General features: G+C 35.2%; 1 protein-coding gene across 1 annotated transcript; it reads left to right on the top strand.

The window, feature by feature from the left end:
• Positions 1–33,596: 33,596 nt before the first annotated feature.
• Positions 33,597–141,456, top strand: LOC138698895 (rap guanine nucleotide exchange factor 6-like). The gene is made up of 3 exons (XM_069825088.1): positions 33,597–34,166; positions 113,448–113,575; positions 141,294–141,456. The coding sequence occupies exons 1-3, from the start codon at positions 34,095–34,097 to the stop codon at positions 141,379–141,381; spliced, it is 288 nt and encodes a 95-aa protein (XP_069681189.1). The 5' UTR covers positions 33,597–34,094; the 3' UTR covers positions 141,382–141,456.
• The last annotated feature ends 2,723 nt before the right edge of the window (positions 141,457–144,179 follow it).

Raw genomic sequence — 144,179 nt, 5'->3', positions numbered from 1 at the left:
TTTTTATTCACAATAAAGCGAGAACGTAGACGACTATGCATATCGATATGCACGTCAATAACGATATGTAAAGTCGATATTACGCATTCTGATGTTATTTGTGTATAATTGACCAATGGCGTTCTCTCATGAGTACAAGGCAGCCAACATAAACACAGGTTAACCAACTTCAAAATTTCAACGGTACTATAAATATGCCCATGCATCTTTATGATCACAACCCATTTTAAGTCTACCATAACATACATAGAATGTATTTAAAAATAATCTTAAGGACTTTACTAATAGACGATAATTATACACAGTATTTAAAGGGTGTAATTGATATTTTGTTATTGAAGTGTTGTATCAGTGAAGAATTATGTTGTGCCAGTGAAGTGTGTTGTGTCAGTGAGGTGTGTTGTGTAAGTGAAACGAGTTCCTGTCAGTGAAGCTTTATAGTTTATTGTGCTGCAGGCCCCTTTGATTCTTCTAGTATACACAGCAATGAAATAAAAGTTAATTTTGTAATTCATTCCTTTGCATTTTTGCAGAAAAATAGCTAATGCAGACTGTTGTGAAAACGCAACACTAGGCAGATAAGGGTTAATGTCACTGGAACATAAAACAAATGTGAATACGTGGAAACATGCAATACAACACTTGTCATAATAGTAAGTTAGTTTGGCAACTCGTCATAAGATAATTTTCTAACTTCGATTTGAAAGGTTTCAATGTTCGGCAGCCCTTGACTTCAGGCGACAGAGAGTTCCAGTGACGAGAGGTAGCAACAGTGAAAGATGAGGAATACAGAGATGATGTGTGAAGTGGAATTTCTAGCGTGTTTTCGCGTTGTGATCGAGTATTAATATTATGATAGCGAGAGAGAGTATGAAAACGAGCGAATAAATAATAGGGGGATGAAGTGTGCATAATTCGATTATAAGAGAGAAAGTGAGTGCAGATTTCTCCTCTCATGTAACCTAAGCCATGATAACTTCTCGAAAGAAAGTGAGATATGATCATAGTATCGAACATTACAAATGAAGCGGACGCACGCGTTATGAACACGCTGTAGTTTCTGAGCGGAATCAATCCTGAGATCACTGAATAAAACGTCGCATTAATCGAAGTGAGGTAGAATGAGTGTCTGTACCAGCGTCTGTTTTAATTTAGATGGATAATGATACAATCTTTTTAGTGAATGGAGAATAGAGAATGCCATCTTACAGGTATATTTAACATGCGTATCCCAATTGAGATTAGATTCGAAATAGTACTAACTAGACTTCGTTGAATTGCCACACGCAGCATGCAATCAGGTTGCCGATGTACGGTAGTATAGAGGAGGTGAGCGACCGCCCGGTCTCGTAGTATAAGCAGTTCATGTTAAGAGATGTGACCGGTCCAAATAGATAGAGCAGCTACAGCTAATGTATACCTATGTAAGCACTTGTTTATGCATTACTGTGGTTGGAATAGTCAAAGCTTAACATTTGTTCAGTGTAGACAAGAATTCAATCAAACATACTACAATGAGAGTGTTGCTGTTCCAAACAATTGCCCCTGGAATACCCTTACCCCCGCAGCCAGTCTTGACCCGTTTGGGAACGTGGTTGAATGCTGTTAATTATTATGCAGAACATTATAGCAAAATAATGGAGGTAATTGATGCATTGGATAGCACAGACAGTTCCGCTGTTGCAGCTGTAAAATAATTGCCTTCTGAACAGCTATTGGAAGATATTCTGCTCATTGATTCTAATTTTAAAATGTCCACACCTGTGGAGTAACGGCTAGCACGTCTGGCCGCGAAACCAGGTGGCCCGGGTTCGATTCCCGGTCGGGGCAAGTTACCTGTTTGAGGTTTTTTCCGGGGTTTTCCCTCAACCCAATATGAGCAAATGCTGGGTAACTTTCGGTGCTGGACCCCGGACTCATTTCACCGTCATTATCACCCTCATATCATTCAGACGCTAAATAACCTGAGATGTTGACACAGCGTCGTAAAATAACCTACTAAAAAATTTTTAAATCGTGTCCAAAAGCATCATTCTGTTAGAATCGTCTAAACTACAACTCTCAGAAGCCCTTAATATAGTGGATAAAGTATCACAAACCCTTAACCAAATTAACAATTCACTAATTTCATAAAAAGTGAAATGTGAGTTGAGAAACATTATTGCTAAAAATTCTGCCTATTCACAACTTCATATTATAAATGATGTACTATCAAGTCACGACAAGACGTCTGAAGTTGGTGTACTAAAAAGTAGTGACTTTCCGTTCTTCAAATATGCACGTATTACATCGTGTGATGTTGTACTTACATTTCCCAATGTAAAAACTGTTTAAGTGACTATCGGAGGAGATTACTTTGCAATCGCTCAAAATGTACGTAACTCTTCACTGCAATGCACATATTCAAGAATGATGTGAGTATCTTACATTAAATTTTAAGAGTTAATATATCTCACTATAAAATAATTGTGTATTTACATGTTTAGACATTTCCTACTTCAATAATCATTCATTATATTTCTTCAATGCAGGATACAGGTTTTATTGTAACCGCAGTATACTGCTCAGTGTTTACATCAGAGGCATACTCCATCCTTTGCACGTCCTCTTCTCATACAGTCTATACCGCGTGCGCAGTAAACCTTGCGATTCTCGTGGCAATTCCACGAAGTCTAGTACTAACAAATACAGGGACATCATTTTATTTTTACTAACATTTTTAATATTAATCTGGCTATACCTTTCTATTAACGACTGAAACAGGAAACGCCGTTTGCTACCCCTTCCACGACTGGAATAGGTATAGGAGGGAAGAAAAGTAGTTCATCCATTTACGTAAACTAGAAAATATCGCAATTTTGAGTTTGATAATTTTCATTACCGGTACGTTTTTATTTAATCAAAATACAGTGCTGTATTAACACTTAGTGTTTTTACTCACGAACTGAGCTATCCATTCGGACGTACTCATTATGCAGTGTATATTGTACTGTTACAGCACATTAGCGTACAATATAGAGAATGAAGTTAAATTGAAAATTATCATAATATGAATATTTAAACACATTTTTGAAAATGGTGGCCGTTCATTTCGATACAGGCTTCAGTTCTTTTGTGCATATTATCACACTATAGACTATTGTACCTAATTCCAATTATCAGTTTCGTCCTTCGTACTCATGTTGAAATAATTCTGTACCTACTCTATAAAAGAGACCTTACGTACTGTGAAGTTAATCTTCACTTCTGCCCGATCCGAAAAGATGAAATTACCCAGAAATGCTATCTACTGTCCGTTCAAGTGGTTATGTCGCAGGGTCGTAGAAAGGGGGGGATCACGTGACAGTTAATTACTTAACGAGGCCCTTTTATTTAAGTTATTTTAAACAGTTGTATAATATTACGTAGACATCCAATTCCTAACAGAAATTAATGTTTCCAGAAAAGAGCTAAGACACCCCAGCTACTAGACTTTACAGAGGGGCGAAGAGAAACAGGTGGGGGAAACCGGGATGCGACGTAGGCAAACGGACGACAGTACCTGTGCGAAAATATGATTCAATATTGAAAGCTCTTTCGTCACTGGAAAACGCGAACATATTTCTGGAACGTACTGTACTCACTAACTCAGTACTGCTTACGCGCCCTCGGCTCTGTGTCGTGAACGGTTGGAAGTTTACTAGTAGAAGGGGTGGGAGTGAAGTACATTCAAAAACTCAGGTACAATAAAAATTGAAGTAAAAATAAAATGATTTCCCTGTACAACTCCAAGATTATTGACTAAAATCAAAACCTCTCATGTCATTAGCTATGATAAAATTCCTTACTCGTTCTCCAAATTGAACACTGTAACCTTGCAGTACTTGGTCGGCGTAGCGATGTGGTATGACGGCAGTCGTTCGGAAGAGGTGCGCGTGTCTGTATGAGCTGTCCGCATTGCTATGAGACAGGTAAGCGTAAATCCTCCGGCCGGCGCGGAAGTCCCTCGTGAGTAACATGCGGTCACATCTGAATTCCAATTAAGACCACAGAGCGTTATGAAACTGTTTCGGGGACAGCAATGACGATGCAAATGAGATGTAAATAGCGTCCCCAGCTTTTCTTCACGTCTACGGTCTCAGAATGTTTCACAGAGTTTCTGTTCAACAGATTATTTCACCTTCAACCCTCTCATTACATATCACAGGATCATTTGGTGGGATATTAATACAGGGTGACTTCAATTAAAGATTTAATTAAATTACAGGTAGGGGAGTGGTGGGTACAGTGAGACACGAAATATTAAGTCATATGTATGCAAGTGATAATTGAAGTATTTTTAAAATAAAGTGCAATTGAAATAGACATTAAAACATGGAGTATAATAATACATAAACAAAAATGTTAATAGATGAAGGACATAATATACAATACGTGTTTGTTAAAAAAATGAGAATGTCTCACTGTTCCCATTCAGGAGGGTACAGTGAGACACCACAGTGTCTATTAACGGACAGTGAAATGATTTACATTTATTTCAAAAGAAAACAAAAACTTGCTGTCACTTTATCTTGACATGTTCTGTAGGCTTATTTAGAATAATTTTGATGTCTGACTTCGAAACCATTGAAACATTTGGAACATTTGGAAAAGTGAATTTTCCATGACTTTTCAAACTTTTGTGAAAAAATGAAATGAATTTTTGGTGACAACAAAGCTTTTGATTATAAGAATTTAATGTAATTCTTTATTATTTTTAACATTTTTAAAATTTTGTGAATAATTTTTTATTTATGAAACCATTAAAATGTAATGTCTCCATTATTTTAAGCTATAGTTCATAAATTGGTTACTAGTATGTTCATTTTTAATGTTAGTTACTGGTAAATGTAATATAATTACAGTTTGTTTTTGCAAATCATTGGTACATGGGAACAGTGAGACGTCTCAGTGTACCCTTCAATGGCATGTCTCACTGTTCCCTTTACGCATAGTTCATTTAAAAATTACGCTATCACTTCAAAATTAAAACAAGAAAGACGAAACGTTGCCAAACATAATCTCAAATACCATAGTATTAGGTAACAAAACATTCATATTTATATCTCATTTGTATATCCAATATAACCTTCATTAAACACAAGCCAAAATTTTACTTCTAGAGTGAAAAATTACGAATTATTTTTTCATCACTCACCTTTATAACTAGAATCAAATCGCGTATGAAAATACTGTTACTTTACTCATGCAACATACAACTCCACTGTTACCAACATCTCAACATCTCAACATCAAAATTTACCATCTAATAAAAAATGTCTCAATGTTCCCCCTGTCTTACTGTACCCACTTCTCCCCTACCGCCTACATAAATATTCAGTTCCTCGCAAGGATTCAATGATGTTAGGTTGGTTATTTCCGGAATGGATTGCAACTCCCTTTTCTTTTACTTGGTTACTTAACGACGCTGTATCAACTACTAGGTTATTTAGCGTCGATAGGATTGGTGATAGCGAGATGATATTTGGTGAGATGAGGCCGAGGATTCGCCATAGATTACCTGGCATTCCTTAGCCGATTGAGCTTCGCCGGTTGCCTGCAACTCGTTAATTGATGGACATTGTTACAGTGATTTGTTCCTTGCTTCACGGTTGGTTGAATACTTGGTCGATTACTCCATTGATTCGTTGATTTTTTTTTTCGTTAGTTGTTTGTTGGTCAGTAACAAATATAAATGACACTCGGGAGGAAATTAAACGCAGAATAAATATGGGAAATGCCTGTTATTATTCGGTTGAGAAGCTTTTATCATCTAGTCTGCTGTCAAAAAATCTGAAAGTTAGAATTTATAAAACAGTTATATTACCGGTTGTTCTTTATGGTTGTGAAACTTGGACTCTCACTCTGAGAGAGGAACATATGTTAAGGGTGTTTGAGAATAAGGTGCTTAGGAAAATATTTGGGGCTAAGCGGGATGAAGTTACAGGAGAATGGAGAAAGTTACACAACGCAGAACTGCACGCATTGTATTCTTCACCTGACATAATTAGGAACATTAAATCCAGACGTTTGAGATGGGCAGGGCATGTAGCACGTATGGGCGAATCCAGAAATGCATATAGAGTGTTAGTTGGGAGACCGGAGGGAAAAAGACCTTTGGGAAGGCCGAGACATAGATGGGAGGATAATATTAAAATGGATTTGAGGGAGGTGGGATATAATGATAGAGACTGGATTAATCTTGCACAGGATGGGGACCGATGGCGGGCTTATGTGAAGGCGGCAGTGAACCTTCGGGTTCCTTAAAAGACATTTGTAAGTAAGTAAGTAAGTAAGTAAATAAGTAAGTGAGTTGTTTGTTGGTTGCATGCTTGATACTTGTTTTGTTGTTCACATAGTTATTTAGTTGATTATCTATAGTCCCGTCGCTCTAATTTCCGGCAGCCAATCACGTTGCAGGTTGGCTACATTTAAACGTGTGCGTCTTCTGATTCGCTGATGAAGACGTCATGAATTTCCTAAGGCTGGATAAATACTTAATATAATCGCCCTCCATTTTGGCTCTTTCGTTGGCGTTCGCAGAAAGCACATGAGGACGTTATTTGCCGCTGAATTATTTGCTGAATTACAGTGCGTTTGATTTATTATAATAGGACCTACGACATGATAATGTTAACGGTGTGGCAAATAGATCCCTCATCTGGTAGCTCGGCAACGAAGGAACAAAAATGGCGAACGATTCTACTTACCTAGACTTTAGAGAGCGTCGACTTCTTAAGACGTAAGCAAAGAGGAGGAGTCACGCCGGGAATAACACCGTTGAGACTATAGTTGATTTGTTGATTCATTGATTGTTTGTGGTTCCTTGTTTAGATGGTTCATTCGGTAAGTCCATTAATAATAATATTTATTGATGTAATATGTTACTAGTCAGCGATGTATGCAATAGAGAGAGAGAGAGAGAGAGAGAGAGAGAGAGAGAGAAACTGGCCACCCTAACCTATTGTCTCCTGGCTTAATTGCCTCATGAGTGATGCCTTATTATTGTCACTTATGAATTCAAAACCTGTTTTCGGATGGTTAACTAAACAAACAATTAAAGAGTGATTTTCTGCCTCTGACTCAACTGTTTTTTTTTTCGAAGGCACGAAGCCTAGCACCTCAGCTTGTGACTTATTGTGCAACTTCCCTGTGTCTTTGGATGATTTCTGGAGTCTTTAGGACCGCATTCCTGTAAGTTCGTGATTTACTGCTTGGTGCCATTTTATCGATTCGCTACAGCATTTAGTTTTTATGGAGGCTGTGTACGCAGGAAAGCCCTTCCGTATTCATGTTCACGTTCTCTGCCGCATCCTCAGATCAATGACATCTGTTCGCAAGTCACGTACTACATCCTACTGCGTCTTATATTGACGTGAATATCGCGGCACCATAAATATCGTGACTCACTAAGGCGCCATCTATCCGAGGGAGCTTCACTTCCTAGTGTGCCATAGGCCGCTGTGAAAGTCGCTACGCTTCTCTGGGATCTATGCTGTTCCCACTCATTCATTCATGCGGTAAATTATATCCAGAACCCTGTTATTCACGGGTATGTTTCACTCGCTCGCCAGAATCTACCACTTTTTCTTTCCTCCTTTAGGAGACTGTGATAAGAATTTTTATTATAGAGTGGATCGGGGGAAGATGCCTGACTTTTTCTTTGATTGAAAATTTAAGATACTGTTCATTTAGTTTTGAATTTCATATTGAAATATCAAAGTCTGGAAGGTATTTTGAAACTATAGTTTTGGTGCAAAACAAAAAACATTACTTACCTTACGATGAAAGAGTAATGGAACGGAGAAAAATTCCCTCCGGCGCCGGGATTTGAACCCGGGTTTTCAGCTCTACGTGCTGATGCTTTATCCACTAAGCCACACCGGATACAACCCCGGCGTCGGACAGAATTGTCTCTGATTGAGTTCCAATTCTTGGGTTCCCTCTAGTGGCCGCCCTCTGCACTACGTCATAGATGTCTACGAACATAGGACCGAAGTCCACACATGTGATATGCGTAAATCACGAAGTGATTTAAGACGACGCTTATTCCGTCGGATCCCGGCCAACTAGTCACTCATAACGAGTGCACCTTAGCACATGTGGATAAAGCATCAACACGTAGATCTGAAAACCCGGGTTCAAATCCCGGCGCCGGAGGGAATTTTTCTCCGTTCCATTACTCTTTCATCGTATGATGACGCAGAATATCTGCATAAAAAAATATCATATGTACTTCGGTACATTGAAATAATAAATAATTACTTACCTTGTTTATAGATACAGGTTTTCTTCTTGCCTGCACTGTAGGCATGTTTCCCCGATAGTCGGGTAAGATGGCAAATGCAAGTAACACATTTACTGATATATATTATGTATTTTACCTGAACTTGGTTTGATGCATGTATATAACAAAATTGAGTTACTCTAGAGCTCATGGACACTTTCTCACTCGTTTATCACTATTTAGCAACACAGTCATTGCACATATTGTATTACCGTGTGCAAGACTCGTGAAATCACTTCTTGCACACAATGAATTCAATCCAGTACATTTTTTGTCATTCTTTTTTAGAAGGTGTTTAAGGGTACCGTAAGGAATCCTTTATGCTTGCGATGTTCTAAAACAGTTCATACCCTCTGTTATGACATGTTACATCGCAAGTTGAAGACTGTCCTCAATCCACTGACCTCTATCAGAGGATCTTACGTAATATTTACACATTCCCTGCAATAAAACAAAAATAAAACTCTTACAACAAGTTGCCATCTTACCCCGAAAAATGTGATCATCTTCCCCAAGTATCGGGGTAAGATGCCTATGCTGTGACGCAACCTAAGATGGCGAAACAAGGTCGTTGGTTGTTAACAATACAAACTTTAGAACCTTTACTACAATTACCATTACAAAGGTTTGACAGTTATTACGAATTCAAGGCTGTATTAAAATTTTAACATACCTTTACAATTATTTTACAGCAGAAAAATGAGCCGTTTTCTTGCTTTTCTTCTTCTCACAACAAGAACACGTGGCAAAATGAGTTAGCTTCCACTCTACAGACATTCAACTGTTTCAGTGATCATGAAGACATACACGTAGCGTTCTCTCTTGGAAGAATGTGAAACTACAAAGAAATAAGCATCTTCCCCCGATAGTCATCTCTCTCCGTTTCACTCTATGTAAAAAGCTGTGCTCTTTGTCGGGTTAAAACTCAGGGATTTGAGACCCAAAATAAGACAGGAAAGACTCGCATATTATGCAAGTTGAAAGAAGAATTGCGATGCAATAGCTTGATACTAGATAAATCTGTCTCCTTATCATACATTGTTGAAATCCAAGTGTACACGCCCCTTGTTTGTATTTCTTCCCTGGAGCAATAATTTAAATCAATGGAGAAAACGGGTTGTTATTCAAGCGTGGCCAGAGTCTGAGATATCAGCGGTAAATTATTAGATTGTTCGTCTGCTAAAGACGGGGATTAAATGAATTCCACGGATGAATATTAAGGACTTCCAAGGCCAATCATCTCTGAAAGCAGTTGCAAGAAAACTGCTGACAAAAAGCATCTTTAATGCGATCACTGAATTTCTGCAGTGTTCTAATTTGAATGCCATTGTAGGATGAGAGAATTGTGATTTATTGGAGGACTTAAGTCAACTGTCCCTATCCATTTCATGGAGAATTTTATTATAGTTCAGCGGAAAATGTATTTATTTCTAACACTTCATGATGTTTTTGTATTCTGATGTCATTCTAGCATCACCTGCAGATGAAGCTATGAAAGTAACACTACAAATAAATGATAATTGTAAATGTTTATCAACGAACTGTAAATTTCCATCGGTGTTTGATTGGTGTATCTCGGTAATATAATATGCATATTAGAGATGGAGGAAATAATTTAAATATCGATATATTGATAATGCAATATAATGCAAACCTACCGTAAACTGGGGTTAATTTGAACACAGAGGAAACTTTGAACTTTTTTTCAGAAAATCATATTTAGGTTTCTACGTGTACATCCTGCTCTTGTTAAAGATGGAGGTAAATTTGGTAAGAGAATGATTTTATAATAATTTGCCTTCATCTATAACAAGTGCAGCATGTAGAAACCTAAATATTATTTTCTGAAAAAATGTTCAAAGTTTCCTCTGTGTTCAGAGTAAACCCAGTTTACGGTAATTTCGATAAACTCTACATGGGTCAGTATTTGATATTGAAACATTCATTCACTCATAGTGTTCTGCCCAAGAACAGATCTTTCACTGCAAATCCAGCATTCTCCAGTCTTTCCTACTTTCTGCCTTCCTCTTTGTCTCCGCATATAATCCATATATCTTAATGTCTATCATCTGGTATCTTATTGTGCCTCAAACTCTCCTCCCGTTCACCATTCCTTCTAGTACATCCTTCAGTAGGCAATTCCTTCTCAGCCAGTGACCCAACCAATTCCTTTTCCACTTTCTGATCAGTTTCAGCATCATTCTTTCTTCACCCACTCGTTCCAACACGGCTTCGTTTCTTACTCTGTCGGTCCATTTCATACGCTCCATCCTTCTCCATATCCACATTCCAAATGCTTCTATTCGCTTCTCTTCACTTCGTAGTAATGTCCATGATTCTGCCCCATAAAATGCTACACTCCACACAAAGCACTTCACTAGTCTCTTCCTTAGTTCTTTCTCCAGAGATCTGCAGAAGATGCTCCTTTTTCTATTAAAAGCTTCCTTTGTTATTGCTATCCTCCTTTTCACTTCCTGGCAGCAGCTCATGTTACTGCTTATACTGGGTGTTCAGTTCAAAGTATGTCATGGCTCGCTGTATGACGTCATGTGGCTAGCCGATGAGCCTAGAGAATTCAATCTTCCTACACTTCCGCAAAGGCGTAGTACCTATGTGCCAGAGAAGTTGCCTAACAAGTACGGCGTTAATTCTGAAAAGTACTTACCAATACGTACGGTAACGCCGGTGGTGGCAGGAATGTGAACTGTTTGGAAACACGTACTGAGGTGAGTTTTTTTCTTACTATCGGGGTATGGGGAGAGGGTGAAGACCATTACTTACGTAGGCTATTTGTTGACATTAACTTCGACGGTCAACATGGACACGGAGCATTTGATTTGTGTTGTGGAATGTTGCCGTACGCAACCGATGATAACAGATAACCTGCGTACGACTTGCCCGCGCAAAACACAGTTCGAAAGAGATTATGGTAGCACACAGACCGTACAGACCGCCATCTATTGCTCCGACGTTCAAATTATACCGTACCGTTCTCAAGTTCAGATTGAACGCCTTGATTAATAGGCAACTTCTCTGACATAAAAGCTGAAACTCGCTTCAAATCGCTGACTCACAACAGTGACGTCATGACACACTTTGAAATGAACACCCAGTAGTACACCCCAAGTATCTGAAGCTGTCCACTTGCTCTACTGCCTCATTTAGAATTCGCAAGTTTACCTTCTTTACTTTTCTTCCTATGACCATGGTCTTCGTCTTGCTGGCATTTATGTTCATTGTATACTGCTCACAGCTGTCATTTAGCTCCAGTAGCTTATCCTTTAGTATCATCTAACAACGCCATATCAGTAAATCTTAAACACTTTATTCTTCTTCCTCCTACTATCACTCTTCCCATGTTCTGAAAATAGTTCTTCACTAAATCCTCCAAGTAGATGTTGAACAGGGTAGGTGATAAAGGGCAACCCTGTCGTACTCTTCTCCCTATTTTACTTGCTTCTGACATTTCTTCTCCTTTGACTCTTGTTTCATTTGTAGGTTACTGAAAAGCCTTCTATCTTTCCAATCCACTCCAATTTTCTTTAGGATCCCCATCAGTTTATTCCAATCCACGATTCAATTATTCTAATTTTATATAGGATTCAATCGAGGATATAAATATAATGCTTTTGTCTAGCTAACAACGTAATCATTTTTAAATGTAAGTAAACAATTCTTGTATTCATTTTTAAATGTAAGTAAACAGTACTTAGAATGTTACAAGTTTTTTTAACAAACTTCACAATAGATTTGATACGAACCTTCTATAGTTAGTTCCCATTGCAAGTTATTGTTACACTCCAACATTCCAAATCTCGATGATGATGATGATGATGATGATGACGCTTATGGGGATAAAATTTTTATGTACTAGAATGTATAATAAGAAAACAATGTCAGTACTGGGTTGTGTATAGAAATCCTAGCCATAAACAAATCTCAAATCTGTATTATATCCTTGTTTCTCTTTCCATTTAAAAACATACAAATAAAAGTTTTGAAATCAAACGGTTCCTTTTCGAAGTGACAATTGCTCCTGCCTTGGAAAACATTAATACTAAAACAGTATTAGATAAACCTCTCGTCTCAGTCTCACGTTCGCACACGTTGGATTTTGAATTTGGTACTGCATATTAAACAGTTTGAATTAGAATTATAGACCAGCCAATCAGAGAAAGGCATTGATTGGATTGGATATTTCAATATTGCACAATTATGTAACTGCCCACTTTCATTAACGCCATCTCTCAGGGAATTATCGGAGTTAACTGGTGTGGATTTTGTTGTGCATAATAATTCCTCAAAAACAAAAACAAATATATCGATATTTGGAAACGAAAATATCTATTTAGTAAAAACCGATATATCGTTCCCATCTCTAATGCATATCAATGCACAATGTGTGAACATTCCCTATTGTTGTTATTATTATTATTATTATTATTATTATTATTATTATTATTAATAGCATAACATGGAGTGGGAAAGGAACTGGCCACCATACCCCATTATCTCCTGGCCTAGTTGCCTCATGAGTAGTGTCTTCTTGGTACCACCACAGTCTAGTATATACAGTCACGAAGCTTGAGTTGTTGAGGGTACTAGGAACAATAAACTGTGCCAGTACTATTTCGCATTGTCTGTGATGAGGCGATAGTAGCGATCCTAGTGGTTAGCAACTATCTATGGATGCATATTCCCTACTTATTGAGTTTCGTGACTGTATATACTAGACTGTGGTATCACTTATGAGGTTCAGACCTTTCTTCGGACAGCTGACTAAACAACGATGAAATAATGTCCCTCAACGTTCCATTTCAAACCAATCAAGTTGTTTACTAGATTTCCGAGTCAGATGTTGGGTTCTGGTTGGACTGTCATTCACATTCTCGATTACATATTTCAAAATAGCCTATTACCCATATTATTTATCATTTTCAATTTATAATGCTTATACCAAGACCCTTTTTGTGTTAAAGTTTTAATTGGAATATAACTTTCAGTTTTTTTGAAAGCAGACTGGATAACAAAAGCTTCTCAACCGAATAGGCCTAATATCAGGCATTTCCCATACTTATTCTTCGTTTAATTTCCTTCCCGAGTGCCATTTATATTTGTTACTGTTGCTCCAACCTAGGCCTATTTGAACTTTTCCACTTCTTTAAAGGACAAATTTCCAATTTTTATATTTTCATTTCGTACTATATTCTGGCCACGAGAGACAATCATATGCTTTGTTTTTTCATTCACGTCATCCGCATGACAAGCAGATGATGTAACCCGTTCAATCCCAAACGCTCCTCCTTAATTACTTACTGGCTTTTAACGAACCCGGAGGTTCATTGCCGCTCTCACAAAATCCCGCCATCGGTCCCTATCCTGAGCAAGATTAATCCAGTCTCTATCATCATATCCCACCTCCCTCAAATCCATTTTAATATTGTCTTCCCTTCTACGTCTCGGCCTCCCCAAAGGTCTTTTTCTCTCCGGTCTCCCAACTAACACTCTATATGCATTTCCGGATTCGCCCATACGTGCTACTTGCTCCCCGCCCATCTCAAACGTCTGGATTTAATGTTCCTAATTATGTCAGGTGAAGAATACAATGCGTGCAGTTCTGTGTTGTGTAATTTTCTCCATTCTCCTGTAACTTCATCCCTCTTAGCCCCAAATATTTTCCTAAGCACCTTATTCTCAAACACCCTTAACCTATGTTCCTCTCTTAAAGTGAGAGTCCAAGTTTCACAACCATAAAGAACAACCTGTAATATAACTGTTTTATAAATTCCAACTTTCAGATTTTTTGACAGCAGACTGGATGATAAAAACTTCTCAACCGAATAATAACAGGCATTTCCCATGTTTATTCTGTGCTTAATTTCCTCCCGAGTATCATTTATATTTGTTACTGTTGCTCCAAGAAATTTGAACTTCTCCACCTCTTCAGAAGATAAATCTCCAAGTCGACCTGGTTGGCGAGTTGGTATAGCGCTGGCCTTCTATGCCCAAGGTTGCGGGTTCGATCCCGGGCTAGGTCGATGGCATTTAAGTGTGCTTAAATGCGACAAGCTCATATCAGTACTGGTATGTAAAAGAACTCCTGCGGGACAAAATTCCGGCACATCCGGCGACGCTGATATAACCTCTGCAGTTGCGAGCGTCGTTAAATAAAACATAACACTTAACATTTAAATCTCCAATTTTAATATTTCCATTCGTACAATATTCTGGTTATGAGACATAATCATGTACTTTGTCTTTTGGGGATTTACTTCCAAACCTATCTCTTCAAACGGTCCTGCTTATCAAGCAAACCTAGTTATGCCATAGACCTAACTTGTGTTCAAAGTGACCAAACGCAGGATTCTTATTATAATATCTTTTTAAGGGATAAATACACTGTTTTCCTTCGCGAACCTCTTCGATAGATTGAATACCATTCAAGCGTGAACATTTCACAAATGAACTTGTGTTAATTGAGAGTTTCTCGACTCTGCGATGACGACCGGGGGAGGCCTTGGACAGATTCGCTCCTTGGCCCGGTCCTGTCCCGATTCGGCCCTGAACACGCAACAAAGACACCGAGATTATTAATATTGCTCGTTGCGGTGAACTCACTTCTCCCACGCAGCGTTTGTGCTGTACCTCAAGGCCGTCCAAAGCGTCGGAACGGTTCCCACAGACTATTCAACAAATCTGGATCAAACGCTTTCGATTTCTTCATGACGTTTAGCTGGTAACTAGATTATGTGTATATCGATTCTTGGGCCCGACTGTAGGCGAGCACCTTTCTGTTTTTAACAAAGGTACCAGAGTTTGGTGCACTATCACCTTTACTTTTTAACTTTGCTCTAGAATATGCCATTAGGAAAGTTCAGGAAAACAGAGAGGGTTTAGAATTGAACGGGTTACATCAGCTGCTTGTCTATGCGGATGACGTGAATATGTTAGGAGAAAATCCACAAACTGTTAGGGAAAACACGGGAAGTTTACTTTAAACAAGTAAAGAAATAGGTTTGGAAATAAAACCCGAAAAGACAAATCATATGATTATGTCTTGTGACCAAAATATTGTACGAAATGGAAATATAAATATTGGAAATTTATCGTTTGAAAACATGGAAAATGCAAATATCTCGGAGCAACAGTAGACCCTAACAAATTTAAATGATTTGGGGGAGGAAATTAAATGTAGAATAAATATGGGAAATGCCTGTTATTATTTATTTGAGAAGCTTTTATCATCCAGTCTGCTTTCAAAGGAGCTGAAAGTCAGAATTTATAAAACAGTTATACAGGGTGTTTAAAAATACGGGGCATAATTTCAGGTATGTATTTCCCACATGTAGACAATCAAAATAGTTCATTACAACATGTGTCCGGAAATGCTTCATTTCCGAGTTAATGCCTTCACAACATTGAAATTCACCGGAACGTTTTTCTTTCCGCAGGTCGTTGTCATTACAGAAGATATTCAAAATGTCCACCTCCTGCTTGAATACAGACCTCACATCGATGTCTCATTGACTTGCGAACACGATCCCAAACTCCAGGAGTATTGCGTATGTCCTCAGAACATGCCACAATTCGATTCCGAAGGGATTCCAAATCAGGCACCGGAGACGAATAGTCTCCAGACAGTCGTATGAGGAACATTGACTAGCAACGCTACCCTTCGTTTGCTGATAGAAGGAGTCATGTTCACAGCCTCCAGAATCTCCTCCTGTACTTCTGGAGTTGTAGATCTTGGTCGTCCCCTTCCCAAACCAGGAGAGTTAAATTTTCCATACTCGCACAGACGGTAATGGAGACATACAAATGTCTTCCGATCTGGACATTGTCGCTGTGGGTACCTCTCCTGGTACAAACGACGAGCCAGCGCAGCATTGCCGTCCGCCTTACCGTACATGAAGTGTATCTCTGCCAGCTCTTGATTTGAATACATGTCGCACAGTCTAACGCCTGCACAACACTGAATGTAACCTTCGCCTCGGAATGAACTGCCAGAGTGCCCTCTTAATGTCTCCTTTGACGGCAACGACTGCGGAAAGAAAAACGTTCCCGTGAATTTCAATGTTGTGAAGGCCATAACTCGGAAATAAAGCATCTCCGGTCACATGTTGTAATGAACTATTTTGATTGTCTACATGTGGGAAATACATATCTGAAATTATGCCGCGTATTTTTTAAACACCCTGTATTACCGGTTGTTCTGTATGGTTGTGAAACTTGGACTCACACTTTGAGAGAGGAACAAAGTCTATGAATATTTGAGAATTAGGTTCTTAGGAAAATATTTGGGGCTAAGAGGGATGAAGTTACAGGAGAATGGAGAAAGTTACACAACTCACAACTGCACGCATTGCATTCTTCACCTGACATAATTAGAAACATTATATCCAGACGTTTGAGATGGGCAGGGCATGTAGCACGATGGGCGAATTCAAAAATGCATATAGTGTGTTAGTTGGGAATCCGGAGGGAAAAATACCTTTTGGGAGACCGAGGCGTAGATGGGAGGATAATACTTAAATTACTTTGAGAGAGTTGGGATATGCTAGGGACTGGATTAATCTTCCTTAGGATAGGGACTGATGGCGGGATTATGTGAGGACGGCAATGAAACTCTTTTTCCCTTAGGTCTCCCAACTAACACTCAATATGCATTTCTGGATTCACCCATACCTGCTATATCCCCTGCCAATGTCAAACATCTGGTTGTGATGTTCCTAATTATGTCAGGTGAAGAATACAATGCATGCAGTTCTGCATTGTGTAACTTACTCCATTCTCCTATAACTTCATTCATTTTAGTCCCAACTATTTTTCTAAGCATCTTATTCTCGAACACCTTTAACTTCTGTTCCTCTCTCAAACTAAGTCCAAGTTTCACAACCATAAAGAACAACCGGTAGTATAACTGTTTAATAAATTCTAACTTTCAATTTTTTTTTAAAGCATACTGGATTGGGAACGTTTCTCAACGTGGGCCCTAATATTATTTATGCTCGACCATGTCGAAAGGTAGTAATTATACACCTGGTAGCAGACCTTTAATGCATGTCATTAAAGTACACCTACTCATTAAAGTTCAGGTCTTTCAGCCAATGACGACTCAGGTTACAACTGTTCAGCCAATGACAGGTCAGCTTTCTACCGTTATAAAAGCGCAAGTATCGATTATTCTCGGATATGCAATGGAAAGAGAATTAGCGAAAAGTGACAGAGGCTGGAAATCCAATACTGTCGCAGAAGGTTATGTTCTGTTACTATAATAATTAGCGTTAATTGTAAATAATATTCAAATAAATTCAATTTGTCATCTCGTTTTTCAATGTCTAATTTAATTTCAATGTTATCTCTGTAGGTTCTTATGGCCTAGCAAGGTCAATGTGAACATCTGTTCCTCGGAAAAAATCAATACTTTCGCGTCTGCCAACATCTCACAACATACGGGACATTGGTCAAGGTCAGATACAAAGAAAATTAATAATATCAAGTTAGAAATATGGTCGAGCATAAAAAGTCGTATGAAACTCGCCTATAATGGCAATTAAGAAGCTCGTATGAAAATTATGAAACTCGCTTCCGCTCGTTTCATAAATATCCATACTCGCTTCTTAATTACCTTCATTGTAGGCTCGTTGCATAATGTACTATTATATTAATGTAAATTTGTAATGTAGACCTCATTTGTTCGTTGTCTTTGCTTGGAAAGAATTTACTTAAAATTATATGAAAAGTCACTATAGGATCTGCTGCTAACTGTATCGTAATCCATACGTAATTATTTACATAACATTTGTATACGTCACATTCATTCGAAATTATGTGAAATTCCAATGACGTATATAATTTTACGTTAAAATAAGGTGAATTTTGATTCAATTGCCGTTACTTGAAATGAGTGTTATTAAAGAAATGACACTTCCCTCATTTGTCTCTGTATCTGTATGCTGTGTTCTTTTGTTTCTAATTGTTTTGCCTTCACATCGGTGATTCCTCGGCCTGCTACAACTACATACATAATGGTTTAGGCCGTTATTGTAAGCCTGGATCTATTGGTTCATGGAACGCGGAGCGGTAATTTGTGTTTGTAATTACAAAACAGGTTTAATTGGCTAGTAGTGGATGGATTGCCGACATCACACGTTTTAAATCCAATTAGCGATGCGTCGAGCCGGAAATGATCTTGTCAATGACTCGCAATGCGTGATGTTCCATTTGATGTCCGCTTGTCTGTGCCCATATCGACGCCCGGTCTTCAGCTAAGCGCTCCCAGAGCAGCGGGTACTTCTCATTGTTAAGTACTCTACCCTCAAGCTGGAAAATTATTCCTAAGTTGTCGGGAGAACATGGTGGCTCAAAAGATACATTACATTTTCACATTAAGAGGAGAGGATTTTTAAATTTATTTTTTATTTAATACTTTCAATTTTTTTATACGTCACAGTTAAGTAGGCCTAACCCAAACCTTAAATTTACTGCAAAAAATGTTTGAAAATTAAAAGGTGGCCCAAAATAAAACCCTCCCTCGCATAGGTATTTCCTAAATTTGATATGGAGTAAAGATTGGTAAGTCCACACCTGTGGAGTAACGGTTAGAGCGTCTAGCCGCGAAACCAGTGGCCCGGGTTCGAATCCCGGTCGGGGCAAGTTACCTGGTTGAGGTTTTTTCCGGGGTTTTCCCTCCACCCAATACGAGCAAATGCTGGGTAACTTTCGGTGCTGGACCCCGGACTCATTTCACCGTCATTATCACCTTATCACCTTCATCTCATTCAGACGCTAAATAACCTAAGATGTTGATACAGCGTCGTAAAATAACCTACTTAAATAAAAAAAATGGTAATATTGCGATACTAATAATATTATCCTTTATACAGTGATGCAGCTGAAATCTGTCATGTGCGTGATGCTTTGACTAGTTGGTATACTTCCTCACAAACCACTCATCCTCCTGCCCATCCTGAATTTCAAAAAACAGTGGGACCGTTATCTTACTTACTTACAAATGGCTTTTAAGGAAGCCGAAGGTTCATTGCCGCCCTCACATAAGCCCGCCAGCGGTCCCTATCCTGTGCAAGATTAATCCAGTCTCTATCATCATACCCCACCTCCCTCAAACCCATTTTAATATTATCTTCCCATCTACGTCTCTGCCTCCCTAAAGGTCTTTTTCCCTCCGGTCTCCCAACTAACACTCTATATGCATTTCTGGATTCGCCCATACGTGCTACATGCCCTGCCCATCTCAAACGTCTGGATTTAATGTTCCTAATTATGTCAGGTGAAGAATACAAAGCGTGCAGTTCTGTGTTGTGTAACTTTCTCCATTCTCCTGTAACTTCATCCCTCTTAGCCCCAAATATTTTCCCAAGGACTTTTTCTCAAACACCCTTAATCTCTGTTCCTCTCTCAAAGTGAGAGTCGAAGTTTCACAACCATACAGAACAACCGAGAATATAACTGTTTTATAAATTCTAACTTTCAGATTTTTTGACAGCAGACTGGATAAAAGTTTCTCAACCGAATAATAACAGGCATTTCCCATATTTATTCTGTGTTTAATTTCCTCCCGAGTATCATTTATATTTGTTACTGTTGCTCCCAGATATTTGAACTTCTCCACCTCTTCAAAAGATAAATTTACAATTTTTATATTTCCATTTCGTACAATATTCTCGTCACGAGACATAATCATATGCTTTGTCTTTTCGGGATTTACTTCCAAACCTATCTCTTTACTTGCTTCCAGTAAAATTTCCGTTTTTTCCCTAATCGTTTGTGGATTTTCTCCTAACATATTCACGTCATCCGCATAGACAAGCAGCTGATGTAACCCTCTCTGTTACCCTGGACTTTCCTAATGGCATACTCTAGAACAAAGTTAAAAAGTAAAGGTGATAGTGCATCTCTTTGCTTTAGCCCACAGTGAATTGGAAACGTATCTGACAGAAACTGACCTATACGAACTCTGCTGTACGTTTCACTGAGACACATTTTAATTAATCGAAATAGTTTCTTGGGAATACCAAATTCAATAAGATTGGTATATAAAACTTCTCTCTTAACCGAGTCATATGGCTTTTTTAAATCTATGGATAACTGATGCACTGTACCCTTATAGTCCCATTTTTCTCCATTATCTGTTGAATACAAAATATCTGATCAAGAGTTGATCTATTACGCCTAAAACCACGTTGATGATCCCCAATAATTTCATCTACATATGGTGTTAATCTTCTCAAAAGAATATTGGACAAAATTTTGTACGACGTCAACAAAAGTGATATTCCTCGAAAGTTACTACAGTTAGTCTTGTCCCCCTTCTTAAAGATAGGTACGATTATGGACTCCTTCCATTGTTCTGGAACAATTTCCTTTTCCCAAATAGCAAGTACAAGCTTATAAATTTCGTTAGATAATGCGCTTCCACCCTCTTGTATTAATTCTGCTGGAATAATAACAAATACCTTACAATAATAATACCGAACAGCTAGCAGTTTTACGTGCGAACGACGATGGTGCTGCTACCTACCTGCCGGTGTGGAGATACTCGCGAAACAAGCTGTAATCAACTGCAATGTATATTGTTGCTGGGCTAGTTAATTTGTTAATAGTTTTATGATTTAGTACTAGTGTTAAAATGTCAGGGTGTATATGTGGTGTTTATAATTGTAGCATTACAAATTGCTCCAAATCGTACTTTCGATTTCCGACAGTTCATAAAACGTGAGTCAACAACATTCTTTAGTAGGCCTAATTCCTTCGTCTTTGTGTAGATATAAAAATACAAATTAGTTTTTTTATTTAGACCTAATAAATAAATAGAAGTTAAAATGTATTGGTTTTTAAGGTTTTATCAAATTAAGTTTTATTGTTGTCCACATGCCTTTACTAATTATTACAAGCATCAGATTACTATCAATTTTATCTTTGCAGTTGTCAGCAATGCGTATATAAAACATTACTGTAAATTCATTCATAATATCAGATTAATTTTGTCTCGGTAAACCAAAGAAACAATATTATTAACAATTAATTACGGAAAGTAATATGAAGTATGCAATATTTCTCATAATATGCAGCTTTGATATAAGATAATAATTTAAATTAAATATTATTAAACATTTCTTAAGTGTTTCATATACTGGGTGTTTAGTTCAAAGTGTGTCATGGCTCGCTGTATGCCGTCATGTGGCTAGTCGATGAGCCTAGAGAATTCAATCTTCTTACACTTCCGCAGAGCTGTGTAACATATGAGGCAGAGAAGTTGGCTAGCAAGTACGGCGTTCATTCTGAAGAGTACGTGCCGATACGTACGGTGACGCCGGTAGTGGCAGGAATGTGAACTGTTTGGAAATACGTACTGTCGGGATATGGGGAGAGGGTTAAGACGATTACTTACGTATTTGTTGACATTAACTTCGACGGTCAACATGGACACGGAGCATTTGATTTGTGTTGTGGAATGTTACCGTACGCAACCGATGATAACAAATACCCTGCGTACGACTTGCCGGCGCAAAACACAGTTCGAAAGAGGTTATGGTAGCACACAGACCGTACAGACCGCCATCTGTTGCTACGACGTTCAAGTTATACCGTACATGTTCTCAAGTTCAGATTGAAGAACGCCTTAAGTAATAGGCAACTTCTCTAACATATAAGCTGAAACTCGCTTCAAATCGGTGACCCAACAACAGTGACGTCATGACACACTTTGAAATGAACATCCAGTATAATTCCACATTAGTAACTCACGTTTTAAACAATAGTCCGAATCTCGCTATGTTAATATTTATATATGTGGACGTAATTCCATCCCTCTGCGCTAGATGTCAGGTCCGCGATATTTCGCAATCACTCCAATGCTGCTAGTATACAGCTGTCCGGTATTATTATAGTAAGGTATTTGGTTTTACTGTTACACACGATTTATAAAGGAGCTACTCATTGTATAAGACAGTTAATCTCCTGTATATAAAGTTAAATTATATTATAGTACATTATGCAACGAGCCTATAATGGTAGTAATTAAGACGCGAGTATGTTTATGAAACAAGCACAAGCGAGTTTTATAATTTTCATACGAGCGTCTTAATTACTATTATAGGCAAGTTTCATACGACTTTTTATGCTCGACCATATTTCTAACTTAAAATTATTCATAAGTAAAAGATAAAGGTAAAAGGTAAAGGTATCCCCGTAACATGCCATGAAGGCATTTGGGGGGCATGGAGGTGGAGCCCCATGCTTTCCATGACCTCGGCACTAGAATGAGGTGGTGTGGTCGGCACCACGCTCTGGCCGCCTTTTACCCCCGGTACTCAGTTTTATAGGAGGCTGAGTGAATCTCGGGGCCGTTCTGAAAGTTTGGCAACGAGAGAAAATCCTGTCACCACCTGGGATCGAACCCCGGACCTTCCAGTCCGTAGCCAGCTGCTCTACCAACTGAGCTACCTGGCTCTGACTGGGGAGCGGAACTGACCTTGTGCAATATCTCGTAAATTGAGAGATGTGCGCAGACGCGAAAGTATTGATTTTTTCCGAGACACAAATGTCATTGATCTTGATATAATCTAGAGAGTAAAATAAACATTAATCTTGATATAAGATTGAAATTGATTTAGACATTGAAAAACGAGATGACAAATTGAATTTATTTGAATATTATGTACAATTAACGCTAATTATTATAGTAACAGAACATAACCTTCTGCGACAGTATTGGATTTCCAGCGTCCGTGACGTTTCGCTAGTTGTCTTTGATTGCATATCCGAGAATAATCGATACTTGCGCTTTCATATTGCTACAATGGTGTTTTCTGATTGGTGGAACACCTGAACTTTAATGAATAGGTGTACTTTAATGAGGTCCATTAAAGGACTGCTACCAGGTGTATAATTACTACATTTCGGCATGGTCGAGCATAAAAACTTTTATACTTTATTGAGCTTACAAACAAACAGCACACTCTTGATTAACAAGTCTTCATATTCCATCGGCATCTGTTATCCTTCCCAGAGGCTGAAATTGCAAAATGTACCTTAGGAGAGGAGGGCTGGCAACTCTCGATTATCGAATTCGTTTTGACTCATAATTTGGAAAAATTCGCTGCCATTTTCGCTCCCCTTTCTTTGATGTAGTTAGACGTGGAAAGAAAACATTCTACGCACTCATAATATATTGACGACATGCTCCAGGAGGGTAACTTTTTCGGGAGGGAAATTCGCATGAGGGTGATTTAGAGGGGTGGCTTGTGAGGGAATCTGTTGGGGTAACTATATGGAAGGGAAAATCATTGATGGGGGGGGGTACGTACGAGGGGTTGCTAGCGCGGGTAGGGTAAGAAATCCAATTTCCATTGGACGGTTTCAATTAAATTTAGCAGACATGTTGGGAAAGGTGATGTTTCGGGCAATATTGGATCGAAGATGAAATTCAAACAGAGGTGCTTTATTAGTTGTAGCTGATAAATAGTATGTGACCAATTGCTTCTGGGTTCATCTCTTGGTTTTATTCTTCTTATTATGATTTCTTTGTTTCCATGTTGAGTAAATGTAAGGGAGGGAACCTCACCACTGACGACCATCCCTCAACGTCTGGTTGCCCTTATTCAACTTGAGTATAATAGATGGGCTTCTCCAAACACTTTTATCTGTCACTTTTTCAAGATAAAGACATTTACATGAAGTTTCAACTTTCCATAAACAGTAAGCAGTATGGTATTTGTTATTCTTTACATTTCGACCCCTAATGTCACCCTTCTTTCGTCTATTCTTCCCCTGTCTCTTTCTAATCTTCCGTCATGAATTCTTTCTCTTTTCCATCTCCAATTTCGTTTTCTTTCCCTTGTTTTCTTTTCTTACCCTTTTACATCTACTGTTTCTGCATTTTACTATTCTGATTTTCTTTTTTATTCTATATTATTCTATATTATAGTGAATAAGCAGTCGTGGACAGCCGATAAGGGGTGTTCCTCCAGCTTGGGGGTTGGGCGAAGGGCTAAGAACCCATCACCGTAAAAAACACCTTGTTACGAATCCTTCAAATAAAATTTATAAAACAGTTATATTACCGGTTGTTCTATATGATTGTGAAGCTTTGACTCTCACTTTGAGAGAGGAACAGAGATTAAGGGTGTTTGAGAATAATGTTCTTAGGAAAATATTTGGGGCTAAGGGGGATGAAGTTACAGGAGAATGGAGAAAGTTACACAACGCAGAGCTGCACGTATTGTATTCTTCACCTGACATAATTAGGAACATTAAATCCAGACGTTTGAGATGGGCAGGACATGTAGCCACGTATGGGCGATTCCAGAAATGCATATAGATTGTTAGTTGGGAGGCCGGAGGGAAAAAGACCTTTGGGGAGGCCGAGACGTAGATGGGAAGATAATATTAAAATGGATTTGAGGGAAGTGGGATGTGATGGTAGAGACTGGATTAATCTTGCTCTGGATAGGGATCAATGGCGGGCTTATGTGAGGGCGTCAGTGAACCTCCGGGTTCCTTAAAAGCCAATAAGTAAGTAAGTATTATTTTGCAGAAAACAAAGAACGGACGTGGCAAAATTTCCCTTTGTTAACCGCACAATAGTAGACTGGAACAGCTTACCTGCGGCAATCTTTCAGGATGGTCCTCTCAAAATCAATACATCTAAGGAAAGACTGAGAAGATTAGACTGAAAATGTAATTGTAGGTGCAGTGTAATTATCTAAGTTGTGTCATGTAATTAATTAAGTTGATATGTAATTAATTAAAATGATATGTAATTAACTTGATATGTAATTAATTAAGGTGATATGTAATTATTTAAGTTGGTAATAGTTGGATGTAATAGAAGTACTTATAGGTTAGGTTTATTTTTGCTTATTGTAGGCGTTATTAAGCATAGTTTTTATTTATAGTCCTAGGTTTATTGCATCTATTTATTTATAGTTAGAAGTAAATTTACGTTTACTTCATTTTTTTATTTCTGTAATTATTGTAAATTTTATTAATATAATTATTGTAATGTTATTATTGTATATCACCGCCACCGGGTAAATACCCAATTGTAGTGTTAATAAATACACACATATATACATTCTTTTCGTTCTTCTCCTATATCTTTTCGGATCCTTTTTCTGTTCACCTATTCTTTACTCTCTTTTTGTTCCTTTCTTTCCCTTCTTCTTAATTTGTTCTTCTATTTCTCCCTCTTTTTCCACATATCTTTTCTTCTCGTCCTTTCCTTTCAGATTATCACTTTCTTTTCATGCTTTCCATTCCTTGTCTTTCTCCTCCACTCGCCCTTTCTTTTCTTTATTTAGCCTTCTGCTCCTCTAGCCTTTTTTCATTCTCCTCCTATCCCTTTTTACTTCTTTTATATCTTTCTACTCCTCCAATGAACCTTTCTTGTCTTCTAGCCTATCCTCCTCGTTCTCCTATTACCTTTTCTACTCCTCTAACCCTTTCTCCTTTTTTAGCTCCCTCTACTTCTCTAGCTTTCTTTTCATTCTCCTCCTATCGCTTTTTACTTCTTTTATATCTTTCTACTCCTCCAATGAACCTTTCTTGTCTTCTAGCCTATCCTCCTCGTTCTCCTATTACCTTTTCTACTCCTCTAACCCTTTCTCCTTTTTTAACTCCCTCTACTCCTCTAGCTTTCTTTTCATCATCCTCCTAGCCCTTTCTCCTCCTTTATATCTTTCTACTTCTCCAATATACCTTTCTTACCCTCCTCTAGACGATCCTCCTCGTTCTCCTATAACCCTTTCTCCTCCTCTAACCCTTTCTCCTTTTTAGCTCCCTCTACTCCTCTAGCTTTCTTTTCATTCTCCTCCTATCCCTTTTTACTTCTTTATCTTTCTACTCCTCCAATGGACCTTTCTTGTCTTCTAGCTTATCCTCCTCGTTGTCCTATAACCCTTTCTACTCCTCCAACTCTTTCTTCTCTTTTAGCACTCTCTACTCCTCTAGCTTTCTTTTCATTCTCTTCCTAGCCCTTTCTACTACTTTATATCTTTCTACTCCTCCAATAGACCTTTCTTATCCTCCTTTAGACGATCCTCCTCGTTCTCCTATAACCTTTTCTACTCCTCTAACCCTTTCTCCTCTTTTAGCTCCCTCTACTCCTCCAGCTTTTTTTCATTCTCTTCCTAGCCCTTTCTCCTACTTTATATCTTTCTACTCCTCCAATAGATCTTTCTTAACCTCCTCTAGCCAATTCTCCTCTTTCTCCTATAACCGTTTCAACTGCTCTAACACTTTCTCCTCTTTTCGCTCTCTCTCTATTCCTCTAGCTTTTTTCATCCTCCTCCTTGCCCTTTCTCCTATTTAATATGTTTCTACTTCACCAATAGACTTTTCTTATCCTCCTCTAGCCGATCCTCCTCTTTATCCTATAACCATTTCTACTCCTCTAACCCTTTCTCCTCTTTTAGCTCCCCCTACTCCTCTAGCTTTTTTTTTTTCATTCTCCACATCTTTATATCTTTCTACTCCTCCAATATACCTTTCTTATCCTCCTGTAGTCGATCCTCCTCTTTCTTCTAAAGCCCTTTCTACTCTGTAACTTTCTCCTCTTTTAGCTCTCTCTACTCCTCTATCTTGTTTTTTCATCCTCCTCCTATCCCTTTCTCCTTTATATCTTTCTACTCCTCTAATAGACCTTTCTTATCCGTATCTAGTCGTTCTTCCTCATTTTCCTATTGCCCTTTGTCCTATAGCCTTTTCTTCTCTCCTAATCCTCTCTCGTTTTCCTTTATATCTTTTTACTTCTCTAATAGATCTTTATTATCATCATCTACTTCTCCCTCCTCGTTCTTCTGTAGCCTTTTCCCCTCGTCCTCCCCTGCTCTTTTCTCCTTTTGTCTTCTTCTTGGTACTCATTTTATTTTTTCTCTTGCTAGTCCTTGTCCTCATCTTCTTTCATTTCTTCTTCTTCTTCTCTTGTTAAAATTTCTTCCGTTCCTCTACGTTATGCGGTATTATTTATAGTTTTCATCTCACCAATGCTCTGCTATTACCATAAAAACGTCTCATCTTTTCTGTAGTTAAACGATTGTAATTTCATTCACGTATCAAAGATGTACGGGATTTATTTCTCAGCAGAATCTTTGAACTCTGCAATCAGTCAAATGGTTGTAGTCAGTGTTTGTCCGAATGAATATTATCTTCTCTGCCATCTTCCTCCACAATAGTTCGTTTATTGCTCTTGTGTAACATTAATTCTCAACTCTGAAGTGGGCGTTGAACAAATACCGCGTTATTCAAAGTCCTGATCCAGACATACACTTCTGGTCGTAACGGTTTGTTTCGAAGGAGGGACACGCAACTACTATTTGCATACATCATGCTGCGGGAAATGGACGCCTTGAGTTCACATCTGTCGTTGTAAATCGAGAACTTGTGCACAGTATTGTTCTTCTTTACGATAAGAAGAAGAGACGACAGGAAGAGGGTGAAATCGGAAGTTGATGATGCCGATAAGATGTTACAATAAACATTGTACTTCGGACAGGGTCACTCAGTGACTTCTATTGTCATTCAGATACGCTGCAACAATATTGAAACTCCTGAAGACAAATTTCAAGGCCTGTTATTAGCCTCCAAGTCTTAACAGCTCCTCACGATATTCATTATTAGTCACAAAATAGGGAGTTCTGTGAAACGCCTTGTAAATATCTAATGGACATTCAGTTTATATAGTCTTATATGCCTCCCTCCACTACTCCCATTTCCTTGTACTACAAGCGAGCCTTTTGTACTATTCACCCTAAGACTTTGAAACAAGGGTTCGGTAAAGAAAAGAAGATTATGACGTAATGGATATGTTTTAGATCTTCCAGCTGCATATTTCCTGTCATTACATATGCTCTCACGTGTATTTACGAAACTATCGACTATGGAAAATTGTTTTTTTCTGTTTACTGGTTGATTATGCTTATAGTGTAGGTAGTGACTCGTAGATACTGGATATCAAAAAAATCCGTTCAATACTTCAGTAGAAATCGCTGTACACAGACAGACTAGTATTAAAATTATTTTATTTCATGTACATCATTCCCTGATAAATTGACTCGTAGATATTGAATATGAACTAAGTCCGTCCAGTAGTTTAGTAGAAATCGCTGTACACACAGACTAGTACTAAAGTTATTATATTTCACATACCTACATCATTCCCTGATAAATTGACTCGTAGATACTGGATATCAACAAAATCCGTCCAATAGTTTAGTAGAAATCGCTGTACACAGACAGACTAGTACTAAATTATTATATTTCATGTACATCATTCCCTGATAAATTGACTCGTAGATACTGAATATGAACAAAATCCTTCCAATAGTTTAGTAAAAATCGCTGTACACAGACAGACTAGTATTAAATTATTATATTTCATGTACATCATTCCCTGATAAATTGACTCGTATATACTGAATATGAACAAAATCCGTCCAACAGTTTAGTAGAAATCGCTGTACACAGACAGACTAGTACTAAAATTGTTATATTTCATGTACATCATTCCCTGATAAATTGACTCGTAGATACTGAATATGAACAAAATCCGTCCAATAGTTTAGTAGAAATCGCTGTACACAGACAGACTAGTACTAAAATTATTATATTTCATGTACATCATTCCCTGATAAATTGACTCGTAGATACTGAATATGAACAAAATCCGTCCAATAGTTTAGTAGAAATGCTGTACACAGACAGACCAGTACTAAAATTATTATATTTCATGTACATCATTCCCTGATAAATTGACTCGTAGATACTGAATATGAATAAAATCCGTCCAATAGTTAAGTAGAAATCGCTGTACACAGACAGACTAGTACTAAAATTATTATATTTCATGTACATCATTCCCTGATAAATTGACTCGTAGATACTGAATATGAACAAAATCCTTCCAATAGTTTAGTAAAAATCGCTGTACACAGACAGACTAGTATTAAATTATTATATTTCATGTACATCATTCCCTGATAAATTGACTCGTAGATACTGAATATGAACAAAATCCGTCCAATAGTTTAGTAGAAATGCTGTACACAGACAGACCAGTACTAAAATTATTATATTTCATGTACATCATTCCCTGATAAATTGACTCGTAGATACTGAATATGAATAAAATCCGTCCAATAGTTAAGTAGAAATCGCTGTACACAGACAGACTAGTACTAAAATTATTATATTTCATGTACATCATTCCCTGATAAATTGACTCATAGATACTGAATATGAACAAAATCCGTCCAGTTGTTTAAAAGAAATCGTTGTACACTGACGACTTTATCGAAACTAACTTTGTGCTATCAGGGATGAAATAACATTTTACTTCATCAGAATTTCGTAATATATATTTGCAGAATCATTATAATGGGAAAGTGGATATGGGTTGAAATTATGTAAATGTCAGCTTGTATTTATATTCAAACAGCATATAGTCCAACATGGCCGCAGTACTGTTACTGTAGTTATTCTGGAACAAAAAGGAATGAACAAACCATTACGTCATTGCAGCAGTTTTGCACATCGTTCATTGGTTATTTTATTGCTATAGAAAAAGTTCCGTTTAAAACTACACGATCACATTTGCAGTGTAATTTAGGGAAGCGTCGTATGTGTTTTATTGAATTTCCTGCGGTAAAACCTGTAAAATAAAAGCATAACGTTAAATGGTGGCTACCCATGTTTAAGTTGTCCAAACCAGACATCGGCTGAAGTTGTAAATATTTAACAATTTGCCATAGCACAGAATTGATCGTTTTGTTGTCAAAATGATTAGATCGATGGATATTCAATACTCTTCACAATAGATGTGCATGTCTTTACTTTTATTGAAAATGTATACACAGCACACGTAGTCTACCTCGAGCCTTTGTTCTGTGATATCATAAATTACCGCAAGCATAACTTTTTTCTGTCCCTTTCTTTGGAACGCACCGCTGCCCGAATGATTATTGAGCTTCTCGGTAGAATTGATGACAGCGAGGTGAATTCATGATTTGTTACAGGATTACCAGACATTCGACTTAACTGTAGACAAAATCCTCTGACATATCCAACCAGGTAATCAGTCCAAGCGGGAAACTAACCAACGCCAGAATAAAGATGCAGGTTTCGAGTCCGATCCACTAAGATTCGAGTTACGCCGGTTGCAAAGTTGACTGCTTTTGAGTCCCGATAGGATTGCTTTCGACAGAATTACTACATAGTCCCGATAGAATTGCTTCCGACTTCCGACAGGATTGCTACAGAGTCCTAATAGAATTGCTTCTGACTTTCTACAAGATTGCTTCCGACTTTCGACAGGATTGCTACAGAGTCCCGATAGGATTGCTTCCGACTTTCGACAGGATTGCTTCCGACTTTCGACAGTATTACTTCCGACTTTCAACAGGATTGCTACATAGTCCCGATAGGATTGCTTCCGACTTTCGACAGGATTGCTACTGAGTCCCGATAGGATTGCTTCCGACTTTCGACAGGATTGCTACAGAGTCCCGATAGGATTGCTTCCGACTTTCGACAGGATTGCTTCCGACTTTCGACAGGATTGCTTCCGACTTTCGACAGGATTGCTTCCGACTTTCGACAGGATTGCTTCCGACTTTCGACAGGATTGCTTCCGACTTTCGACAGGATTGCTACAGAGTCCCGATAGGATTGCTTCCGACTTTCGACAGGATTGCTTCCGACTTTCGACAGGATTCCTTCCGACTTTCGACAGGATTCCTTCCGACTTTCGACAGGCTTGCTACATAGTCCCGATAGAATTGCTTCCGACTTCCGACAGGATTGCTACAGAGTCCTAATAGAATTGCTTCTGACTTTCTACAAGATTGCTTCCGACTTTCGACAGGATTGCTACAGAGTCCCGATAGGATTGCTTCCGACTTTCGACAGGATTGCTTCCGACTTTCGACAGTATTGCTTCCGACTTTCAACAGGATTGCTACATAGTCCCGATAGGATTGCTTCCGACTTTCGACAGGATTGCTACAGAGTCCCGATAGGATTGCTTCCGACTTTCGACAGGATTGCTTCCGACTTTCGACAGGATTGCTTCCGACTTTCGACAGGATTGCTTCCGACTTTCGACAGGATTGCTAAAGAGTCCCGATAGGATTGCTTCCGACTTTCGACAGGATTGCTACAGAGTCCCGATACGATTGCTTCCGACTTTCGACAGGATTGCTTCCGACTTTGGACAGGATTGCTTCAGACTTTCGACAGGCTTGCTACATAGTCCCGATAGAATTGCTTCCGACTTCCGACAGGATTGCTACAGAGTCCTAATAGAATTGCTTCTGACTTTCTACAAGATTGCTTACGACTTTCGACAGGATTGCTATAGGGTCCCAACAGGATTACTTCCGACTTTCGACAGAATCGCTTCCGCCTCAAATTTCTTCCGACTTAAACCCCAATTGCTTTCGATTCCTGTGTTGCTTCGCACTCTCAACAGAATTGCTTCCTATTCCCAACAGATTGCTTCAGTCACTCGGCGGAAGTGCTTTCGATTCCAAATAGAACTTCTTCCGACTTCATAGATCTGATTACGACACGGATACTTATCGATAATTTCCATTGTGGCTGTGGTTATAGTGTGTTCTCTTTGAAAGCAAGCGGTCCGTGATTCAATTCCCGTCGTGGGCAATGAAAGAGATTTATTTTTTCGTCCAAAGGAAGCAAGAATTTATCGATGTATCAGTGTAGTGTTAACAATCGCGATACATTAATACGCCCATAATTACCACTTACACTAAATAGGAAGACAATGTGTGTTATGTTATCATAGATAGAAGCGTATCACAGATTTAGTATAGTTATCTTTCATAAACTGAAAGCGATAAATAGGAGCAGCAGCAGAAGTCTCTTTGATATTAAGACATGACGGTTATTTTCAAACACAAACCGATTCTAATATGTTGTTCCTTTTCTTCTCTGATTCCAGGTGCAAGGCTTTTGTGGTGACGGCACCCCCTCCGTCTCCCCCACCTCTGAGAGTCAGACTCCTGGACCACGCGCCACAGGACTTCAAGTGCTCTTCCTCTACCGACATCAAGGAGCGCGAGAGAGGGGGCAAGGCACAAAAAATAGTTCCTCATGAAACAAAAGATGCTCCCCTTCTTAAGGCAGTACATATAAGCATCCGCCTCATGCTCGGGGTTAAAAACATACGAGAGCTGTGGAGGTTAGACCAGTCACAGAAAGAACTTGGTTATTGATGTCTTCTTGGAAGTAATGTACTTGGACAATCGTCTGTTTTTTTATTCGAGTTCGGAAAATCTCGCTCGTTTTGTTACTGCACCAGACTTCAAGAACTTCATAGCTGTTGCAGGAGTTCACGAAACTCGGAATCGTCATCATAAGAAGACACTACTGAAGATTTTGTGAAGTTTGTCAGTTTTTTTTTTATTGTTTTCTTCAGATTAGTGTAATTATTTAACTTGTGCGTAATCCGTGCATTATTTCTTTGAGTTTCAGAATAATACTACACCCCGAGATTATGGTGTTTTATTCTTGCCTCTAAAACTCAATAGGAAGAATTCAATATCATTTTCTCTGCCGTGCATTTTCTTTAAACTGCATTTTAATATTTTTATCTAAAGATACAGTTTGCAACTCGAATAAACCCCTTGAGATATTGTGCCTTCTGTCTCTTAAATTGATAACTTTTTTTATTCACATAACATTTTTATTTGCCTGCAATTACAGTGTTTTTGAATGTTTCAAGAACTTTTGAAAACCTATTTTCAAATCAGTGCGTCATAAATAAGAAGAACTTGCAAGAGAAGGAAATAAAAAAAAAACGAGTAGTTCCGTGCGAAATTAAAAGAAAATAATTTTACTTGCATTTCGTTTTTATTGCAACAAACAATATTTCCTTCAGGCTTAATTATAATAAGATAAAACATGCATAGTGTTCTTAAAACTAAATGACCGATGTTTTTATTCAAGGAATATCATCAGTATGCCCGTCTAGATCATGTACCATGATATTAGTCATGGCGTTAGCTACGGTGAAGGTTAAGAGGTGAAATTATATTACGGAAGACAGGACACTTAAAGTGCCCGTGTTAAACCATTAAAAACTCGTCTCAATTTCACCCCATTAACGTTATATGGTGTAATAACCGTTTCACATTACCTCATACCCCTGCAGTGTTATATTTAACTCCGAACACGGTTCCTTGTGTTTATTAGCAACGCAAATAAGCTTTTGTCCTATTTTTCTTAAATGCGTGATGAATAAATACATTACTGAAACAATTGCATACTCACGAGCGATATTCAATCTACAACAATTAGGTTAAGGTTACGTGTGTACGCCACCAGGGGGATATAAATACACGGAGTGTGATCTTCGTTTGTTTAGTGATAAGGTTTTTATAGGTTTCCTTGAAAGTGTGTCGGATTTCAACTTTTCTCAGGGATTTTGTAGTTTAGAAGTTGCCACTTTTATTAAAGAATGTTTTGTGCCGAAGAATATAAAACAACAGAAGGTGTTTACGCGTGTGTAGATATCAGATAAGTAATTTAAGATTTCTCTCTTGAAATGTGTGTGAAGTGAGAAAAATATTTTGGATGATAAAGGCTTGAGTGAGTGAAGTGAAGTGAAGGCTGGAAAAGTTCTACGATTAATTTAGATAGGAATGTTTGAAATAGAGATGAAATTCAAGTGATTCAGTGCTTCGGAGTGTATAGGCTGTTTTTTTCTCATCAACAATTGATCTCAACTCTGGAGTTCAGTGCAGCGTCAACAATGATGACCGGATACAGCTACCCTCACTTCATCCGCGCCCTGTGGACTGAACCAGAAAAGCGTACTCTTCAGGTAAGTACGATGTGTTATGCCTTATTTCTTCTTATATTAGCCTGTTTGTTCTAGTGAATACCTTGTTTGATGTGTATTGGTAATAATTGATATTTTATAGAGTTTACCAATGTTATGTCTTTTTTTTTAAATGCGTTATTTTGAACTGTAATAGAGTTTTATTATATTACTAGCCGTACCCGTGCGCTCCGCTGCACCCGTTAGAAATAAATATAAAGTAATTACATAATTAAAATAGGACATTTGATCCAGGGAACATTCGTGTTTGATATAAGGATAAATCGTTTAATATGTTACTTAATTTAAATTGCATCCAAATAATTAAAATGCGATCATTTTGGTCCAGAGACACTCATTTGGTGCAATGACAATTCCTTTAACCTGTTTCTTAATTTTTATTACATGCGACCATAGTTTAATGAAGATTGACATCATTTAGATTTAATGTGTATATTTTATTTTACTTGTTATGGGTTTCCATTGAATTATGGTAATAACTTAATTTTAACCCATGTTTTCTACGTATTCAGCAAATGGCGCTTGGCCCACTATGGTTGTGAACCGTTCAAATAACTTAAATTATATTATATTATATTACATATTATCATATTATATTATATTATATTATATTATATTATATTATATTATATTATATTATATCAGAAGTTACTGTAATAACATTATAGCATTATGTCCATCTAGAGAAACTACACTTTCCAATGGTGAAATAATAATTAATCATACAAATCGGTTAATTTAGCTTCCGATATTACTTCATACAAACACAGAAACATTCTCTGTAGGCTATTTTTCATAGCTTTCGATTGTTGTGTCCAAGGCCCTTTATAGACGAAGTCATTTGTTTTTTATTTCAATACACCGCCTTAGATGGCAGTTATTTTAATTTTAAAACTAATTTATCTCATTAAATATCAGTCCTATCAACATTTTTCAAAGAATAAAACTTATCAGAAATCATATTTAAAGAAACTCTTGGTATGTAATATTTTTCACAAAAATCAATAATAAGCGAGATATTTCGATTTATTTAATTCAGGCACCCTTATAACCCCCCTTTTAAATAATGTATTTTGAATGGCATGTAGCCTAAAATCTAAGTTACAACGAACATAATTTATATTCCAGTTTTCATCGAAATCCGTTCATCCATTATCGCGTGAAAAGGTAACAAACATACAGACAGACAGACAGACAGACATACAAAGAAAAATTTCAAAAAAGCGGTTTTCGGTTTCAGGGTGGTTAATTATATATGTTAGGACCAATTATTTTTGGAAAATCGAAAATTACCAGAAAATTTTCGGCTACAGATTTATTATTAGTATAGATTTATATCCGAACCCACACTTTCAGAAATCGAAACTGCGATAGAAAATCTGAAAAAGTACAAGCCTCCAGATATCGATCAAATTCCAGCAGAATTAATACGAGAGGGTGGAAGCGCATTATCTAGCGAAATTTATAAGCTTGTACTTCCTATTTGGGAAAACGAAATTGTTCCAGAACAATGGAAGGAGTCCGTAATCGTACCTATCTTTAAGAAGGGGGACAAGACTAACTGTAGTAACTTTCCAGGAATATCACTTTTGTTGACGTCGTACAAAATTTTGTCTAATATTCTTTTGAGAAGATTAACTCCATACGTATATGAAATTATTGGGGATCATCAGTGTGGTTTTAGGCGTAATAGATCGACTATTGATAAGAATTTTTGTATTCGACAGATATTGGAGAAAAATGGGAGTATAAGCGTACAGTACATCAGTTATTCATAGATTTCAAAAAGGCATATGACTCGGTTAAGAAAGAAGTTTTATATAATATTCTTACTGAATTTGGTATTCCCAAGAAACTAGTTCGATTAATTAAAATGTGTCTCAGTGAAATTTACAGCAGGGTCCGTATAGGTCAGTTTCTATCTGATGCTTTTCCAATTCTCTGTGGGCTAATGCAAGGAGATGCACTGTCACCTGTACTTTTTAACTTCGCTCTAAAATATGTCATTAGGAAAGTTCAGGATAACAGACAGGATTTGGAATTGAACGGGTTACATCAGCTCCTTGTCTATGCGGATGAGGTAAATATGTTAGAAGAAAATTCACAAACGATTGGGGAAAACACAGGAATTTTACTTGAAGCAAGTAAAGAGATCGGTTTGGAAGTAAATCCCGTAAAGACCAAGTAGGCTTATATGATTATGTCTCGTGTCGAAATGGAAACATAAAATTGGAGATTTATCCTTCGAAGAGGTTGAAAAATTCAAATATCTTGGAGCAACAGTAACAAATATAAATGACACTCGGGAGGAAATTAAATGCGGAATAAATATGGGAAATGCCTGTTATTATTCGGTTGAGAAGCTTTTGTCATCTAGTCTGCTGTCAAAAAATCTTAAAGTTAGAATTTATAAAACAGTTATATTACCGGTTGTCCTGTATTGGTGTTTAACTTGGACTCTCACTTTGAGAGAGGAACAGAGATCAAGGGTGTTTGAGAATAAGGTTCTTAGGAAAATATTTGGGGCTAAGGGGTATGAAGTTACAGGAGAATGGATAAAGTTACACAACGTAGAACTGCACGCATTGTTTTCTTCACCTGACATAATAAGAAACATTAAAACCAGACGTTCGAGATGGGCAGGGCATGTAGCACGTATGGGGGAACCCAGAAATGCATATAGAGTGTTAGTTGGGGGACCGGAGGGAAAAAGACCTTTGGGGAGGCCGAGACGTGGATGGGAGGATAATATTAAAATGGATTTGAGGGAGGTGGGATATGATGATGGAGACTGGATTAATCTTGCACAGGATAGGGACCGATGGCGGGCTTATGCGAGGGCGGCAATGAACCTGCGGGTTCCTTAAAAGCCATTTGTAAGAAAGTATTGACAGTTCCAGTTCTAGAGCTCTTTGAATAGTTTCTCGTGTTGTGTTAGTTACTCGAAGGCGCAGTAATTTCACATAGCGTTAATCTTTCGCTCAAGAGTACAACAGTTTGAAGAAGACGAAGAAGAAGAAGAAGAAGAAGAAGGAGAAGAAGAAGAAGAAGAAGAAGAAGAAGGAGACCAGCTCCACTGTGTTAACGCAGTTCCTTTATCTGCCCGCTGGGCTAATAGTTTACAGAGCACTACAATATTGTAAGAGACTAGTCGAACCGTCACGCCTGAATGTTGCATATAGAGCGTCGCCTTTCACTTGCGTTCGTGTTTGGTGCGATGATCGATACGCGATATCGATCAGAGGGTACATGCATCGCGTGCAACAGCCCCCTCACCCCTCGACATGCGTATCATTTCTTGTTCTTGACATCCCCCTCACAACAACCCCAAGATGCACGGCTGCTCCCAGCTGCCGTCGGGGGAGCGTCACCCCTCTAGGAAGGGACTAGCCGCTCCTGTCCCACCGGACCGAACACCGACCGGGCGGCCGCAGCGAACGACAAGAAGCGCATCGCGGCGGCCTGGGATGGCACTTTATTTTGACTATTTCGTTTATATGACGTCATTGCATTTTCGACCAATGAACTGTAATGAAATTTTGAATTCCAACCAATCACAGTCAGACTTTGCGATAATTTCTGCAGCTAGATTTATCGCTATCAATTTATCGCATGGTCGTTATCGGCAGATCTCAGACCTCTCGTGACATTACTACAGATAACAGATAAACGCTTGGACCTGGGGATACTCAGCCGCAGACCCCGAGTTGAAGATGACGCGAAATTCTCTTGAAACATATTGTAAGTAGGTATATGACTAGAATTGGATCATGGATACGTTTGATACGCCAATATCGAGAGCGATAATACTTCTGGAAAAAGTAATCGATAATTACTTTTTAGGGGAGTTTAATTATTTGTGCCGCCTGAATGCAAGAGCACGAAATGGAAATATAAAAATTGGAAATTTATCCTTCGAAGAGGTGGAAAAATTCAAATATCTTGGAGCAACAGTAACAAATATAACACTCGAGACAAAATTAAACGCAGAATAAATAAAGGGAAATACTTACTTACTTACTTAATTACTTACTTACTTATTTACTTACTTACTTATTTACTTACTTACTTACTTACTTACTTACTTACTGGCTGGCTGGCTTTTAAGGAACCCGGAGGCTCATTGCCGCCCTCACATAAGCCCGCCATTGGTCCCTATCCTGAGCAAGATTAATCCATTCTCTATTATCATATCCCACCTCCCTCAAATCCATTTTAATATTATCTTCTCATCTACGTCTCGGCCTCCCTAAAGGTCTTTTTCCCTCCGGCCTCCCAACTAACATTCTATATGCATTTCTGCATTCGCCCATACGTGCTACATGCCCTGTCCATCTCTAACATCTGGATTTAATGTTCCTAATTATGTCAGGTGAAGAATACAATGCGTGCAGTTCTGTGTTGTGTAACTTTCTCCATTCTTCTGTAACTTCATCCCGCTTAGCCCCAAATATTTTCCTAAGCACCTTATTCTCGAACACCCTTAACCTATGTTCCTCTCTCAAAGTGAGAGTCCAAATTTCATAACTATAAAGAACAACCGGTAATATAACTGTTTTATAAATTCTAACTTTCAGATTTTTTGACAGTAGACTGGATGATAGAAGCTTCTCAACCGAATAATAACAGGCATTTCCCATATTTATTCTGTGTTTAATTTCCTCCCGAGTATCATTTATATTTGTTACTGTTGCTCCCAAGTATTTGAGTTTTTCCACCTTTTCAAAGGATAAATTTCCAATTTTTATATTTCCATTTTGTACAATATTCCCGTCACGAATAATAATCATATACATAAATATGGGAAATGCCTGTTATTATTCGGTTGAGAAGCTTTTATAATCTAGTCTGCTGTGAAAAAATCTGAAAGTTAGAATTTATAAAACAGTTATATTACCGGTTGTTCTGTATGGTTGTGAAACTTGGACTCTCACTTTGAGAGAGGAACAGAGGTTAAGCGTGTTCAAGAATAAGGTGCTTAGGAAAATATTTGGGGCTAGGAGGGATGAAGTTACAGAAGAATGGAGAAAGTTACACAATGCAGAACTGCACGGACTTTATTCTTCACCTGATTAATTAGGAACAATAAATCCAGACGTTTGAGATGGGCAGGGCATGTAGTACGTATGGGCGAATCTAGAAATTCATACTGTATAGTGTGTTAGTTGCGAGGCCGGAGGGAAAAAGAGCTTTGGGGAAGCTGAGACGTAGTAGTTGGGAGGATAATATTAGAATGGAGTTGAGGGAGGTGGGATATGATGATAGAGGCTGGATTAATCTTTCATAATATAGGGACCGATGGCGTGCTTATGTGAGGGCGGCAATAGACTTCCTGGTTCCTTAAAAGCCATAAGTAAGTAAAAGTAAGTAATAAGTAAGTGTGCAAGACGAGATTCGGCACGTGTGAAAATATATTCCGATTATTAGACGTTGATAATCGACCAATATTACCTATAAATACATTTATTCCAATTAACAAATTCTCCTGTTACTTTTTTTTGTTACTGTAGGCCTATATTATCTTTAGTTTTTTTTATCTAGATCCAATTTAACTTATGTATATGTTATCTTAGAATTTACCGGTATAACCTAACATTTACCATTATAGTGCGGTAAAACCCCGAAATATCTTAATAGATGTGTACATTTTGAACTTTCACCAAGAGATGATGGTAAATCTCAGGATTTACCGATTGGTTATGGTAAAATAGTATTAATTTATTTAAAAAATCTTTACTAAGATATGCCGTTCTTCACATCTTCGCACTTTTACATATATATTTCCGATTCATCTTTTTATTGCTGTTTTAGGATCTATTTAAAAACATAAATAAAAATACCTCAGCAATGACCGAAATAATTTGTATTTATTTTAAATTGCAGTTATTTAAATACTTTTATATTCCAATGTGATTATAATAAACAATATTTCGTATTAAGAATAGTGAAAAATACAGTTTTAACCACTGTCTGTTATTGTATTCCATACAAAAATTAAGAAAGCCTTTACATTCCCTCAAACAGTCCAGGTCCACAAATAAAGTAAAGCAAACATTATGAATGATAATTCTTGTTACAACAAGGTTGACTGTTACAACATTTAGAATTACACAACATGGAATGTGATTTAGGCCTACACAAACATTTTTTGTTGAACACTTTTTTAAGCAGTTACACTTTTTGAACCCTTATTCTCCAACAAAAGATAGTTTGCCAACCACTTCCCGTACACTAATTTATTCTTTTCCTACTTCTTCGATGGTGATAAATTTTTTTTTGCTCACTGTAAATTGCTTCTTCGTGTAAAATGACTTCATTTCGTTAGCTTTGGTACCAAGTTTATAAAACTAATCATCTTGAATATTTATGACCACTGCTATTAATGATTTTGCGTCAACTTTTGCCCAGTCTACATCCGGTACTTTGATTCTAAAATTCTGTCCGACTGAAAGTTTTGGAATTTTGTTACAAGTGACTACTTTCATTTTCTTCGCTTGCATTTAAAGACCTTCTTTGGCAGCCTCTTAGAACCGCTTCATTTTATCGATCCTGCAAACATATCTGAACCTGCACAACAGAGGCAGGATTCTTCGATCTATGTTTTACCAGCTCGCATCAGTGAATCCTGAGATTTACTATCATTTCTTGGTAAAAGTTCAAAATGTATTAATCTAATAAGATATTTTGGGGTTTTACCGCACTATAACGGTAAATTTTAGGTTGTACCGGTAAATTCTAACATTTACCGGTCCTCGTACATTTACGGTAATATATAATTTATTTGCAAGAAATAGTCTGCCCAGGGATCCTGGGTTGCCAAAAACACAGAATAACACACATATAAGAATAGTAATGATTACAGTAAGATAGATGAGCCAAATTGAAATGTGAACCAGGAGCTTAAGTTTAAGAATTAATAAATGTGTACATATATTGTAACAATCACACACTTACGGATAGAAAGGGGGGGATTATGATATTCCGTATAAATGATTTTTCAGAATTGCCACAGACCCTTTAATGCTAGAAGTAATTATTTTTGGAATGATATAATGGATTCCAAATGTTTTGATAGTGTTTATAGTTGATCGTGGAATGGTGCCCCTCGCTCCGATCATTAAACCATGTACTTCCCAGGTGCCTTCCATCTGATATTTTTCTCGAAAATACGGAATAGTAGGCTCATAAATTTGTTGTTTCTCTTTGTTGACCTCAGATGGTTGGGTCTGGCTCATCTCAAATCTAACAGTTGGGTCCAGTATAAAGCCTTTACTATTAGTCTTGTCTAGAGCCACGATGTCCGCTCTTCTAATTCCGCCGCCTTCAGACGCAACGCAGTGCACCTCTTCATGGACCTCGAAAGATCTTTTTCTAAGGGCCTGTGCCATTAGTTTTCGGATGTTATGATGGCGTGAATTTCTCAGGAGTTCTCCATGCTGACAGGATCCTAGGACGTGTGCTAAGGTTTCAATCTCGTTTGTTTTTTTGTACGATAGTGTTTTCTCGTCGTTACAGCAAACGGCCGCCACGATTGAAAGTTGATTTTACTGAATTCACAGTTTCCAACCTAGATAAATATGGTGGCAGACATGTAGAACACACAGTTGTACGGTAGGTTTGTGCTGTGTTCGGTTACTTTTTTTTTTATCACTCTGTATGTATCTTACTCAACACTGAGGATCTGTGTCAAACACCAACTATATAAGCTGACACCAGATAGCCTTACTTCAGAGCTTCATATTTGTTGTCCGCTGGTGTACACTTGTGATTTCATTACTGCTTTACGACTTGAACACCCGCAGGAAGATCCATCCCTCGCCTCTCAGCGAACGGGTAAAGCCCCGCTGTGTCGAAATGAGAGGGGAAGGGGTGTAATATCAAGACTTCTCCGCTCAGTTAAGTCCACCACGGCGGTTAAACTACAAGCAGCTGCCTACAATTAAAATGTCTTCTCCTTGGCAACGATAAAATTAATTAGCGGTGGATTTGCACAGACTGTCCCTTGCGCCTGCGTGCTAATGTTCCCGGAAAACCATGGAGGAATAGGCCTACTCAGCTACAATCAATTTGACTTACAAGCAAATATTCTCATGGGGGCAGACAAAAAAAATTATTTATTTCTTCCACCATCAAGATAAATTTTGGCCACTCGAGCGCAATTACGAGGATCGTAGAAATATGTTTTCCTTGGGCCGTTTACAGAAATAAAACACAATTTCATAGGGAAAATGTATTGGTACACGCATAGCGATTGTTGAGGTATTTTTCAACATATTCCTCACCGGAATTGAGACATTTGTCATATCATGGGATCGACAGAGAGGTGCAAACGGCTGTCAAAGGCTGGTTCCGATTCCAGGCGCCAGACTTCTACGACACAGGGATATAAAAGGTGATCAGATTTGATTACTGTGCCATGTATTGTATAATACTCCAATAGATGGACAGTTTGGTAAAAAATTTTGGGCAGAAACAATTCGTATACTAAGTCAATGCCAAAAGTAGGGAGGGTGTGGAACTGCCAATCAGATTTGATCACTGTGCCCGTGTATTGTATAATACTCCAATAGATGGACAGTTTAGTAAAAAATTGTGGGCAGAAACAATTCGAATAAGTCAATGTCTGTAATAGGGACTGTGTGGAACTGCCAATCAAATTTGATCACTGTGCCCGCACCTGGTGCGAACTACGGTCAAGATACATTAGGTACCTTGAAACGGTATAGGCTTTGGTTTAGGACGGGATTCGTCTCTATAGCCACAGGGTACATTTTGCAATATATATATAGGCCTATATATAATCTGTTACGTAGTGTTGTTGCTGTTATTCTGTTGTTATTCTTCAGATGATTTTTTTGTGTACAGATAGTGTGGTTCCTGGTACAGATCATCGTTTTTTTTAACGAAGGAAGTATATTTTTCTATATCATTTATTTATTAAAGAATGTATTATATTTGCCATGATTTCTAACCGTAGTGTTGCTGCTGGAATACAGATACTTTCATTTCATTATTTGTAAGCAATTGTAGCTATGTATTTTATGCTCGACCATGCCGAATTGTAGTAATTATACACCTGGTAGTGGCCCTTTAATGCACCTCATTAAAGTACACCTATTCATTATAATTCAGTTGTTCAGCCAATGAGAAATCACCATTGTACTGATAGTACCATTATAAAACCGCAAGTATCGATTAATCTCGGATATGCAATCGAAAGACAATTAGCGAAAAGTCACGGAGGCTGGAAATCCAATACTGTCGCAGAAGGTTATGTTCTGTTACTATAATAATTAGCGTTAATTGTAAATAATATTCAAATAACATCAACTTGTCATCTCGTTTTTCATTGTCTAAATCAATTTCCAGGTTATATTAAGATTAATGTTCATGTTACTCTCTAGATTATATCAAGGTCAATGACATTAGTTCCTCGGAAAAAATCAATACTTTCGCGTCTGCGCACATCTCACAATTTAGAAGGTCAGTTCCGCTCCTCACTTAGATAACCATAGCATGAATACTTATGAATAATTTCAATTTAGAAATATGGTCGAGCATAAAAAGTCGTATGAAACTTGCCTATAATGGTAATTAAGAAGCTCGTATGAAAATTATGAAACGAGCGAAAGCTCGTTTCATAAACAAAAATACTCGCGTCTTAATTACTACCATTATAGGCTCGTTGCATAATGCACTATTGACTGGTTATTGTTTGTCTTTGTATCGCCAGTTATCCAGTAAATAATATTTTAATATTTTTTTACTTTAAATTTGTCTGGAACTGAAGAAGTTAAAGTTTCGAAAACGAAACCGAACTCAGAAAAATTGTCATTAATATTAACCATTGTGAAAGCTTCTAGTTTTACTTGTTCATAATAATTAGTGCGGACAAGCATTTGGATCTCCTGCAGATGCATCTCGCATGGCTCACAAAGTACGTATCTAATTGGACAGGAGATGGACTGATAAGACAGTGAGAGCGGCTCGTGGAAAGCTAATTAAACCGTGTGCAAGCTGTCGATGTTGAAGGAGCAGTGGGAATCTAGCATGCAGTTCCCTGCAGTTTGCCACCTGCAGCTCGCGAATTAAGAATTGACAATAGCGAACATTCAGAATTCAGGACACTTCTTCGCTAATTACGTACGGGAAAGCGTTAACTGAAACTTGTTTGTCTACTGAATTTGTGATCACTGTTATCCATGTTACTATTATTTCGGTGGCTGCATTGTTATGAGCAGGGAAAGGATTTATATGTAAATACATATTTACTTATAAAGCTAATATAATTTATATTTTGCATTATCTTTATGTTTCACAATGTGTAGGGTTGAAATATCCTACTTTTATTTTCCATATTTTTCCATATTTTAGAGTTTAGTACATATTTTCGTTAATTTCCATATATTTTCCATATTTCATATAAAACAGTCCATATTATATTAGGTTTAACAATAAAACAAAACAAAATTCCATTAACTTTTAAAAATACATTTCAACAATAGAGATTTAAACACATGTTCAGTAATCCCTTTAACATCAGAGTTATTTGAAAATTAGCAGTCCTATCAACAATGGGAAAGTAAGTTACAAAACTGTATTAATTTAATTTAAAATTTTTAACAGACTTCAGTTGTGCAGCTCAACAGTTAAATGCCAGTCAGAGTACACATAGGTTCAGTTTTGTAAATCATACTATAAAGACGGTAAATATGCCAAAAGTACGTCATTCAGTCAATTTAAAATCAAAACTAACAAGTTACATTTCAGAATTTAAAGAAGATGGTTTATCAACTGACAATAAAATATTATTTTGTAATTTGTGTCAGTGTGCAGTATCATCTACACAAAAGTTCCTGGTGCAACAACACATTACAACTAGTAAACATCAGGCCAACAAACAACTAAATTCCAAGCAGAGACAATTGTTTTTAACACAACCAACAACATCGAATGTAAGATCTGAGTTTAACATCGACCTGTGCCGTTCTCTCATCTCTGCTGATATTCCTCTCTACAAACTAAAGAATAAGGTCTTCAGGGAATTCCTTGAAAAATATACTCAACATACAATCCCGGATGAGTCAACACTTAGGAAGACGTATGCTCCATCCATCTACGATGAGACAATACAGAAGATAAGAGATGAAATTAAAGATAGTTCAATTTGGGTTTCCATTGATGAGACTCCCGACAAAGAAGGTAGACTTGTTGGTAATGTAGTTATCGGTTTGTTAAGTGAACAATATTCTGAACGAATTCTTTTACATTGTGATGTTCTAGAAAAGTGCAATAACAAAACTATAGTTAAACTGTTCAACGAAGCTATGGGTATCCTGTGGCCAAAGGGTATTATGTACGATAATGTGTTATTCTTTATTAGCGATGCTGCCCCTTATATGGTCAAAGCTGGACAAGCATTATCTGTTGTATATCCTAAATTGACTCATTTTACTTGTGTGGCGCATGCATTTCATCGTGTGGCAGAAGTGGTCAGAGACAATTTCCCTAAAGTAGATTTGTTGATTTCATCAGTGAAAAAAGTATTTCTCAAAGCTCCCAGTAGAGTTAACGTGTTGAAAGAAATGTACCCTGAAATTCCATTGCCACCAAAGCCAATTTTAACTAGATGGGGTACATGGCTAGAAGCAGTTGAATATTATGCCGAACATATAGACTCTATTAACAATGTTCTCCTCGCATTGGACTCTGAAGATGCAGTCTCAATTGATACTGCGAAAACAGTTACCTGTGACATAAGTGTGAAGAATGACTTAGCTCACATTCAGCATACATTTTCATGCATCATAAAAACGCTCAAAAGTCTCCAAAATAGGCACCTTTCACTATCTGAAAGTTTTGAAATTATAAATAGTACTGTGGAACAACTGAATCGTGGTAGAGGTAAAGTTGCAGATGCAGTAAGAGCTAAGGTGGACACTGTACTTTCAAAAAACCCTGGATATGAAGAACTACAAAAGGTTGTTGCTGTGATGAGTGGTGAATCAACAGTGAAGATTAACTTGGACTTATCCCCAGCAGACATTGTGAAATTGAATTATGTACCAGTTACTTCTTGTGACGTCGAACGCTCTTTTAGTCAGTATAAATCTATCCTCGGAGACAATAGAAGAAGATTCACTTTTCAGCACTTGAAAGAAATGTTTGTAACCTATTGTTATGGTAACAGACAATAAAAATTGTGTTTTGTTGAAACTACATTGGAAGATAAGGTACGTCCATTATATTTTTTGTTTAGTTTGATTAAAATGTACCAATATTTAACGTACATAGTCATTTTTTTATAATTTTAAGTCCATATTTAATTCCATATTTTGGTAAAAATCCATATTTAATTCCATATTTTGGTAAAAATAACTACATATATATTTACATATTTCATATATTTTTAGTCCATATAAATCCGTTCCCTGGTTATGAGCGTTCTGCAATAAACTGTATATAGAAGAGAAACCGTAGGTAAAAGTAAAATAAGGCAGTGATGGCTCTTGGAGAAAGAATAAATATATAATTATGAAAGAGAAACAGTAATTAAAAATAAAATTAACCAGTGGCGGCTCGTAGATAAAGAATAAAATGTATGGAAGAGAAACTGTCGTAAAACTAAAATAAGTCAGTGGCGGCTAGTGGCTAAAGAATACATATGTAATTATGAAAGAGAAACAGTAGGTGAAACTAAAATAATGCAGTGGCGGCTCTTGCAGAAAGAATTTATTTTAATTTATTGGGTTATTTTACGACGCTGTATCAACATTTAGGTTATTTAGCGTCTGAGTGATATGAAGGTGATAATGCCGGTGAAATGAGTCCGGGGTCCAGCACCGAAAGTTACCCAGTATTTGCTCGTATTGGGTTGAGGGAAAACCCCGGAAAAAACCTTAACCAAGTAACTTGCCCCGACCGGGATTCGAACCCGGGCCACCTGGTTTCGCAGCCAGACGCGCTGACCGTTACTCCACAGGTGTGGACTGCAGAAAGAATAAATATATAATTATGAAAGAGAAACGGTAAGTAAAAATAAAATAAACCAGTGGCGGCGCGTAGATAAAGAATAAAATGTATGGAAGAGAAACTGTCGTAAAACTAAAATAAGTCAGTGGCTGCTCGTGGATAAAGAATGAATATGTAATTATGAAAAAGAAACGGGAGGTGAAACTAAAATAACTCAGTGGTGGCTCTTGGAAAAAAGAATAAATATATAATTATGAATGAGAAACAGTAAATAAAAGTAAAACAAACCATTGGTGGCTCGTGAATAAGAAATAAATACATGGAAGAGGATCCGTAGCTACATATAACATAAGCCAGTGGCGGCTCGCAGATAAATAATATATGGAAGACAGACAGTGCTTAAATGTAAAATAAACCAGTGTCGGCTCGTGGATGAATAAAATATATGAAAGAAAAACCGTCGTAAAACTAAAATAATCGATGCCGACTAGTGGATAAAGAATAAATATGTAATATATTATGAAAGTGAAACAGTAAGTAAAAGTAAAATAAACTTGTGGCTCCTCGTGGATAAAGAATAAGATGTATGGAAGATAAACAGTCGTAAAACTGAGGCGTCCATTTGCAAAAGGATCGTTGTCCATGCTGTTTAATTTTAGGGAATGTGATAAAAACGTTTTATTGTTATTTTTGATTGGAAAATGTTATTGAAACTTTTGTATTTGGTTTATTCATAATTGTAGAATGGCATTCTGAAATAATTAACTTCAAATTGTTATTGGTTTTTGTTAAAAATAAGGTTATATACTTGGAGAAGGGGCATTTTGAATCTCTTCGTAATTTTCAAACGCTTTTTATACAGGTTTAAATGCTATTTGGAACTGTAAGACGTGTATATTTAGATAGAGAATGATGATCTAAAAGCAGGGATACCAATATCTCAATTTCGAAAATTTATGGACGAGGGCGCATTTGGAAATGGACGCCTCAACTAAAATAAGTCAGTGGCGGCTCGTGGATAAAGAATTAATATGTAGTTATGAAAGAGAAACATTAGGTAAAAGCAAAATAAAGCATTGGTGACTCGTGGATATAGAATAAATACTTGGAAGAGAATCCGTAGCTACAGTAAATATTACTCGTAGTTGAAAACATCAAGTTTTCGAGATTGTGAGTTTTGGAAATAAAGCTCACAATTATTGACCAACGTATGATTACTGCTACTTAGTTTGATGATATCAAATGAAATTACGTATTATTTGAGGAAGGTGAGAATTATTATATAATATTTTTCCGCTATAATAATAATAATAATAATAATAATAATAATAATAATGGTAATATGGCGATTAATTTCTTCGTAATACTATAAGTTTCGTGGCCTGCTTAATTGCGGGCGGTGAACGACATTTCTACTCATCTTCTGTTCACGGGCGACGTGTTGCGTTGTTAGAAGAAGCTTTATGAACATAATTTGAAGCAGCAGGTTTAACAGGGTGTCATCAGCTTTATGAACTGCGTTTATGCGACATAAAATCTCCCTGGTTTATTGTTAGATATATGTCCCAGCTCCTGAACGTCATTAACAGCCCCAATAAAATTATCTGCTCATCTTGGAGCCAATATGCTGCAAACTGTTATTGTTCACAGATGTGACAGTTAGTGGAAGACGCAGTAGCTGCAAAAAGACAGTTTACCAATTTATTTTCTCATACTGAAATACTGCATTCCATTTTATTTCTAATTAAGTAGAACTGGATGTGTTTAAACTGACGTCATTTACCAGATACTTGTTATTTCCGTAGAAATCTACAAAAAAAAAAAAAAAAAAAAAAGAGCATACAGTTTCCCAAAAGTTTTCTTTTGCCACTTGTGGGTTTTTAAAAATAAACGATTCATGTATGTGTTGACTAGAAATCTATTTACAGAGAAGAACAAGGTTAAGGGCGTGTATACACGATAATTATGCCCGCATTCAGTACATTTATCGCAGGAGAAATTACGGCATGGAAACAAAATACATTAAGAAATAAGAAATTAGTTTGGAATATGTAGTGTATGTCTTTCTCGTGTTAAATTCTATCATATCTGATTAACATGTTTCGGCCTGTTATTGGCCTTCTTCAGAACTGGTTGTTGCTGGTCTCGGCGCCTTTTGTTTTGTTTCCTGTGGGGGTGTGTTTGTGTAGTGTAATGTGGAGTCAAAGAGTGTGTGTGTTCTGAAATTGTGTGTTGAGAATTTCATTTGGATGTGTTTTAATGTGTCTGTATATTTCATATTGTTCTAGTGTGTTTAGTTTCTGGCTTTTTGGTTGGATGTGTAGAATTTCCATGCCTGGGTTGATGTCTCTGTATGTGTGGTTAGCATTTGTGATGTGTGTGTATGTGGAAGTGTTTTGTAATTTTGCTATGGCTGTGATGTGTTCTTTGTAACGCGTTTGAAATGATCTGAAGAAGACCAATAACAGGCAGAAACATGTTAACCAGGTACGATGTACCAGGTACCAGGTGTGATGTTTTATATAGCGACCTAAGTGCTGAACTTTCTCAAAAACGTCAACGTGTACATAATATCTGCGTCCGATTTATTTTCAATATCCGCCGACATGATCATATATCGGAATATTTTCTACGACTCTCCTGGCTCCGCTTGCAAGATCGACGATTAGTACATTCTCTTTGCCTGCTATATCGAATTATACATGATTCCACACCCAACTACCTTGTCTCTCGGTTTACTCTCCTAGCTTCACATCATAATCGTAATACACGTTCACAGCACAATCTGTTGCTATCGATACCACGTCATCAGACATCTCTGTACTCAAGTTCTTTCTCAATAGCCATGGCCCGCTCATGGAATTCGCTGCCGCTGGAAATCAGGAGCAGTCTTAGTCCTCAGTTGTTTAAAATTAGGTTGTTTAGATATATTTTAAATGCACAGAACTAGTTTTTAGGTATTATTATTATTATTATTATTATTATTATTATTTTACACACTCATTACTTTATTTTTCCATGAACACTAATATCTAGGTAATTGTCATTGTCTCAATGTAACCCGTGCTGTGCTGATCATACTAATTGTACTATTCCTTTAGTTGTGAGATTACATTCATACTAGTGGCTTGTGCAGCAATTGCTGCAAACTAAATCCGTAAAAAGTTCAAATAAAAATTGTTCAGATTTATTTTCATTGAAGAATACCAGACATTTTGATAGTTATTTGCTTCCATAATAGTGACAACATACTCCCTCTGAATGTTTTTTTTTTTTTTTTTTGCCAAATACTTTTCCTGGAACCTATCCGTCTTCAGTTCTTGAGTTTACTCCCTCTGAATGTTTTTTTTTTTTTTTTTTTCCAAATACTTTTCCTGGAACCTAACCGTCTTCAGTTCTTGAGTTTCAATGCGAAATCGCTAGTAACAATGTCAGGATAATTAGTGGGTTTTTCATGTGAGAGTAATGCAGTAGCTATTTCGGGTCATTGCGGATTGTAGGTGAAAGTTAAGAAAATGTAAGGTTTGTCATGCTTTGAACAAAAGACTTAGGATCTTGGTATAGCTGCTGCATGTTTCGTGAACTACCCTGAAATGTAGAGGGCAGAATCACTTTTTCCCACTAAGAGATCTTGCTGAGGTGATCAAGAGACTACAAAATCTTGTAAGCCTCTTATTTTATCAATAAATAATACCTTTTGGCCTTTTCTTATGAATTGTAATTTCTTACGCTTCTTCCAGACAATACTGATCTATCAAATACTGCTGGATTAATTTGTGTAACAATGAATGTTATTTCGTATATTTTCTGTAATATAGACTGTTGTGAGGAATTTTTTGCTGAGATGTGGAAAATGAGGCGAATGATATGTCAGAGTTGTAGAATCTTATATGCGCCCTAAATAAAATTGTCCATCGTAAATCGTTAGCAGCTTCAGTGTTTCATTTGTTGCTGGTTGCGGGAAATAAACTTACTCATCACGGTAGCGAGAAGTGAAATGACATGCTATTTTCCCTACAACTAAATATGCTTGGCAGCGATCACAAATCTAATCAATTAAACCAAAGGAATAAGAAATTAATTTTTATGTAGTTTAAAGACGCAGCTAAAATAGGAAGCGTGACTCAATTATTGCCAAGGAAATTTAGAGAATCAGACATATAAATATCTATATCACACTGCCATTACATGTATGAAAAGGATCCAAACCACTTGATTAATAATTTCAAATTATTTCATTTTTAATAACAATATTGTTACCTTACGTAAGTTTTATAGTTTTTAGTAACATAAGTTTATATAGGTCTATAGCCGTTACTCAGTAAATTATAGAAATGAAGATCTAATATAAAATATTCTTTCTCTGCGTCTACTTGCATGAAGCCCCAAATGGTTTCACTTTCATATATCAGTATAGCATTATGTATTGCATTAACTATAATAATATTCCATTTTTAATGGTAATAATGTCATCAAGCATTCTTAAGTTTTGTAGTTCTTAATATCCAATACACAGCTGTACTCGGAAAACTACAGACCAGAGAATCAGACCTCTAAATTATTTTTTATACGTTATCAAAAAATTGCACAAATGAAGATCGACATATTGGCATTATGATGGGAAAGAATCTGAGCCGTCTGAACTCTATGTCAGCAGTCCTGTAGGTCATGGCCTTCGTGTAATAGTCTATTATTTATTGTAGTGTGTGTTTTATGCTCGCTTCGCTTAAGGAAGCGAACATCAAGTCGGCCGTGAATGCAATTAATTAGTTCTCAAAACTGACGAAAGATGGATTTTGGAAAAAAGGAAAATTATGTAGGAAAATTGACATTTCACTGAAAACTACTACTTTTCCGAAAAACTTTGGGTTCCAAGCTTCAAAATGAGGGGTCATTTATTAAAATCCGTTCAGCCGTTTTCCCGTAATTTCCATTACCAGTTCAAATTATATATATAGATGTATAAATTATTTTTTTTTTAAGTTAATACTTGTATACTAGATGTATTTTCCTGTTTGTCATTATGTATTCAGTCTTTTTTTTATTATATATATTTTTTATTATTGTTATTTTAAAGTTAATACTGATTGTGTATGTGTATTCAATCTCTCTTTTTTACTTAATTATGTTCATTATTATTTTTAAGTTAATATTTGTATACCGGTATGTATTTTTTTTGTATGTGATTTGATCCTGGTTGAGTGGAAGAGAAGGCCTGATGGCCTTAACTCTGCCAGGGAAAATAAAACTATTATTATAGAATTTAACACGAGAAAGACATATAATATATATTCCGAAGTGATATAGTGTTAAAAGTTGTGTGATCAAGATAAGATATTCGTGTAAACTCATGGACACAATAAACTTTACACTGATTATAGTAGGAGCAGTCTAGGGTCTCTATATTAATAACAAGTTACTGTAGAAGTGACGATCCCAAGGTACGAGACGCTAATCTCAAGAGTGAACTGTCACGTCACTTCCCTCTTGTCTCAACCAGAATGCAAAATCCCTTCCTCAGCCCCCACAGACAGGTTTACGAACACGCCAGCCGCACTTCTTCGGCAACTTCTCTGACACGTCTGTAATGCGTGTTGTCCACATTTCATTCTTATTGTAGGAGGACTTCAAAGTTTATTCCCCTCGTATCGCGGAGGTTTGCAAAGCCTTCTCATGTCAGGTTGTGAATTCGTGACTTATGAACTAAATTAAACAGGACAGGAGCAGACGTGGGAAGTCTGTTACAGGATTTCTGAAGAAGCCATTTTATGAAATTGCATTACCAAAAAGAAATGCAAGATGTGTACAAAGGAAGGGAGCAACAGGGCTTGTTAAGGAAGAGGGATATTATGACTGACATCATACTACTGATATATGTCAGAAAGAAACAACGTTGTCCGGAATTTCTTTGTATGCACTTCTTATCCTGGAGTGAAATTCGGCCCTTTCTTTTGAATTTATAGTATAGGATATTTCAAAAGTCAGTTCAAACATTAAACCGCTATAAATATTATAATATTTGAGACAGGGAAAAAACCAAAAACATCACAGTGTTGGACAAACAACGGGGTTTACAAAACATTGTCAAGATGTCCGCCGTTCTCTTGTTCAACGTACAGTATTCTATCTGCAACACCATGCACAGTATTTTGCAGATAATATCTTGGAATATTGGCAGTTTCTTGCGAGATGGCAACTTTTAGTTGCAGTAGGGTTGTTGGATATGTCAGGAAAACTCGGATTAAAATCTGGAGATCGCGGAGGCCACATTGTTGGAAACTACTTACTGATGACTTTGGTCGGAAAATGATCCTCAATTACGCATGTTAACTCCACCATTAACTTTTAGTAGGTTATTTTACGCCGCTTTATCAACATCTTTGGTTATTTAGCGTCTGATGAAGGTGATAATGCCGGTAAAATGAGTCCGGGGTCGTAACTTAAATTGCCCCAATAAAATAGACCAGATATAGAAAATATAAACAAAAAAACATAAAAGAAACATTAATGACGGAATTATTCACCAAGAATTACCCAAAAAATAATTCCAAAAGCAACGAAAGTTACCCAGCATTTGCTCATATTAGGTTGAGGAAACCCCGAGAAACCTCAACCATGTAACTTGCCCCGACCGGGAATCGAACTCTGACCACCTGGTTTCCCGGCAAGACGCGCTAACCGTTACTCCACAGGTGTGGACAACAATAGAATAAGACAGACTTACAGTAAACGAGGAGCGCTACTACAGCATGTTACAGAACTTCGTCATCCCTAGACTGAGGAATCACGATATGGAAAACATAATCTTCATGCAAGATGGCGCTTCACCCCACATCTTTATCCCTGCAAAACAATTAATTACGCAGATGTTTGGCGATCGTGACATCAGTCGGCACTTTCCAACAATGTGACCTCCGCGATCTCCAGATTTCAATCGGGCCGACTTTTTATTGTGGGGTTACCTTAAAGAACGAGTTTTCTGACACATCCAACAACCCTACTGCAACTGAAAGATGCCATCTCTCAAGAAACTGTCAATATTCCAAGACATTATCTGCAAAATGCTGTGCATGGTGTCGCAGATAGAATGCTGTACGTTGAACAAGAGAACGGCGGACATCTTCCCAATGTTTTGTAAACCCCGTTGTTTGCCCAACATTGTGATGTTTTTGTTTTTTCCTCTGTATCAAATGTTAGCGGTTTAATGTTTGAACTGACTTTTGAAATAACGTTGTACATTCTTCACAACATTGACTTAGCAGCGATTCAGTCCTTTCATATAAAGTAGACAACCATGTTTTTTTCAAACTGGTGTGGAGTATAATGAAATAAGACAGACTGTTACAGTAAACGGAGAACGCTACTACAGGATGTTACAGAACTTCGTCATCCCTATTCTCAGGAATCACGATATGGAAAATATAATCTTCATGCAAGATGGTGCTCCACCCCACATTTTTATCCCTGCAAAACAACTGCTTACGCAGATGTTTGACGATCGTGTCATCAGTAGGCACTTTCCAACAGTGTGGCCTCCGCGATCTCCAGATTTCAATCCGGCCGACTTTTGGTTGTGGGGTTACCTTAAAGACACATTCAACAAAAGAACGGCGGATATCTTTCCAATGGTTTGTAAACCCCGTTGTTTGCCCAACACTGTGATATTTTTGTCTTTTCCCTATCTCAAATATTATAATATTTATAGCGGTTTAATGTTTGAATTGAATTTTGAAATAACCTATAAATTTTTCACAACATTGACTTGGCAGCGATTCAGTCGTCTATATAAAATAGACAACTATGTTTTTTCGAATTGGGCACCAAGCGGTACAAATGTCGGCATAAATTCAACATCATCCATAACAAAATATGATCACAATTGCACTGTTGAACACTGATTCCGTAGAAATCAGTCAATTTATCTTTCAACGTGTTCTGGCTCCTTCCAGAAGATCATAGAAAAATCTACTGTCTTTCCCGTCTCTCTCATAAAGTACATTTTTCAATCAAACTCCATCTGATACACAATAATATCTCCATGCTCTGTAGGCTATACCTACATATCCCTCACACGTAGATATCCCAGGAGTTATCATTAAATGGCGCCCTTGGAACGGAATATGATAGGCAAGCCATTGTAATACCAGGCGCTTATCTATCTAATATCTATCCCATTATCCCAGATAGTGGTCGATCAGGGTACAAAGCACGTGTAACAGGGCAACAATCCAACTATCGTGGCGGGGGAGGCTTCCTCCAGGCGGAGGTGCTTGTCTTGTCCAAACAGCAAGAAAATCAATCACACTCCAAACACGAGCAACAGCGATACATGGACCCCGTTGTCTTAACAACACGTATTCTACAAAAAAAAAATGACAGGGGATTTATCCAATCTCTATAATTACGTAAAACGTTTATGCTACCGAGCGAGTTGGCCGAGTTGGTAACTTTTGAGACTAGCATTCAGGAGGTCCCGGGTTCAAAACTGGTAGCCAGCACTTTGAGGTTTTTCATGGTTTCCCTCAGTCACAAAGGCAAATGCCGGATTGAAAATTTACATACCATGGTTCATCATCGCGTCTCTAACTTATCTTACATTAAACTCGACTATAAGTCAAGTCAAACATTTAAAATAATTATGGAAGTGTGGAGAACGAATGTTTTCGCCGTTACGGTATCATCAGGTCCTATTTCATACACTATTTGTTTATTAAGAAACGTGTTTATAAAGGATTATCTCCTGGCTTAGTTGCCTCATGTGTGACGCCTTATTGGTGTCACTTATGAGTAGGGACCGGATTTTTATGTAATTACATATTATATTCCTTCCAACCTAACCATATATAAATAACAAATCTTTGTGAATCTTGTAATTACCATTAATATATTAAAATTTGCTACTACATATTTTTACATATTTACCCCACATTACATATTACATATTACATAAATCTACATATTTACGGGTTTTATTCACTTTTACTTCTCTAAAAGGAAAAAAAGAAAGCTTCTGCTGGGGAAGTTTACAATTTGAAATACACAGATTTAAAAAGCCTTTTTACCTTCTCGAGAAAGGATATATTTCGGGACAAAACATAACATCTTAGTTCCAGGAAGTAAAAGAGGCACTCACCCCTTACCGCCCACTGTAAATATGAGTGAACAAAAGGCAACCTTTCTCATACAACTACTTTATATTATAAAAATCAAGGAGAGAATAATCTCATACGCATAAGCGGGCGTAGTAGTAGGGTCTAAAGACCTTACAAAGTTACAAGAAACAATAAACATCATGTAAAATGATGCAGTGAAAACAAATTTGATATAAATGTGGAGACAAGATAAAAATGATGATACTCAGAAACGGAGGAAGAGCACGAGAAACAGTAGAAATCGTCATGAAGAACAGAAAATTAAAAATTGTACCAGACTGCAAATATCTAGGCTTAACAATACAAACCAGCGCAGATATTGATATTAAATATTTTCATGATCTTACATATTTCGGTACAATTTCAGCTTATTTTTCGTACATAAATATGTACATATTTCACACCTTGATATTACATAAAAATCCGGTCCCTACTTATGAGGATCAAACTCGTCTCCGGACAGTTGACGACAGCTGACAAACTAACAAACAACACTATCTTTCTGATGCGTTCGTGGGCATTAACAGAGACTCAGGTAATGGTTTTGGAAAAGTCTGTACATTCACAAGTAGGCCTACACCCTTCGTAAAATGTGTGTTCATTTCATCAATATGACAGTGCTGTGTAGAGGATTTAAACCTACGATCCTTTCAGCAGTTGTTGCTGGATCCTGAAGAGAAAAGCTGCTTGCTGTACCTTTCCCTTAAATCCCCGATTCCTGCCCCGGTGACTCCTTTCAAAGAAAGTACGAGCTTGTTGGGTGCATTGTTGTCCTTGCACAAAAGACCCTGATGCGAGCTAAACCTACACTTTCTGCGTGCACCCGTAGAGAATGTATATATCAAGGGGTTGCCTATCTTCGCAACCCTATTTAATCCTGTGACCCAGTGAGAGTTTTACTTCGCTGATATTTTAAGCTTACAACACGTAAAATAACTACTTCTTGTGCTTTTCCTTATTTTTCTTTTAAATAGCATGGTTAATGCTTAGCGAGTCTGTTCTTGCATGCGTTTGAACTGTGTTTTGCATGCCGACACTATTCATGAGACTTCAGCATATCTTTCCACTACTTTTAGTTTCTTCTCATTAAAATCTGAGGTCAGAGAATATTTTCACTGCGCTGGCTGTAGTAGGAAATCAGTACAATTTTACAGTCGTAAGTCAGTGGTAATAAATAAGAACAGGTGGAATTTTAGTTCCAAAATTTCTTAATTTTTACACCTTACACTAACTTCTTAAAGGCTGTGTGATGTATCTTGTCTCACTGTGAAAAGAGAGAGAAAGGAGATATGTCTTACTTCGTCTCTGTTGTTACGGTGATGGGGGAGTGAGGCGGTGCCGTCCATCCATCCAGTGGCGGAAGGGACTAGTTGATACATTCTGTAGCGCAAAATAAAATAACAAAATATCTCTCTTCGTACTGTGTAGTTCCGTCACTAAGCTTGTCTTTTAAGAAATTGAGTTCCGGTAGCCTGTACAATAACAAGGTTTTGAAAGGAATCCTGAAAATTTACAACCCTCCTATAATCTCCACCCTCATTTGAAGGGACTCGGTTTTATTGCTACTGACACAAGATATAATCACTTGCTGTGTTATTGTTTACTATTTTCCTCATATTCTTTATAAAGTTCTTGCTATATTTCCTTGATTTTCAAAAACTTACTGCCATTCATTCGTTCATTCATTCATTCATTCATTCATTCATTCATTCATTCATTCATTCATTCATTCATTTATGCATTCATTCATTCATTCAGTCATATCAGTTCCTCTCTCTGTTCTATTCGTCTCTTTCTTCTATCCCTTTTCGTTTTCTATATAATTTCCTTTTCTTTCTTTCTCCCTTGTATCCTTAACTCTGTGTATCTTGTTTACTTTCTCTCTTTCGTTCTAGTTGCCTTCCTCTATCACTTGTTTCCTTCTGTTTTTCTTGTTTCCTCCTTCTCTTTTTCTTCTGTATTTTCTCTTTCTCTCGCCTCCTTCATCTCTATGTATTTTGTTGCCTTCCTCTCTATACATCTTGCTTCCTTTCTCCCTCTCTTTCTTTCTTTCTGTATTTCTTTCCGTAATTCCTTGTTTCTTTTATCTCTTACTTTCTTATTTATGTCTTTCTCTCATTTGTCTCCTTTCTTTCGTTTACTTCTTCTATTGCCTGTCAATTGTTTCTTTCTGATATCTCTTTCTTATTCCCTTCCTTTACCTCAGTTGTTTTCCTTCTCTCTTTCTCTCTTGTTTCCTTCCTCTATCACTTGTTTTTCCCCTCTTTCTTTCTTTCTTTCTTTCTTATTTTCTTCATTTCTTTCTTATCTTTCATTCTTATTCCCTTCCTGTATCTCAGTTGCTTTCATTATCTTTCTTTCTTATTTTATTCCTTTCTTGTCTTTTTCTTTTCTCTCTCCCTTCTTCTCTTATTTTTCTTCCTTACCACAGTCTTCACATATTCTCTCTATCGTCATATTCAACTTTCTTCTTTTCTTCTTTATAGCCATATTCATCTTTCTTCTTGTCTTCTTTATTGTCGGCTTCATCTTTCTTCCTTATCACCGTCTCACCTTTCCTATCTATCGCCATATTCATCTTTCTTCATTTCTTCTTTATCGCCATATTCATCTTTCTTCATTTCTTCTTTATCGCCATATTCATCTTTCTTCTTTTCCTCTCTATCGCCATATTCATCATTCTTCTTTTCTTCTTTATCGCCATATTCATCTTTCTTCTTTTCCTCTCTATCGCCATATTCATCTTTCTTCTTTTCTTCTTTATTGTCGTCTTTATCTCTCTTCCTTATCACCGTCTCACCTTTCCTATCTATCGCCATATTCATCTTTCTTCTTTTCTTCTTTATCGCCATATTCATCTCTCTTCTTTTCCTCTCTATCGCCATATTCATCTTTCTTCTTTTCTTCTTTATTGTCGTCTTCATCTCTCTTCCTTATCACCGTCTCACCTTTCCTATCTATCGCCTATTCATCTTTCTTCTTTTCTTCTTTATCGCCATATTCATCTCTCTTCTTTTCCTCTCTATCGCCATATTCATCTTTCTTCTTTTCTTCTTTATTGTCGTCTTCATCTCTCTTCCTTATCACCGTCTCACCTTTCCTATCTATCGCCTATTCACTTTCTTCTTTTTTCTTTATCGCCATATTCATCTTTCTTCTTTTTTCTTTATCGCCATATTCATCTTTCTTCTTTTCTTCTTTATTGTCGTCTTCATCATTCTTCCTTATCACCGTCTCACCTTTCCTATCTATCGCCAAATTCATCTTTCTTCTTTTTTTCTTTATCGCCATATTCATCTTTCTTCTTTTCTTCTTTATTGTCGTCTTCATCATTCTTCCTTATCACCGTCTCACCTTTCCTATCTATCGCCATATTCATCTTTCTTCTTTTTTTCTTTATCGCCATATTCATCTTTCGTCTTTTCTTCTTTATCGCCATAGCCTATTCATCTTTCTTCTTTTCTTCTTTATTGTCGTCTTCATCATTCTTCCTTATCACCGTCTCATCTTTCCTATCTATCGCCTATTCATCTTTCTTCTTTTCTTCTTTATCGCCATATTCATCTTTCTTCTTTTTTTCTTTATCGCCATATTCATCTTTCTTCTTTTCTTCTTTATTGTCGTCTTCATCTTTCTTCCTTATCACCGTCTCACCTTTCCTCTCTATCGCCATATTCATCTTTCTTCTTTTCTTCTTTATCGCCATATTCATCTTTCTTCTTTCTTCTTTATCGCCATATTCATCTTTCTTCTTTTCTTCTTTATTGTCGTCTTCATCTTTCTTCCTTATCACCGTCTCACCTTTCCTATCTATCGCCATATTCATCTTTCTTCTTTTCTTCTTTATTGTCGTCTTCATCTTTCTTCCTTATCACCGTCTTCACCTTTCCTCTCTATCGTCATCTTCATCTCTCTTCATCATCTCCAGACTGATTTTTGTAGTGACGTCCTAGGCCTATCTGTGTGGACTTGCTTCTCCCGGGTTATGATCTCGAATCATGTTTTGATAGCCACGTAATGGAATCCCGCCACACACTCAACTTCGTGACCAGGTTGCGAGATGCGTACCAGCAAGACACGAGTAAAACTTCTTGTCTGCTATTGCCCGTACGAAAAAATAGAAAAGTTTCAAACTGCCTCTGAACTCAGAAGAGCTTTAATACTGTGCCGCCGGGACAGAAAGCGGCTAAGCGACTAATGTTATTGCTGAATCCATTTCCTGGAGGAAAAGAGTGCTTTGAGAACTGTTGTATCTCTAACAAGATCTTGCAAGGAGGAAAATTCATCCCACGTGGCTGTATGTCAAGTAGCGAGGGTTGTGAAGGTTATAGGAGCAACTAACCAAGATTTTTGTTATTCCTCCCTTGAATAATACAACGCAGTTCTTTCAACTGAAACCTTTATGCGCTGTTTTTTACACAAAATTCTTTTGTAACCTATGTAACTGAAAGAGTTTACCTTCTCCAAGTTTGTCCGTACGGAATAAATTTGGCTCTTATTGTATTCATTCCTTTCAAGGTTAATATTCTTCTTCTTGTTTTCGATATTTTAGGAATAGTCCCTGTAATGTTAAATTAATATATTTTATAAACTAAGTTTAGATATTTGATAATAATAGTAGTAATAATAATAATAATATTATTATTATTATTATTATTAATTTTACAACATAAAAGCACGCACATTAAAATATAGAGGATCCCTAAAGAGCATTCTTCCTGTTCAAGAGTCGGTCCATTACAAACATTTACGAAGACTACAAAAATCAATAAACTCGTCTTAAAGAAAAAAAAAAAAACAACAAAAACGACAAAAAAAAAACAAAATGTGTTAAAGAAAAAATGTAGAACTATTTAGTGATTATCAGTCTTAGGATCCGGGTCACTTTAGCAACCAATGGTATGTTTAACCAAAGGTCCCGGGTTCGATGCCCGGCCTCGGAACAATTTTTCCCTCGAAATTATTCAAAGTATATGATTATGTCTCTGGACTAGAATATTGTACGAAATAGAAATATAAAAGTTGGAAGTTGATCCTTTGAAGAGGTGGAAAAATTCAAATATCTTGGAGCAGCAGTAACAAATATAAATGATACTCGGGAGGAAATTAAACACAGAATAAATGTGGGAAATGCCTGTTATTATTCGGTAGAGAAGCTCTTCCAATCTGCTGTCAAAAAATCTGAAAGTTAGAATTTATAAAACAGTTATATTACCGGTTGTTCTGCATGGTTCTGAAACTTGGATTCTCAGTTTGAGAGAGGAACAGAGATTAAGGTGTTTGAGAATAAGGTTCTTAGGAAAATATCTGGGGCTAAGAGGGATGAAGTTACAGGAGAATGGAGAAAGTTACACTACACAGAACTGCACGCATTGTATTCTTCACCTGACATAATTAGGAACATTAAATCCAGACGTTTGAGATGGGCAGGGCATGTAGCACGTATGGGCGAATCCAGAAATACATATAGAGTGTTAGTTGGGAGGCCGGAGGGAATAAGACCTTAGGAGGGACCGAAACGTAGATGGAAGGATAATATTAAAATAGATTTGAGGGAGGTGGGATATGATGATAAGAGACTGGATTAATCTTGCTCAAGATAGGGACCAATGGTTGGCTTGTATGAGGGCGGCAATGAACGTCCGGGTCCCTTGAAAGCCATAAATATGTATGTATATAAATTATTATTATTATTATTATTATTATTATTATTATTATTATTATTATTTAGTTGCGAATAAGCTCATTTAGAACTTTTAGAGGGAGACTTTGAGACTTTTCTTTGCCTTCTTTTTGCCCGTAGTTCTCTCATTCTTTGGTTGTGAACTTGTTTTCCCTCTTCAGTCCACGTTGTCCCAGTTTTCTTCTTCCATTTTTCCTCTTCAACTTGCCATTTATGAACTATGATTTTAAAGATTTCTCTGTTTAAGATTTCTTGTGTGATTCCTGAGAGTATTAAGTCATTTGTTTATTCCGCCAATCCATTTTGTAGTATGTTTGTGCTTTACTCCTATTTTCATAAAATTCAAGTATTTGTTTTGTGAGTCTGTCGGGATTCATTCTTTTGTTGTGTCCATAAAATTTTATCCTTCGTTTTCTAATGTCTCTACGATCAATATCTATGTATTTTTTATTCCATGTTTTTTTTTATGAATCTGTATTGTTCACTTATGACTTTTGGGCCTAAAATTTTCCTTATGATTTTGCATTTTTTTCTCAATGTTTTCGATATCTGCTTTTCTATTCAAAATTAACGTTTCTTCTCCATAGAGACACTAGCTTAATGTCAGCATTATTATTATTATTATTATTATTATTATTATTATTATTATTATTATTAATATTATTATTTTTGCAAAGTTATCAAGGGTGATATTGATTGTGAGTCTATCATAAACAATATCAGCCTTCGTATTCCTACAAAAGGTTTAAGATTTCAAAAAATTTTTTATAACCGAAATTCAAAATCACTTTCTCCAGTCTGTAGATGCATAAAATATGCCAATTTGCATGGACACAATTTAGATCCTTTTAAGGTTTAGTTTCGTTTTGATTATTAGTTTTTACTGTTTGTACTCAATTGTATTCATGTATGTTTTTGTTATTTAAGATATTATTTATTTTTGTTTTGCACCTTTGTATCTTCTGTTTGTGTATTGTGCTGAACTATAATTGGCCTCTGGCTGTTGTTCAGCACACAAATATTAATAATAAATAAATAATAAATAAATAATAAATAAATTATTATTATTAATATTATTATTATTATTATTATTATTATTAATATTATTATTATTAATATTATTATTATTAATATTATTATTATTATTATTATTGTTATTATTATTATTATTGTTATTATTATTGTTATTATTATTATTGTTATTATTATTAATATTATTATTATTATTATTATTATTAATGGAGACAATAAGAACGAAGCTGTGTTGGAAAGAGTGGATGAAGAGAGAATGATGCTGAAAATGATCAAGAAGAGGAAGAGGAAGTGTGTTGAGAAGAAACTACCTTCTGAAGGATGCACTGGAAAGAATGGTGAAGAGAGAAGAGTTCTGGACACGAAAAGATATCAGAAGTTTGACGGCATTAAGATATATGGATCATATGCGGAGACTAAGAGGAAGGCAAGAAAATAGAAAAGATTGGAGAATGCTGGGTTTACGGTCAAGTACCAGCCCTTGGACAGAACACTATGAATGAATATTATTATTATTATTATTATTATTATTATTATTATTATTATTATTATTATTATTACTATTATTGGATACACAGAATAAGAAACGAAGTTGTGTTGGAAAGAGCGGGTGAAGAGAGAATGATGCTGAAACTGATCAGGAAGAGCAAGAGGAATTGGTTGAGAAGAAACTACCTTCTGAAGGATGAACTGGAAAGAAAGGGAGAAGAGTTCTGGGCATGAAAAGATATCAGATGATTGACGACATTAAATGTATGGATCATATGAGGAGACTAAAAGGAAGGCAAGAAAATAGAAAAGATGAGAGAATGGTGGGTTTCATTCATTCATTCATTCATTCATTCATTATATTGCACAGATGTTACATGAGCAATGAAGCTATAAGATGTGGAACAAGTCAAAATTTTACAATATTACAATTACAAGTTTTACAAATTTTTACAATATTTTACAATTTAGTAATTTTCTACAATGATGAGGTGAGGTCCGAGGATTCGCCAAAAGATTACCCGGCATTTGCCTTTTGGTTGGGGAAAACCTCGGAAAAACCCAACCAGGTAATCAAATCAAAGGAGTGAAAGACCAAACCCCTGATGAATATTATTATTATTATTATTATTATTATTATTATTATTATTATTATTATTATTATTATAGATGCATTGGTCTGAGTTTCGCCTTTCATTGGTAATACCGAACTAATTAAATATTCTCCTCGTGCAAAGAACATAATGCCATTGTCCTCGAAGTCTTTTAGAAACATCAGATAGTCCGCCACGTGAGGGCTCTGCAAAGACCGAGTCGTCAGGTTTGAGGTTCGCCAAAGCCACCAACAGTCCCCTCAGCTAGAGTTGTGCCTTGTGGTTATGTTTGTGGACGGAAGAGGGGACCAGCGAGTGTATACCAACCCAACCGGATGTGTGGGTTGAGTCATCAGCGAGCGAGATGAGTGACTGTAGGCGCAATTAGTGTTGCTCACACCTACTTTATTGACCATCATCATTGTTACGCCTACTGTGTACTCTTTCTTCTGCAGGTGTCTTGCTCAGAGCAAACCCTTGGACTAAATAAGCAATCATACAGAGTCATTCATGAAGTTACGCCAGCATTTACGGACCTTGTTTACGAGATATATTTGAGTAAAAAGAGTTCATCTCAATATTATTTATATTAATCATTTATTTAACGACACTGTATCAACTGCGATGTTACATAGCGTCGGTGAAGTTTGTAATATTGCTATGAATTTTCAATGCAAAATATATTGTATTTGCAATTTAAAAAAAATGATCCTGCAAAAAATGTTGTAGGCCTACAATACACGTTTATGAAGTGCATTACAGAATCTCGGATACTGAAAAACTCGCTCTGGTTGTTTTCCAAAATTTTCCTCGTCTTTGTAAAAACCCACCTTGTATCGTAATATACTACTACGTTATAGTGTTATTTCCTGTCTTTATTTCTATAGAGAATGGAGTGAGACGGACCGCGGTGAAAACCACAAGGCACGGTATTCATTTTAGACTTGTTTCCATGGTACCACGAGTGAGAATAAATGTTCCATGTCGAAACGTTGTAATAATTTTCTCTCCTTATAGCTCGAACATAGATATTTGACGTTGAAACCTCTTCTAGAAATATGCGAGACATGATTAAAGATACCCAATATCTCAGTCGAAAAAATAGAGTAGGGCCTAATATAGGCTACTTTTCGAATTACATTCGAAGTAATCCTCTTCTGTTTTTTCACGTATTTGCTTCAGTTGCCCTTTACACTGCCTGAATTTTTTTTTTAATTCATTACTGGGGTTGGTCAGAAAGGTCTTCGTGACAATGGTCTTTATTAATTTATTGCCTGTTTGCTCTGTGTAACATCTCATAAAGCCTCATCTTTCATCATCTTCATCATCATCTTCAGAATAATATACAGGGTGATTCAGACCACCCGTAAGTCATTTATTTCGGAGACTAGTGCATGAAAATTTTCGAGACAAAAATATTTATAACTAAACCACATGTGAACTTTCACTTGCGCTTGATTTCATCAATCAGCTCTAACAGGAAGTAGCTTCAGTGGCGTATCACTTTAAAATTTCAAATGGGAGTCGGGGTCAAATAAGGTACGATTTGATAGAGCTCTTCAAAACAAACAACTTTCATAGGAGACGTTTTTATCAATTCCTACTCTTTCAATGAGAAAACGTACAAAAAGATAATGTCATCAATATTGAGAAATGTTACAAGACAATTAATGTTGACATGTTACTGAAAGGCTTGGCAATTCTATTAATTTTTTTATAAATTTTCAAACTATCTGCCGTTCTGAGCAGCATACACCTGTACTCTTCTTCTAACACTGTCAGTGACTCCTAACACTTCGGCGTGGTCAAGTGACTGGCAGAGTAGGAATTAATAAAAACGTTTCCTATGAAAGTTGTTTGTTTTGAAAAGCTCTATCAAATGGTACCCTATTTGACCCGACTCTCATTTAAAATTTTAAAGTGATACGCCACTGGCCCTTAAATCATTAGAGCTGATGGGTGAAATCAAGTTCTAGTGAAAGTTCACATGTGGTTCAGTTATAAATATTTTTGTCTCGAAAATTTTCATGCACTAGCTTCCGAAATAAAGGACTTACGGGTGATGCGAATCACCCACTGTTTTTTCGTACGTTTTCTCATTGAAAGAATAGGAATTAATAAAAACGTCTCCTATGAAAGTTGTTTGTTTTGAAGAGCTCTATCAAATGGTACCTTATTTGACCCCGATTCCCATTTGAAATTTTAAAGTGATACGCCACTGAAGCTACTTTCTGTTAGAGCTGATTGATGAAATCAAGCTGAAGTGAAAGTTCACATGTGGTTCAGTTATAAATATATTTGTCTCGAAAATTTTCATGCACTAGCTTCCGAAATAAATGACTTACGAGTGATCCGAATCATCCACTGTTTTTTCGTACGTTTTCTCATTGAAAGAATAGGAATTAATAAAAACGTTTCCTATGAAAGTTGTTTGTTTTGAAGAGCTCTATCAAATGGTACCTTATTTGACCCCGATTCCCATTTGAAATTTTAAAGTGATACGCCACTGAAGCTACTTTCTGTTAGAGCTGATTGATGAAATCAAGCTAAAGTGAAAGTTCACATGTGGTTTAGTTATAAATATTTTTGTCTCGAAAATTTTCATGCACTAGTCTCCGAAATAAATGACTGTTGCTGGTGAACTGAATCACCCTGTATTATTGCTTTTTATCTTATATAGAAGGATTAAGTCTGTAATTTTTCCTCCAGTTTAACTGGAGTTTAAAATGACCGTCGAGTATTTAGATAAATCAGAATTACGCAGGGATTAATTGTTGTTAAAATGTGAATTCAGCAAAGTTTATGGTTATAGTGTATTCCGGATTATGCAGCCTTCTAACACAGTGACAGGGGTTGTTTTCATTTGTGGAATTGTGCGGGGTGTACTGTTTAGAACAGAGCTGTGCTGCTGTTAGCTAATCTGTGAAGTCATGGAGGTCCACGCAGTTTCCTGCAATTATAATTTTGTGTGTTTCACTATCCAGTGTTTCTTACTGTTAATGTTGATATGGGATTACTGTAAACCCCGATAAGAGTGTGAACACATTAAAAACATACTTTACATAATATTCCGGATATTTGTTTTTTCTTTCCGTCTCGTTTCTAAAATTAAACAATTAAAGCTCTGATAATGCGTAAAGAAATAAATCAAAATCTTACTGGAGTGAGAGAAACGAAATGTTGTTCCTATTCACTTTAATATTAACTTCATCGTAGTTTGTTTGAATTCCAGTGTGTTTTATTTATTGCTTTGCAATTTGTTTTACTTATTGCATTGCAATGTGTTTTATTTATTGCATTTCAGTTTATTTTATTTATTGGATTTCAATTTTTTTATTTTTTGCATTTCATTGTTTTATTTATTGCATTTCAATTTTTTTATTGCATTGCAATGTGTTTTGTTTATTGCATTTAAATTTGTTTTATCTATTGCATTTAAAATTGTTTTATTTATTGCATTTCAATTTGTTTTATTTATTGCATATCAATTTGTTTCATTTATTCCATTTCAATTTGTTTTATTTATTGCATTTCAATTTTTTTATTTTTTGCATTTCATTGTTTTATTTATTGCATTTCAATTCTTTTATTGCATTGCAATGTGTTTTATTTATTGCATTTAAATTTGTTTTATTTATTGCATTTAAATTTGTTTTATCTATTGCATTTAAAATTGTTTTATTTATTGCATTTCAATTTGTTTTATTTATTGCATATCAATTTGTTTCATTTATTCCATTTCAATTTGTTTTATTTATTGGATTTCAATTTTTTTATTTTTTGCATTTCATTGTTTTATTTATTGCATTTCAATTCTTTTATTGCATTGCAATGTGTTTTATTTATTGCATTTAAATTTGTTTTATCTATTGCATTTAAAATTGTTTTATTTATTGCATTTCAATTTGTTTTATTTATTGCATATCAATTTGTTTCATTTATTCCATTTCAATTTGTTTTATTTATTGCATTTCAATTTTTTTATTTTTTGCATTTCATTGTTTTATTTATTGCATTTCAATTCTTTTATTGCATTGCAATGTGTTTTATTTATTGCATTTAAATTTGTTTTATTTATTGCATTTCAATTTGTTTTATTTATTGCATATCAATTTGTTGCATTTATTCCATTTCAATTTGTTTTATTTATTGGATTTCATTTTTTTTATTTTTTGCATTTCATTTTTTTATTTATTGCATTTCAATTATTTTATTGCATTGCAATATGTTTTTCTTTTGCATTTACATTTATTTTATTTATTACATTTAAATTTGTTTTATTTATTGAATTTCAAATTTTTATGTATTGCATTACAACGTTTTTATTTATTGCATTTCAATTTGTTATATTTATTGCATCTCAATTTGTTTTATTTATTGCATTTCAATTTGTTTTATTTATTGCATTTCAATTTGTTTTATTTACTGCGTTTCAATTTGTTTTATTTATTGCATTTCAATTTGTTTTATTTATTTCATTTCAATTTGTTTCATTTATTGCACTTCAATTTGTTTTATTTATTGCATCTCAATTTGTTTTATTTATTGCATTTCAATTTGTTTTATTTTTGCATTTCAATTTGCTTTATTTATTGCATTTCAACTTGTTTTATTTATTGCATCTCAATTTGTTTTATTTATTGCATTTCAATTTGTTTTATTTATTGCGTTTCAATTTGTTTTATTTATTGCATTTCAATTTGTTTTATTTATTGCATTTCAATTTGTTTCGTTTATTGCATTTCAATTTGTTTTATTTAATCCATCTCAAGTTGTTTCATTTATTCCATTTCAATTTGTTTTATTCGTTGCATTTCAATTTCTTTATTTATTGCATTTCAATTTGTTTTATTTATTGCATTTCGAATTGTTTTATTTAATCCATCTTAAGTTGTTTCATTTATTCCATTTCAATTTGTTTTATTCGTTGCATTTCAATTTCTTTATTTATTGCATTTCAATTTGTTTCATTTATTGCATTTCAATTTGTTTTTTTTATTGCATTTCAATTTGTTTCATTTGTTGCATTTCAACTTGTTTTATTTGTTGCATTTCAACTTGTTTTGTTTATTGCATTTCAACTTGTTTTATTTATTGCATTTCAATTTGTTCATTTGTTGCATTTCAACTTGTTTTATTTGTTGCATTTCAACTTGTTTTATTTATTGCATTTCAATTTGTTTTATTTATTGCATTTCAATTTGTTTTATTTATTGCATTTCAATTTGTTTTATTTATTGCATTTCAATTTTTTTCATTTATTGCATTTCAATTTATTTTATGTACGATGTTAACGAAAGTGGTACAACCGTAGTTTCACAATGATTTAAGACAAGTAGATAATAAATGTAGATAATATGGAAAACAGTAAGCAACAAGGATATACATGTTTAAACTCGTATATCATTAATCTGAAATTCCAGACACTAAGAGCATCCTTCTGTTCCTTGTTGAAATTTTGCACGTATTTACTGAACCACCCTGTATAGCAGTGTAGTAGATTCAAAGAACTGTCAGCTAGACATCAGTTACTAACTACACTGCTTTACATAATCATCATTTCATAAAAATCCATAAAATGATACTTTCAAATTATTTAAAATGTAAATAAGTGTATAAAATTGGATGCCAATTGTAAACCCTTAACGACAGATAACGTATTTGCTAATGATATACAAGGCTTGTATATTAGTTTGTTGGACAGGAATTACTCCGTACTTGAGTGGAATAGCCTCCGGGTGTATTGTGCTTATGGACTAATGCCGTTCTTGCTCGCCTTCATGAATCTCGCTGTTACATGTTTCATAGCAACGCTGGTTGATAGAATCGCTAGATGGACAAAATAATAATTTCATTCCTGCATCATCTCTGCCTTGTTATTATGGCTTCACAATAATTACTTACGTTGCCTGATAAACATGGAGGATTCAGCTTCGCTCTGTAATGAGCGGCTAATTCACAATAAAAGAAGAATCACAATATCGGTCCCATCTCACTCACGTCCGCAGCAACTGACAATGAGAGGGATGCGTCTGTAACAAACGGGAATTTGTCACGTAACAATATTCCTGATAAATTGATAATAACAGACGGGGATGCAATGTTGTCCCTACCATTTCACAACTGGACACAAAATAGTGTGTGTATCAGTGTTGCCAAACTGTGTGGAATTCCGCTAAATGTTTGAGATTTTGTCATTCTGTTTTAAGGTTTTTGACTCTTTATAGACTTTCTCCAGGGCTTTCGAAGTTCTGAGTGACAAGAAAACACTAGACACCGCTCAAGGACTCGGACAACTGCCTGACAATGAACTTGAGGGTGATGGTACCGGCTTAGAGAGCAAATTTTTACCGATGTGGGTCATGTTGAAAGGGAAGGGGAGAAAGTAACAATACGCTCGTCACTTGTCTGATTTTCCCTGTCTCTCTAATCTGCTCCATATATATATTTTTTTTATTGGGTTATTTTACGACTCTGTATCAACATCTCAGGTTATTTAGCGTCTGAATGAAATGAAGGTGATAATGCCGGTGAAATGAGTCCGGGGTCCAGCACCGAAAGTTACCCAGCATGCTCCATATATGATCCGTAACAAATACATTTTCTATTACCTATGATTACTGTAAATTGCTTAATATACACCATATTTAAACAAATCATAATGAATGTAAATAAATAGGTAAATAATAAATACAGTGTGTTTCAAAAGTCACGAATATTTTCTGCTACAGTTGAATGGAAATGTTTTTCGAAAAACGCTCGGACACTTCAAACAGTATATTAAAAAAATACTTTTTCACAAAAACGAACCATTTTTGCTTTCATTGTTGTGCGAGTTGTGACGTCATCAGAAACATTTTTAAATGACGTCCTGCATTTTTCTGTATACCATCTGAACGATTTTGGAAAATAGATTGAATTTTTTATGAAAAAAATCTGTGTACTGGATACAAAAATGATGTTACAATAGTTTAAAACATAACAATACAAATATTTTATGCGTATAATGATAGATCTCGGAATTTGAACTCACATTTAAAAGAATTTTCTGGATGACTTCTGTTTATAACTAGACCCGGGACTGTCTTTTACAAGGAACCAAAAATAGTCTGCAAGCATGCAGTGTGATGGTCTTCCTTTATATCGCCTTTCCATTTCAGAAATATCTTGATGAAATGTTTTCCCATGCTCGTCGCTTACCGCTCCAAGGTTAAGAGAAAATAAATCCAAGTGAGAATGTAAAAAAGTGTATTTTGAGTGATATAGGCCTATTACACTCCATTTTCCCATTATGGACTTGACATGGTTTCCACAACAAGTTCTATGTAGTTGTCTGCCCTAGAATGTCCAAGGAAATTTGAGGAAACGTCTTTGAAAACGCATCATGTCATTCTTTCTGTAACGGAAAGTTTTCTTCTCAAACGAAGAGTCAGGCATAACTTTGTGAATTTGTGGACCGGTGGAAATAGCCTCTTTTAATTTGCCTTCACTTAAACTGGCAAACTTTTAAATACTGAAAACCACACACTTGTTTGTTCATTGCGTAGACCTCACTTTGAACTGTTATGAAATTTACTGAATAGAGGAGACCAATATCTGTTTATTTATTAGAAGTACGAAAGAATATGCCAAAAACCATAAGAAACCGGAAAGTCATAAACTCATAAATTGCATTAGCTTTTGTTTTGATTCGCAACCTACAACCCGCGCCAGATATTTCCTGGGGGAGCGCTTATCGAAAAAAGAAATCATAGTATATCTTAAAAACCTTACGTAGTACGAAGAAAAGAGATGCATTTCGGATTCAGCGCACACAAAACCACAAGGGACACATTGTTTTAAGTCGAAGAAAATTCTTGTTGTTCTGTGATAATTACGTGAATGGCAAAGAACATTTTAAAAAGCTGTATAGTTAGAAAGTTAAAAATGTAGCCTACCAATCCAAATAGGCTACTTGTGTGAAATGAATAATTAATATATTTACAGAAAAAATACTGTAGATTTAATAAAAATGATGACATTTATTACTTTACTAGCCGTACCCGTGCGCTCCGCTGCACCCGTTAGAAATAAATATAAAGTAATTACATAATTAAAATAGGACATTTGATACAGGGAACATTCGTGTTTGATAGAAGGATAAATCGTGTAATATGTTACTTAATTTAAATTATATTAAAAAAAATTAAAATGCGATCGTTTTGATCCAGAGACCACTCATTTGGTCATAAAAATTATTTTAGGAAATACAGGAAACGAATGTACAGAATAGCCTATCAAGTTTTCTGTGCATAAGAAGCTATTTTAATCTTACCTGTCCTCGATTCACTCAGAAGTTACTGTAATAACATTATAGCATTATGTCCATCTAGAGAAACTACACTTTCTAATAGTGAATTAATAATTAATTATACAAATCGGTTAATTTAGCTTCTGATATTACTTCATGCAAACACAGAAACATTCTCTGTAGGCTATGTTTCATAGCTTTCGATTGTTGTTGTCCAAGGCCCCTTATAGACGAAGTCATTTGTTTTTTATTTCATTACACCAGCTTAGATGGCGTTGTTATTGTAATTTTGAAACTCATTTATCTCATTAAATATCAGTCCTATCAAAATGTTGCATGGAATAAAACTTATTTAGATTAGATTAGATTAGATTTATTTATTTAACCTGGTAGAGATAAGGCCGTCAGGCCTTCTCTGCCCCTCTAGGGGATTACAACTATAACATGAACAATAAGATTACAATTAATATTAAATTTACAATTACAATTACAATAAAAATTAAAGTACGACATGAATACCTGATTAATGAAAGCTAGACATTTTATCATAGAAGTTAAGAAAAAAGAATATTTTTGTATTTACTGAATTACAAATTAAACATACAATAACAAAATTCTATAGTGATGAAATTACCGGATATTGAAATATTTTGTGATAGATTAAGAGAACTATTTGCAAGAAACCGTGTCTGAACGAGTCTCAATTACTGACCAAGTGCCTAGTAAGTTTGCGTTTGAATTGAATTTTATTTCGACAGTCCCTGATGCTAGCAGGTAACGAATTCCAGAGTCTTGGCAGGGCTATTGTGAAAGAGGATGAGTATGAGGAGGTGCGATGGGATGGCATTGTTAGTATTGTTTCATGGCGAAATTATTTTTAAAGAAACTTTTGTCATGTAATATTTTTCATGAAAATTAATAATAAGCGAGATATTTCGATTTATTTAATTCAAGCCTCCTTATAACCCCCCTTTTAAATAAAATATTTTGAATGCCATATAGCCTAAATTCTAAGTTACAACGAACTTAATTTATATTCCAATTTTCATATAAATCGGTTCAGCCATTATCGCGTGAAAAGGTAAGAAACATCAAGACAGACAGACATACAAACAAAAATAAAAAAAAAAGCGATTTTCGGTTTCAGGGCAGTTAATTATATATGTCAGGACCAATTACTTTTCGAAAATCGAAAATTACCAGAAAAATTTCGGCTACAGATTTATTATTAGTATAGATTATTACTTTAAATTATTATTTTCATTTATATCACATTATTAAATCAAATGAACGTAGTTGTATGCATATTTTGAGGTTTTTTAGTGCATAAAGTTCCATGGTCTAGTGATAACGAGATGAGGTCGAGAATTTGTTATGTAATTACCTAACATTTTACCTTAGAGTAGAAAAAAAAACGAATCAGGTAATCAGCCTAAGCGGGAATCGAACCCGCGCCCAGGCGCAGCTCCGGGTCAGTACGCAAACGCGCCTATCATCTGAGATACATGCAGTTTGGACAACCCTGTCGGGTTTGAGCATCCCTCAGAAATCACAGACATTGCTCTTCCGTTATGTCGAAGCACTTGCAGAAACAAATTGGCAATCTCTTGCAGTTCTGCACAATTAACCAGGAGTCGCACGTTATTGCCGCTTCGAATCCCGGGCTGCTTCCCCCTCCGCCAGGACCCCATAGCGAGCAAGAAAGTCTCTGATTGTTTATTATTACTGGGAGTGCCTATGGTCTTCAGCCACCGCCCTCATTACGATAGAATCTCAGTAAACTTGTTTAAAATTCACTGCTCACAGGCCCTGAGCATTTGTTCATCGTTCCGGACATGATTCTGCTATAAAAGCCTGTAATTTGCTGTTTAGAAGAGGTGTGCAGTGTACTTGTCCATTCTGCTAATGAATAAAGGCATTCAAGTTTCAGAGGTCGGCCCTGTAATAAACAAAAACTGTGGTGAGGATGGTATCCGACACTTCGGTTTCTTTACAAATAAATCAGGTTTGCTAATCATTGATTAGTAATGAACGACTGCCAGGTTCGCAAACTGTGAACCTGATTTCGAGTCTCTAACAGGAAGTTTTTGATATATTTATTTACTCTGCTGGAGTTCAAGCTGTCATCCCTTCTCTTCCACACCACCAGAAATGCAATAAGGTAATGGTTGGTAATGTATGATATGACTAATATTGTGATAGTTCTTTTTGAGAATTTATTTATTTATTTATTTAAATTTAAATATACAGAATAAAGAATATAATTACAGAATAAAGAATATAATTGCAAAACAAACAAGAGAAACAGAAATAAAATAATACAAGCAATATAAAAAGAAGATACAATAGTATTAAGAAAATTTGAGACCGAATGAGCAGCGCTCGTGTTCGGTCGCAGTTCAGATATAATATTAAAATAAAAAGAATAATAATAATAATAGTAATAATAATAATAATAATAATAATAATAATAAATAAGTAAAATAAAATAGGAACTAAAATATAATTACAGTGGCAATGGCATTATATAATATAATATTAACACTAGAGAAGAATAATATCGCACGTGAAAAGTAGGACTAATATATATTTCAAAATTATAGCATACAAATATAATGTAGGTTGATTAATTCATACACTAATGATCTTACTAATAAAAACTCTGTATACAGACGTTTAACTGTCTTATACTTATACAATGAGTAGCTCGTTTATAAGTCGTGTGTAAATTCCTTACTAATAATCACTACATACGTCGTGTATAACAGTATAACTGTTACACAGCTACGTCATAGTTTCGTCATTACTTCGTTACGAAAGGTAATAGAATATCTGAGGTTCTCTATTGCATCCGGTAGAGCGCTCTAGTGTGGCGTGTTAAATATCGATAGTACAACTGGCTCTAATCGATTACCACACTACATTTTGGTCAAAGAGTACAAGCTACAGCAATATTAATTCTAATAATTCTATGATCTTTGGTTTGTTCTTCTGTGGTTACTAGGCAACCATCAACATAAAATGACAGTCGATACGAACAGCTGTTAGAGGGGCGGCCAGTTTTTCGCTATATACAACGCTTAAACAAGGGGTTTCGTGTATATAACTACTGCAAAGCAATTCCCATTGTATAGTTACAGCCTGTTTACGTCCATAGATTATTCACGGTTTATTAGTAACGTTTTCTGTCTCAACTCTGCATAAGTCTCGTATAAAAACTATACACGGTTTATTAGTAAGACTAATAGGCTATAAATTTATTTAATCAAATTGAAGATATTAACACGTTTCTAATTTTCTTGTTATACATTAGTGGGTTACATGTTAGAAGTTCTGGGTGTAATTTAGTTAAAGCATTGTACAACCGAGGGCCAAAATTAATGCTATGCTTTAGACCAGCAGATGTGAGACATTTAGGTTCTACTAATGTTGAATTAATATTTCGTCTTGTGTCATAATTGTGTGTCTGTAATAGAAACTTATTACAATTTTTATGATAAAATTTTAACAGCGTATACTTATAAATTTGTTACAATTACAATTACAATTTATTACAATTTTACTGAGCGAGTGGAAGATCGGTTTTTTGGGTCAACGTATTAAGGCAGAGATGTCAAAGCAAGCGCATTTTTCTGACCTTGACGTCGTGCGCGGACAGCAAGCGCTAAGTTGTGCACAAACTTCAAACGGAACGTGAAATTTTATGTCGTTCTTTTTATATGGCTTCTTTCTGTTTAATATTATCTATATTGTCTGTAAAACAAAAGTACTAACACTGATTTATTAATATTGCACTTGTGTTTTAAATCTTAATAACATAATAGTGAGTTAAGAAGGAATATTCACTTAAATTTCATAGTAGTATAATATTATACTGTATTAAGTGGATGAAACACATCATTCATAAAGAAAATGATATTCCAAAGAAAGCGATTGAGTATGACATGATAAGTTGGAATTGATATTGATGGTATCTTTAGCCTTACAAAAGTAATCAATAAATTAATCAAAACAATATTACAGTACAAAGCAAAGTTACCTAGTTACTGTATATATTTTAAGTGTAACTAATATTACATAACAAAACTCTTATCGCATTATGCTTTTAAGGTGATATTTGTGAGCAACTTCCTATCATCAGAATATTAAATTATTTTCTCGAAATCTGCTGAAGCTATAGAGCTGACATTTTTACAACACATGGGCACGTATCTTTTGCTTATGATGTAACAGTAGTTGCATTGTTAATTCATTTCCTTACAAACAATTTCCATCCGAATATTTTCAAAATTTTCAATACACTATCTTCAGTAACACGTATATACGGTATATTAGATTTACGAAAACATTCTGTAAGGCTACTAAATAAATAGGCCTACATCTGAAAACTTCACTTTTCTATACGAACAGTTAAGAAAATATTTCTTTTGAATAAAAAAATCAGACTTGTGAAAAATGAGCATTAAAATTAAAACTTACATTCTTATAATGCACTTATACTTCTCAGGCAAATCTAAAAATTAACATGGATACAGTTTTAATAAGTTCTCTTCCCTTTATCTATTGAATCAGTGCTGGCCATCCCTGAATATAGCTCGACCAAGCGGCATATACCACCTCTTTCGTCTGTCTCTTTCCTTTCCGCTGTAAAGCGCTCAGGCTCTCCTGGTCTCTAAAGAGCGCGCTTGCTCCTGTGGGCGTCAATTGGCATGTCTTAAATCATAGCCAGGAAGAGAAAGATGAGATAAATAAATGTAAGGAAGTCAGCTACCTAACGGGGTTTGAAATATCTCGTGCTCTAAAGTCTTTTAAGTTTGCAGTTGGTTCGTTGTGGTTTGTGATCACACTGATCATAGTCCCGAGAAATCTCGTCTACCCGCGGTATTAAGCTGTGCTTTTGTTTCACCAGTCTGCTAAATTCCAATCCACGAAGGAAAGCTTTCGCAGCAGACGTTACGTCACAATATTACACCGCGATAATGCGTTACAGAGTGCGGCTTTAAGGAAATTTAAATCCCTCTGAATTTGAGATTCTTTTCGTCGACCCTAAACCACTTACAAGGGATGCGTAATGCGGCAGGATTTATTTTTTCGCATCTCCAGCAGAAAAGAAAATTATACTCACAGTTGCCATGGCAACCGTAAAGCGATTTTATGTATCGAAAATCTTTCTGCAAAAGCGGGCTATATTAACAGTATCATATATATTATGTATGAGTAAGAATGGATATAAATTATCGAATAGGACAGAAATTCATACAGGAGTAAGACAAGGCTGCGGCCTTTCACCGTTGCTATTTATTATATATATGAATCAAATAATTAGAGAATGGAAACAATTGCCTCGTGGATATATACATTTACAACTAGATTCATTACTTTTTGCAGACGATTCAGCTCTGGTGGCATCCTCAGAAGATGAATTACACCGTTCAATTTTTAATTTTAACAATATTGGAATTAAATATGATATGAAAAGCAATAAAGAAAAAACTAAAATTATGGCCTTCTGCAGAAAATACCCTGTGACTAGCAAAATATGTTTAGATTAAAAAATATTAGAAAGGATAAATTATTTTACATATCTCGGATACACATTATCTTTCTTCGATGAAATAGACATTTCACAGAAAATTTCTAAATACATCAAAACAATGGGAATAATTAACACCATTATAAAACCTTCCCTAGTACAAAGGCATACTAGAATTCGCCTTTACCAGACCTTGGCGAGACCTATACTTTGTTACGGCAGTGAGGCACGGACATTGAGGAAGAAAGACGAAAGCAGAATAACGGCTATGAGATATACAGGGGGTATACGAAATGGGATCACAAACGCAATGAAGATGTAATGGAAGAATTACAACTAGAACCTGTAATGAATCACGTAAAACATTATCAGAACAACTGGATAAATCATCTGCATCGCATGCATAGAGATACAGAGTGATTTATATAGAACTGACACATTTCTTTCATTAATTGTTTCAAAACGAATTGCGCTAGCGACAACTTATTATACCTAAAATGTAGAGGAATATTGGGATATTATTTACCTCTATAGCAAATGTTGAAAATGTCCTCCATCCTGCATAAGGCACAACTCAACAAGTCGTTCCATGTTACTGGCCACTCGTTGGAGGACTCTGTTGTCAATATCTTGAATCTCCTGTGTGATGTTGTGCTTCAGATCGTCCAATGTCTGGGGACGTGTGGCGTAAACCATGTCTTTTAAGTAACCCCATAGAAAGAAGTCCGGCGTTGTCAAATCCGGATATCTCGGTGGCCACAGGTTCCTGGAAATTATTCGGTCGTCAAAGAAACAACCGTAACCCTATCTGGCTTTAGGCCTGCACTTTTCGCAGCTCTCTGACACATGGAGTAGGTGTACCCTGTCTTCTGCGACAAACGTCTTAATGATTTTTTGGGTGACTGCTCCAGTCGTGCTCTTAGGTCAACAACAACCGTGGGAAGCCTAGATGAACGATGCTTGCCCTTTTCACTCACCAGAGATCCAGTTGTTTCCAATTTGTTTACCAGTCCCAATATTGTGTTTCTTTTGGGATGATTGCGAACACCAAATTCTCTCTGGTATGCCCTTTGAGTAGCTGTAATTGAATTCGTAATCCAGTATTGCTTCACAAGGAAGAGTCGTTGATTTAATGTGTACTGCATTTTCACGTTGACACAAAATGTCGAAAACAGCTGCCAACAATAGGAATAGAACATAAACATCTGCGCATCTAGTGCTGCCAACAATAGAAATAAAACATAAACATCTGCGCATCTAGTGACAAGGAATCGAAACTCCACAACATTCTGCTTAATTTGGTGCTAAAATTGGGTCATTGAATGAATTTCCAACGGAATAATTAAAGAAAGAAATGTGTCAGTTCTATATAAATCACTCTGTAGAATCCCAAAAGCCATGCTCCACTATCGTCCAAACGGGAAGAAATCTCTCGGTCGTCCAAAGAAGCGCTGGATTGAAAATTCAACTGTGAGATCGTAAAAGGCCATATGGCCTAATACTTGAAGGGAAGAAGAAGAAGAAGAAGAAGAATGGATGCGATCCGAAATTTTTGGACTTTACAATTGATACATAGGGTGAACCGTAAGTAATGTCAAGGGGTTATTCTTTGAGATACTTCAAACAAAAACGTTTAATACAATTTTGCTAGTTTTTGTTGCTTTCAGAGATAACAATTATTTTATATGAAACAATTCCTAATATGCTCATTGAATTTAATAGAGCAGGATGTTATGGTATTAACTATTGAAGTTAGGTTTGAGCTTTAAATGTGAGGACATTTTATCCGAACAAATGTATTTTTTCGTTCTGAAAAGGAATTTTAAAATGCTATATTTTGTTCTGATCAAATTTCTGCGCATTTGAAGGACAAAACTAAAATTCCAATACTCTGCTCTCTTAAACAGTCTAAGCATATTGGGAATTAAATCAATGGTTTTCCCAAAACACGTTATGAAATGTTTCATATAAAACAATTGAAGACATTATTACAAAACAACCCTTGTCAAAATTGCTATTTTTCAGAGAACAATATTTTGACGGCGGGAAAAGACACATAGCCTAAGTAAAAGAAAAATGAATTTTTCAGGAGAGGCTTTTTTTTTTTTTTAATTTACTCTTAACTGAATATACATAAGTATAATAATGAAATTCATGTATGTTGGTTAAAGTAAGACCCTTTTCAATTTAAAATACAAGAAATTTTATTATTTCAAAAATTAGAAAATAGTAATATACGTTACAAGAGCGGTATGTTGAAGTTTTCATGTTCGAGAAAAGATTGAAAAAGCGAAACGTAGTTGAGTTTTTTTTTAATTTCCAAGAACATGAAAACAATCATACCGCTCGTGTATCGTACATTATTTTGTGCGAAGATCGTTTATTACATACCTGAAAGAGGAATTTCTAATTAGTTGCAATGCAATCTCCATCTTGGTTTCTGTTCAATGACGGCAAATTTGCAGAACAAAAATATCTATCTTCAACAGTGTTACTTTAAAATGTTTTTTGTGTTTACTATACTCCAGCAGGCCGTGATATACGTCTGTCTTTTTTTCCCCCCAGTCTATAAATGCGAACTTAAAACAAACGGTAAGGTTATGTAATGATTTAGAGTTTAAGTTACTTAATTTTTGCAAATATTTAAAAACAATAATTAACAGTGCAATTTAGGTGAAATTGCAGTGGTAAGTTTCCAATTTGTAATTATTACTATATTGAACATCTCTAAAAATAATATGTTAAAAGCCTAAATTAGTAAAATCAATATGTCACTTAAGCGGTAAGAAGAGGGAAATTGTTATGTGTGTTAGGTTGGGAATACTGAATGTGGAATTTTAGACTTTCCGCGGATTGGTTTTGTGCGGAAACCAAACAAATACTCACGATCTCGCACAAAATACTTTACTTATATGATTAGGTACAACAGAAAAATCTACCTTTTTTTACTTATGTCCCTTTTCCCGCCGATCAAACAATAAAAATAAATAGAACAACACATGTTAACTGTTTCCGTACAACTGGTGTTTATTCTTGTGGCTATTGTATCTGATATTTGTCATTTTTGGAGTCTATAAACATTTGAAATAGTAGCAAATGTGTCCTTAACTCAATTTCATTAAAAATGACCAGGACTGTTTTCGTAATAATGTCTTCAATATTTATCTCGGAAAGGAAGCAAAACAGAAAAAAAATTGTATTTACCTTTTTTGTGTAAAATAACTCAAAGAATATCCCCCTGAAATTAATCGCATTAATTTACTTACAGTTCATACTGTATATAGAAAAATACAAAGTTTAGGAGCAAGTTCGCAATCAGCTCCATCATTAGGGAAGGACAGAATAAGAGAAATTTACCTGCCAAGATTTGTTGTCTGGTTCGATGTTTTACAGATAGCTTCCTCATACATTGCCCTCCCTGACGAAGGTAGGCTACGTGTAGTGTTTTATATTACGTCCCTTGGACCACTCTTGCTTGTGGTAATCGAGTGGATTCCATTTGACCGGTCACAACGAGTAGCTGTTACGAGACGTCAACAGGCGATTTTACGATGCCCACAAAGGAACTGTTTCACGTCGACATTTACAGGAATTGTAAAAATAAAGTAGCAATCACTGAAACATAAAATAAACAGGGCACAATGGTGGAGACACAACTTGTCTGTGAGGTATCCTTTACTGTGTTTCGTTGTACGTATTTCCCTCTTCTCTTCTTATTGATATTACGCTTTATATACAAAATGAACCATAAGTTATGTCATTAATTTCAAGAGCTTATTCTTTGAGATATTTAAAACAAAAAAGTTTAATACAATTTTGTTCGTTTTTGTTTCCTTTTCGAGAAAAAAAAAATATATGTGAAACATTTCATAGCGTGTTTTGGGAAAACCGTTTATTTAATCCCCAATACGCTCAGTCAATTTAAGAGAGCAATGTATTATGATAATAAATGATTGAAAGAATTTTAGTTTTGTCATTTAAATGTGCAGAAATTTGATCCGTACAAATATAACATTTTAAAATTCCTTTGCAGAACGAAATGCTATTGAATATTCAATGCTATTTTTTTTAAATTAAAATCACATTAAGCATCTGGTATGATGATGTTGAACAAGTACTCATATCTCGGAAGATATTAATTTTAGGAATCGTGTTTGTGAGAATTTGTCTTGATTTTATGAATATTACCACTTCCCAAAGTATTGATTGCTCTCTTTTCAAATCGTATGATATTAATAAAATGAAGTCAAATGTAACGTTTCAGTTTTCTGATTATAAAATGTGCATTTTATGTACAATCCAGAAAACTGATGTACGTCTTGTGTAAGTGCATAATGAATTATTTCTTTCTTGTGTGAATTTGTTATTAAAGATTGAAGAAAAAAACTGTAAACAGTAATATGATTCGAAACGTCATCGACAAAGGAGCTGAAATTCATCTTCTTATTTGGTGCACGTAATAAATTACTTAATTTATGTATGTCCCTTGAATAATAGTTCAAAAAAATAAACTATACATATTAATAATATAATTCACAACATGATTAATTATCTGATTTGTAAAGAAATGCATTCAACACCTAGTTGGAGGATTTAGTGAAGAACTGTTTTCAGAACATGGAAGGAGTGATAGTAGGAGGAAGAAGAATAAACTTTATAAGATTTGCTGATGATATGGCATTGTTAGCAGAAGAGGAGATGATACTAAGGGATATCCTACTGGAGCTAAATGACAGCTGTGAGCAGTATGGAATGAAGATAAATGCAAACAAGACGAAGACCATGGTCATAGGAAGAGAAGTAAAGAAGGTAAACTTACGAATTTTAAATGAGGCAGTAGAGCAAGTGGACAGCTTCAAATACTTGGGGTGTACTATAAGCAGTAACATGAGCTGCTGCCAGGAAGTGTAAAGGAGGATAGCAATGACAAAGGAAGCTTTTAATATAAAAATAAGCATCTACTGCGCACGTCTGGAGAAAGAACTAAAGAAGAGACTAGTGAAGTGCTTTGTGTGGAGTGTAGCATTGTATGGGGCAGAAACATGGACATTGCGAGAAAGTGAAGAGAAGCGAATAGAAATGTGGAAATGGAGAAGGATGGAGCGTGTGAAGTGGACAGACAGAATAAGAAACGAAACTGTGTTGGAAAGAGTGGAGGAAGAAAGAATGATGCTGAAACTGATCAAAAAGAGGAAGAGGAATTGGCTGGGTCACTGGCTGAGAAGAAACTGCCTACTGAAGGACGCACTGGAAGTAATGGAGAACGGGAGAAGTGTTCGGGGCAGAAGAAGATATCAGATGATAGATGACACTAAGATTTATAGATCATATGCGGTGACAAAAAGGAAGAAAGAAAATAGGAAAGACTGGAGAATGCGAGGTTTGCAGTGAAAGATCTGCTCTTGGGCAAAACAATATCAATGATGAATGAATAATCATTTTTGTGGCACTACAGTTTTATATAGACTACATTTTAATTTATAATCTGTTGTGATTCTCGCCCCTTTCCCGGGTTATACACCTGCCTGAGAATGTGAGGATCTGTTGTAGAGCGCGTCAGGTCTGCCCGGTTCCGGGTGTATGTTCGCAGTGAGGGAACCCGGTGACCGCGGGTTCTGTGAGTCAAACAGAGGTCGGCAGGTGCGTTGCGATCAAACCTGTCTGCCTCAGGCCCCGGGCGCAGTTTACCGATACTTGACACAATGCTCAGCATTCCCGCTCACTCACTGAGCTACAAACAGGGTTCACGGTCACACATTCGATTGCCGGTCACAGATTATCTACCAGTGATCTCTTACTGAATAGTTGTGGAATACATTCCCGGCTGATTCAATAAAGTTTCGGCAGAAAACATTATAAGATCCTTTTTCTCCAATGATTTATGTTCTCAAGAATGTATTACGAAAAATATGAAATATTGCACAAAGTAGCCTATATGATTGTCTCGTGACCAGAACATAGTATGAAATGCAAATAGTCCACACCTGTGGAGTAACGGTCAGCGCGGCTGGCCGCGAAACCAGGTGGCCCGGGTTCGATTTCAGGTCGGGGCAAGTTACCTGGTTGAGGTTTTTTCCGGAGTTTTCCCTCAACCCAATATGAGCAAATGCTGGGTAACTTTCGGTGCTGGACTCCGGACTCATTTCGCCGGCATTATCACCTTCATGTCATTCAGACGCTAAATAACCGAAGATGTTGATAAAGCGTCGTAAAATAACCTACTAAAAATAAAAAAAAATGGATGTATAAAAATTGGAAGTTTGTCCTTTGAAAAATCCAAATACCTTTGGGCAACGGTAACAAATATAAAAATGACACTCGAGAGGAAATTTATATAAAATTTAAATAAAGGCCTATGAAGAATTTTTTTTGTCTTCCACTTGCAGTGTATATATTGTAACTATTAACCCTTAATCCCTAACCGGGGTACTGGAGTACCCCATGGGATTTTTATTTTAATGCTTCTTCGAGTTGGTTGGCAATACTGACATGTTCAGAATATTGTGACCGTATGTGTAGAAATTATTTTTTTGCTTTTTAAGGAAAACATTAAGCTTTTAATTGATGGGATCTCCAGTACCCCAGGGAAGGGTTAGCGTAAGTTTCGCTATGGGTAGGGATTAAGGGTTAAGCTTAGACTTGTTCATATGAATATGATCTCTAAGGAAAAAGAAATACTGAAAATATTAAAAATCTTGGGAGTAATTTTACAAAAAGCAGCTTGGTACAGATCGCAAAATGAATATTTTGAAAATTCAAAATTACAAAATGTTTTTATGTAGGCAAACATTGCTTTAGATTGAAGATCAATTTTCAGACATTAAGCATATAAAATTTCATCAAAATAGGGCTTAAGTATTTGGAGGAAGAACATTTAAAACATTCACATTTTTAATGGCGGAAGGCGTACATACAATATATACAGAAGTGTTCTGCCCATGGACAGGCCTTTCACTGCAAACGCAGCATTCCCTAATGTTTCCTATTTTCTGCCTTCCTCTTAGCCTCCGCATACGATTCACACATGAGCCGTTCAGTGCAAAAGTGGTGTAGCGAAGTCCTTCTTGCTATCCAGTGACTATTAATAGTTTAAATAAATTGAATATTAATTCCTACTTTGTGCTGTATTTTACAGAATGTTTACTTTAAACCTCATTATTAGGGACCGGATTTTTATGTAATTACATATTATATTTCTTTCAACTTAACCTATATAGATAACAAATCTTTGCGAATCTTATAATTACCATTAATATATTAAAATTTGATACTACATATTTTTACATATTTACCCCAGATTACATATTATCGCTTGATATTACATAAATCTACATATTTAGGGGGTTTATTCATTTTTACTTCCCTAGAAGGAAAAAAAAAAACTTCCGTTAGGGAAGTTTACAATTTGAAATACACAGATTTAAAAAAATCTTTTTACCTACCCAAGAAAAGATATATTTCGGCACGAAACACAACGTCCTTAGTTCCAGGCAAACAAACAGTTATTAAATATATATAGTTTGAAGTTTTGGTAGGTACTTTGTTTCTTATAGGGAGCAGCTAAAATGCATGTGTCCCACATCTCCTCTTATTTTCTCCTAATCCAGTAAAGCGAAACAGTGCTTGCCGTACTGTTGTGTCATTCATTTCACTCAGTTCTCTAGTTTTAGTACTTACAGTGTAAAGTGCAAGTGAGTTTATCTACTGCTTTTAACTAACTAAAAAGGTCCCTGTATCTTCAATCCTAACGACAAAAATAATATCATGGATTGCGATGGACGAAGGTTTCACTACAAATGGAAAAATAGTAATGTGTCAAGTGTGAAGTAAAAAAGTCGGGTGCTCTATGAAATCACAACTGTAGAGTCTTACCTATCCTATACCTGCCAGATATTGATATTAAATATTTTCATGATTTTACATATTTTGGTACAGCTTATTTTTCTTACATAAATATGTACATATTTCACACCTTGATATTACATAAAAATCCGGTCCTTACTCATTACCCAATTTTGACTTACACCACTTCTGCTCTAAACGCCTCATATCTTAATGCCGTCCACACGTGTGGAGTAACGGTCAGCGCGTCTGGCCGCGAAACCAGGTGGCCCGGGTTCGATTCCCGGTCGGGGCAAGTTACTTGGTTGAGGTTTTTTCCGGGGTTTTCCTTCAACACAAGATTAGCAAATGCTGGGTAACTTTCGGTGCTGGACCCCGGACTCATTTCACCGGCATTATCACCTTCATCTCATTCACATGCTAAATAACCTAAGCTGTTGATAAAGCGTCGTAAAATATACTTCTAAAATAAAAAAAAATATCTTAATGTCGTCTATAATCAGATATCTTCTTCTGCCCCGAACTCTTCTCCCGTTCACTATTTCTTTCAGTGCATCTTCTCAGCCAGTGACCCAACCAATTCCTTTTTCTCTTTCTGATCAGTTTCAACTTCATTCTTTCTTCACCCACTCTTTCCAACACAAGGTGTACGCAGCGTATAGGTAATTAAGTATGGACACTTTGCTTCGGTACCTTTGACGTAGCCGGACTGATTTCAATGACCTTCAAGCCAGCTAAAGCGTGAGATTCTGCTTTCTCCCTAGAGTTGGCGCTGACATCACACCAGCTAGCAAACGACACAGCGGAAATATAACACATAATTAATACATCTAGGTACATTATGTACTCAAATAAAATAAATTGGATCCATAAAATAATAAATCCGTCATTAACTGTAATGTCTAGACTCTAGAGTTCCTTTATAATGAGAGTTGAGACGTTGACCCCAACAACAATTAAAATATGTAATGATTTGATAGCAATGAAAATGGAAAAACAAAACTTTTATGAGAAGTAAAACCATATACCTATATTATATTGTATACAAATATTAAACGAATTTGATACTTAATTTTATAATGTATTATACTATTTTATAATATAATTTATGCTCGACCATTCCGAAATATAGTAATTATACCCCTGGTAGCAGTCCTTTAATGTGTGTCTTAAAGTACACCTATTCATTAAAGTTCAGGTTTTCGATTATTCTCGAATATGCAATCGAAAACAACGAGGGAAACGTCACGAAGGCTGGAAATCCAATACTGTCGCAGAAGGTTATGTTCTGTTACTATAATAATTAGCGTTAATTGTAAATAATATTCAAATAAATTCAATTTGTCATCTCGTTTTTCAATTCTAAATCAATTTCCAGGTTATATCAAAATTAGTTCATGTTACATTACATCAAGGTCAATGACATTATTGTTCCTTGGAAAAAAAAAAATCAATACTTTCGCGTCTGCGCACATCTCACAATTTAAGAGCTATGAACAAGGTCACTTCCGATCTTCTGTCAGATACAAATAAAATGAATACTTCTGAATAATTTCAAGTTAGAAATATGGTCGAGCATAAAAAGTCGTATGAAACTTGCCTATAAGAAATATGGTCGAGCATAAAAAGTCGTATGAAACTTGCCTATAATGGTAATTAAGACGCTCATATGAAAATTATGAATCTCGCTTGCGCTCGTTTCATAAACAAACATACTCGCATCTTAATTACTATCATTATAGGCTCGTTGCATAATGTGCTATTATTATATCTGAAATATAAAAAAATACTATTACAACTAGTTTGTCACTGAGAAATAAGGAAACGCTGTTAACTTGAATTTATTTGAAGCAAAGCGTTACTGGATTATGCACTAAGGTAGGGGATGTTTGGATCCTGTGTCTCAACTCTATACTCAATTATTATCTTAGCGTATGCTCGATTACACTAACCTCTAGCGCTTGAAAGTGGAACTAAACGCCGGCGCACAGAGAAACAAAAAACAGGAAAATTCGCTCAGTGTCCATTCTTTATAATCCCTATTCGCTGGTGTACGTATCGACACGCCTACAAGTTACGAACGACAAGGAAATCTGTTACACCTATACGAACTTTGATCAGTGGACCCATGAGGGTTCCGAGCCGTTAGTTTGTGATATCTTCGGATTAAATTATTTATGTTTCCCCTTTCTAAACTCCTCCGCAACGTGTTGAGTAACAAGATAGCACTTGATCCTGCAGTTTGCAGACAAGATGCGCTGTAAACTTGCAGGTCTACTTAGACATACAGTGTCGCAGTTTCGGATGAGTGTGTTCCTATTTTAATGCCCTCAATCAGGTCTGTAAGCTCTTGGCTCGGTGATGGATCACGCCAGCCACTGTTTACAAGCTAGATTAGCTACTTGCGCTACCTCAGCAAACCGCGCTAACCGGGTTTCGATTGTATTCATACCAGTAGTGGACAAGAAGACTGCAAGTTTTCTCGGTGTAACCCCTACAGAGTGGTTAGACCTCCGACCTGTCACGCAGGCTGCCCGGGTTCAAGTCTGGGTCAGGTCTGGGATGTTTCGTTGAAAAATCCGTATTTACAAGTTTATATGAAAGTTTTTACTCGAAATAGTACAGACGTGGACAAATTATTAGACTAAAACGTTTTCTTGGAAGCATAATGTAATTCGTCATATCAACTATCAGTATAATTAACAGAGTCTCTATTGTTGTAAATATGATTGTTTACATCTTCTGGTATATTTTTCCAATGGTTACGTATATTTTTTCTGGCTATGTTGGTATTAGTGGTGTTTTAATAAAATTATATACTGCAGAAGATATTCTTCCATGGCCTGCAAGAAGACCGGACATGAACGAAATTGAAAATCTTTGATCTATACTGAAGAAGAAAGTGAACAAAAAGAGCTTACAACAAAACATGGACTCATTTAAGGACTGTCTGATATCTGGCTAAATGATGCTGATATTCAAAGAAAGTGTCAAACTTTGGTTTCCAGCATCCCTGACAAAATCAACGTGTTAATAAAGAATAAGGGAATGTTCACAAAATATTAGTAACCTCAAGACTCAATTTTCTGTTCATTACATCTGTGCAAAATACATTTTTGTTCATTATTTCTGCCGACAAATACAGCTTTGTTGCACATATAATTAATTTAGTCTAATAATTTGTCCACGTCTGTACATACTACCACCACTACCTAAAATACAAGCTGTTAAAAAAAAGTATCCAATACTTTAGGAGGTGATAGTATGCATCAAAACAAGAAAAAAAAATGACTAATAAACATGGATCCTACAGCACATACTTTCTCAGATCTGAACACTTGTTCATAGCAGGTGCTCAATGTGACGTCCATTCATAGCAATGCATTTCTCTGCCCTACAATACAGCAGACTACCAGATAATCATACCGTAGTTGACACCCCTGGCATGGAATACTGATACGTCGCCAGGAATACTGAAAACAAAAGTCTGGTTGCGGATATGAGCGGGGTTCAGCAGAGATGGTGTTGTGAATTTTTGTAATCAGCATGTGTGGGCTGATGAAAATCCCATGCAGTTGAAGAAACAAGGCATCAGCACCGATTCTCAATCAACGTATGGGGAGACGTTCTTGGAGATAGATTAAGGGTCATACGTGCTACCATAGAGATTAACTGGGGCTCGTTATCAGGACTTTCTTATTAACGTATTGCCTACCTTGTTGAAGTATGTGCCATGTCAGCAAAGACTACAGATGTGGTTCATGCATGATGGCACACCAGCATATTTTTTCAGCAATGAGCGTGAACACCTGACGCTGACATTTCAGGACCGCGGGATTGGTTGGGGAGGCCCTACACCTTGGCCTGCTCGTTCCCCAAACCTAAATCCCCTAGACTTTTGGTTATCAAGAACAACCAGGTCAATTTCAAAGAGTGCGTGATTCGTTATGCCGAAGGGCAGAGGAATGCATTACACAAGAGCAACACAAACTTTTAATTATGGGGATGAAATTATATAATAAGCTCCCAAGTCAATATTATAAATTACCAATCAATAGCTTCAAAACTAGATTTTAAAATTGGTTATTAAAAAATCCTTTTTATTCTGTTGCTGAGTTTTTCAACACAAATTTGTATGAAATTGTATTTTAATAAATAAGTTTCAAATTATTTCATGTTTTCATTGTATTATTTAAATTTTACTGTTTCTTTTATTAGTGTTTTTTTTAATGTATTTATATGTTTTTCAATGTATTCTGACGAAGCCTAAAACTGTATGTCTAATGGCCAAATAAATTGAATTGAATTGAATTGCCATGAATGAACGTCACATTGAGCACCTCCTATGAACAAGTTCAGATCTCAGAAAGTATGTGTTCTAGGACCATGTTTATTAGACTTTTTTCTTGTTTTTATGTATACTAGCACTTTCTAAAATATTGGATAATTTTTTAACACTCTGTATTTACTGTTTCTCGTGAATCACCCTGTATAAATTATATTGCATCGCAGTCTCCGTCTCTTCTCTTAATATTGAAATCACAGTCAATTTTATTCAAATCCTTGTAATAAACTATAATTCCTTCTGAGTTAGATTTCTACTCGGTTTTCGTGATAAAGCTACATTTCCGCGTTCTCTCGAGTCGCAGATGTCTTAATTCAATTTTCAATTTCGTACTCTGAGTAAAATACAAGTTTTCTTATGAATTCTGTAACTGCTTGTCAGTTAACATCACTCCATTCAAGTTTATCTCATTCGAAAACTTCAGTCTCCAGGTTCCACAACTACGTTCGTGTTGTGCTTAAGGTTTAAGGCGTTGGGCTGAAGACGGTCATGGTTCGAGACCCGATTACAAAAAGCCGTCACTGAGCTCTTATACGTTGTCTTGGTTACAAGCCCGACTACACAAATCTAAAAACATCGGAGTCAGACCATCTGCTGAAAATTCAGAAAAGCGCAAGTTGCATTTTTTAAGTCTTTACAAAATTAAAGGCTTATGATTGATAGGTGGAGTTTAGACATACGAAGTAATATATATATATATATATATATATATATATATATATATATATATATATAAAACACTGGTAAACAGCCATTTTGCGCCAGACATATAACTAAAAAATTCTTACTAAGTTCGACCTCCTGCATTAAAAAATAACAATCAAAATGTCCCATCAGTTCCGGTTTTCGAGATGCACAATATAATTAATTTTATGCTCGACCATGCCGAAATGTAGTAATTATACACCTGGTAGTAGCCCTTTAATGCACCTCATTAAAGTACACCTATTCATTATAATTCAGTTGTTCAGCCATTGTACCATTATAAAACCGCAAGTATCGATTATTCTCGGATATGCAATCGAAAGACAACTAGCGAAAAGTTACGGAGGCTGGAAATCCAATACTGTCGCAGAAGGTTATGTTCTGTTACTATAATAATTAGCGTTAATTGTAAATAATATTCAAATAAATTCAATTTGTCATCTCGTTTTTCAATTCTAAATCAATTTCCAGGTTATATCAAGACTAATCTTCATGTTATTCTCTAGATTATATCAAGGTCAATGACATTCGTGCCTCGGAAAAAATCAATACTTTCGCGTCTGCGCACATCTCACAATTCAGGTCAGTTCCGCTCCTCACATACATAACCATAACATGAACACTTATGAATAATTTCAAGATAGAAATATGATCTAGCATAAAAAGTCGTATGAAACTTGCCTATAATGGTAATTAAGATGCTCGTATGAAAATTATGAAACTCGCTTGCGCTCGTTTCATAAACAAACATACTCGCGTCTTAATTATTACCATTATAGGCTCGTTGCATAATGTACTATTATATGCATTCTACTTTTAAAAAATCACCGTATTTCGTGTGTAACTACTTCGTTTTACAAATGTGACCATCCATTATGTGAAAACGATATTAGTATAAGTAGACTGTCATATTAGAAGCACTTGTAGAAACGGAAATTATTTTATTGCCCTTTTACGAGTCTGTTTGGAGGGAGGGGGAAACAGGTTCGCTGTATGAATTCGCTTGAGTTTACCTGATTTTACTTAAGATGTGCATTTCTTTCAGTGTGAGCTTTAAGGACAGAGGATGGTACTTTTTAAAACTTTTTTCCTATTTGGTGTAAAATATTAATTTTTTCTATGTAGAGAGCTCATAGCTGTAGCAACTCAACCAAATAAAAATATTTTGAAAAAATTAATTGGGAGGCCCAAATTTGAAAAAAAAAATACCCAATGCAGGATTGTACTAAAACCGATATATCTAAACCGTTTTTAAAGATAGATTCAAACAGTTTTTTGCAATGTATTTGCAAAAGCATGTTCTACAAACTGTCTGTAACAGAATTTTGATATTAGTCCCTATGTTTGTGAAATAAACAATTAATATTTAATAAAAATTTTCTTATTTTCTTTCTTGCAAACAAACGGACGTATTTTTAAAATGAAATCAATTAACAAAATTCTGTTACAGAGAAAAGTTTCCTAATAGTCTAAAGAATGTGTGTTCTAAATTTCATGCATGGGTCTTTAATAGTTCAGAAATTATATCCATTTTTGTCTGACAATGTAGCAAAAAAAATGAAGTTACTGGAAACCGATAAAAGCGGGCGTTTGATTTAAAAGTCCATAGCGCAGGAAGTTTAAAAATGACGTCTCAACATCCGATAAGGGCACAAATACCCACAAAATGTTATGCAATGTATTCCACATATATCAAAGAGTATTTTAAAGAATTTTTTTTTAATTTAATTTACCGGAAATAACAATAAAAGTGGGCGAGTGATTTAAAAATCCATAACGCAGGAAGTATAAAAATGGCGACTCAATATCCGATAAGGGCATAAATACCCACAAAATGTTATGCTATGCATTCCACACATATCACAGAGTATTTAAAAGATTTTTTTTATCAATTTACTCATTTTTCACCAAAAATACCATCCTCTCCCTTTAATGACATTAATGTAGTTTATATTTTGCAATAGACCACCTTGTGAAAACGACTTCTAGCTGCGGAAATTATTTTATTGCCCTTTTCGGTTCCATTAGAAGAGGGAGAAACAGATTCACCGTATGAAATCACTTCAGTTTGCCAGAAGATTTCCGTGGTGTTAGTATACTGTGTAAGGCGTGTATTTCTTAAAAATGTGCTTTAATGATAATACTCAAATTACGAGTGGTTTACATATGCGGATTTGAAGATTGTAGCATTGCTTCTTGGAATGCAATTAGGCAATTGCTTTTTGTGCGAATGGGACAGTCGGATTGGAGATAAGCATGATAAAATAAAACAACAATCACTAGAACCAGGGAAGAAAATGTTATAAGTTGTGTGCTCCTGTTATGGCCATGTTCCTGATATGGCCACCCCCCATATTGTGAGTTAGTTAACCAAAAAATCCGCTAAATTGCAGCAGCATCCAGTGAAAGGGCATCTTGGTATGTCACTTGATCGTTTTCCATCCAGTCAGGTTGAACAATATGGCGTCAGTTGCCTGTTTCGCGGTTTTCATGTGACCTCTTCTTATTTTTCTCTGGTAAATCTCCTTTGTTTTATGCATGTTTTTCAAATACTTGTTTCATGAAAACCATCGTACTCAATTCAGTTTTTAATGTTCTGTTGATTGGTGTTGTCGTTGATGGCGTATCTTTTACGAGTTGTTCATAATCAAACGATTTTCGTGAAAGCTTACCTGCTCCTGATATGGCCATATCGAATGCACCATGGCCATATCAAGTTCATTTCACTTTTATTTTTTCACCTGACAAATTTACATGCCTTATAGCTGGAATTACGCAAAAGTTTTGTAGTTTAAGAAAACCAACTTAATTTTTGATGGAAAAACCTGTTTTGACTACACTTTTGAATTATAAAAATGATTATTAAGTGTCATTTTTATTCATTTTACACCAAAATTATCTAATTTTAGCACAACTGCGCTATCAAACTGAAAACAATCACGATTTGTAGAACATGGAACAAGGGTGGCCATATCATGTGCACATGTTCCTGATATGGCCACTAGGTAGACTTTTTGGATTTGGGACTTTTTGGACAATTAAAGCTATTTTTATGGGGAAAGGAAATTGTTTTAAGAAAGTCCATTAGACTGAGAACGAGTAAGAAAAAAGTGGTTTACATTTTTTTCAAAATGGCGGCTAGAAAAATTGTCAAATCTTAGCATGGCCATATCAGGGACACCTACCTTACATCAACCCCTTGTACCTCAAAGTAAATAATTTTACTCCCTTCACACATAAAGTTAGGGTTAATAAAGATTTTTTTTAAGGGATGAATCATAAAACTGAAACATTTAAACATAGCCAAGAAAAATTTTCTGCTATTAGTGACTCGAAAATAAAGGAGGGAGTTTTCAATGGACCACAAATTAAAGAAATAATGAAGGACAATCACTTCGAATCTTCGTTGAAAGGAAAAGAGAAAACCGCCTGGATTGCATTCAAGGAGGTTGTGTTAAATTTTCTGGGTAACCGTAGAAGTGTTCTTCATTGTGATAGTGGTATAGTCGTGGCTGTAGTTCAGTTTGGTGGTAATAGTGATGGTGGAGGTGGTACTGGTTATGGTAATGATGCAAGTGGTAGCGGACGTGGTGATAGTGTATGTCAGTGATGTTAACTGATGCCCATAGGAGCAAGCGCGCGCTTTAGAGTCCAGGAGAGCCTGAGCGCTTTACAGTAGAAAGGAAAGAGACAGACGAAAGAGGTGGTATATGCCGCTTGGTTGAGCTATATGCAAGGATGTCCAGCACTAATTCAATGGATAAAGGGAAGAAAACTTATTAAAACTGTATCCAGGTTAATTTTTATATTTGTCTGAGAAGTATAAGTGCATTACAAGAATGTAAGTTTTAATTTTAATGTTCATTTTTCACGAGTTTGCTTTTTTATTCAAAAGGAATATTTTCTCAACTATTTTACAGAAAATTTAAATTTTCAGATATGTTTGTTAAGTAGCCTTACAGGTACCGTACTAAAACAATATTTTCGTAAATCTAATGTATCGTAAATACGTTATTACTGAGTTTGTGTATTAAAAGTTTGAAAATATTCGCATGAAAATGTTTGTAAGGAAATGAATTAACAAAGCAAATACTGTTACATCACAAACAAAAGATATGTGCCTATGTGTTGGTAAAATGTCAGCTCTATAGCTTCAGCAGATTTCGAGATAATTTAATATTCTGATAACAGAAAGTTGCGCACCAATATCACCTAAAAGCATAATGCGATAAGAGTTTTATTATGTAATATTAGTTACAGTTAAAACATATACTGTACCTAGGCAACTTTGCTTCGTACTATAATATTGTTTTGATTACATTTATAAGGCTAAATACCATCAATATCAATTTTAACTTATCATGTCATATTCAGTGTCTTTCTTTGGGATATCACTTTCTTTATTAATGATGTGTTTAATTCACTTAGTACAGCATAGTTGTAGTTATTATGGAATTTGTGTGAATATTCCTTCTTTACTCTTTATTATGTTATTAACGTTTAAAACACAACTGCAATATTAGGCTAAGAAATAGGTGTTAGTACTTTTGTTTTACAGACAATATAGAAAGAAGCCATATAAAAATAACGATATAAAATTTCACGTTCCGTTTGAAGTTTGTGCACCAATATTTTCTTAATCCAACGGGCTGCTTATTCCTCCTAGCATACCTAGCGCTTAATGCCCGCGCACGACGTCAAGGTCAGAAAAATGCGCTTGCTTTGACATCACTGGTGTAGGTTTTAGTAGTGGTAATGTGTCGCTGATGAGGTAACATAATTATTGGAGTGGTAACAGTGCTGATGTTGGCGAAGTACAGCTGATTCATAATAATTCTGCTTCATTTTAATTCGTTTTATGCAGCTGGCTGTTATTGATTGCCGGGCTCGGTTACCGTGTTATTCATTAGCAAGCTATATTCTTGCGCGGTCTGCAATGCAAATATTGAAGGTAACGTGTTTGTGATAATTCAATATGACAGCCTGTATAAACGTAGTTTTGAACCAATCTGCTGAAATTCAGAATAAAATACCAGCATTAACCTTCCCTACACATGAAACAGCGAGTGAAAACCAATTAGATAAAAAGAAATGTGTAACGAAACTGACACATACTTTATAACCATATTATGTTTCATGCTTTTCGCAACGGTTCAGCCCCTTTATCATGTTGTGAATGATGTTACTGTTTATAGTTTATTTTCTTGAACTGTTACTGAATAGATACATTTATTACAGGCATACACCTCAAAGAACACTAATTTTAGTTCTCAGAATTGCATATATAACACACTGTTTAGAATTGCAAACTTAAGCCAATTAACTTTATTCGTCAAGAGTAATGTTTAAAAAAAATCCAACATTAAGACAGTTTGGTGCGGTGTAATTAATAGTCTAATAATTTAGCCAGTTGAATTCATTTATCAGTGGCATTACCTAATTAAAATTCAACGAAGCCACTACAATGTGGTTTAATCAATTATGCAACAATTAAGCGAATTGAATTTATTTATCAGTAGTGCGGTTTCACTAACAATCCAACAACTCAACCAGTTGAATTTATTGTTCATTGTTACGGTTCAATTAATCTAACAAGTAAAGCAATTCACTTTATTTATCAGTAAGTTAGTTCAAGTATTAAACCTGTACTCTGATAAGTTGTTTCGTAGATACTGAATATCAACAAAATCTATCCAATAGTTTAGTGTAAATCACTGTACACAGAGAGACTAGTACTAAAATAATTATATTTCATGAACATCATTCCGTGATAAATTGACTCGTAGATACTGAATATGAACAAAATCCGTCCAATAGTTTAGTAGAAATCGCTGTACACAGATAGATTAGTACTAAAATTATTATATTTCAAGTACATCATTCCCTGATAAATTGACTCGTAGATACTGAATATGAACAAAATCGGTCCAATAGTTTAGTATAAATCGTTGTACACAGACAGACTAGTACTAATATTATTATATTTCATGTACATCATTCCCTGATAAATTGACTCGTAGATACTGAATATGAACAAAATCGGTCCAATAGTTTAGTATAAATCGTTGTACACAGACAGACTAGTACTAATATTATTATATTTCATGTACATCATTCCCTGATAAATTGACTCGTAGATACTGAATATGAACAAAATCGGTCCAATAGTTTAGTATAAATCGTTGTACACAGACAGACTAGTACTAACATTATTATATTTCATGTACATCATTCCCTGATAAATTGACTCGTAGATACTGAATATGAACAAAATCCGTCCAATAGTTTAGTAGAAATCGCTGTACACAGACAGACTAGTACTAATATTATTATATTTCATGTACATCATTCCCTGATAAATTGACTCGTAGATACTGAATATGAACAAAATCCGTCCAATAGTTTAGTATAAATCGCTGTACACAGACAGACTAGTCCTAAAATTATTATATTTCATGTACATCATTCCCTGATAAATTGACTCGTAGATACTGAATATGAACAAAATCCGTCCAATAGTTTAGTAGAAATCGCTGTACACAGACAGACTAGTACTAAAATTATTATATTTCATGTACATCATTCCCTGATAAATTGACTCGTAGATACTGAATATGAACAAAATCCGTCCAATAGTTTAGTATAAATCGCTGTACACAGACAGACTAGTCCTAAAATTATTATATTTCATGTACATCATTCCCTGATAAATAGACTCGTAGATACTGAATATGAACAAAATCCGTCCAATAGTTTAGTATAAATCGCTGTACACAGACAGACTAGTCCTAAAATTATTATATTTCATGTACATCATTCCCTGATAAATAGACTCGTAGATACTGAATATGAACAAAATCCGTCCAATAGTTTAGTATAAATCGCTGTACACTGACAGACTAGTCCTAAAATTATTATATTTCATGTACATCATTCCCTGATAAATTGACTCGTAGATACTGAATATGAACAAAATCGGTCCAATAGTTTAGTATAAATCGTTGTACACTGACAGACTAGTACTAATATTATTATATTTCATGTACATCATTCCCTGATAAATTGACTCGTAGATACTGAATATGAACAAAATCGGTCCAATAGTTTAGTATAAATCGTTGTACACAGACAGACTAGTACTAATATTATTATATTTCATGTACATCATTCCCTGATAAATTGACTTTTAGATATTGAATATGAACAAAATCGGTCCAATAGTTTAGTATAAATCGTTGTACACAGACAGACTAGTACTAATATTATTATATTTCATGTACATCATTCCCTGATAAATTGACTCGTAGATACTGAATATGAACAAAATCCGTCCAATAGTTTAGTATAAATCGCTGTACACAGACAGACTAGTACTAATATTATTATATTTCATGTACATCATTCCCTGATAAATTGACTCGTAGATACTGAATATGAACAAAATCGGTCCAATAGTTTAGTAGAAATCGTTGTACACAGACAGACTAGTACTAATATTATTATATTCCATGTATATCATTCCCTGATAAATTGACTCGTAGATACTGAATATGAACAAAATCCGTCCAATAGTTTAGTAGAAATCGCTGTACACAGACAGACTAGTACTAATATTATTATATTTCATGTACATCATTCCCTGATAAATTGACTCTTAGATACTGAATATGAACAAAATCCGTCCAATAGTTTAGTATAAATCGCTGTACACAGACAGACTAGTCCTAAAATTATTATATTTCATGTACAGTACATCATTCCCTGATAAATTGACTCGTAGATCCTGAATATGAACAAAATCCATCCAATAGTTTAGTTGAAATCGCTGTACACAGACAGACTAGTACTAAAGTTATTATATTTCATGTACAGTACATCATTCCCTGATAAATTGACTCGTAGATACTGAATATGAACAAAATCCTTCCAATAGTTCAGTAGAAATCGCTGTACACAGACAGACTAGTACTAAAATTATTATATTTCATGTACATAATTCCCTGATAAATTGACTCGTAGATACTGAATATGAACAAAATCGGTCCAATAGTTTAGTATAAATCGTTGTACACAGACAGACTAGTACTAATATTATTATATTTCATGTACATCATTCCCTGATAAATTGACTCGTAGATATTGAATATGAACGAAATCCGTCCAATAGTTTAGTAGAAATCGGTAGGCCTATATACTGTCGGACAAACAGATATAAATATGTCCAAAACCACTTTTTTTTTCTTCGGCATACATATTTGACACTAAAAACGTTTTGGCTATTTCCACAAAATATGGAACTCTAGTTTTTCTATGGAAAATGTGTTAAGTAGAAGGATCACTACAGCTATACTCGTGACCGCAGGATATCAATGGTTCCTTTTGTGACTAAGAAAGCGTAAGGGAAACATTCTGTATAAATGATCATTTTTACGAATGGATAGGATGGATGGATAAAATGGCAAACGTAAAAAGGTAATTAAAAATTCTGTATCATAGTTGTATTCTTTGAAGCCTGTACCTTTACTCTGAAAGAATGCAAGTTATGATTTCATTCTCCGTACTGGAGTCATTAAATGAACAATCCGCCAGAGGCATGTTTCCAGAAATATCCAGCTGACCTCAGGGTGCGCTATTTTAAAGGATGTTGCAGACGTCGCCCACTTGTTCCCAGGAACAGATGCGTGCGTTCCTTTTGCCCACTCAGCTTTCGTGTTCGTAACACAAGGCACCTCAGTGAGACCACTGGGTGGAGGTGAAATAATTTAGGAACAGTTATCTGTTACAGTTTGTGTTGCAAACTCAGCTAACCTTTTAATTTGTTTAAATTTTTCCATGGTTGAGTTCAACTCTGTGAATATCCGGTAAGAAATAGAATGGAGTAAAATTCAACAAGCGTTTTAAGCCGATCAGGGAAGCCCTGGAAAAACTGTGAAGCCTCACTTGGAAGTGATTTAAATCTTAACACTTGAAATGACGGGGAAGAGAAATGGAGAGGAAGATATGACCAAGAAAAACGATAGGAGCAATAAAGAAGAAAAAAGCGACGTAAAGAAGAATAAGAAAAATATGAAGACGAAGTTAGAATAATAAAAATAATGGATGTTAATAAAATAATAACTACCAGAAAGAGAACAAAATTATATTAAAGAAGAGACTGATAAAAAAAAGGGATGACGAAGAAAACGAGGGATAAGAAGGTGAAATAAGCAGAGAGAGAATAAGAATAAAATATAAGAGGATGAAGGAGGATGTGTAATGAGCAGAAGAAGACTAGAAGAAAAGAAAAAGAGGAAATATGGGAGAGTTTGATGAAGAGCAGTAGGGTAGGGGGAAGGTAAAGTGGATAACAGTGGAGTAGAAAGAGAGAGGGAGAGCAGGAGAGGAGAGGGAAAGTGAGAGTATAGGTAGAGTAGGAAACGTGAAAAGAATGGGAGAGAGCAGAGAGAGGATGAAGGAAGAGAGAGGCAGGGAGAGGAAGAAGGAGAAAAAAGAAAGATCGGTAGGAAAGGGGAGAAAACAAAGGAGCGTAGGAATAATTTCATTAAACGTATATGTAATAGGCATTGTCGTAGCAACTAAGGCATAATAATGTTGAAAAAATTCAACAAGACTCAAATAAAAGTTGTGATTCAATAAAAATCTTTCCACAGAAACTTTAAAACCGCTAAAGTTGCTACTTTGCTTAATTGTACTGGGTAATTTGTTATAGAGATTTATACTCATTAAAACCTATTCTTTGTCTTAGTCTACAAGTGGGAGTTACTAAATTCTGTTCTCGTTCTAATGTTATAACCGTGCACATCTGATAACTTGATTTCTTCAGGTAAACATAATTTTATATTCTGGTACATGTATGATAGAAATGGGAAAGTGGAAATTGAAAGATACTTAAACATTTGTAGAGTCGAAGTTATAATTATGATTGTCTTCTGTTTTAATATGAATATACTTTTGGAGACACTGCTACTTCCCCATAACAAAATTCCATAACTTAGGGAGCTATGAAAGAAGCCTTAATAAATACCGATTAAGGTATTTTTAGGACGATCATGCTTTTTCCCTACATACTATTGTTGTTTACATGCTTCGTAAGTTGACTATACCTTCACGTTCTAGTTGCTATGCAAACAAAAGAAATCACAGTGTGCCGTAAGTAAAAACAAATGCCTACATACTGCCTTGGCAACGATGTTCATAACTTTGTTATAGGAAAAATTTTTACTGATCAAACAAATGTATGCAATATCCGTAAAAAAATAATGTGCGATACACATGTGTTATGTGCTTAACAGAGTCTCGGAAAAAAAAAACTCGGCTTCACCTCGTTTTATCAAACTGTTTCCTCGATTCTGTTATAACGTACTTACCACACTTTATCGCATTATACTTCAAACCAACGCAGTTTTTTCAACCTCTTTAAAGAGAATATAAATCTACACAATTTGCTACAGAGCTTTTCAGTATGTCGGCCCTATATCAACTTACTATTAATAAAGAAATGCAGAAGCTTAACAGCTTGATCAGATCCCTTATTATGTCTGAGACTAAAATCAGTGTTTTAGTCTTTGTCAAATTGATACTAAGTTTTCTTGCATTAAACAAAGTTATTAAATTGACCATAGTAATAGTATTGTTAACGATCAAGTAATAAGGAAACTTCAAATACAGTGATATCATCTGCATACAAGATAGTCCGCTCAGGTAACCAGATCGTTCATAGCAATCATGTACAAAATCGGTCCGAGGATAGAACCTTGTGGAACCCCTCTTTAAAGGGAATATAAATCTACACAATTTGCTACAGAGCTTTTCAGTATGTCGGCTCCACTTCAACTTACTAGTAATAAAGAAATCCAGAAGCTTAACAGCTTGATCAGATCCCTGTACATGTCTGAGACTAAAATTAGTCTTTTAGTCTTTGTCAAATTGATACTAAGTTTTCTTGCATTAAAAAATTGTCCATAGTAATAGTATTATCAACGATAAAGTACTTCAAATACAGTGACATCTCTGCATACAAGATAGTCCGCTTAGGTAACCAGATCGTTCATAGCAATCATGAACAAAATCGGTCCGAGGATAGAACCTTGTGGAATCCCCTATAGATGAGGGACGATTACCATTCATTTGAATAAATTGTTTACTCTTTCTTAATATGAAGCAATCAATATCTTTTCCTTTCTAGTTATGCAATATAATCCTAATTTCTTTAATAAGAATTCATTTGATGAACAATCGAAAGCTTTAACTAAATCACATAATGTTTCCATAGCAACAAGCTGAGCAATGGCTTGAGTGGGAGATTTCATTATGAATTCCAAATTGATTTTCATGAAGCAGAAGAAGTAAAGGAGTGAGCAGGGGGATGAATAAAAAGAATGGAGAGTAACGGAAAATGTGGATGAAAACCAAAGAAGAAAAAATTAAGAATCAGTGAAAAAACGAGAGAAGAGGCCATAGTTCTTGTTGAGAGTCGCTATCCTTCTTCGTTGTCATGGTTACGAAGTAAGCCTTTACGTTACAACTTAAATAGTTCGTAAACCTGATTATCGAACCGTCTCCCGCAACAAAAACAAATGAAGACGGAGCCGCCCATCGACTCTTTCCCTCACGACCGGATTATTACCCTCCGTGATTTATAGTCGCTTTTATTAGCGTGATTGCAGCTTGATTCCGAAAATGAAGTAAAATATGGAGCCCGGAATAAAGTAGCTTATGTGACTGAACGATTTATGACTCTAATTAATTAGTTTTGACACTTCGTGTGATCAAAGTTGAGCTTCATAGCGGAGAAAGTTACACGCCAGTTGCACCTCCTATTCGGGAGCGATGCAGTCAATACCGTGTACAAAGAACACTTCATCTGCTCCGAGATATTAATTGATAGGTCTTCGTTATACAGGGCCTAGTAGAGTATTGTATAAGGCTGGCAAATAACGAGGATTTCATCAACTAACTTTGGGTTTATAACTTGCTGAGAATTGCCATTACCTTCGTCTCTACCTATCTGCAGTGGATTGAGTTCCCACTTGACAGTAGGCCTATCTTGTAACTTGAAAGACTTTGACTTTCAAGAAATCTGGTCACATTTTTTGTTAATAAGATAAGGTCATTAATAGGGCTAGGATTTTGATGAAATTGCATTTTTTTTTCTATTACGCCAGAAATGTAGCCGCTTTAGTATTTATATGTCATGTTATAAACTGAGTGTCTTAAGACATATTTGTTAGGGCATTTTTTTTTGCATTTTTTGCCTGTTTCAACTCATAAGAGCATCTTTTGTATTATTCGGACATTTTTGAGGCATTTTCATTTAATTTTGGCCACAAACCCCCATTATTAATATAAAATAATGTTTATTTCCTTTGATATTTCGTCTACATATTTTGTCCATTAATACCATTTATTTTTTATTTGGTTATTTAACGACGCTGTACCAACTACGAGGTTATTTAGCGTCGATGGAATTGGTGATAGTGATATATTTGGCGAGATGAGGCCGAGGATTCGCCATAGATTACCTGACATTTCTCGGAAAAAACCCAACCAGATAATCAGCCCCAGCGGGAATCGAACCCGCGCCCGAGCGCAACTCCGAATCGGCAGGCAAGCGCCTTAACCGACCGAGCTACGCCGGTGGCTAATACCCATTATTTTGTATAATATTTTAATCGTTTTTCTACACAAATATTGCCCTTATAACGTAGTACACCCCATGTAATGGATCAGTCCAACCATCCCTTCAATATAGACTCCTCTATACTTGCTAATTCCGTATAAGAGTGGCCTTGTGATGGGCTACATGGAAACTACATCAGGTAAAATAATTAATTAAAGTGTACCACTTAGAAAATATATGTAAAATTAAATAAACTTAAATGTTGGTACTGGAATTTAATTTAATTAGTCTTCTAGTCTAAATATTAGGTAGCACAAAACTCCTTTTCCTACTAAGGCAATTTTAGAATGTAAGATCAATTTTTAGGGCATTTTTAAGGGCATTTTTGAAAGATTTTTAGGTCATAAATGCATTGTTTTTAGGACATTTTTTATGATTTATAGGTCATCAAAATCATTAATAACTAAGATACTTGCAACAGTAGGCATTGCATGACACAAATTATATTTAATCTATGGATCTATGAACCTATAGACCCGGGTTCGTTGCTCGGTGTACTCCCGATTTATAACTTGTGTTTGGCAAGCCCATGATCCAGATAACAGGGGCTTTCCCCTGGAACTTCCGTTCCTCTGTGGCAACTTCTGATCAAGAAAATAAGGGAGAAATGGTCACGACAAATTTTAGCGCAATTTTTTGGGATGTGGAGTCAGGATTCATTAATGGAATTCTTTATAATTTTAATATAAAACTATAAATTTAACTGTAATATAATAGCTATTTATTTATCAAGTCCGCAAAATAAGGCTTTAGAGGACGAATTCAGTGTTTATAATGCGGTATAAGTCCGATAAAGGTTTTTGCGTACGTGGTGCATACAACAGTTCATAGCAAAAGCTCTCTTAGTTATATGAAATAAAATAAAGGACAAGTAAGTCTATAAATATAAATATAAATATAAAAGACAGTCAACTATCATACGAATATTGTATACGCTTCGTACGAATTCAGACACAGACGACGGAGCATATTCTAAGCGTTCGTTTCTAAACAACAATACAATATCACTGCTTTTCGGACGCTTCCACGTATTTTTAATGTAGTTCCTATAACAACCGCTAAGGCAATGCTAGATATAATATCACAGAGTCCGTCGATATCCAGAGTACAGCAATCCTTTGCGCCGGAAATCCCGACAAATCAGTCATTCTTATCCCAGCGCGCACTATTTGAAGTATACAGATGTATAGTTCTTATAGCAGCCGCTACAGCGCTGCTGGATGCAATGTCACGGGTTTTCGGACGCTTCCACGTACTTCTAGTGTAGTTTCTATAGCAGCCGCTGGTTCATTGTCGCGGGTTTTCGGACGCTTCCACGTACTTCTAGTGTAGTTCCTATAGCAGCCGCTACGGCGCCGCTGGATGCAATGTCACGGGTTTTGGGACGCTTCCACGTCCTTTTAATGTAGTTCTTATAACAGCCGCTACGGCAGTGCTAGATATAAGGGAAGTGTGCCTAATATCGCACCCATTTTGAAAAAGTAGTTTTTCAAGTATTAATATATTACATAAATTTGAAATAAATACGGATTCTTAATACGGGTTTATTATACTTATATCAGTGAGGTCAAATTTAAAAATTACTTTTATTTTACATTTGTTTTTCAAGTACAAAAGAAAAATTGCAAAAACGGTATAAGGAGAAATAGTGCTCCTAATATCGCACCCCTCATTTTGTGAAAAATACATAGGACAAATGTTAAGTTTATTGTATAGAAACAAATTTTATTACATATTTATTATATATCTGTTGTATTTAAGCACAAAACATATTTTTTTTTAATAACATACGAATGCAACACGGAAATTATAAGATTTTCTGATACACTGTGTTTGCCAGTAAATAACTACATATTCAGCTATCAAGGTATAGAATGAACAATTTTTCCCTCGAAATTATTCAAATAAATTTACAGAGAGTTATACCTGAAAGCTTGATTTGCAAGCTATAGAATGTTTGTTAATTAAACATAATCCAGATATTTAGAGAACAAAATCTAACTTTCCAAACAATAACACAATGAAACTTTTGTAGTCATCATCCCCAGAACACTCTTCATGGCACCAAATTCCACATTTAGTGCATATGTTCCATTTTTATCCCCTCTTGTCAAAAGAAAACTTCCCGTTGCAATATGGACATTCTGCATCATTTTCGCTATCTCCATTATCAATGGAGATGTATACTGGCTCATCCAACTCTTCGTCTTCTGAATCTGAAGATACCTGACTTTTTTTTTCTGTCTCTTCCTCTGAGTAGGTACTTTATCAGTCTGTTTCTTCTGAACGCCTCTTAATCATCAGCCAATTCGTTTTTATATTGTGAACTTTTAGTAGAGCAGTAGAACCACGTTTACGTCCTTTATTAGTTGGACTTTTTTGTTGTAAGTTATTTTAGGAATTGGTGAAATGTCAGCAGGTGTAACAAAAGATAGAGTTTGCCACTCGACTAATTTTGTGGAGTTTTTGGCCCGTTGATACTGCTAGAGCCTGGCCGAGGTTGGGAAGCGTTGGCATCATCTAATCTATTTGGTAAAGCTTCAGATGAATGATCGCTTGCTTCATGGGTATTAGGAGAAACTTCTTGAAATTCAAAGTCGCTGAAGATATGGCGGTTGCAAGGATACAGACCGGTTTTTCTGAAGCCATTTGTAGCTACAGCAACAGTTGCTGCTTTATTGAAAGCTTCTCCCAATAGCATACCAACCTGGTAGTGAGTCACTACTCTGCCTGCATTTTGTTTGAGCCACTGTTCAGTTGCTTGAGCATAGTAAGTTTTGAAAGGTAGCATGAATGCCACACCCAAGAGTTGCATCTTATGCGTGCAATGTGGAGGTAAGCACACAATATGAGCACCATTAACACGTGCTAGTTCGAGGAGTTCAACATTTCTAGTGTGGTATGTATTGAAGCCCGTAGCAATCCGTCTGCGGGCGCTAACGCTTCTTTTAATTGAACTGAATAAGCTACTACTCCATTCAGGGTCTTATGTCTGCTCTGAGCTCATTAACCATGGGGTGCGATATTAGGCGCATGTGCGATAATAGGCACAGTTCCCTTATTATCATGGGTTTTCGGACGCTTCTACGTACATTTAATGTAGTTCCTATAACAACCGTTAAGGCACTGCTAGAATACGAACTAGTTTATGGAAGGGCTTTGACTAGTTTTGTGAAAGTATGAGTGATATTCCACGTTAACATGCACGGTTTCTCACAGCATTGCATGAGAATCTACGACTCATGATTTTTCAGTAATTGTTGTGAAGGGTTTCCGATAAACATAATGACACAATGTTGCGTTATATGTGTTGTTATGTGATGAACTGTTTTGTTTAAAACTGTAATAACATTTCTGATTAACTTAATGAAATAATGTTGGCTTGTTATATGATGAAGAATTTTGTTTGAAACCCAGTTAAAGCTGGTATGACGATTGTCACTGCCGTCTAGATCCGAATCTCGTATAAGCTATGTACGAATACGGATTTAGACTGCGCTGCCTTGTTTAAAACGTCGCTAAAGGTTGCCTTGACGACTTCAGCCGCTAAAGATAATGTTTTCGGACTGGTAACAGTCTGAAAAGCAACTATTTTAGAGAGCATGCACTAAAAATATTATTTATGTCACAACAGTGAGTATAATAGCTAATTAAAAAATATAGTGTGTCTCAGTTTGAAGGTACTTATATTATTTGTGAACAAGATGCTGAAGAGCATTTATTTTTTTTTATCCTGCTATTCATATTGAAAAAAAAAAAACTCTTTGCAATCTTATGTTCACACAGTAACACTGTAGATTACAGGATCATTGGGAATGATTTGTAAAGTAAATGTCTATCGATATGAATGTCACTTTATATTCAAATATATTTGGAGGCCATTATTATTAGATTGCATTAAAAATTGGTGATCGTGACCGATGAAGGAATTTGTACACAAATATGGGAACTAGGAGGAGCGAAAAATATTAGCTGAAATACGGGAGTTCTTGGAAAATACAGGAGAGTTGATCAACTAGTGGCATCCCAACACATCTCCATCTACAAACAACTTCAAAATAGTGTAACGCTGAAAATATTGAGAATAGGACCCATACTTATACCATATTTTTTGCTCAAAATGTCTTCAAAATAAGCTTCCGTCGGCCTTGGTAGCGTAGTCGGTTCATTCATTCATTCATTCATTCATTCATTCATTCATTCATTCATTCATTCATTCATTCATTTATTTATTTTATTCCATAGATCTTACATAAGCAATAAAGCTTTAAAATGTGGAACAAGTCAAAAGTTTACAATATTACAATTACAATTTTTACAAGGCATTTGCCTTTTGGTTTGGGGAAAACCTCGGAAAAACCCAACCAGGTAATCAAATCAAAGGGGTTGATGCCGAGGACTCGCCATAGACCATCCGGCTTCAGTCCCACGGCTGTGGAAAACCTCGGAAGAAACCAAAGACCAAAGGGGGATCCAACCCAAGCCCGAACGCAGCTCCGGATCAGCAGCCCAGCGAGTCTGCCGACTGAGCTACATCGATGGCTCTACTAAAAGTATACAATACATAGCCAATCAGATTATTAAATTTACAAACGCAAACGATCATTCATCAGTTGAGCTATATGTATAATACAAAACAAGTAAGTTAATTAAATTTAAGACATAAACAATTCAACCAGTTGTGATATACAGAAATTGATAATACATATCATGCAAACTACTTCAAATTACAAACACAGACAATTTATCAATAGAGCTATATAGATTACTATTCAATTTAAAGCATATACAATTCATCGGCCAAAACTATACAAATATATACAATACAAAGTAGCATACTTTCATTAAGCTATACAAATTTGTGCAATTAATATCAAGTAGATTAATTCAATTTATAATCATAAACAATTCATCAGTTGAACTATACACACTACTATACAATTTACAGCATATACAATTCATTAGTATAGCGCTTGCTCGAAGTTGCGGATTCGATTCCCGCCCAGGTTGATGGCATTTTAGTGTGTTTAAATGCGACAGGCTCATGTCAGTAGATTTACTGGCACGTAAAAGAACTCCTGCGGGACAAAATTCCGACACACCGGCGACGCTGATACATCCTCTGCAGTTGCTAGCGTCGTTAAATAAACCATAATTTATTTATTTTTTTAATAAGCCCCGTAAGTGGCGGTAACTTCTGAATCACTTGGTATATGTTCGTTTTTTGGCAGGTTTTTTTTATTTCTTTTCTATATGTACGTTAAGTTATTTTTATTTCGTAACCCCCTTGGTATTTCACATAGGGTCGCGACTCCCAGTTTGAGAGACGAATGCTTCTTAGCATCAATTTGCGCCCTAATCGCTCTCATATTACATGTGGAACTCTCAGTAAAAAAATAATCGAGATATTGCATAACTCGTGAAAACGTATGTGAGAATTTGTGTTAACTTTAGCATTTTTTTTTTTTTTTTTTTTTTTTTTTTTTTGGGAACGATATAAGATAGAATTCCACTATACACACCCCTTGTAAAGCATAAACCAAACAACCCCATTCCTCTTCCACGTTGGTTGGCGCCATTGTATTTCGATCACTGCCCGCCTTGTCTATCTATGCAGCTATTGGTGAAAGTATTCATTGATTTTTCGAATTTATTACTTTGTTTTTGAATACCTTCGTTTTACTTTACAACTAGACCTCGGATTTTTAGGCACTAAGGGCCGTATTCATAGACATTTTTAGCGCGGGCTTCCGGTGGATGATCAGCGTTTTTCGTATTCATAAACCAGTGTTAGCGATAGGATATGATTTGAATTCTGTACTAGTAACCAGTGGATAGCCCGGGCTAGCTTAGTACGCTCGTAGCGCGTGCTGCGAAATGTCTATCAATACGGCCCTTAAAAACTAACTTTTAGACACCTAAAATAGGCCCTGAATTTATCAAAATAGGCACTAAAAATACTATTTTATGCAGCTAAAATGTAACTTCTATCCACACAAATTAAAAACTATATAAAAATGCAATTAATTAGTCAGTATTACCTAAGCATTACAGTATAAAGTGACAAGTCCACACCTGTGGAGTAACGGTCAGCGCGTCAGGCTGCGAAATCAGGTGGCCCGGGTTCGAATCCCGGTCGGGGCAAGTTACCTGGTTGAGGTTTTTTCCGGGGTTTTTCCTCAACCCAATACGAGTAAATGCTGGGTAACTTTCGGTGTTGGATCCCGGACTCATTTCACCGGCATTATCACCTTCATATCATTCAGACGCTAAATAACCTAGATGTTGATACAGCGTCGTAAAATAACCCAATAAAATAATACAGTGACAAAATAATATTGCTGTTAGAAACTTTATTTTTGTGAAGTCTTAAATTATGAATACCCGTACGTCATTTTTAATGAATTCATCGGCCTCATTGCTCTAAGGCTGCTAATTACATAAGTGTTTATATTACAATTAAATTAATTAATTTACAATTAACACATTATTCACAAATGGTATCGCGATACATAACGTTTTTCTCTAATTTTCTATTTTAAAACTTTGCTTTTTCTTAGACAGAACCATTTTATAAGCGAAAAAAATTCTTCCCTACTGTCTGCTTAAGTGCTCAACAAAACCAGACACCTTTCAGGAATTTCTTTATTTCTACAACCAAACTATTACCGGATATTTGAACCAAACCCTATGACATTTAAAACTTTCTCTTTCACTAATACACGAAAATTAAAAAAATATATACATAACAAACAGAAATAGGCAATTTTAGGCTGTAAAAACTACAAAATAGGTCTCAATGGGGAAAATAGGCATTTTAGACACCATAAAACCGCTTTCAAACTTCATATTTTATATTAACTGTGAACATATTTAACCAGTTTTAGTTTATCCCTTACCTACTGGCTTTTAAGGAACGCGGAGGTTCATTGCCGCCCTCACATAAGCCCGCCATTGGTCCCAATTCTGAGAAAGATTAATCCAGTCTCTACCATCATATCCCACCTCCCTAATTCCATTTTAATATTATCTTCCCATCTACGTCTCGGCCTCCCCAAAGGTCTTTTTTCCCTCCGGCCTCCCAACTAACACCTCTATATGCATTTCTGGATTCGCCCATACGTGCTACATGCCCTGCCCATCTCAAACGTCTGGATTTAATGTTCCTAATTATGTCAGGTGAAGAATACAATGCGTGCAGATCTGAGTTATGTAACTTTCTCCATTCTCCTGTAACTTCATCCCTCTTAGCCCCAAATATTTTCCTAAGCATCTTATTCTCAAACATCCTTAACCTATGTTCCTCTCTTAAAGTGGGAGTCCAAGTTTCACAACCATACAGAACAACCGGTAATATACCTGTTTTATAAATTCTAACTTTCAGATTTTTTGACAGCAGACTGTACAATAAAAGCTTCTGAACCGAATAATAACAGGCATTTCCCATATTTATTCTGTGTTTAATTTTCTCCCGAGTATCATTTATATTTGTTACTGTTTTCTCCCAGGTATTTGAATTTTTCCACCTCTTCAAAGGATAAATTTCCAATTTTTTATATTTCCATTTCGTACAATATTCTGGTCACGAGACATAATCATATACTTTGTCTTTTCGGGATTTACTTCCAAACCTATCTCTTTACTTGCTTCAAGTAAAATTTCCGTGTTTTCCCTAATCGTTTGTGGATTTTCTCCTAACATATTCACGTCATCCGCATAGACAAGCAGCTGATGTAACCCGTTCAATTCCAAACCCTCTGTGTTATCCTGTACTTTTCTAATGGGATATTCTAGAGCAAAGTTAAAAAGTAAAGGTGATAGTGCATCTCCTTGCTTTAGCCCGCAGTGAATTGGAAACGCATCTGACAGAAACTGAGTTTAGTTTATCCCTACAGAAAAAAATAGACATTTAACCTAAAATCCAAGATCTATTTATAACTTTGTATTTTCTGACTGGAAGTAAATCCCTGCATTGAACAGGCCCGGAATCAAACATCGAACCTCAACAGAATTCGAACATCAGTTTAGTTAGACCTTCCTTCTGATCTTTCGTTAGAAGCTGCTTCCTTAATTGGATTGGGCTGTGGTCAGGCGTGAGACAAGAGCCAGCCTTAATAGTCAGAGTCTGTCTCCCGCACAAAACTCTGTTGGTTGGTTTGTTTGTTGGCTTTAAGCTTCAGTCTCCTTCTTAAAGTCATTATCGGCAAATTGGTTTCAGCTCTTTTCGAGGCGCCATTAAGCTCTAGTTTATAGACATACGTAGAAGCTCTTCAGGTAACACACAGATAACGTGCGGTTAACTGAACTGTAGCTCAGTTAATGGCTGCTGAAGGAAATTTGGCGGAGTTTGATGCCGGGCAGACTCTATGAGATGTCAAGTAATAAGGGCTGCTTTTGAACGCGTCATCTCAGTCTTCTTTTCCCTACCGTTCTAATTCCATCAATGTCATTATTTATTCTCTCTTATTTGAAAGGGACGTTGTGTAAAGAATTCTGCTTCCGAGTTTGTGCTTTCTGCTTCTCTATGCATCCTCTCTATTTATCTGTAGGCTACATATTTTCTCTCCAACTGTCTTTCTTTTCTGACTCCGATCCTCTTCTGTCTCTCGATCGTTGTTTTCCGTCTCTTTGTCCCTCTTTTCTGTATCTTTGTCCCTCTTTTCTGTCTCTTTGTCCCTCTTTTCTGTCTCTTTGTCCCTCTTTCTGTCTCTTTGTCCCTCTTTTCTGTCTTTCTGTCCCTATTTTCTGTCTCTTTGTCCCTGTTTTCTGTCTCGTCACTCTTTTATGTCTCTTTGTCCCTCTTTTTCTGTCTCTTTGTCTCTCTTTTCTGCCTTTTGTCCCTCTTTTCTGTCGCTTGTCCCTCTTTCCTGCCTCTTTGTCCCTCTTTTCTGTCTTTGTCTCTCTTTTATGTCTTTGTCCCTCTTTTATGTCTTTGTCCCTCTTTTATGTCTCTGTCCCTCTTTCTGTCTCTTTGTCCCTCTTTTCGGTCTCTTTATCCCTCTTTTCTGTCTCTGTCCCCCTTTCCTGTCTCTTTGTTCCTCTTTTCTGTCTCTTTGTCCCTCTTTCCTGTCGCTTTGTCTCTCTTTTCTGTCTCGCTGTCTCTCTTTTCTGTCTCTGTCTCTTGTCTGTCTCTTTATACCTCTTTTCTGTCTCTTTGTCCCTCTATTCTGTCTCTTTGAGCCTCTTTTCTGTCTTTGTCCCTCTATTCTGTCTCTTTGACCCTCTTTTCTGTCTTTTTCCCGTTCTTCTGTCTCTTTGTGCCTCTTTTCCATCACCTCCGCCACTCTTTCCCGTTTTTCTGTCCATCTTCTGTCTTTGTCCCTAATAATTGCCTATGTCTCCACTTTTCTGTCTCTGTCTCTTCTCTGTCCCTATTTACCTTCTCTCTGATCTCATTTACTGTCTCTATGGCCTTACTTTCTGTCTCTCTCCTACTTTCTGACTCTGTCCCTATTCACCTCCTCTCTGGTCCTTTTTACTGCCTCTATCCCTGCTTTCTGTCCACGAATCCTGTTTTCTCTCTCTGTCACCTCTTTTCTGTCTCTTTGTCCCCTTTTACTTTCCCTCTTTTCTGACTCCCCGCATGTCATTTCTCTCTCAGTCTCTCTCTGGCGACCTTTTGTCTCTCTCAGCGTATAATTTCAGTCTTTCCGTCGGTTTTTCAGCTTCTCTTCTTCTCTTTGTATTTCGACTGGAATAGTTCGCTGAATTTTATAAGGCTGCATGCAACTTGCTGATATGACTATTAACGCGAAGTTATATACTTGCAGACGTGACCTATTATTGGAAACGTGTCGCGTTCTTTTATGCTCTGTTTCGTTTTTGTTATAGGTAGAATCACTAACTCTAATAATTCATGCATTATTCCGTTACATAGCAATATGCATTCGTAACTACTCACTGCAATATGGCAATGCGTGTGCTACATTATTCTGTGTTGTGTTGCAGGACATGCAGGTGATATACTATGGACTGCAGGGCATGGAGGCCCTGTCACCGTACCGGGACTCTGTGTTGCGGTCCATCTCCAAGACGGCTCGCTACGAGCGCCACGAGGCCAACGATGTCCTTTACTAGTGAGTATCTTCAGTACTACTAGGCCTACAGGGTGATCCGTTTGGGTATGGATAAAATAAAAACACCGTAAAACATTTACTACTGAACTTTATTTCTTGAAACTTTGTGCATGCAACACTGAAAGACGGGAGATTTCTCAGAGCTCAACATGACCCCCATTGCGCACTCTGCACAACTCATAACGGTGATGAAATTCAGCCCATGTCCTTCGTAACATAAAAGGGATGATTCTTTTAAAAGTTTGAGTAATTTTTACTCTCAGATCATCAACGTTCCTTGGTTTCTGTGAATAGACAATGTCTTTAACAAAACCCCACACAAAGAAATCAGAAGGAGTTAGATCTGGGGTGTTTGGGGACCAAGCCAAGAGATAGCTGCTTCTCGTACTGGGTTTCGCTTGCAACCTCCTGCATGATTTTTTTAACACAGAACCTGTTTCTACAAATGTTCGATACCACAACATTATGTATGTACGTATGTTTGTATGTATATATGTATGTTTGTATGTATATATGTATGTATATATGTATGTATGTGTATGTATTTATTCACACTGCAAGTGGGTATGTACTCAGTGGCAGTGGTAACTAATTACATTCAATAATGACAATTAATAATAAACACAACTAATAAAAAACAATAATTAATAATAATAATAATAATAGCAATAATAATAAAATAATAATAATAATAAAATAATAATAACAAGGAGCATCCTAAATTAAATGAAGCATGGTCACTTAAAATAACATTTAAAGTAAATCTAATTTCTATCTCAACCCTAAGTTCGAACTAAGACCCACGAGTGTGACAGGTTCATACCTGCACAAGTACCTTTCGGCACTACACTTATTTCGCTGTCAACTCACTCACTGCACTAATTCTACCTGATTTCACTAACACTTCTAACCATTTCACTACTCAAATACTTTGCACAGCCACTTCACTGACACCAACACACTTCACTTACACAATAGACTTCACTGACACTACACACATCGCTGACACAACACACTTCCTCACTGATAGAACACTTCAATTAACAAGATATCAATTACACCCTTCAAATAGTGTGCATAATATACTACCGTCTATTAGTAAAGCCCTTAAGCCTATTTTAAATACATTTTTGGTTATTGGTAAAGCCTTTAGTAAGTCTGCAGGTAGGTAAAGCATTCCAGTCTCTGATAGTATTATTGGGAAAAGAAATGGAATCGTATTTAGGTACACTACGCACACTATACTTACGTCGAAATTCCCTTTGAACTCTTTTAACACTCTAAAATTTAGCATACCAAAGACCACATTGTGCCCGCTGTTGATTTGTAGTAGCCATTTTAATCATCTATGTTTTTTATTTGTCCTTTCAGATTATGCATTGTTGAGTGTCATATATGGAAACTTCCATCTTTTAATCATAATATAACCAGAAAGAAATTTTTCCTATACTATCATAATCTATATATATATATATATATATATATATATATATATATATATATATAATTTGAACTGGTAATAGAAATTACGGGAAAACGCCTGAGCGGATTTTAATAAATGGCCCCTCATTTTGAAGCTTGGAACCCAAAGTTTTTCGGAAAAGTAGTAGTTTTCAGTGAAATGTCAATTTTCCTACATCATTTTCCTATTTTCCAAAATCCATCTGTTGTCAGTTTTGAGAACTAATTTTATTCAATCATGGCCGTCTTGATTGAATTTCAGAACAAAACACACACTACAATAAACAATAGGCTATTACACGAAGGCCATGACCTGCAGGATTGCCGACATATTTAGAGCTCAATTCAATTTGTTATTAAAAACTGATTCTGCAGTGTATAATTCTCTGAGTACAGGTGTGTATTGGATATTCAAATCTACGAAACTTGAGGTGGTTTGATGACATTGTTACCATTAGAAATTAAATATTGTTATAGTTAATATCATGATGCGTCTATTTTTCATTAATTGTACATAATATTGATGCTATATTGATGACATGAAAGTGAAACGTTTTGTGGTTATGTAAGTAAATGAGAGAATATCTTAATTTAGATCTTCATTTTTATAATTTACTGAGTGGCTGCTATATATAACTACAAAATTAAGATAATAATATTGTTATTAAAATTCAAATATTTTTATACGTATTAACCCAGTGGGGTTGGGTCTTTTTCATATACTTAATGGCGGTGTAGTGTAGATATTGATATGTGTCATTGTCTTCAGTATTGGCTCGAGAGAGCGCAAAAATTACAGTTCCTAAGGAAAGATCAAAAGGCATTACTTACTGATAAAATAAGAGGCCTAGAAAATTTTGTAGTCTCCAGATCATTTCAGCAAGATCTCTTAGTAGGATAAAATGATTTTACGCTCTACATTTCAAGTTCTACACGAAAATGCTATTGTTCGAAAGCTTAGCAAACCTGACATTTTTTTAACTTTTGCCTACAATCCACAATGACCTGAAATAGCTACTGCTATCGTCCTGACATTGATACTTGCGTTTTCGCGTTGAAACTCAAAAACTGAAGTTGGATAGGTTCAAGAAAAAGTATTTGGCCTAAAAAAATCCATTCAGAGGGAGTATGTTTCATTATTATGGAAGCAAATAACTATCAAAAAGACAAGTATTCTTCACTGAAAATAAATCTGAAAAATTTTTATTTGAACGTCTAACGAACTTAGTTTGCAGCAGTATTTGCTGCACAAGCCACTAGTAGCTTTATAATAATAAATTAATTTTATCCATATCCATATGTGCGAATCTTGCACCATCTTGTTGTATGTTTGCCTCACCCTTGTTTATTCCCATGCCTTGGAGAATTACAACAAAATCTTCTTGCAGGATTTGTAGATAATGTTCACTTTTAACTGTACCACCGAAAAAGACAGGTTCAATAATTCCAACAGAAGATACGGCAACTACGCAGGACACTACTGCCGATGCAGTGCGCTTCCAAATTCCCAATCATACGCTCCATTGTTTATTTTTGTCGTACTGTTTAATGCATATGACGCTAGGTGACAGCCATTGTTATACTTAAAATTTTCATCCTTCATGAGGTACACAATGCAGCAATAAAGTATTGATATATGTAATGTAGTAGTATAGGCTAAATGTAGTCGTTTAAAATTCTTGCATCTTTATGTGAACACCTTGTGGAAGACGCATCTTTTTATGTACACCTTGTAAATCGTACAAATCAGTTTCTGTTATAGTGCAAAAGCCACCGGCGTAGCTCAGTCGGCTAAGGCGCTTGCCTGCTGATTCGGAGTTGCACTCGAGCGTGGGTTCGATTCCCGCTTGGGTTTCTTTCTGAGGCTTTCCTCAACCGTAAGGAGAATGAATCCTCGGCCTCATCTCGCCAAATATCATCTCGCTATCACCTATCCCATCGACGCTAAATAACTTACTAGTTGATACAGCGTCGTTAATAACCAATTAAAAAAAATTATGGTCTAAAGTGACACAGATCTAAGTTTTATTCGTTAGCCGTAGCGTACACCTTGGTTCTTGTTTTGACTGTCCATCTCTTGGGATTATCTCACTTCTTTTGGACACCCCTGTAAAAATTCTGTAATTTTAACCCATAGCAATGTGGATATTAAATTTTGTTTGAACCCGCAGTAACTTTTAGTTTCTGGTATGTAACCCGTTAATACGGCCCTTTCTTTTTTTCTGTTAAGCACCCTTTCCTCCATTCTACCATTCGCCGTGGAAAGAGAACAGAATAAATTATCTGATTATTGATTTGGTTTCCAGGTAGACATCGGGGAATTTTTTTCCCCCAATGGATTTATTGGACGCATAATTAAAAGTCTGAGAACCGCAGCCTAAGGCACTTGGCCGCATGGAATTATAACCATAGCAACACGACACTGCCAGTCCGGGCTTTGTGGGCACTGTTGAACGGAACAAAACAGAAAGGCATTGACAAAATTTACCATTTTTTTTAGTTTGTATAAGCTCAGATATGAACGCAAATTACACAGAACGTATCATGACTATGCGCTTCAGCCATCCAAAATGCACTTGGTTCAGCCACAACTCCACTGTTAACATTTTTGACGTCAATTTCGGTCCGGTACTAGGGTACCATCCCAGGAAGTTCACTGACATATTTTCAGGTCAGTTTTTTTCTAAACTACACAACATATTCAAATGAAGCAAACGGCGATCGACAGACGAAGGATCTTACTAGTACTACCACTACTACTATTACTACTACTATTACTACTACTACTACTATTACTACTACTACTACTATTACTACTACTATTACTACTACTATTACTACTACTACTACTACTATTACTACTACTATTACTACTACTACTACTACTATTACTACTACTACTGTTACTACTATTACTACTACTACTGCTACTATTACTACTACTACTACTACTGTTACTACTACTATTACTACCACTACTACTACTATTACTACTACTACTATTACTACTACTACTACTATTAATATTACTACTACTACTGTTACTACTACTATTACTACTACTACTATTAATATTACTACTACTGTTACTACTACTATTACTACTACTACTATTAATATTACTACTACCACTACTATTACTACTACTACTATTAATATTACTACTACTACTAATTATATTACTACTACTACTAGTACTACTACTATTTATATTAATACTACTACTACTGCTACTATTTATATTACTACTACTACTACTACTATTTATATTACTACTAATACTTCTGCTACTACTATTACTACTACTAGTACTGCTCCTAGTACTACTATTACTAGTAATATTTATATTACCACTACTACTATTACTACTACTATTATTATTACTACTACTACTACTTATATTACTACTACTACTACTATTTATATTACTACTACTAGTACTACTACTATTACTACTACTAATATTACTTCTATTATTACTACTACTAGTACTACTACTATTACTACTACTAGTACTACTACTATTACTACTACTATTCATATTACTATTACTAATACTACTACTACTACTACTAGTACTACCATTACTGCTACTATTTATATTACTACTACTATTACTACTACTATTACTACTACTACTACTACTACTACTATTACTGCTATTACTACTACTATTTATATTACTACTACTATTACTACTACTACTACTAGTACTACTACTATTTATACTATTACTACTATTATTACTATTACTACTACTATTTATACAACTACTAGTACTACTACTACTATTACTACTACTACTATTTATATTACTACTACTAGTACTACTACTATTTATATTATTACTACTACTATTACTACTACTAGTACTACTACTTCTACTACTAGTACTACTACTATTACTACTACTATTTATATTACTACTACTACTAGTGCTACTACTATTACTACTACTATTTATACTACTACTACTACTATTACTACTACTATTTATATTACTACTACTATTACTACTACTAGTACTACTACTATTTATATTACTACTACTACTACTACTACTACTACTACTACTACTACTACTACTAGTACTACTACTACACACCATTTGGGCATGCGTACTCCCTTGTCTAGTCTACGAATATGTTTATATTGCAACGTCTAATTTGCCATCACGTCAAGAACCGGCCCAAACTAGCTTCCCAAAGCAAGCCGCTGCGATTGGACCTGAATCAATTTAGATAGCTGCAGTATCCCTGAACAGCAGATTCTTAGAAACCAGTTAAGCATACCGAACTCCTTGGCCTCCCGAGTGATCTGCGGTTCTTCGAATCCCGTCAGTTCTTATGAATGGTCATGAGATTTATATTACCAGAAGGCCAGTTCTTGTTCTTTGTTAAGGTACCAGGTAACCGAACCTTCCAAAAATTTTGTCTATAGATTTTGAGGGTAGTATTTATTTTCTTTAGACAGTGTAATAAAATTAAATACTAACACTATTAGACTTCAGTAAAGCGTTTGACGCTGTAAATATCGACTTACTGACGAGAAAATTACGATCACTCCAACTATCACAAAGCACAGTTTCTTGGTTCTCCTCTTATCTCAGCGAACGTCAGCAGTGTGTTTCCATTGGAAGTCGAACTTCTTCTTGGCGTAACGTTGATTCTGGAGTCCCACAGGGATCTGTCCTATCACCACTACTATTCACTATTTACATAATGACATCCCTCTGACTCTACAGCACTGTAAGCATCAACTTTACGCAGATGACTTACAAATCTAGCCTATATCCATACAACCCCTGACTCACTCAATGACGCAAAACGCAATCTTAACAAGGACTTTGAATCTATATCTGCATGGACTAGAAAGTTTGGTTTGACTCTCAATGCAAGAAAATCACAAGCAATCCTAGTGGGACATCAACGTCTATTATGCAATATTACTCCTGATCTTCCAGTCAAGTTAAACAACACAATAATCCCTTTTGCTTCCTGTGTTGAAAGCCTTGGAGTTTACTTTGACACGCATTTAAACTGGAATAACCAAGTAACTCATATTATCAAAAAAGTGCTTTCCATACTACATTCCTTAAACAGCATTCGAAAATTTCTCCCGCTATCACTCAAAAAAATACTAGTGCAAACACTAGTAATGCCCCACTTCGATTATTGTGATTTTCTATTGACTGACCTCAATGTCAACCAGTCGCAAAGATTACAACGTCTTCATAATTCTTGTGTTCGCTTCGTCTGCGATGTCCGTCGCGCTGACCACATTACCCCATCCTTCCAAACTCTAAACTGGCTACGGCTTAATGAACGTAGAAATTTTCATTCTCTTGTTCTCCTTTTCCAAGTCCTTCACACTTCTACACCTACCTACCTTGCCTCCCGTTTCAGTTACCCGTCATCATATCATAATCTCTTCACACGCACGCAAAATAGCCCCATACTAGCCATACCAACACATAAGACATCATCGTATTCATCATCATACACAATCTCGCTCTCGCGCTTGTGGAATACCCTACCCAGTGACATCAGAGACTGTCGGAATTTAACAGTGTTCAAAAACAAACTTATTAAACATTTTCTTACTGCGTAGAGTAGGTTTAATTTTTAGTTAAGTAAAAAAATCTTTCTTTGTTCTTAATTTCTACAATAAACTGTCTAACCTTTATTAATCAGTTAATTTTTTAGTACTTTGATTTTTATTATATTTGTAAATTTTATATTAATTGTTTATTTATTTATTTTGCTAATAATTGTAGCATAAAATACAATATAAACAGAAAAACTTTAGCTCACCCCTGAAAGAGTAGAACTCGTGCTCAGGGGCGGATTCCTGAATTGAAATTAAGAAGTATATAATACAATTTGTCTTATGTCTAATACGCAATAAGAATATATAAATTTAAATTTACAATTTTTCAATTTTTATAAACTCCATACATGACTTTTTTACATTTAATACTAGAACTATTAGAATCCACAAGATTAGGATATTTAAGTACAAATTTGTTATATATTCTTGGGCCTAAATTACTACTATGATTAAATACTGTAGCAGTGTTGCATTTTGGTTCAAACAATCTTAAAGAATTCATACCTTTTGTTTCATAACTATGAGAATACAATTCAGAATTATTTCGATTTTCATATATGAATTTTATTAATACAAGATAATAAATTTGTCTTATTTTAAGAACATTAAAGTCAAAAAACAATTTCTGAGATGGAAAATCAATAGGTTTATGAAGACATATTTTAATTATTTCCTTCTGTAATGAATAAACTGAATTAAAATTGGATTTAAGTAAGCTATCCCATCTTATAATTCCACACATAATTACCGATTGAAATAAAGTTAAGTATATTGTGCGTAATAAACTTATTGACAAGTAATTCCTCAATAAATATTAATATATATTAACATATTATTTTACATAATTTATTACAAAGGTAATTAATTGTTCATTCCATTATAATTCTAATCTATTCCTAATATTGTAGTTGTAATCCACTGGTAGAGGGGAAGCGAAGGCCTGGTGGCCTTATCTCTACCAGGTAAAGTAAATAAATAAATACATATTATGAACCCTTATTTCAGGATAGCAAAATCTACACAAAAATAATCCAAGAATCGGAATTGAAAATCCGTCTACCACAGTCAATCTACTTTGAATTTCTGTCTCTTGAATCCTTCGGTTATGGAAATCACGTGCTTTTTGTTGACATTTGTAGTTCCTGAAACGACCACAGCTATGATAAATGGTTTCACGTGTATACTTTCTTCCCGCCGACAACGGCGAGATATATGCTTCATTCTACCATCTAGTGGCGAGTGTATTAACTAAAATGAAAAATGTTTCTGCATACGCGACATCTGTAGCCATGACGTGAAATTTATTGTATAAGGTGAATGATGCTGCTATCTGGAGGCAGTGCAGAGAAGTATTAGAGGTCAGGCATGTGGGTTTACAACTGTAAGTTGTCACAAACCGTTCTCTTTTGATTCACGTACGTTTTATGAAGCTGTAAATGGATATGAAGGCGTAAGTTGTGTCCGTGGAATCAGATACTCGTATGTTTGGAAGGAGGAAACAGTGAAACATCTCGGTTGACCTCCTTCCACGTCTAGTAGCAGAGGGTTTACAATTAACGGATCTAAAAGATAAGTTGATTCTGTAGTTGAATTATGATCGTTTGTTTATATGTATAAGATTTTTTACCTCTGAATAATTGTACCATCTACAAAGGTACAGAGCTATATACGAGCTGTTACTTGAAGGTTCTTAAACCAAACATTATATGGAGAGATGCCTTATTGGTGTCACTTACGAGGTTCAAACCTGTCTTCGGACAGTTCACTAAAGAACGACAAATATGGAAATAACCGTTATGAATCTCATTAATCACAATCACTATTATTGTCACTTGCGAAAGTCACTGTTATAATCTAGCGTATCATATTATTATTATTATTATTATTATTCATATCCTGAATCACAATCACCGGTATTAATCTCACGTATAAAAATCACCGGTATTAATCTCGCATATAAAAAATACCGGTATTAATCCCACATATAAAAATCACCATTATTAATCTCACATATAAAATCACTGCTATTAATCTCGCATATAAAAAAATCACCGCTATTAATCTCACATATAAAAATCATCACTATTAATCTCGCATATAAAAATCACCAGTATTAATCTCGCATGTAAAAATCACCGCTATTAATCTCACATATAAAAATCACCGCTGTTAATCTCATACATAAAAATCACCGATATTAATCTCATGCATAGAGATCACCGCTATTAATCTCACATATAAAAACACCGCTCTTAATCACACATATAAAAATCACTACTATTAATCTCTCATATAAAAATCACCGCTATTAATCTCACATATAAAAATCACCGATATTAATCTCGCATATAAAAGTCACTGCTATTAATCCCACATATAAAAATCACCGCTGTTAATCTCATACATAAAAATCACCGATATTAATCTCATGTATAGAAATCACCGCTATTAATCTCACATATAAAAACACCGCTCTTAATCACACATATAAAAATCACCGCTATTAATCTCACATATAAAAATTACAGCCATTAATCTCACATATAAAAATCACCGCCATTAATCTCACATATAAAAATCACCGCCATTGATCTCATATATAAAAATCACCGCTATTAATCTCACATATAAAAATCACCGCTATTGATCTCTCATATAAAAATCACCGCTATTAATCTCACATATAAAAATCACTGCTATTAATCTAACATTTAAAAATCACCGCTATTAATCTCTCATATAAAAATCACCGCTATTAATCTCTCATATAAAAATCACCGCTATTATTCTCTCATATAAAAATCACACCTATTATCTGTGGAAAGTACATTGTCAACAAAATTGGTCACAGTGTCACGAAAAAACTTTGCTTTGTTTCACTTTCGGCATTTTTACGTCTTCACTTGTGTGATACAATATGCTGACTGCGGGCACTGCGGCTGCAGTATTTGTTCTGTTGCGTTGAATGGCGTGAAGCACGTAACACACGTGATCAGGAATCAAGTCAGATGCAACAATAAGAAAACTTGTTGTAAGACGCAATCGAATTGTGTAAGCAATTGTAATAAAAGTCCCTTTATAAGCAGAAAAGAGAAAAAAATGATCAATAGACAATAAGAGACCGAAAACAAAAAATAAAAGTAGGCTATATTAGTTTGTGTTGAAGCGAAACTAGTTTGTATTGCATTCTGTAAAGTCTGTGATGTCTCTGAAAAGAAGTTGATATTTCTTATTTGCGTCTTCAGCTGTTCATTGTCGCGTTGCTATGGGTCATCACGATCACGATATGGATTTGTAGGCTCCCCTCTATTACACACCAGTACAAAGACTGCCCTTGCACACAACTGGTTCCTGGCGCCCCCTCACGATCGATAAGGCATTATCGCCCGCTGATCTCACGACAAGTGGCTGAGTGGTCGGTGTTCTGACCTCGGCCAATCCACAGCTAATGTCTTAACTATCGCAGGCCGACGGATGGGTGGGTCTCGGCGCTTGGTGGCTAAGGCATTCTCTCCAGATGCACCTTCCGGGCATTGAACTCCACCCACATTGCTTTAAAGTGGACTGGTTGTTAGAAACAAAGCTTTCTTTACTGCTCTGCAATGTAGACACTCAGTGGAGGTATCATTTCACGTTGTCTAGCATCAAAACAGGATGTACCTATAGTTTGGATCAGCTTACTTAACACCCAGAGGGTGAAATCTAACATTTTACCCTATTACTGCATATGCTAGTGGATTATAGTGATTTTCTAGATGTCAGATTGAATTATCTTTACCAACTTTGTTTCGAATTTCGAGTACTGACAAATACGACAATTGCCAGTTATTTTCTAATTGTTAAGTTGGCAGCAATAATTTTGGTTTGCAGTAAAGAAAACTGATCAAAATGAAGTATAACTAAGCTTGTGAAATTTGAACATAATTAATAATTAATTAGTAACACCGGTATTAATATAAAGGGTAATTGGAGAACTAAGAGAAAGACTATCAGTAGCCAAGCGAGTAGAGCAACAAGTTAATATTAGAAGATTCAATATTCCAGATATTTTGTATTCGACAGATAATGGAGAAAAAATGGGAGTATAAGGGTACAGTGCATCAGTTATTCATAGATTTCAAAAAGGCATATGACTCGGTTAAGAGAGAAGTTTTATACGATATTCTTATTGAATTTGGTATTCCCAAGAAACTAGTTCGATTAATTAAAATTTGTCTCAGCAGAGTTCGTATAGGTCAGTTTCTGTCTAATGCGTTTCCAATTCACTGTGGGCTAAAGCAAGGAGATGCACTATTACTTTTACTTTTTAACATTGCTCTGGACTAGAGTATGCCATCAGGTAAGTCCAGGATATCGGAGAGGGTTTGGGATTGAACGGGTTACATCAGCTTCTTGTCTATGCGGGTGACGTGAATATCTTAGGAGAAAATCCACAAACGATTAGGGAAAACACGGGAATTTTACTGGAAGCAAGTAAAGAGATAGGTTTCGAAGTAAATCCCGAAAAGACTAAGTATATGATTATGTCTCGTGACGAGAATGTTGTACGAAATGGAAATATAAAAATTGGAAATTTATCTTTTGAAGAGGTGGAGAAGTTCAAATAAGGTATGTGGGAGCAACAGTAATAAATATAAATGATATTCGGGAGGAAATTAAACACAGAATAAATATGGAAAATGCCTGTTATTATTCGGTTGAGAAACTTTTATCATCCAGTCTGCTGTCTAAAAATCTGAAAGTTAGAATTTATAAAACAGTTATATTACCGGTTGTTCTTTGTGGTTGTGAAACTTGGACTCTCACTTTGAGAGAGGAACAGAGATTAAGGGTGTTTGAGAATAAGATGTTTAGGAAAGTATTTGGGGCTAAGAGGGATGAAGTTACAGGAGAATGGAGAAAGTTACACAACACAGAACTGCACGCATTGTATTCTTCACCTGACATAATTAGGAACATTAAATCCAGACGTTTGAGATTGGCAGGGCATGTAGCACGTATGGGCGAATCCAGAAATGCATATAGAGTGTTAGTTGGGAGGCCGGAGGGAAAAAGACCTTTAGGGAGGCCGAGACGTAGATGGGAAGATAATATTAAAATTGATTTGAGGGAGGTGGGATATGATGATAGAGACTGGATTAATCTTGCTCAGGATAGGGACCAATGGCGGGCTTATGTGAGGGCGGCAATGAACCTCCTGGTTCCTCAAAAACCAGTAAGTAAGTAAGGTATTAATATAAAGTGATTCCAATTCAACTCTACATTGAGATAAGTGTACTTAAATAAGATATAGGTCTACCGTATACACCTACTTGGTATGAAACATGCATATGGCTAATGGACCGATTTTTATTAAAATGTGCAAGAGAGGAAATAGCATGGTAGCGACTTAGGATTATGTATTTTAACTTAAACTACTCGTACATACAATACTTAAAATTTTTAAGTAAGGCATGCATTTCAAAGTGGTATTCTGTTTTCGGAATTCATACCAGTCATTTCACGTGATCAAACAAAATACATTTTTAGGTTAGGTCTCGTGAATCGTAAACTGTTTAGTCAAAGCAATGAATTTAATGTTGTCAAACGAAATACATTATGCAACGAACCTATAATGAAGGTAATTAAGAAGTGAGTATGGATATTTATGAAACGAGCGCTTGCGCTCGTTTCATAATTTTCATACGAGCTTCTTAATTACCATTATAGGCGAGTTTCATACGACTTTTTATGCTCGACCATATTTCTAACTTGATATTATTAATTGTATTGTATCTGACCTGGAGCAATGTCCCGTATGTTGTGAGACGTGCGCAGACGCGAAAATATTGATTTTTTCCGAGGAACAGATGTGCACATTGACCTTGCTAGGCCATAAGAACCTACAGAGATAACATTGAAATAAAATTAGACATTGAAAAACGAGATGACAAATTGAATTTATTTGTATATTATTTACAATTAACGCTAATTATTATATAACAGGACATAACCTTCTGCGACAGTATTGGAATTCCAGCCTCCGTGACTTTTCGCTAATTCTCTTTCGATTGCATATCCGAGAATAATCGGTACTTGCGTTTTTATAACGGTAGAAAGCTGACCTGTCATTTGCTGAACAGTTGTAACCTGAGTCGTCATTGGCTGAAAGACCTGACCTTTAATGAGTAGGTGTACTTTAATGACATGCATTAAAGGTCTGCTACCAGGTATATAATTACTACATTTCGGCATGGTTGAGCATAAATCATATTAATCTAATATACTCTTTCACAAATTATTGCATATTTTTGCAAAACACCTCCCTACATAAAGATGAGATGTGGTAAAAAAGTTAATAAACAAGACATTGTTATTGTTAATACTACTACAATAATAATAATAATAATAATAATAATAATAATAATAATAATAATAATAATAATAATGTAATAAAAATCTAAAGACGAAAGAAATTCATTAAAATATGAAATGGTATTTCTATCGATTACCCACCTGCATTATCACACCCAAGTATGTTTTATTTATTTACACTTCCCTGACTATAGTCTTTGTAATCACAACGCAACACATGAAATAACCATGTATTAATAGTAATACTAATATTAATTAATTATCAGCATGTTCAAATTTCATTAGCTTCCAGTAACCGGCTCAGAAATCTAGTACAATTTTAATTCCATGGAACTCCAGTACCGACAACATCTGTCTCAGCTGCCAACATAACAGTTACAAAATCACTACGGTACCATTTGTAGTATTTGTCAGTATCGAAATTCGAAACGAAGTTGGCAAAAGAAAATTCAACCTGCAAACTAGAAAATCACCACAATCCACTAGCATATGTAGTAATGCGGGGAAAATGGTTAGTTTCACGATTAGGGTATGAAGTAAGCTGACCCGGACTGTAGTCATGGCAACAATAATAGTTCTTTTTTTTCGTTTAGTGGCTGTTCAGCGTTTTTAATTTGTTTCATCGTTATTACTAGGGGGCGAATGTTGATGAAAAGTCATCTTCTTATTTTTCACATCAGGACGATGCCTATTAATATAGAAATCCTTTCTATGTTAATATCAACGTAAAAAAAGGAATGTCTTATATTGCATTTTTTGCATTTTTTGACGTTTTTGAACTAATAGGTCATTTATATATTTTTTTCGGTACTTTTTGGTGATTTTTTTAATACTTTGAAGAACTTTTAGATCATTTGGAATGCATTTTACTTTCTTCTTTACCGATAGGTCTGTTAAATCATTTTCTAACCAGATAGATCAGTAGTAATTACGTACTGAATAAGTGAATAACAGTGAAGTTTGAGTTTTGTAGTTTGGAACAGACTCTAAAGTCCATCCCTCATTTCACTGAAGGTTTCACTTCACACAACGGGACTAATATAAAATGCTTGACAGCAGCTTAGTTTAAGTGAAGGCTTTGACCGCTACTGTTCTTTTGTCGGTACGAGGATGTCTTTAGAATTTATATTTGGAAGGGGGAAAACTTTCACCATGTCCTAGACAGGACGTTGTGTCCTCAACATAGTTCGAAAGGGATGTCTACTGTAGTGGACAGTATTTTTAATACATATATTGCAAGAATACACGCTGCGCCCACAATTTGTTTTGTCATTCACACTCCCTCATCTGGAAGATGTGGTAACAAAAGTGAAGCTCGGAAGGAGGAGGAGACGGAGAATGAAGGCACTGACATGGACCACTCCTGATTGAAACACATTGTAAACCCTCATTAAAATCTATAGTTTTCCCTTAAAACCTTCATTTTGTTGCATGCCCTTTTCCTTTATCTTAGCCAAATTCCAGGAAGTTTTCTCCTCTTCGACATTTGCAGGGCAGTCATTGAAACAAGGTGACTAATTTTTAAGAAGTTGTGGTGCGAGTACGGTGAATAATATTGAAATGTTATTTTCTTTTAATTTTACGTCATTTTTCCATTAGTTTAAGGGCATTTTAATGATCATTTTAAGTAGATTTTAGCTCATCAGTAGGGACCGGACATCAAGGTGTGAAATATGTACATATTTATGTAAGAAAAATAAGCTGAATATGTACCAAAATATGTAAAATCATTAAAATATTTAATATCAATATCTGGCAGGTATAGGATAGGTAAGACTCTCCAGTTGTGATTTCATAGAGCACCCGACTTTTTTTACCGCATACTTGACACATTGCAATTTTTCCATCTGTGGTGAAACCTTCGTCCATCGCAATCTATGATTTTATTTTTGTCGTTAGGATTGAAGATACAGGGGCCATTTTAGTTAGTTAAAAGCACTTCATACTGTAAGTACTAAAACTAGAGAAATGAGTGAAATGAATGACACAACAGTACTGCAAGCACTGTTTCTCTTTACTGGATTAGGAGAAAACAAGAGGAGATGTGGGATACATGCATTTTAGCTGCTCCCTGTAAGGAACGAAGTACCTACTAAAACCTCAGACTATAGGCAGTTACAAACTGTTGTTTGCCTGGAACTAAGGACGTTAAGATTCGTGCCGAGATATAAATTTTGTTGGGTAGGTAAAAAGGTGTTTTAAATCTGTGTATTTCAAATTGTAAACTTCCCTAACAGAAGTTTTTTTTTTTTTTTTTTTTTTTTTTTCCTTTTAGAGAAGTAAAAATGAATAAACCCCCTAAATATGTAGATTTATGTAATACCAAACCATAATATGTAATGTGGTGTAAATACGTAAAAATATGTAGTATCAAATTTGATTATATTAATGGTAATTATAGGATTCGCAAAGATTTGTCATTTATATACGGTTAGGTTGAAAGGGATATAATATGTAATTACATAAAAATCCGGTCCCTAGTCATCAATAAGGAGCGGATTTCTATGTAATTAAATATTATTTTTGCGTGTGATAAAACACAATTAACAAAGTTAAAAATTCCGAACATGAAATTTCAAGTTTAAAACCCGAATTTTATTTCACATAAAAACACATATTTTCACAAAAAAATTATGTAAATACATATTTTCAGAAAATCTATTATAAACACATAAATCTTGAGTTTTTCTACTTAAATAATTGTTTACAAGAACTTTTAAACATTTTAAAACTAAATCAATTATGTCACTCAGAAGTACGTTATCTTTTTAAGAATTCTTGGTTGCTTCGAGTTTCTAAGCGCTGTGTGGTGTATCCGTGATCCATTTTTGTAATAGTATCGCCTCAAGTTCTGAGAACTGCTAGGCAGCATATCAGTGTTATTATTAGAGAATAAATTAACATGGACAAGGAGGAGAGATCTTGTAACACATAATTAGGAATGTTTATTGTTGCTGAAGATGATTTCATTCCACGCTTTGTTTGTGAAACACAACAGATAAGAGCTCGGGTATGAACATTATTTAATTTAAACAAATCTCTCGCCTCTCGCTCATGTCCATCAAGTAAGTAGACCTATGTATTGTTGTGATTCCCTGTTATCGGGCTTGGTCAATCGATATCCTTCAAGATATACTGAAAGATGGTCATTTAAAAAACGATTTGGCTTTCCTATTAGCAAATTTAAGCTTTTTGTGTGACACCATAAAAAAATTCGAAACATCCAAAAACCTGTTGTCTGAAACAGGGAGGTGCGTGCCGTGGAAATTAAACTAGACTCGCTGCCAGGTTCAGAAACACAATTACTAAGGGACAAATTCCAGAATGTGTTTGGGAAAAACAGTGGATATAAAAAAATGTGTAAAGTTGCTCAAGTATTGGAGGGTGTGCCTGTAGGTGAAATTGACGGTGTATGTGTTTGCGACATTCCTCTCTTTAAATATGCACGTCTGACGTCCTGTGATGTGGAAAGATCGTTTTCACAGTATAAGTCGTTATTCAGAGATATTCGGCATGCATTTGTGATGGAGAATTTGGAGATGACCTTTGTTGTTCACTGCAATTCTCGGCCAACTACTAGCACTCAAGTGTGGTTGGTGAGAACCTAGTAACATTTTTTTTTTCAAGCTAAGTAAGGTATTTTTGTCATATTTAAAACAAATATTTTTTTGTTTTTAGCAAATATTTTCGTACTTTTTAGCACATAAAAAATAAATATATTTAAATTTTTTAGCACATAAAAATCCGCTCCCTAGTTATTACCCAATAAACACCATGATTTTGTGGACACACTGTATAATAATTTTTGCATTAAAATTAATTATTTTTAAAAGATAAGCGCAAAAGATGATTCGTCTCCATGTCTGAGACTGTATGCTAAAATCCACTTCCTCGTCATCAGGGCTACAATCGATCTTTTTGCGGCACCACAGAACTTTCCGCTCTCGAGGGCTGATCATCTTTCTGGATACAAAGGCAGTAGCTGGTCCTTCGCAGTCGCAGGACGTAGGAATGCGTGTAACTGCATTGATCCGATCTCTGGTGTGACTAGCACAGACACGGCCTTATCTGTCACGCCAGCGCTGCCTGGCACGGCTGCTCTGCGTGCAACAGTGGCATAGGAACCGCTTCGCCGCTCGGGTTACCAGTGGGTGGAAACGCAACATCGTGTGTAGCGAGGTGACTCACGGGTCACGTTCCTGAACTTTCCAACACGCCGTACATTTAACTAATTGGCACACGGCCTCCTTGGGCACGTCTTGAAATCCCTTTCGTGGAAACCGAAACCATATAAACTTTACTATTCATCAGTTGTCATATTTCTACTTGTTTTCTACAGTTTCCTGTAGGCTTACAGTGACCGCATTCAGAAAAACAGATCAATGAATAGGATTTTTAGGTGCTAAAATAGGGAAAATATTTATTTTTAGGTGCTAAAAATAGAGAAAATATTAATTTTTAGATGCTAAAGATAGGGAAAATATTTCTTTTTAGGTGCTAAAAATAGAGAATACTTATTTCTAGGTGCTAGAAATAGGGAAAAATATTTATTTCTAAGTGCAAAATAGGGAAAATATTTATTTTTAGGTGCAAAATAGGGAAAATATTTATTTTTAAGTGCTAAAAATAGGGAAAATATTTATTTTTAAGTGCTAAAAATAGGGAAAATATTTATTTTTAGGTGCTAAAAATAGAGAAAATATTAATTTTTATATGCTAAAGATAGGGAAAAATATTTCTTTTTAGGTGCTAAAAATAGAGAATATTTATTTTTAGGTGCTAAAAATTGGGAAAATATTTATTTTTAGGTGCTAAAAATAAGGAAAATATTTATTTTTAGGTGCAAATTAGGGAAAATATTTATTTTTAAGTGCTAAAAATAGGGGAAATATTTATTCTTAAGTGCTAAAAATAGGGAAAATATTTATTTTTAGGTGCTAAAATAGAGAAAATATTAATTTTTGGATGCTAAAGATAGGGAAAATATTTCTTTTTAGGTGCTAAAAATAGAGAATATTTATTTTTAGGTGCTAAAAATAGGGAAAATATTTATTTTTAGGTGCTAAAAATAGGGAAAATATTTATTTTTAGGTGCAAAATAGGGAAAATATTTATTTTTAAGTGCTAAAAATAGAGAAAATATTTATTTTTAGGTGCTAGCATAGAGAAAATATTTATTTTTAAGTGCTAAAAATAGGGAAAATGTTTATTTTTAGGTGCTAAAAATAGAAAAAATATTTATTTTTAGGTGCTAAAAATAGGGAAAATATTTATTTTTAGGTGCTAAAAATTGAGAAAATATTAATTTTTAGATGCTAAAGATAAGGAAAATATTTATTTTTAGGTGCTAAAAATAGAGAAAAAATTTATTTTTAGGTGCTAAAAATAGAGAAAATATTAATTTTTAGATGCTAAAAATAGGGAAAATATTTATTTTTAGGTGCTTAAGATAGGGAAAATATTTATTTTTAGGTACTAAAAATAGATAAAATATTAATTTTTAGATGCTAAAGATAGGGAAAATATTTCTTTTTAGGTGCTAAAAATAGAGAATATTTATTTTTAGGTGCTAAAAATTGGGAAAATATTTATTTTTAGGTGCTAAAAATAAGGAAAATATTTATTTTTAGGTGCAAATTAGGGAAAATATTTATTTTTAAGTGCTAAAAATAGGGGAAATATTTATTCTTAAGTGCTAAAAATAGGGAAAATATTTATTTTTAGGTACTAAAAATAGAGAAAATATTAATTTTTGGATGCTAAAGATAGGGAAAATATTTCTTTTTAGGTGCTAAAAATAGAGAATATTTATTTTTAGGTGCTAAAAATAGGGAAAATATTTATTTTTAGGTGCTAAAAATAGGGAAAATATTTATTTTTAGGTGCAAAATAGGGAAAATATTTATTTTTAAGTGCTAAAAATAGAGAAAATATTTATTTTTAGGTGCTAGAATAGAGAAAATATTTATTTTTAAGTGCTAAAAATAGGGAAAATATTTATTTTTAGGTGCTAAAAATAGAGAAAATATTTATTTTTAGGTGCTAAAAAATAGGGAAAATATTTATTTTTAGGTGCTAAAAATAGAGAAAATATTAATTTTTAGATGCTAAAGATAGGGAAAATATTTATTTTTAGGTGCTAAAAATAGAGAAAAAATTTATTTTTAGGTGCTAAAAATAGAGAAAATATTAATTTTTAGATGCTAAAAATAGGGAAAATATTTATTTTTAGGTGCTTAAGATAGGGAAAATATTTATTTTTAGGTGCTAAAAATAGAGAAAATTGCTACATGATAAAATGAATTACTGTATTAAAGGACATCAATAGTTTTGGAACACAGTAATCTTCACGCCTATATATTAGCCATTTGTTCTTTAGACTCTCAAAATTCCGTACAGGTAAAGTTCCTTCCAATTCGCATCACTTTGGTTAAACAGATTGCTGTGTTTGCGGAGAACTTCTGCAAGCAATTGTTTATACAGAAAGGAACCTTCTGTGAGATGACGTACACTATAATAAATTGACGCTAGCTTGCTCGTAATCTGCTGTTCTCACCGTGGCTTCATTCACAGGCAGGGACAGGGACAGAGACGGCGGACGACTCTTCGTCTCTCGTTAGCCACTTGACTCCTGTTGACACTACTCCAGTAATGGAGTGCCGGGCTACTCAACGGCTGTCAAGCTCTTTGCCCCCGAAGTCACAGCTGTCAAACTTGCAGGTTGGAGCTCTTGCGAGATTGCTCTGAGTGATGCTGGAACAGACAACCCTCCAGTTAGATGGCATGTGCATACGTATGTCTGGAAAGATTATATAGAGCCTGTACAGTTCGAAGGGAATGTGCTGTTCTTTAATTGGTTATTATATGACGCTTTACACCAGTTCCAGTTGTCACAGATATTAGATTTTTACTATTTTCAAACTCTATATGAGATATTCCATCTCAAATCGACCGAAATATAGAGAAAATTGACCTTACAATTTCTAAATACAATGAAGCTTTTTTTGTACGTACAGAACTGTGATACAATGCATTGTGCAAAGTTTGAGGCATCAGAACTTCATAGTGTTTAAAAAGTATTTAAATTTATCGTATTTTCATAAAATTGGCAACTTTAAACTGTTGTAGCTCCGAAACCCTTTCACCCAATGATCAAGTCATGGTTTATTTTGATGCAGAAAAATTAAAGTTTATATTGATATATAAACAGATTTTCTTATTTTTTATGGAAATGGAGAAATTTAGATTTTCCCTCATTAAGACGCCTTTGCCTAGGAAAAAATATTTTTAAAATATATAGTTAGATTCCGCATTGAAAGTACAAATAAACACATATATTTTACTGATGATATGTTGATAAGAAAGTATTGAAAATATCAAATAAAGAAAATAAATAGTACGCGCGTGAACTAACCAGCTGACTGTGAGGCGGGAGCTAGCCGAGAAAAGCAAGGCCAGGAGAAAAACACGTGATGTTTCGTCTAGTAGCGCATAGCTGGGCTAGCTTTATCACAAGTTTTCATAAACACAGGAGTAAAATGACGCCCAACGCTCGCTTATCTTCAGCTCCCGGCCAGTGCGTGCGGTACTGCGCCGTTCAAGTCTAGGCGTGTGAAAGTAATCTATTTAATACTCTCTAAACTTATAAGAGGCTTGCTTTTATAAAATACGCTAAATTTGTCGCTCTATAATACGAAAACCGTTTGAGTTTTGATGGTATATCTTTGAAAATGCGCTCCCCTCAGCACCTTGTATAAGTAAGGAAAAAATTAGAGTATAAAAAATGCGATGTTTTTTACTGATCGATTTCATATGGAGTAGCCCATATATTGAAAATAAAATGACTTTTGTCAACTTTTATTATTAGAATCAATTTAGAAGATAAGTATCATTTTACAGAAAAAAAAAAGTTGCTTGAATAAAATTTATCATTATTGCAGAAAATTAAGAAAAGATTCCGTCACGGATGTTACAAGATTTGTGAACTCACTTCACACCTTATTAACAAAAAGTGTAAAACTCAGGTCTTTGCCTCAAGCAAAAAGAGATTCATTCTTATAGTGTCCATGTGAAAGCTACGTAAATCTCATGGCATTCAATTAGTCATCAAAAACATAATCGGTAAATATTTTATAGCTTTTTCTTCCATGTCACGGAAGTTACAGATGAGTTAATGTCCTTCATTTTTCCAGTTTCAAAACAACTGTGACATTTATAAGTCAAAATATTCACTTCAGGTCTTTCACTGCAAACCCAGTTTTCTCCAATCTTTCCTATTTTCTGCCTTCCTCTTTGTCTCCTCATATATCCTTTATGTCACCTATCATCTTATATCTTCTTTTGCCCCGAACTTCTCCCGTTCACCATTCCTTCCAGTGCATCCTTCAGTAGGCAGTTTCTTCTCAGCCAGTGACCCAACCAATTCCTTTTCCTCTTCCTGATCACTTTCTGCATCATTCTTTCTTCACCCACTCTTTCCAACACAGTTTCATTTCTTATTCTGTCTGTCCACTTCACACGTTTCGTTCTTCTCCATATCCACATTTCAAATGCTTCTAGTCGCTTCTCTTCACTTCGTCGTAATGTCCATGTTTCTGTACCATATAACGCCACATTCCATACAAATCACATCACTAGTCTCTTCCTTAGTTCTTTTTCCAGAGGTCCGCAGAAGATGCTCCTCTTTCTATTAAAAGCTTCATTTGCCATTGCTATCCTCCTTTTGACTTCCTGGCAGCAGCCCAGGTTACTGCTTGTACTCTTTGTCCCTTGTGGCAGTTCACGAAGGGTGAGAAGATTTATAAATAAATTAATGTATATATATATAATCTATATATATATATAATATAGTCAATATATAAATCACTCTAGCGTCCACATCTGTGGAGTAACGGTTAGCGCGTCTGGCCGCGAAACCGGATGGCCCGGGTTTGATTCCCGGTCGGGGCAAGTTACCTGGTTGAGGTTTTTTTCCGGGTTTTTCTCTCAACTCAATATGAGCAAATGCTGGGTAACTTTCGGTGTTGGACCCCGGACTCGTTTCACCGGCATTATTACCTTCATCTCGTTCAGACGCTAAATAACCTAAGATGTAGGTAAAGCGTCGTAAAACAGCCTACTAAAATAAAAAAATAAATAAATCACTCTAGCACCCCAGAAAAAGTACATACTCGTGCTCAGGGAGCATTCCACAAAATTTAAAAAAAGTATTGAATTAATTAACAAAAAAATAAAAATGTAAAAAGAGTAGAAGGAAAACACAGATACTTTATATGTTCTCTCTAAACAATAATTATCTTTAATCGATTTTTTTAAGTAAGGAGCATTAGCAAATTGAAGTTTGGGAACTTAGCTGTTATCTTCTTGTAGAGCCTTGGACCGCAGTTACTACTGTGATTGTATGCTACAGTTGTGTTTCTGTCAAGTATATGTTGTCTGATCTTTTAGTTTTATATATATGGACACAAATTAAATAGTAAAACCTCTCCTTACGGACACCTCCAAGATACGGACACTGCTCTTATACGGACATATTTTTATGTCCAAACTGAAATAATATAGAAATAATGATGAATTTAACTCTCGTTTACGGACACTCTCAGACACGGACATGGACAGCTGTTTCACAGTCCTAAAGCTTGCTTTACCTCCTGACTACGGACAGAACTTGGATTTCAAGACCTAATGTGTTACAAAAATGGAAAATTTAGTTTTGAGAACTGTACAGAAATTCTTTAACATGAAGGAAGACAATAAGGGTGTCGTAAGCTACCACTAGCCCAGCCGGCTACCCCTTGTTAGCTGGAAGTGGGTGGATAAACGAAGTCATAAAATTTAACCTGTCTGATCGGTCCAAGGTTTCCGCGATCGTGAAACGACATATTATAGGGTTAGTAGGATTATTGTCTTCACTTCAATCAGTTGTTCTGTTTCGAGAGACATGGCACCTGAACTAAAGGTTAAGTTGAAAACTGTAAATTACAGTACTGCGTAACTGTAGACCTAGAATAAAATTGCAAGACACAGTACTTTATTTTCCTTTTTCGGTCCTATCTACTGTAGTTCAAACTTGCAAAGAATTTACTGTAGTAGCCTGTATTTAGAATTAAACTACTAATACATTTCATTTAAAGCGTGAAGGGATACATAATGGATATTATAAATTTACTGTTAGATTGGGGAGCCTCCCTCCCAATAAAGGACACGTCCCAGATGCGGACAGATTGTTACGTCCCTTCGATGTCCGTAAATGAGAGGTTTCACTGTATTACGGTTTTTATGTACGAAATTCAATAACATATTGTTATAAGTTTGATAACATCAAATACTTTAAATTCAAAGTACGACAGTTCTGAGGAATAATCAACATGCTTATTAAGACATTTTTATTATTCTTTTCTGTAACAGTGTTATTGGGATGAGGGAGGCCTTCTCCTATTATTGATCCGGACTCATACGTAGATTCAAAACGTTGCGTCTTTCTACATAATGACACATAGCAAAAACCAAAAACCTGTGCACCACTTTGAGCAGTAGAAGTGCCTAACATTATATCTAACGATAAAATTGAGAGTTATTCGTTTGTATGTTGTTTTGTAGACTTGGTTTGCGTCAACGAGTGTTTAAGCTTTCAACCGTGAATAATGTTTTGTTTTTTCGTCCTTGCAGCGTTCGAAATCTCTGCGGTGATATACTGTTTCCTGTACGTAATGTTGCATGCAGTTTTGTGCGGTTTTTAACGCCTAACTGCGGCGACTCTCGTTGTGCGAATGAAACTGTTGGAAACCACCTCATTTGTCAATGAAAGTGGAAAAGATTTGGACAACTAAGTAAACCATCTGTCCATATTCAGTCAATATCACAGTACAATATAGCTGACAGCCACGAAATTGAACTTCCACGTAGATTAATATTGAAAGAAAGTATGCAACTTCTCATTCTTTTGACCTGGTAGAGAATGGCTTAGTCAGTACTAAATGAGGACAACTGAAAATAACTTAGGGTCAAGTAGGGTTATAATGGTAAAAAAAAATCAATCTTTCCTTGTAATTTTTATATCAAAGCATATACATCATATATACAAACATATATAATCCTTTTACTCTTCATCTTTCACAGTCTCTGCAGCTCATCTCTGGAAATCTCTGCCACAACATGTCAGAGACTGTCGGACAATATCTAGTTTCAAAATAGTACATTATGCAACGAGCCTGTAATGGTAGTAATTAAGACGCGAGTATGTTTGTTTATGAAACTCGCTTGCGCTCGTTTCATAATTTTCATACGAGCGTCTTAATTACCATTATAGGCGAGTTTCATACGACTTTTTATGCTCGACCATATTTCTAACATGAAATTATTCACAAGTATTCATGTTATGGTTATGTAAGTGAGGAGCGGAACTGATCTGAATTGTGAGATGTGCGCAGACGCGAAAGTATTGATTTTTTCCGAGGCACGAATGTCATTGACCTTGATATAATCTAGAAAATAACATGAAGATTAGTCTTGATATAACCTGGAAATTGATTTAGAATTGAAAAACGAGATGACAAATTGAATTTATTTGAATATTATTTACAATTAACGCTAATTATTATAGTAACAGAACATAACCTTCTGCGACAGTATTGGATTTCCAGCCTACGTGACTTTTCGCTAATTGTCTTTTGATTGCATATCCGAGAATAATCGATACTTGCGGTTTCATAATGGTACAATGGTGATTTCTCATCGGCTGAACAACTGAATTATAATGAATAGGTTACTTTAATGAGGTGCATTAAAGGGCTACTACCAGGTGTATAATTACTACATGTCGGCATGGTCAAGCATAAATAAATTAAAATTGCACTTTTTCAATTCAGATTCCTTTCAGTTATAAGCCCTTTTCTCTGCCATAGTTTTGTAAAAATATAGGCTATATATTGCTTTCCTTCCTTTCCCCTTCTTGTTCTCTTTACCAGCCGATGAATTTATTATCATAGCCTTTTATTGTGAATTTTATTTAATATTCGTATTTCTTTTCCTTTTTATTAATATTTTATTTCATTCCACTTTGTTATATTCTACCTTACGTTTTCCATATTAACAATTTGTACTAAATGAGTTGCTTTCACTATATTCCAATGTATTTTACTTTCTTTTTTACATTATTGTATTATTTTCATGTTGTTTAGTGTCGATTTTATTATGCTATAATAATTATTATTTTTTTGTAATATGTTATTATTCTGTTCTTAACTTTTTGTTAAATTTTCACTGCTTGTATACTTTGTGTCCTGGCAGAGTGTAAGAGAAGGCCCTATGGCCTTAACTCTGCCTTGTATAAATAAAGAATTATTATTATTATTATTATTATTATTATTATTATTATTAGTATTATTATTATTATACATATTTTAAAAGTATTAAATCATGTGCCACTTTAGTCATTCATGAAGAATTTAGAGTTAAATTTATTTTTTATTTGTAATAATGGATAAAATTTACGAAATGGAAATATAAAAATTGAAAATTTGTTCCTTGAAAAGATGGAGATATCGTTAGATAATTGTTAGACACTTCAAATATCTTGGAGCAACAGTAACAAATATAAATGACACTCAGGAGGAAATTAAAAGCAGAATAAATGTGAGAAATGCCTGTTATTATTCGGTTGAGAAGTTTTTATTATCCATTCTGCTCTAAAAAGAACTGAAAGTTAGAATTTATAAAACAGTTATATTACCGATTGTTCTGTATGGTTGTGAAACTTGGACTCTCACTTTGAGAAAGGAACAGAGGTTAAGGGTGTTTGAAAATAAGGTACTTAGAAAATATTTGGGGCTAAGAAGGATGAAGTTACAGAAGAATGGAGAAAGTTACACAACACAGAACTGCACGCATTGTATTCTTCACCTGACATAATTAGGAACATTAAATTCAGACGTTTGACATGAGCAGGGCATGTAGCACGTATGGGCGAATCCATAAATGCATATAGAGTGTTAGTTGGGAGGCTGGAGGGAAAAAGACCTTTGGGGAGGCCGAGACGTAGATGGGAGGATAATATTAAAATAGATTTGAGGGAGGTGGGATATGATGATAGGGACTAGATTAATCTTGCTCAGGATAGGGACCGATGGCGGACTTATGTGAGGGCGGCAATGTAATTTGTATAGCTTAATGAAAGTATGCTACTTTGTATTGTATATATTTGTATAGTTTTGGCCGATGAATTGTATATGCTTTAATTTGAATAGTAATCTATATAGCTCTATTGATAAATTGTTTGTGTTTGTAATTTGAAGTAGTTTGTATGATATGTATTATCAATTTCTGTATATCACAATTAGTTGAATTGTTTATGCCTTAAATTTAATTAACTTACTTGTTTTGTATTATACATATAGCTCAACTGATGAATGATCGTTTGCGTTTGTAAATTTAATAATCTGATTGGCTATGTATTGTATATTTTTAGTAGGGCCATCGATGTAGCTCAGTCGGCAGACTCGCTGGGCTGCTGATCCGGAGCTGCGTTCGGGCTTGGGTTGGATCCCCCTTTGGTCTTTGGTTTCTTCCGAGGTTTTCCACAGCCGTGGGACTGAAGCCGGATGGTCTATGGCGAGTCCTTTGCATCAACCCCTTTGATTTGATTACCCCCCTTTGATTTGATTACCTGGTTGGGTTTTTCCGAGGTTTTCCCCAACCAAAAGGCAAACGCCGGGTAATATTTTGGCGAATCCTCGGACCTCACCTCATCTCACTACATCTCGCCAAAATATTGTAAAAAATTGCACAACATTGTAAAAATTGTAGAAAATTACTAAATTGTAAAACTATAAAAATTTGTAAAAATTGTAATTGTAATATTGTAAAATTTTTACTTGTTCCACATCTTAAAGCTTCATTGCTCATGTAAGAGCTATGGAATAAAATGAATGAATGAATGAATGAATAAATGAATAAATGAATGAATGAATGAATGAATGAATGAACCAACCTCCGGATTCCTTAAAAGCCGTTTGGGAGTAAGTTAGTTTAATTAAAATATCGTGAGATAACATAACCTTGTTTCCCCGGATCCCTTTTGAATCACTCGCGGATCCCCAGAGGTCAGCGGACCACAGGTTGTAACCGCTGTTATAAATTATTTAATTAATTGTCTCGAGTTGTTTTTGTCTTTTGAAGTTTCACGTAGATAGGAGTAGAATTTCTTTAATTTGATTTCTGATTCAGTAGACATCAATGTTACCTGAGATATACGGAAACTTTGTGTTACGTAGCTGTGTTTCATTTGTTTTCGCAGCACTGGAGAGCTGTCTACTTGCTGGTACATCCTGCTGTCGGGATCGGTGTTCATCGACGGATCCATGTTCCTGCCCAGATCAAGGTAAGGAGCTACAAGCCAAATATCACTTAACGGTTTCTGCTGTATTCGTCTTCAAAGCAAGAAACTTGAAGCTACTGTAGTTTTTGGTACCGGTAACACTGAAATGCCTTCAGTTGTTTTCCCATGATTTGATTTCGAGTATACGATTTCCAGATTTTTTAATGAAAGTACTAATTCTATAGAAATTTTAGACATGATTTTTTACATTTAGTTTTTATGTTAAGCACCGTATAAACAAAACAACAGTATAAATTTCTTCAGAAAAAAATTATTACAGTTGAATAACTTGAGCGAACTGGAGCGAATTTGGCGTAAAATATTATTTCACTTATTTTAAATGCAAATGCGTTCTTTTTCGAGCATAAGACTTTAGTTTTCAAGCAGTAATACAGGATTTTCACAAAAGATTCAAGAGAATTAGACACGTCCAATGTTTTATAAATCTACAACAATTAATGTTGTCAGGAATGAGTTTACACTGTTTTATGAAGTAATTCTTCAAGTTTACTGTGGGAATTCACAAATGATCAGTATTATGGTTTTTGTGTCACACGAGACACAATACGCAAATAGTCTAGTTCATCCCATATCTAAATTAGTACATCTAAATTGAAATATTTCATCTAAAAATCTGTTCATCTAAATCTAAGTATTTCGTCTAAAAATCAGCTCATCTAAATATAAATATTTCATAAAGAATCAGATTATCTAAATATAAAAATCACTTCTTCTAAATCTAAATATTTCATCTAAAAACCAGTCCATTTAAATCTAAATATTTCACCTACAATCAGTTTATCTAAATCTAAATATTTCATCTAAAAATCAGTTAATCTAAATATAAAAATGAGTTCATATAAATCTAAATATTTCATCTAAAGACCAGTTCATCTAAATTAAATATCTCACCTAAAAATCAGTTTATCTAAATATAAAAATCAGTTCATCTAAATTAAATATTTCACCTAAAGATCAGTTTATCTAAATCTAAATATTTCATCTAAAAATCAGTTTATCTAAATATAAAAATGAGTTCATATAAATCTAAATATTTCATCTAAAAATCAGTTTATCTAAATATAAAAATGAGTTCATATAAATCTAAATATTTCATCTAAAGACCAGTTCATCTAAATTAAATATCTCACCTAAAAATCAGTTTATCTAAATCTAAATATTTCATCTAAAATCAGTTTATCTAAATATAAAAATCAGTTCATATAAATCTAAATATTTCGTCTAAAGACCAGTTCATCTAAATTAAATATTTCACCTAAAGATCAGTTTATCTAAATCTAAATATTTCATCTAAAAATCAGTTTATCTAAATAAAAAAATGAGTTCATATAAATCTAAATATTTCATCTAAAAATCAGTTAATCTAAACATAAAAATGAGTTCATATAAATCTAAATATTTCATCTAAAGACCAGTTCATCTAAATTAAATATTTCACCTAAAGATCAGTTTATCTAAATCTAAATATTTAATCTAAAAATCAGTTTATCTAAATATAAAAATGAGTTCATATAAATATAAATATTTCATCTAAAATCAGTTTATCTAAATATAAAAATGAGTTCATATAAATCTAAATATTTCATCTAAAGACCAGTTCATCTAAATTAAATATCTCACCTAAAAATCAGTTTATCTAAATCTAAATATTTCATTTAAAATCAGTTTATCTAAATATAAAAATCAGTTCATATAAATCTAAATATTTCGTCTAAAGACCAGTTCATCTAAATTAAATATTTCACCTAAAGATCAGTTTATCTAAATCTAAATATTTCATCTAAAAATCAGTTTATCTAAATAAAAAAATGAGTTCATATAAATCTAAATATTTCATCTAAAAATCAGTTTATCTAAATATAAAAATGAGTTCATATAAATCTAAATATTTCATCTAAAGACCAGTTCATCTAAATTAAATATCTCATCTAAAAATCAGTTTATCTAAATCTAAATATTTCATCTAAAATCAGTTTATCTGAATATAAAAATCAGTTCATATAAATCTAATATTTCACCTAAAGACCAGTTCATCTAAATCTAAATATTTCACCTAAAATCAGTTTATCTAAATCTAAATATTTCATCTAAAATCAGTTTATCTAAATATAAAAATCAGTTCATATAAATCTAAATATTTCACCTAAAGACCAGTTCATCTAAATCTAAATATTTCACCTAAAGATCAGTTTATCTAAATCTAAATATTTCAACTAAAAATCAGTTTATCTAAATATAAAAATGAGTTCATATAAATCTAAACATTTCATCTAAAAATCAGTTTATCTAAATATAAAAATGAGTTCATATAAATCTAAATATTCCATCTAAAAATCAGTTTATCTAAATATAAAAATGAGTTCATCTAAATTAAATATTTCACCTAAAGATCAGTTTATCTAAATCTAAATATTTCAACTAAATATCAGTTTATCTAAATATAAAAATGAGTTCATATAAATCTAAATATTTCATCTAAAAATCAGTTTATCTAAATATAAAAATGAGTTCATATAAATCTAAATATTCCATCTAAAAATCAGTTTATCTAAATATAAAAATGAGTTCATATAAATCTAAATATTCCATCTAAAAATCAGTTTATCTAAATATAAAAATGAGTTAATCTAAATTAAATATTTCACCTAAAGATCAGTTTATCTAAATCTAAATATTTCATCTAAAAATCAGTTTATCTAAATAAAAAAATGAGTTCATATAAATCTAAATATTTCATCTAAAAATCAGTTTATCTAAATATAAAAATGAGTTCATATAAATCTA

Source organism: Periplaneta americana, chromosome 4 (genome assembly GCF_040183065.1).
Source record: "Periplaneta americana isolate PAMFEO1 chromosome 4, P.americana_PAMFEO1_priV1, whole genome shotgun sequence".
Taxonomy (NCBI): Eukaryota; Metazoa; Arthropoda; class Insecta; order Blattodea; family Blattidae; genus Periplaneta; species Periplaneta americana.
This window is presented reverse-complemented; position numbering and strand designations above follow the sequence as displayed.

Coding starts and splice junctions, on each gene's coding strand:
- LOC138698895 (XM_069825088.1), top strand. CDS start 34,095: ATGATGACCGGATACAGCTACCCTCACTTCATCCGCGCCCTGTGGACT. Junction 34,167..113,447: donor CAGAAAAGCGTACTCTTCAG/GTAAGTACGATG, acceptor GTTGTGTTGCAG/GACATGCAGGTGATATACTA. Junction 113,576..141,293: donor GCCAACGATGTCCTTTACTA/GTGAGTATCTTC, acceptor TTGTTTTCGCAG/CACTGGAGAGCTGTCTACTT.